Here is a 144,179-nt window from a genome sequence, read left to right as displayed (position 1 = left end):
GTGAAAATTAAGTATAAGGAAACACAAAAATTTAATCCTTCCATAGGTGGTAAATGTGATGAGATACTGATAGTTATGAAATATTGGCAATAGGTGAAATTATCTTCTCACATAAGCAACACGATTTTCGATTGGATTTTCAACTGGACCTCACATTAGAAAAATTTGATGTAGAAGGGAGTTTTGGGCTCCCATGTGAACATTGAGTCAATGACATAATGGGATTGATCTAACAATGCAATAAAACAGGTAATGTTTCTCATTGGAGATGATCTGCAATAATAAATCTCTTTAAAATGGGCTTGACAAATTCAATCTTCATGGTTAATGGTATTACAAATATGTATAGAGCGCTTTAAGCATGTATACATTAGTCTGATGCATGCAATGTTTGAGCTTTAATAAGCCGTTAAATGACAAATGTAAAGTTACTTGAGATTGAATTAGAAGGTAGAATCCCAATGCTTGAGGTTTGTTAGTAATAGGTGTGCACTTATAACCTACAACTGAAGTAAGTCTAATCTCAATGTTTCTCTATCAAAACTTGAGTATTTGTTCATAAATAGAATTGATGGAGTGGATATTGCAAGTTGAAAGAAAAATATAAATGTGTCAGAAAAAAATGAGAGTTGATATGTTGTAAGCCTAATCCCAATGTTTCACTATCAAGACTCGACCATTTGTTTGTAAATAGAATTGAAGGAGTGTGAAATTGCAAGTTGAAAGAAAATGATCAATGTTAATTGATGTGTTGTAAGTCTAATTCCAACGTTTCTCTATCAAAACTTGACCAATTGTTCTTAAATAGAATTGGTGGAGTGGGAAATTGCAAGTTGAAAGAAAAATATCAATGTATCAAAGAAAAAGATGAGAGTTGATATGTTGTAAGTCAAATCCCAATGTTTCTCTATTAAAACTTGACCATTTGTTTGTAAATAGAATTGGAGGAGTCGGAAATTGCAAGTTGAAAGGAAAATGTCAAATTGTGAGAGTTGATATGTCGCCCCTTGCCCTTTTCACACATTAATTGTTGACCAATAAAGGGTGTTGTACTCTTGGGACTTCGTCAACTTCTTCATGGGTTCCTATAATGCATACAACCTATTCCTAGGCCCTTACATAACATCACATTGTACCTAGCCTCATTTAAGGGCCAATCGTTTGTGGGTGCCCATGGACACCATTCTCCATAGCAACTTTTGTCTCTCTATTGACCTCTTCCAAGGGTCTTCATCCTTGGAGTCCATGTTGGTGCGTGACAAAATGTTATTGCCCACCACAAATTAAATTATACACAATGCTTATCTGTTTGGTATTGGTTTAGAGCTAGAGATATGGGTATCATGAATGGCCCATTGCGTTTTAGAAGTTGATATAGCTGTCTCTTGTCTCTGGTAAGCAATGACCTTCATAACTTTTCAACATTGCATCTCCAAAAGAATTGAAGATGGAGAACATTGAGTGGGGATATGTCGAAGATTACCTTGAGTCAAAGGTGTATTGGGTTCTTTGTCTATCTTTGGCATTGCATCTATTGTGTGACAAGGTCATTCCATGAAGTTGTTTCCTTCAACAAGTAGGCCATGTAGAAATATATAGTACCTTTTTAAGCATAATGTTAAAGTATTTCATGTACACACCAACAATGATACAATTAGATAAGGTTTAGTTAAGCATGTACATGAAATACAATAAGGATAAGGGATTGTCCTATGCACATCAATTGGCACATTGTGTTAAACTAATAAGGGAACACCTATTATGTTAGAGAAGAAGAGAATTATTCAAAATATATGTGGATGAAAACAATCTACAAAGAAAATAAAACTTTTTAATTGATATTAAGGTGATGAGATATTCATAGGTATGAAGTATCATCATTAGGTTCAAAGTATCTTCTTGCATAGGCAACTGCCAACAACATTATCGATGGTTGATTCAAGCATCTCTCCTTATAAAAATGTGATTTAGTAGTGAGGTTTAGGCTCCAATGTGAGGGTTGGGTGTGTAATCGAATGGGATTGATTTGTTAATGCAATTAAACATGTAATGTTTCTCACTGGGGATGATTTACTATAATAAATAGATTCTTCAAAATGGATCCAGTAGATCCATTTTTCAAAGTCAAGAGGATTAAAAATATGTATACAATGTGCCTTTGCCTGTATAATCAGTGTGATGCATGCAATGTTTAAGAGATTTGCTAGTGACAAATGCAAATTGACTTGGGATGAAGAAAGTAGAATCTAGTGTTTCACGTTTGGTGGTAATAGGTGTGCACTTACTATAACCGAAATAAGTATAATCCCAATGTTTCTCTATTCGAAACCCCACCACTTTATTGAAAATAGAATTTGAAACAAAAATGGGAAGATGAAAGAAAAATATGTCAACGTATCAAACAAAAAGATGAAAGTTGAGGTGTTGTCAACCTGCCCTTTTCCCACATTGATTGATGCCATAAAGGGTGTCTTACTCTTGGGACTTCGTCAACTTCTTCATGTGTTCCCCTAATGCATATTACTTGCTCCGAGTCACTTAACCTCACATTGTACAACGCCTCTTGTTAGTAGCAATCATTTGTGGGTGCCCATGGACACGTTCCTCCAAAGTGGCTTTTGTCTCTCTATTGACTTCTTCCAAGGGTCTTTGTCTTGGAATCCATGGTGTTGCATAACAAAATGTTGTAGTGTGCAATGACTTGTGATAAACTAGTATAGCATGGGCCACAAAGAATTAATTAAAGTATTCACAATACATATATGTTTGGTATTGTTTTAGAGCTAGTGGTATGGGTATCATGCATAGTCCTTTGTGTTTTAGAAGTTGATATAGTGGTCTCTAGCAATGATCTTCATCATTTTCAACCTCAAATCTCCAAAAGAATTCAAGATGGACGACAATATCCTGCCCCAAAGGACAACATTGAGTGGGGATACGATGAAGATTTCATTGAGTGAAAGGTTCTTCCTTTCTTTGGAAATTAAGAGCTCAATTCAAGTGTGCCAATCATGTTGAGCCCCAAAGGGCAAAATTGAGTGGGGATACGATGAAGATTCCATTAAGTGAAAGGTTCTTCCTTTCTTTGGATTTTGGAAATTAAGAGCTCAACTCAAGTGTGCCAATCATGTTGAAGGAAATTATAGATAGAAAATCACCAAGAACTACACAAACCAAGCAAATATATCTATATTTGAAACATTGTCATCCACCACATCTTCATCTATAATATAACATAGGCGTTATTAAATGTTAACAATTGATTGTAATGTGTGAATCCCACATTTTTAATTCTGTTAATATTTCTCTAATGGATGCCTCACTATGGGTTGTCATAGCTCCATCTGATGCATACCTCATACGTTTTCCCAATGTGTAACATTCTTTAATTCTTCACGCCAAATGTTTTCACAGGGAAGTAAAATTAGTTGCTTTAGAAACAAGTTGATGCCAAAACCCCAATGCCACTATCGACAAGCTATAGATGAGATGACTTGTTGGAAGAACGACAATGTATCTAATCTGTGACAAGTTCATTTAATGGAGTTGTCTTGGTCAATAAGTAGGTGTAGAGCTATACATTACTTCTTCAAGCATGATATTGGAGTATTTCCTATCCACATCAAACAATAACAATAATGGAATCGGATAAGGATGAGTTACAACCCTAGATGCATGATTTGGGCCATTTATGAAAGTAGTACAAGAAAACCCACTTGGTTGGAGAGGAAGAGAACTTTTCTACGTTGCAAAAAGAATGTTAGTGAAAACAATCCATAAATGAAATAAAAATTTAATCCATAGGTCACCACGGTGTCTATCATTGATTAGACCCTCTTCCATTAAAAATACTTGATAGTTTAGTTGTAAGTTCTAACTTTGCATCCCATGTGAAGGAAGGTCTAGTGTATAAATTAATTGGATTGATGTGGACATGCAATAAAACAATACATGTTTCTCGTTGGAGATAATCCTTTGTAATAATTTCCTTCACAAATTCATCCTTCATAGTTGAGAGCATTCAAAATATCTATACAATGCTTTCACCATGCATGTAGTAGTGTGATGCATGCAAATGTTTAATCGATCAACACATGATAAATATAAACTTTCTTGGCATGGAAGAAGGTAGAATCCGAGTGTTTGAGGTTTGTTGGCAATAGGTATTCACTTGCTCACAACCGAAGTAAGTCTAATCAAGATCCAAACCCCGCCCAATTGTTCGAAAAGAGATTCATTGAGAAATATGTCAATGGAAAAGATGAGAGTGTGATGTTTTGTCGGAGTGGCCTTTTTACACAATAAAGTGTGCTTTACTCTTGGGACATACTTAGTCAACTTCTACATGTCACGTTGTTCCTCCCTTCCCCCCCTTTATAATGCATGCCACTTATTACTACGTCCTTCAACATAGCTTCTCATTCTTCTGCCTTGAATCCTATTATCATCATATCTTATTGTTCATCATCATGGATGAGGATTTGGATGGTCATGAGTGCCAAATATTCCTTAGCCATTCGGGCCAGCAGAAGCTCATCGTCGAAGATCTATTCAGGCAGCTGAGGAGGATATTGCGAGACCGACCAGACAGCACCGTCTTCTTCGATCGTTCGGGCGGCTCAATCGGGTACGGTGACAACATTTTCGACAACATTGCGAAGGGGATCAAGTCTTGCAAGGTCGGGGTGCTCGTCCTTTCGCCCAACTTCTTGGAGTCCAAGTGGCCAATGATAGAGCTTGAGGGGCTGTTCGAGCGAACCCTGGATGAGGATCCCATCAGCCTCTACCCTATCTTCTACAATACCAGGGACATCAATAACACCCTGAAAAGTGAAGATACCATTGTTGAGCAATGGGGAGAGACATGGAAAACCTTCAAGGAGGAAGGAGTAGACGTCCAGAAATGGGCTCAATATGTGGTACAAGTGAAGGAGATGAGGGGGACCATCCTGAAGCCCAATGAAACGGTGGCTTTGGAGATTTACAACATTGCCATGAGGGTTGCAGAAATGCTGCCTCCATCTCTTTGTGCACCACGACCTCTGCCTCCCCCTCCATCACAGGTATGTATAACTACTAATTTCACAAACTTTTCCTTAAATCAACCATATGATTTTCTAGATCTGTTATTATACACGCATACCGCATACCGCATACCGCATACCGCATACCGCATACCGCATACCGCATACCGCATACCGCATACCGCATACCACACATATCACATATCACATACTGCATACCACATACCACAAACTTTTTAGGGTTTATTTCTACAACCAAATCTGAATCAGGGAAAGTAAAAACCTCTGTGGTTCCAATTTAAACCTCCCAAAAAAAAAATCAGAATGCAAAATGCTTGAACATAATGTTCTTATGATGAATTTGCAAATTGCAACAGGCTGATTACAGTCTAAACGCATCGTTGGAGATCGGAAAACAGCCAGCACGATGTCAATACACCACATTTGACACATTCATGCGAGCCCAAAGCCATGTCTCCTTTTATATGCAACCAGTTGGGTACAATGGGTCCCTGGAGAACCATCGTCCTAGGCCCGGCTTGTTAGGCCAGCGACCAGAACCTGGTCCGCCTAACGATTCAATAATGATAGACACATTATCGTTTGTGGATGGTGAGCAAGCTCAGCTCAACTCAGTACCCATTGAGGCCGGAAATGAATGGTGGGAGCTCATTTGGACCGACCATGGAAGCGTCCTTTATCAGGACGACCACAGTTGTTGGCGTGTGAAGGAGGATCGGATCCCCCAAGGTTATGTGTGCTTGTCACCATACTTCTTCAAGATCGATACCTTAGAACAACGAATGAACGATCCTTCATTTTCGGAAAATTACAAGGTATTAAAGGAGGATTATATGCCTCCATCAGATGAGGATATCGAAGGCATGGTCGCTATAAGGGAGGACCTTGTTACTTATGTGACCGAAGATGAACTCATCAAAGTGTGGGAGGATCGAGACTCGGGGTTTACCACACCCTTGGCTATCTACACTGGACCAGGTTCCGCAGGGTGTTTTGCATTCACTACTGATGATCCACCCACGGCCGGAAAATATCCCATCATTAACCGCACCAAATTTCGTTGATGTTTCGAAGATCAGGGGACAGATTGGATCCAGTTGTATGTTGTATTGTCAAATATTTATGTTTTCATTTTCATTTATATTTATGCTCAAACCGAACCGAACCGTTAAGTCATGGTTTAAAGGTTTATCGGTTCCAGGCCAAGTGTTTTCTTATCCACCAGCGAGTGGGTTTTGTCTTTGTCTTTCATATTCATGTCAGAATTGTGTTTCACAATTTTTGACTGTTATGAGTTTCAAATGTACTTTTATAATAAGGTCTTATTATACAAGAATGGTTCTGAAACACACGATTTGTTATTAAAGCATTGACGATTACCTGGCAACCACATTCAAAAATCAGCAAGTTGTTTATAATAAGTTGAGGTTCGAGAGCTCTTTGATCCCTCCACTTTTTCTCTGATTTATCATTAGATCCTCTTCGAATCATTCGGCCTTCTTTGATGTCATGGTCTTAAGGTCAAATCTTATTATTATTATTATTATAAACAGATACTTATTCCCGATTTGAAATTTCTACACTGTAATTAAAAGGAACTAATCTGCTCAAATCTCTGCACAAATGTGCCACAAGCTTGGCGTAGTTCACCAGGATTATAAGAGCGGGAAGCACGCAAATAGCTAGACGATAATTACAACATCCAAGGTGTAAGTAAGAAAGTAAGTAAGCCTGCGATGAGAGCCAGGGTTTAGGGTTTCCACATGCAACTGCTGTGAAGAGCAGATTACACAGGAGGTAAGACGCGGCATGGCGAATCGAAGCAAATGGCGCGCGCTTCGTTACGATGGGTCTGCAGGAATATCAGGAGGAAAACGAAATGGTTTAGCGGCTGTTTCTGGTCAAGAAAAAACAAGAGGGCCTCATTGATGGCCAATCTACTTTACCGGCGATCGCCGGTCATCCATCAAATCATCTTTATGGTTATCACTTTTACATTTTCTTACATTTTTGGCCTCCACATAAACCCTACAAACCCCACACCCCGACAATTTCATGACATATCTATCCTTTTGGTTTTTCGACAACATATGATTAATTGTGGGTCATTGTCTCAAGAGTCAAGGTATATGAATAATAAGTGCTCGATATGCGAATATACTACCACTTTCAATGCACATACACAAAGATAGCATTCAATAGCTCATTTGGAATGATCATGGGATCCACCATCCAATGGAAGACATCCTTTCTAGCTTCACCACTTGAAAATCATATATTTTCATTATAATTTATAACATATTTAGTACAACTATTCAACTACAATGCAATGCAAGATACTATTTGTATATTATATATATATATATATATCCTTGCATGGATTTGTATATATAGTAGAATAGTTGTATTGAGTGTATTACTCTAGCCATTTATAAGGCAATAAATGTGCACATAACACATTACCAAAAAATCTATTTTATTTTTATTCCAAAAAATCTATTGAACAAGCTCACAAGGATATGGCCATGCCCACCCGCAAGCGCCATATTCCTTGACCATTGCATTGTGTCAATCTCAATTAGTGTACAAAATAGACTAGATGTTTTATCATCCACGAGGAGTGACTACCTACTTAGAAGAGGAGTTATTGTTCTACAATACAAATTCTCTATGAGAAAATACTGCAAGCACATTTGCTTGGTCACTATCTTGGTGTACATTGAAGTATGACATTTACATTATAATCATTCTCATCTACAAGTCATCATATTATTCTCAAATTACCTTATCTGTTGAGTATGTGGTAAGTAAGTGATGTTCATCCTTCACTACATTTTCATTCCATACCTTGCATGTCTTCATATTTAGGTGATGATGCCACCTCAGTTCCTAACTCGTATGAGTAAGTTCAAAGAAGTGTTAAGGCTCTTTGAGAGCGAAGGCACATTGGGGTATTGATGTACAATTATACTTAAAAAATTCAATCAATTTGCAATGCATGTAAACATTTCCCTATGCAACGTCTATTTTGCATCACTAATTGTGTCGCACAACAACAATACGTAAGCAGTATGTGTATCAACGGTCATAGCGACGTTGTTAGGTAAATGTGCATGTGTGTGCATAGTGCATGTGCTACTCGAGCGGGACAAGGGGGACATGGACTAGGGAGGATATGATATCGAGTGAGATGACATAGAACCCTTTGTGGATAGCCCTCATGAATCTCGTTATGAAACCTAGTTCAAGGAAACTTGGCTCGAGAAATCGTGATTTGGGGAATCATGATTCAAAGAAATGTTTCTTGGACGAATAGTGGTTTGAGGAATTGTGATTCGTGAAAACCTTAGTTCGAGGAATAATGATTCAAAGAAATGTTGCTTTGACTAATCGTGGTTCGAGGAATTATCATTCACCAAAACCTTGGTTCGAGGAATCATGATTTGAGGAAACCTTGTCTTCAACACCAAGAACTGACCTCATCACTCTCTCCCCCTCTACTCAACATGAATACACAAGGAGAATAGGATTAATACCAGTGCTTAATACAACAACCCTTGAATCAAGGCAACACCCATTAATACCAAATATCCCCCTTTTTTAAATAGGGTTTACAATAAGTTATTACAATGGTGAATGCAAGAGATGATTACAAAGAAATAGTTAGGAAATAAGAAGTAAACTAGGAGGAAGAACTCAGTACCCATTGAGGCCGGAAATGAATGGTGGGAGCTCATTTGGACCGACCACGGAAGTGTCCTTTATCAGGACGACCACAATTGTTGGCGTGTGAAGGAGGATTGGATCCCCCAAGCTTATGTGTGCTTGTCACCATACTTCTTCAAGATCGATATCTTAGAACAACGAATGAGTGATCCTTTATTTTCGGAAAATTACAAGGTATTAAAGGAGGATTATATGCCTCCATCCGATGAGGATATCGAAGGCATGGTCGCTATAAGGGAGGACCTTGTTACTTATTGACCGAAGATGAACTCATCAAAGTGTGGGAGGATTGAGACTCGGGGTTTACCACACCCTTGGCTATCTACACTGGACCAGGTTCCGCTGGGTGTTTTGCATTCACTACTGATGATCCACCCACGGCCGGAAAATATCCCATCATTAATTGCACCAAATTTCGTTGATGTTTCGAAGATCATGGGACACATTGGATCCACCCACGGCCAGAAAATATCCCATCATTAATTGCACCAAATTTCGTTGATGTTCCTAAGATCAGGGGACACATTGGATCCAGTTAGATGTTGTATTGTCAAATATTTATGTTTTCATTTTCATTTATATTTATGCTCAAACCGAACCGAACCGAACCGAACCGAACCGAACCTTGAAGTCATGATTTAAAGGTTGTGCCAGGCCAAGTGTTTTCTTATCCACCAGTGAGTGGATTTGTCTGCCTTTCATATTCATGTCAAAATTGTGTTTCACAATTTTCGACTGTTATACGTTTCACATGAACTTTTATAATAAGGTCTTATTATACAAGAATGGTTCTGAAACACACGATTTGTTATTAAAGCATTGACGATTACCTGGCAGCCATATTCAAAATCAGCACGTTGTTTATAATAAGTTGAGGTTCGACAACTCTTTGATCCCTCCACTTTTTCTTTGATTTGATAGATTTTGCACTTAGACGTAACCCACAGATATACTGAGTCGCAACAAAATAAACCAAGCAACACACGATTTACGTGGAAAACCCTGATTCCAGGGAAAAACCACGGTGCACAACGATTTCCACTATGAGACAAGAAAAATACAAAGCATAGAATGATAAAACTTGATTGGGTAGGGATGTACTCCTAGGTTGTTGTCTGAAACCATAGTTTTAGCCAAGTGCACCAAACCGTAACTCGTTTGTATCTACCTCTTATGAAGCTTTTAGAGCTTCTCTATTCTATCTCACTTGTCTTGCTTGTTTCACTCTCTTTTCTTGCTTCCTCTCACACTCTAGTCACCGAGCTATGTCTCTCACACAGTCTACGCTATTTCAGCTCTCTGTTCTTCTCTGCTTGGCGCTCACTCTCACTATTCTTCTTCTCGCGCTTCCTCAGCTCTCAACGTCGCTCTCTCTCTCTCTCTCTCAATTTTTCTTCTGCATATGTGCATAGGTCATTCACACACTATATTACCTATATATCTCTCTCTCTCTACCATGTCCTGGACCAATCACCCATTCCAATGCCTTCCACACCTTGACCTACTATGGGGACACTTTTCACGACCTCTAGGGTCACGAAGGTCATAAAAAAAAAATACAACATAGGAAATCCATGGATCACACAGGATTGCGAGCCGAGAGCACATCATATATGCTCGAGAATGCCTAGCCCCCCTTCTCACTCTAATTTTCAACCGCGCCCTCGCCGAGGGTTTTCCACCACAATGGGCCATGAACACAGTGGCCCCTATACATAAAGGAGGGGACCCAATGGACCCAAATACATATAGGACCATTATGATAGGTCATACGCTCGCTAAACTATATGGTGCAGTATTGGACGCGGAGCTCAGTGATTATATGGAAACATTAAGCCTTCAAGCACCTAAGCAGGCTGGCTTTAGACGAGCCTTCTCCACTATTGACCATATCTTCACACTTAGGTGCTTAATTGACCAGATGAAGGCTCGTAAGAAGAAACTATATTGTTGCTTTGTGGACTTCCGTAAAGCCTTTGACACAGTTCCTAGGGAGAGGTTGTTTGATAGACTTAAGAGCTTGGAGATACCAAATGACATGATTTGGGCCATTTATGCCTTATATGAACAAGTCTCTAGGTGCGTAAGATGCCCAGGTGGCCTATCTGATTGTTTCACTAGCACCATTGGTGTAAAACATGGTTTCCCCCTATCACAGACTCTTTTTGGGATCTACATTGATGATATCACTGATTTTATTGCTCATAAGGGAGGCAAGGGAGTAGCTATTGGGGATACGCAAGTTAGTCTCTTACTCTACGCAAACGACATTGTCTTGGTCTCGGAGTTGGAACACGACCTACAAAAGCATCTTAATGACCTAGATGACTTTTGTACACAACGAGGACTAGTAGTGAATCTAACAAAAACTAAAGTCCTTATCTTTCATACATCGTCCCGAGTTAGGAGTAAATGTCACCTAATCCTCTCTCATAAACTAGTTGAGGTCGTGGGATCATATGTATACTTGGAAGTCACTTTTAGTGCTCGCTCAAGTAAATTCTCGATGACCCAGGCAACCAAATATAGGCTAACGAGAGGGTATGCATCCCTCTCACTCTTAGAGAGAGAATGCCACCAGGCATACTTTTAAGAGCCACGGACTAAGGGATGGCTCTTCAACTCATTAGTGACCCCTTCCCTCATGTATGCATTAGTAGTATGGGCTCCAGGTCTACCATCTTTCATGTGGATGCAATTAGAGAGACCTTCGGTAATGATGTTATCACTTCAACTTCGAAGCAAATCGACAGTACCACATGACATTATTAGAGCAGAGTTCAATCTACCCTCGATGTTAGTAGAAGCACTCTTTCAAGTGTTAGTTTTTATTCATCGAATACATAGTCAACCACAAGATAGGATATCCCATCGAGCCTTTGAGGCATCCCGATCCCTACATGCATCTGGAGGCACTAGCTCGTGGTATAGCATTGTGGTGAGTTGGTTACTTGCAAATGACATAGACATTAATAACCTACCTCCCCTTAAGTACAACCATGGGACTGGTCAAACTCTAATCTCTCATGAAGACCGTAATAAAGTGATACACCAAGAAATATGGCAAATTTACACTCGATATAAATGGATCACCCCACGAGAGCCACTCCCATCGAAAATGTTGTACTATAAGGAACACTTCTTGCACTTCTTGCACTTCTTGCACTTCTTTAAGTTAGATTTTATTACATGACCAAGATATCTAGATACATTCTTATCAAATGCACTAAGGGTGGCCATTGGACAACTTAGGATATCATCTCACCAACTTGAGATTGAGAATGGGCGGGCTAATAGAGTCCCTAGAGAGGAAAGGCTATGTAGGTTATGCCATATAGAGATAGAGGATGAGTATCACTTCACATGCAAGTGCCCAACTTATGCCGAGATATGGGCGGAATACCAAGACATATTAGGACCCTCTCCCACCCTCTCCAAACTATTAGATACCCCGAGTGTAAAGAGACTAGGTAGGTATATCTTAGAACTAAAACAATATAGGGAGCATAAATTACAAAGTGTTAACCATAACCCTTTTACTATTCATCAACATGTAACTAGTGTAATTTTTCAAGAACAAGGGGAGACGATGAATGTGGATACACTTACGCCGCTCGGCCTCTCCCTTGAGGAAGTAGAAATGCAAAGAACAACCAAACGCCCTCGGATGTTGGGCTTCAAAACAAGTCGACATGGAGTAGAAAAGATTAAGAAGATAACGGAACGTGAGTTACGTCGACTAGAAGCTATGGTTGGGGTATCTTTTACATTGGGACCATGGGCCACATCCACATCACAACCCTTTGACCTCCCGCTTCTCTTCAAGAGACTTGGATGGAAATGAAATTAGGCCTAGTTTAACATCATTTTCATTGTAGAACATGTTTTTATATAGAACCGTTTTGTTATTTTCTTAGAACTATTTAGCTTAAACTCTATTTTTATCTTATTTTTATTTTTACTTTCGATGAAGGTAAATATCCCATTTTTTTGTAAACCATTTGTCTCATGGGCCAATTTTGGCCTTAGAAGACGTTAATATATATATATATATATTTCTTTCTCTCTCTCTCTCTCTCTCTCTCACACACACACACACACACACACACACACACACACAAACACATATATTCTTCCATTCGACCGAGTCTCGTTTTGGCTTTTCGACCGATTTCGGCTTTCCAGCCGCCTCCCCCATAAGGAGGGACAACCTTACACAACATGATTATCATTAGATCCTCTTCGAATCATTCGGCCTTCTTTGATGTCATGGGCTTAAGGTCAAATCTTTTTATTATTATTATAAAAAGATACTTATTCCCAATTTGAATTTTCTACACTGTAATTAAAAGAAACTCATTTGCTCAAATCTCTGCATAAATGTGCCACAAGCTTGGCGTAGTTCACTAGGATTGTATGCGGCAAGCACACAAATAGCTAGCCGATAATTACAACATCCAAGTTGTAAGAAAGCAAGTAAGCCTGCGATGAGAGCTAGGGTGTAGGGTTTCCACCTGCAACTGCTTGTGATGAGCAGATTACACTAGAGGTAAGATGAGGCAGGACGAATCGAAGCAAATGGCACGAGCTTCGTTACGTTGTTGGCTCTAGAGGAAAATTCCGAGGAAGCCAATTTCTGGTCAAGAAAACAAGAGGACCCCATTGATGGCCAATCTACTTTACCAGCGATCGCCGGTCATCCATCAAAATCACGTTTATGGTTTTCATTCTTTACATTTTCTTACATTGTTGGCCTCCACATAAACCCTACAAACCCCACACCCGACAATTTCATGACATATCTATCCTTTTGGTTTTTGACAACTTATAAGTTATGATTAATTGTGGGCCACGCATGTGCACTACACACATGGTTCGTTGTTGTTTCAAGGTACATATACGAGTAATCAGTGCTCAATATGCGAATATATTACCACTTTTAATGCACATACACAATGATAACATTCAATTGCGCTATCCAATGGGATCCTCCATCCCATGGAAGACATCCTTTCTAGCTCCACCACTCCAAAGTCATATATTTTCATTATACTATACATATATAACAAAACAATGCTAGATATGTAATATAAAAATTGTGTTATATATATATATATATATATATATCCTTGCATGGATTTGTATATGTAGAATAATTGTATTGAGTGTATTACTACATTTCTACATTTTCTACATTTTTCTTTCTCTAAATGATTCTATATAAACCTTAATAACTAGCTATAATAAAATCTTACTTGTTAGATTGTGTTTTGCATGACATCCTTGTGTGCAACTCAAACAACTTTGCCCTAATCAAACCAATTATTTTTTGGCTCGGAAATCATCTAATTCCCACATATAATCGTGTTAACGTTTCTACCATGGATTATCGTAGCTCTATATAATGCATTCTCACACATTTAGCCAATGTATAACATTCATTTGACTATTCTTACCGAATACAAATATTCATATTGACTCGTGTTAATATTGCTACAATGGATGGCTTTACAATAGTTGTGAGGCCATCCATTGTACAAGTCTTAGCTCCATATAGTGCACACCTCACACATTCTCTCAATGTATGACATTCTTTGACTATTCTCACCCAATGTTTTAAAGTGGAAGTAAAATTAATTGGTTTGGAAACAAGTGGATGCCAAAGGATTTATAGCGAAAATGGCAAAGCATCTATCATGTGACAAGGTCATTCAATGAAGTTATCATAGTCAATTGGTAAACGGAGGACAATAGTTTTTTAAGCATGGTGTTAAAACATTTCCTTTTCACATCTAAAAATAATGTAATTAGATAAGGATTCAGTTATGAACCTAAACACATCACTTGGCACATTGTGTGAAAGTCATAAGAGAGTGTGGGCCCAAAGGTCAGAGAGGAAGATAAATTATCTCTATTGCAAAAAGCATGTTGTATGAAAACAATGTTGGAAGAAAATCAAAACTTAAATTGATCCATAGTTGTCCATAGAAAATATTCTCAAATAATGATAGCTATGCAAGTTCATCATTTCGAAAGTATTGTTTCCCATAGGAGACAACATTATTAGATGTTGATTTTTTTTTTCTCAAAAGATTTCCTTCATTAGTAAATTAAGAAAAACGCCGAAAGGCTACAAAATGTACCATCAAAGAGTGTTATATACAAAAGAGATGGTCAGGGCAAGGACTAGGGGTGATAATATTTCCATAAGAGTCTTTGAGAGGTTGCTGAAAAGGGGAGACAGAAATTAGATGCATGTTGATGACTGTCATAGCCTTTGGAGCATTATGAGTTGTTGATTTGTGATGGTGTATAAGTTAAATTTGTCACTTTCATCCCACATAAAGGTTGAGTGTCTAAAGTATTGAGTTTAATGTGTAATTGCTTAATAATGTTTAGGTCATAAATTCCATTGGGTGCACAATATCTCCACTTCAATGCTACCATAGTGTGCATAATGACATTCTTTGGAAATATGTTGGAGTGTTTTTAAAAAAAATATTTGCCCATTTTCTCAAGTCAAGGGCACATGCCATTGTCCACCCTTAATGAAAAGAAATGTCAATGCAGAATAGAAAAAGCCATGTGATAGCTTGTCCTATCCACACATTCATAGGTTGTTCTCTTAGAGACTTGGTCAACTTGTTCATGTGTTTCCTCCAATATATAAATAATGCACACTACCTACTACAACGTTCTTAACACAATTTCTACCTTTGCCTTACCTCCTCTCGTCATGAATGCCAATCATCACGAAGGCCATGAGTGCGAAATATATCTTAGCCATTCGGTGGGTCATGAGTGTTGACTTGCATATGTTACACACACCATTTCTTATAAAGAGAGTGGCTAATTCAAGATTAAATTTCTACAATTTTTAGCGTGTATGTGTCAGGAACAGTACTAAGACAGAGAAGGAATTAGTACTAAACGAAGGATTAGTACTATGAGAGCTGTAGAACTTCTTTGAGAGAAAGAAGAAGTGAGCGAGATGGAGAGAAAGAGAGAGATCGAGAAAGGGAGAGAGTGATGATAAGAAAGATATGTATTATGTGAAGAGAATATACAATGGTGGCTAAAAGGCTTAAGACTAGCATTGAACCAATTTGGTTCAACATAATGCCTAGTGCCCTCTTTTATAGTGTTTTCAGGAGTAATCCTGAAGCTTCTAGAATATTCCAGAGAAATCTGGAATATACACTAATTTCCTGTAATAAAATGTAAATGAAAATAATATTTTACGTATTACAATAGATGATCTAATGGTCAAGAGCTCGACCCATATAACCTAAGGTCATGGGTTCGAGTCTTGCCATATCATGACACTATCCTCCCTTTAAAACGACAAGTGTCACAAGTCGTCTTGGATTGAGGACCCGGTTTGTGTGGATATTGACGATGGAAGTCTTCAAGAAGAGCACGAGCATTGGTCACATTCTCGATCGGTTCCCAAGTACGTTCGTTGGGACTATAGCCTAGCCAATCGACTAGATAGTAGAGCTTGTTGCGAACAATCTTGGAGTCAATCGACTAGATAGTAGAGCTTGTTGCGAACAATCTTGGAGTCAAGGATGGCGGCAACCTCGTACTCCGGCCCATCTTCAAGCTCGATCGGGGGTGGAGGTTGGATAAGACGTCCTGGGATGGTGCTCTCGTGGTAGGGTTCGAGGAGAGAACTATGAAACACTGGATGTATCCGAAGTTGAGGAGGTAGATCGAGATGAAAAGTGACATCATTAAGTTGTCCAATAATACGGAAAGGACCTAATCGTCGATAAACCAACTTCTCACATGGGCGAGTAGTCTTGATGTGTCGTCGTAGCAGCCACACCCGATCTCCAATATTAAAACTGGATGGAAGTCGATGACGATCCGCGTAGACCTTGTGTGTTTGTTGAGCTTGCTGGAGATGAGTAGATAAATCCACTTGTATCTTGCGTAACCGCTCCAAACGATCCTCCGCGCACGGATTTGTGGACACCTATGGGGTTTCAAGTACACTCCACCGGGGGTGACATCCCGTATAAGCATAAAATGGCGTAACTTTAGTGGATGCGTGGATAGAGTTGTTATAGGAAAATTCGGCGAAGTGGAGAATATCTGCCCAGTCATCCTAATGATAGCTGAGAAAGCACCGTAGATACTACTCTATCGTTTGATTTGTTCGTTCAGCTTGGCCGTCATTTTGTGGATGGTACCCGGAGGAGAGGTTACAAGTGACCTTGAGCATGTTAAAAAGGTGCTTCCAGAATTTTGACACGAATTGGGGTCCACGGTCGCTGATGATACTATTGGGAAGTCCATGATGCCGACATACTTCACGCATGACAATTTCGGCAGTGTCTTCACTGGAGATCTCCTTAGTACATGGCAAGAAATGAGCCATCTTCGTATATCGATCGACCAACGTTAGAATCGCATTGAACCCCTTAGAGACTGGAAGATCTGTGATGAAGTCTAGAGCAATGGATTGCCATGGCTTGCTTGGAATTGGTAATGGTTCTAATAAACCATATGGATGATGCCTTGGCATTTTTGCTCTGCAACATGTATCACAAGTTCGAACAAAATCCTTGACAAATTGTCGCATACAGGGCCACCAGAATGATCGTTGTACTAAATGTAATGTTTTAGTACTACCAAAATGCCCAGCTGTATCTGTGTCATGACAGTTTTGTACTACTCAAAGGCGGCAAGAACCATTAGGAACATACAAAAGTTCTTTAAAGAAGAGTAATCCATCATGGTATTTGAATTGCCGATAGTCCGTACCTGGTGGTTGCGACTGTGAATACGATGCTCGAGAGGGATCAATTTGTGCTAGTATAGCTTGGGCGAACACATCTATCTTCAAGTTTTCACGTATGGTATCGATAACGCGGGAATCCATGGGCATGTCAAAGATCTGTGTTGCTTGTAGTTGTGCCGATCCCAAGATGACTTGTTTTTGGTTATCGAAAGCTGGCTCGCCGGGATGGGGTGCTAGATACGAACATTGTGATAATGCATCTGCCTTCCCTTGGTGCTTCCCCGGACGATATGTAATTTTGAATTCGAAACGCGTGAGGAAGTGGGCCCACCGAGCTTGACGTCGATTCAACACACGAACATCCTGAAAGTAGGCAACATTCTTATGGTCACTAAATACGGTGACTGGATGAGAGGATCCCTCCAGAAAATGCCTCCATTACATAAAAGAATCCACTATTGCTAATAGCTCCTTCTCATGAATTTCGTAGTTGATTTTGGCAGCGTCAAACTTGCGTGAGTGAAAAGCCACAGGATGTAGCTTCTCATCATTCCCCTGTTGTGACAAAATGCTCCCTAATGCAAAATCCGATGCGTCAGCTTCGATAATGAATGGTTTTTCTGGATCGACATGAGCTAGAATTGGAGCCGATGTAAATGCCTTTTTAAGACTCTCGAAAGCCATGTCTGTTTCTTCAGACCAGATGAACGGTTGTCCCTTCCTGGTAAGTTATGTGAGAGGTAGAACGATCTTTGAGTAATCTTGTATGAACTTCTGGTAAAAATTGGCAAAACCTAGGAAACATTGCACATCCCACACCGAACGCGGAGTCTGCCATTCTACCACCATTTTGACCTTAGCTGAGTCCATGGAGATGCCTTCTGACGAAATGATGTAGCCGAGAAATTCCACTTGGTTGCACCCGAAACTACATTTTTCCAGCTTTGCATACAGACCATGTTCTCGAAGTTGTTTTAGTACTAATAGTACATGAGAATCATGTTCTTCTTGGGTCTTTGAATAAACCAGTAGATCATCCAAATAGATGATCAAACAATCATCCAATAGATCTCGGAATATATCATTAGCCATGTGCTGGAAGACTGCCGTCGCATTAGTGAGGCCGAACGACATGATTGTATACTCGAAGTGCCCATATCTAGCGCAAAACGCGGTCTTCCATTCGTCTCCTGGTCAGATCCGTACAAGGTTATATGCTCCCCGTAAGTCAATCTTCGTGAAGAACCTGGCACCATTGATCCGTTCTAAAAGACTTGAGATAAGAGGAAGAGCATACCTATTCCTAATTGTAACCTTATTCAAGCCACCATAATCTACAACGAGACGAAGCGATCCATCATTTTTGTTGACGAAGAAAATGGGCGCGCCGGCTGGAGATTTCGAATGCCGAATGAAACCATTTTCCAAATTCTCCTCTATATAGGCTTGAAGGACTTCCAGCTCGGTTGGTGACAAATTGTAGATCGGTCCCCATGGCGGCTCTTTTCCAGGTTGTAAATCGATGGGGCAATCGTACGGTCGATGATGAGGAAGTGTGTTGGCTTGTACTTTATCGAACACATCGGCGTAATGACGATACTTCTTGGGAAGTTGAACGATGGATTCTTCTTTAGTGGTGTTGGAGGGGTTTACTGATATTGCAAAGAGGAACATTTCCTCCTTGTGCCCTTCTTTACGCAAACTGACGTAGCGAAATGGTTGCCATCTTCTGAGTTGACCCTTGGGTTTGTCGACACCGTATTTCTCTTGTTCTCCAATCTATGTCTGGGTTATGTAACTCGAACCACGGTAATCCTAAAACTATAGGATGTTCTGGGATACTAATAATATTAAATGATACTACACATGCTAAGTTATCTAGGACAATATTAATGGGCTCTGACACTTCTATGATATTTCCGGAAGCAATGGGACGTGCATCAATGACTACTACAGAGACTGGACACTGGAGTTTTCTTAGGGATATCTTATGAGCTTGAGCAAATTTATGTTTGATTGATAATAGCAACAGAGATAGCATTACTTCTGGACTTAAATCTATTCCGACCATACATCATAAATATCGAACTGGCTCACCACGATGAAGCCATCGGAAAGCATGACCTGGATACCACTCAGGATGATTTTCTGCACCAACCCAAAGGCCAACTGACTTATTCCAGTTAAGTGATGCACCTATAGCATCTGAGAAAACTTGCAAAGCATTTTGTACCCGGCCGAGATTATTGATCTCCTTGACAATATAGAGGGATGTATCATTTGCAAATTCAACATCCGGTACAGTGGATTGTGTAATAGGTAATACTAATCCTTTGATACCAGTAGTTGATGATCTTAGGTAGGAGGACAAAGCTTCCCCAAACAAGATAAAAAGAAATGGGGCAAGAGGGCATCCTTGCCTAATAGACTTGGATATAGGAAATAGTGTCCCGTATTCTCCAGCAAACAAAACAGAACTAGAAGCATGCCTGTAAAGGGATGAAACACCTTTTATCCCTACGGCTGGAAAACCTAATCTTGATAGCACTGCCTCAAGAAAGTCCCAATCAACTTTATCATATGCTTTTTCAAAGTCAAGCAATAATACTGCAAGTTGTTGTTTATGTTGCTGAGCTAATGCAACCATTTCCCAGAACAAAAAGATATTATAAAAAATACTTCTATCTTGTAGGAAGCCACATTGTGTATCATGAATAATAGACGGCAATACAGGTCGTAGTCTAACTACAATAGTTTTTCCCACTATCTTATACACAACATTAAGCAATGTTATTGGCAGACACTTGGAGACTTCATCACATTGAGCATCCGATTTAGGAATCATATATATGATTCCTTCTGTCCATTCCTCAGGCATATTACTCGTTGAGAATATTAAATTAACTGCTCTAGTAATGAGAGAACCAATAAAATCCCAAAAATACAAATAAAAGCCAATTCCTATTGCATCTTTTCCGGGACAAACATCCTTACCTAAGGATTTAGCCGCAACAAATACCTCTTGAGATGTAAACGGTTGTAATAACTGAGAGGCCATTACATCTGTAACCTTCTGTTCAATAGTTGCAAGAACAACTTGTTGCTTATAAAAATTATCTGTCGTAAAAGATTCAGTCGACAATAAGTTATGATAATAATCCGAGACTATACTTCGCATCTCAAAGCCATCTGATGTATAGGATCCATCAAGCCGCTTCAAAGAAGTAATAGAAAGAGGTCTAGCTTTTCGTTTAAATTCCTTATTGACCCGATCTTGCCTTTGAGACCAACAAGCAACATTACGATGGTAAAAGAAACTTGAGCGTGCTTCCTGTTTTTCCTTTAGACTGCTTTTTACTTGTTGCAAATCACAACATAATATAGATGAAGTTGGATATCTTTCCAAAAGTTGTTGTAATGCTGCCAAAGCACGACGCAAGTTAGCAATCTCTGAATTGCAATGATAAACAGATGCTGAAACTCTTTCTTTGAATAGAATCTTTGTATCGAGTATGGCATGAGTCATATTGCTAAGCAAATAGTCATCTGAGAAATTGTATTTTGACCATATTTGTAGGATTGACATCCGATGATTATCCTTAGATAAAATTGCAGGAGGGATACGCAATTGTGGTCAGAGATAGGTCATCCTGGAATAATTCCTATGGATCCACCTGCTTCCCAAACAATGCTACTAGCATAAAATCTATCTAGTCGAGACAAATTTGTAGTAACCAAGCTTCCATCTGATCTAGAAAACTGAAGGGATCCTTGTATACGTGAAAATGAATGCAGCTTCCATAAATCCAGCAACCCATAAGTAAAACAAAAGTAATCCCAACACTTAGCTTCTCATCCTGAAATTGTAGTAGTTATACCTCCTAGCCTGTCAGCAGCATCCTCAATCATATTAAAGTCGCCTCCTACCAACCAACAATCCGCTAAACGCTGCTCAGCCTTCCACCACTCAACCTGCCGCCACCCAACTTGCAATCCAGTAAGCCATAAGTAAAACAAAAGTAATCCCAACACTTAGCTTCTCATCCTGAAATTGTAGTAGTTATACCTCCTAGCCTGTCAGCAGCATCCTCAATCATATTAAAGTCGCCTCCTACCAACCAACAATCTGCGAAACGCTGCTCAGCCTTCCACCACTCAACCTGCCGCCACCCAACTTGCCGCCGCCGCCGCCGCCAACGCCCAGCCTGCCGCCACCCAACCTAGCGCCGCTCAGCCTACAGTAGCCGATGATTGGTTAAATCATCTACAGGGATCTGTAGGGGCTTCCATTTATACCAAAGTAGATGCGGAAAAGCAGTTTGTCCCCTTCAACTTACCTGCTACAACCAATCCAATTGCTGCGGCCAACCTCTCAACCTCCTCCATAAACCCGGTCGTCTTCAATGCAACGGAGAACCAGGAGCAATTGTTGCGTTGTCATGAACAGCCTAACCGGGGCTCCCATGTAGCTAACTCGGATATTACACCTATTTCGGACAACGTAGTAGAGCTTCTGTTGTCAGAACAAGATAGAGCACAGATTGTAAGAGAGATTCAACGTCTAGAGAAGAGGATTATCATTGCGCAAGTTTTGGGCATTCGTCCTCGGCATGTTGATCTTCGTTTGTTATTACAAGCTTCTTTAAAGCAAGATATTGACAACATCACAGATATTCAAATGCTTGGTCGGAACTATTATCAAGTGGAGTTCGAGCTTGAACGGATGGTACCAATCTTGCTAGAGAAGAAAACAGTGGCAATCAAGGGAGGATGGGTATTCTTCCACAAATGGACTCACAACTTCTCCGCAAATCAGGTACTTCATGATTTAGATTCATATCATACATGTGTGGTAGTGTTTCCCTATCTACGTAAAGAGTGGGTGCCATTTGTGCATCTAATTGCCAGTACTATTGGGATAGTCTTGGAAACTTATGATAAACCTCGTCAGAATGACGATAAATATATGGGAGCTACATCAACAAAACTTTTGATTTCTAAGTCCACAAATTTGCCCTCAAATATCTTATTGCCTAATCTGCTTGACTCCAGACAAGAATCTTATTCTTAGAGAATTTTGTATAGGGATTTGCCAAATTAGTGTTTTCGGTGTTTTGGATTTGGTCATTTGGCAACAAATTGCCCTAAATATAATAAAGAGACAGATAAGCATGTACCCAATACAACTATAGTCCCATCTCAGGCTAGATCTAAGGGTTGGACTGAGGTCGGTCATAGGAAAGTATCTTCACAATTATCTTATGACAAGCTTCATCAAGTTTCAATCAATAATTTAAAGGAATTTCCCCCCTTATAGAATAGATATTCTACTCTCCAAGTAGAAGAGGATCGGTCACATGAAGTGAATATGTCAGATCAACCATCAACCCATTTTTCCCAAAAGACAAACTTGCTTTCTACTAAGTTGCCTGAGACTTTCCCAAGGTTAATAGTAGGCCAACCACCATTGAAAATTGTTGAGAACCAGCAATTGACACCAAATGTTAATTTGGATTCATCTAAAAAATTAAAAGAAAAAGTTGTCTCTGCTCAAGATATTACAGATGTGGAAATGCCTCCAAGTGTTATGGGAATCGAAGCCGACCAACAAATCGATATCGGTGTTTCTGGTAGTTCAGTTCCCTTTGATAAGCTTGTAGGAAAATCTATTTCTAGTCAATCAAATATGATGGGGGTTGAAATGGCTCAAGGAGTAGATAAACTCCCTTGTGATGGATATCAATTTACAGTTTCACAGGATACCCTGACACTTCAGACCCCTCAAAAGCAAGTTAAGGATCATAGGGTACATAAGCATGTAGGGAATTATCTGCTTTTAAAACAACAAGCAAGAGCTCAGGAGGGTGCCCAGAAAGGCCGCCAGGATGCTCTCCTTGAGAAAAGGACACCAATAAAATCTGTGTAAGATGGAGACCTTACATCTTCTTTCCTGGAATGTGCAAGGCTTGGGTGGTCTGGCTTTTCGTAGATTTAAAGGACTCTTACGCGCAAATTTAGGTACTGCTAATGTAGGAAATATTGATATTCTTTTTTTACAAGAGCGTCACTTATGTATGGATAGAATTCGGAAGTATGGATCTATTTTACCAGGACGGTGGACTCACTTCTGGATTCCTGCTTTTGGCCCCACTGACCGTCAGGCTGGACTATGCATTGCAATTAAACAACATTTGCAATCTATCATTGTGTCAACTGCTACTATTATGACTAAAAGGGCACAATTCCTGATCGTAAAAACCTTCTTTTGAATATTCTTTGCATAACAATACAAGTATTCGTACTACCTCACCCCTATATATAATTGCATTGATATTGCTACAATGGATGGCATCACAATGGGTTGTGACGCCAACCATTGTAGACACCATAACTCCATATAATGCACACCTCACACATTCTCCCAATGTTCGACATTCTTTGGCTATTATCATGTGACAAGATCATTCAATGAAGTTATCTTCGTCAACCGGTAGGTGAAGCATTCCCTTTACACATTTAACAATAATGTAATTGGATACGGATTGAGTTATGATCCTAAACACAACACTTGGTACATTGTGTGAAAGTCATAGGAGAGTCTTGGCCAAAAGGTCGGAAAGGAAGAAAAGGTCTAATTGTTGCAAAAAAGCATGTTATATGAAAAGAGCCTATGAAGAAAGTCAAAATTTTAAGCGATCCACGTTTGTGTAGGATCATCATTTCATTCAAAGTATCGTCTTACATAAGAGACAACATTATTAGTTATGGACTTGTGTGTCTTACATTAAAAATAAACATTGATGGTTTAATAGTGAAGATTGTGAAATAAAGGTTGATTGTCTAAAGTAATGAGTTTTATGTATCATTGCTTTGTAATGTTTGACAAGTTGTACTTCCAAACTCTGTTGTGTGGAGAGCACTTTCCAGGCCTCGGTTCAATGCTACCATAGTGTGTGCATAAAGAAATTTAACCATTTTGTAAAGTCAAAGGGCATATGTATCTCCTTGTCCACTCTTTATTAAAGCCAAGTATGAATGAGGATAAAGGAAAAGGTCTGTATGTGATATCTTGTCCTGTCCACAGACTTTATTGCCATTTATTTCTGTTCTCTTAGGGACTTGGTCAACTTGTTCATGTGTTGAGGGCTCCAATATATAAATAATGCAACACTACCTTCTACTACGTCCTTCCAACATAACTTCTGACATTTCCGCCTTGCCTCCCATCATCATCATATCTCATTCTCTCTTCATCATGAATGCCAATCATCATGGCCATAACTGCCAAATATATCTTAGCCATTCGGGCGATGGCCATGACGTACAACTTGCCAGAGATCTCTACAACCAGCTCCTAAGTATATTGCACGACCGCCCGACATGCGCCATATTCTACGATCATTCCGTGGCCACAGATCCGGTGGGGGAAGCAGTTTGGAAGGCGGCTCTCGACTCTTGCAGGGTCGGAGTGCTCCTCATTTCGCCGATCTTCTTGACGTCGCACCGGGCCATGCGAGAGCTCCAAGGGCTGGTGGAGAGAAGCCAGAACACCAGTACCATCAGTCTGCGCCCGATCTTCTACGATATTATGCAGGGGATAGACGAGCGCCTGACAAGCGAGAGTGCGGTCCTTGACATGTGGGGATCCACATGGCGCTCGTTTGTCGGAGGAGGAGATGTCGATGTCGACATCCAAAAATGGGCCCAACATGTTGTGGAAATGAGGAAGAGGAGCTGGAAGATCCTCGTCCCCAACAACATACAACCATCGAGCATTGCAAGGATTGCCCGGACAATCGTACGCTCCCTGCCAAAGTCACTACGCCCAACGCTTCTGTCACAGCGGCCATCGCCTCGGTCACAACAGCCAATTCGTGGGTCTCATGCTCCCCCCAGCAGCTCTGGTATATATATATATATATATATATATATATATATATATATATAAGTTCCGATTAGTAACACTTTACACATTGACTTCTAGATAGTTACACATTTCTTATAAAGAGAGTGGCTAATTCAAGATTAAATTTCTGTAACCAAAATTTCAAGGGTTATGTATGATGTGTGTTATGATCATGATGGAATTTTATAATATGCTTCAAATTTATGATCATAAACTAAATAGTCCAGATCAATAAAAAATGCAGTGGGGACGATTGATAAACAGGCAGCACAATGTCGATACACTACATTGGGCTCGTTGGAGCGAGCAAACACGCATGTCTCCTTTTACTTGCAACCGATTGGGTATAATGGCTCGCAGGATTACCGACGTCCCGAGGCCGGTTTGCTTGGGCAACGACCAGAATCTGGCCCATCGAATGAATCACAGATGGTAGAAACCCTAAAGTTTGCGAATATTAAAGATGCTAAGGCCTATACACGGCCCATCGGGGCTGGTAAGGAATGGTGGGAGCTCATTTGGAAGGACAGCGGCGGAAATGTTGTTTATGGGAATGACCACAGTTGTTGGTGTGTCAAGGCGAATCGGATCCCCCGGGGATTCGTGTGCTTGTCACCATGCTTCTTCAAGATCGATACCTTAGCGGACCGAAGAGCTAATAAGTCTTTGTTTGGGGAAAAATCTATGGTTTTAAAGACGGATTACAGACCTCCATCCAGTGATGATGTCCGAGGCATGGTTGCTGTAAGGAAGGACCTTGTTACTTATGTGACTGGAAAAACTCTCATCAAAGTGTGGGATGATACAGGCTCTGGAGTTGCAGAATCCTTGGCTATCTACACTGGACCGGATTCTTCTGGGTGTTTTGCCTTTTACTACCAAGAGCCCCTTGATCAAAGATGCATGCTATCCTGTCCTTAAACGCAGCATATTTGGTTGAATCAATGGGAAGATCAGTTCCTGCATATTGTTCCAAAAGCGATCATGCTTAAAGATATTGAATGTCATGTTTTTAACCTGTTTTTCATCGCTTTCTTCTCCTCCACTTAATCCAAGATTTTCCTTCATATTTTATGAATTTGACTTTGTTTCCTGTGATTCACACATTTGTTGATGTACCGATTGAATGTGGAGTAGTCATGCTAAAGCCGAAGCAAATTATCTTGAGTGAGAGGTGTCTTGGGTTCTAATGAGACCTTACAAGTAATCAAACAAGGATGAGCTAATGCCTTATGCGCTTCAGTTGGCACATTATGTGAAATTGAATACCTACTAGGTTGGATAGGAAGAGAATTTGTCAAGGGAAATGTAAATGTTGCCTTGCCTCTTATACTTAGGGGTATTCATTTGTTGGTACCCATTTATACGATTGACCATACTTAATTTCATAGCTCTCGTTACCTCTTCGAAGGATCTTTATCCTTGGAGTCCATTGTCACGGTGCATAGCAAAATGATGTTCTGCACAACTTGTAGTAAACTAGTATAGCATGGGCCATAAAACATTTAAAACTAAAATATCCACAATATGTTTTGGCTTAGAGCGGTAGATATTGGTATCATGCATGGCCCATTATGTTTTAGAGGTTGATGTAGTGGTCTTTGGCAATGACCTTAATCATATTCAACTACACACCTCCAAAAGAATCATGGATAGAGAACAATACCACACTCAAAAGGGTGATATGATGAAGATTGCCTTTAGTGAAGGTGTATTGGGTTCTCTCATGTTCTTTAGAAGCTAATTACTACTCAATTCAAGTGTGCTAATCATGTTGAAGGATATTATTACACATGCCAAACTACACAACCAAGCATTTTTAATTCCATATCCGAAAGATAGTCATTGACCACCTATTCACAACACATAAACTTATAACATAGGTTTTCTAAAACTTGAATAATTGGTTGTATTGTCTCGACCTACACATAAGTATTGATAGTTCTAAGATGGGTTTTTAAATAAATAAATAAAAAGTCTCTAAGATGGATGCATTTAGAGTGGAATGTCATGATATAGCTCTATATTATCCATACCTCGTATGTTTTTCCCGTTGTATAACATTCTTGTAGTCTTCACACCAATTTTTTTAAAGTGGAGGTATAATTAATTGGTTTGGAAACAAGTTGATGCAACAACCCCTAAACCTCTTTGGATGAGCTATAGATGACAAATGATTTCTACAGAAAATGGCAACGTATCTATTGTGTAACAAGTTCATTCCATGGCATTGTCTTGCCTAGAACAATGCACTACTTTTTTAAGCATGATATTAAAGTATTTCCTTTATGCATCAAACAATAGTGGAATCAGATAAGGATGAGTTATGAGTCATAACGTATGGCCCTACATTGTGTGAAAGTCGTAAGAGAAAACCCACTTGGTTGGAGAGGAAGAGAACTTGTCTCTATTGCAAAAAACATATTGCCCAAAACAATCTAGAACAAAAATTGAGATTGAATCGATCCACAGTTCATAAATATAATTAGATTTTGATATTTGTGAAGTTTCATAATTAGGTTCAAAGTGTCCTCTCACATAGGTGATGACATTATCAATAATTATTGATTCGGGCATCTCGCATTAAGAAAATTGGATGGTTTGATAGTGAAGTTTGTGCTTTGCATCTCATGTGAAGGTCGAGTGTCTAAAGTAACGGGATTGATGTGGCTATGCTGTAAAGTAATTCATGTCTCTCGTTGGAGATGATCCGTAGTAATAATTTATTTAAAAAATGGGCTTGAGAGATTCATTCTTCATAGTTGAGTGGATTCACAACATGTATACATCAATTTGTGTGATGTGTGCAATGTTTGAGCAACCGAATGGCGAACAAATGTATACATGCACTCACTTGCAACCAAAGCGTGTGTAATCCCAATGTTTTCCTATTGACCCCCCCCCCCCCCCCCCCCCCCCATTTCTGTGAAAATAGAATTGGTCAACGAATGGAGAAGTACAAGATGAAAGGAAAATATGTCATTGTGTCAACGAAAAGGATGTGTTGTTAGCGTGCCCTTCTCACATAGTGATTCCCACCCATAATAAAGGGTTGTTGTACATCCTTAACGTCTTCATGGGTTCCCCACCAACAATAAAGGGGTCCTTGGGCCTTGGTCAACTTCTACATGTGTTGTTCCGCTCTTTATATAATGCATACTACCTACTACTATGTCCTTTAAAACATAACTTGAGAAACTTTGCCTTGCCTCCTATCAGCATACCTCATTCTCCATCATGGACAATAATGCTAATGGTAGTGATTGCCAAATATTCCTTAGCCATTCGGGCCACCAGAAGCTTGTGGCCGACGGTCTATTCAAGCACCTCACGGAGATATTGCGAAACCGATCGTCCAGTGCAATCTTCTTCGATCGTTCCGTCACATCAATCCCAATGGGTGCCCGCATTTTCGAGAACATTGAGACTGCCATCAAGTCATGCAAGGTAGGGGTGCTCATCATTTCGCCAAATTTCTTCGAGTCATACTGGCCCATGCGAGAGCTGGAGCTACTGGTCGACCGAACCCTGGACAAAGAGGATCCCATCAACCTCTACCCCATCTTCTATGATACCCGGGACATCAATGAATTCCTGAAAAATGAGAGTGCCAGTCTTGAGAAATGGGACAAAACATGGGGAGCCTTCAAGGAGGGTGTGGTCAATGTCCGAAAATGGGCTCAATATGTGGCACAAGTGAAGCAGATGAGGGGGAAGATCCTGAAGCCCAATGAAATCGTGGAACTGGAGATTTATAACATGGCCATCGAGATTGCAGACATGCTGCCTTCATCTCTTTGTGCACCACGCCCTCTGCCTCCCCCTCCGTCACAGGTATAGCTAATCATTTCACAAACTTATTATCCTTAAATCAACCCTATGATTTTCTAGATCTGTTATTATACACCCCATACCACATACCACAAACTTTTTAGGGTTAATTTCTACAACCATTGCAGCCCCAAACTTGAATCAGGGAGAGTAAAAACCCTCCCTCCACGGTTGAAGTACTCACCATTTTGGCCATGGTCTGGAATCAAAACGTTTCGAAAAATAATTGTTCTCGTGATAATGATTTGCAACAGGCCAATTACAATGAGATTTTGGATTTGGAGATTAGAAAAGAGCCTGCACAGTACAAGTACACTACTACATACGGCTCATTGATGCTAACGGGAAAGTATGTCTCCTTCTACTTTCAACCGAATGATTATAATGCCTCACAAAGTAACCATCGTCCTAGGCCCTGTTTGTTAGGCCAACGACCAGAACTTGGTTTACCAAATCAATCCACAAAGGTAGAAACCTTATTGTTTACAGATTTCAAACAAGCTCAGAGCAACACATGTCCCATTGGTGGTGGTAACGAATGGTGGGAGTGTATATGGACTGATCGTGGACGAGTCATTTATCGGGACGACCACAGTTGTTGGCGTGTGAAGGCGGATCGGATCCCCCCAGGTTTTGTGTGCTTGTCGCCATACTTCTTCAAGATCGATACCTTGGAAAAAAGAATGAATAATTCTTTGGTAAATTTTCTGGTTTTAAAGGAGGATTATATGCCTCCATCTAGTGAGGACATCCAAGGCATGGTTGCCATAAACGAAAAGCTTGTTACTTACGTGACTGGAGAAAAACTCATGAAGGTGTGGGAGGATAGAGGCTCTGGGGCTACACAAGACTTGGCTATCTATACTGGACCAGATTTGTGTGGCTGTTTTGCCTTTACTTCCTACAATCAACCAACAGGCGGCAGTTATCCTATGCTTGACCGCTCAAAATTTCATTCAAGTTGACAACATCAGTCCACATTCATTTACTACAGATTGGATCAAAGTTCAATGTTGTTATGTTTGTATATTTTCATGTTTTCCTTTCATCTTAGGGTTTGATGCAACCCACTGTTTTCTTACTGATGAGTGAGTGGTTGCTGTGGAAATATTTAACCTAAATATTATATTTATTTTATTTTTCAGTTTTGTCTCTCTCATATTCATCACATAGTTTAGTTTCACACTTCTTTTGCAATTATGAGTCTGAAAATCAGTTTTATAGTAAGGTCTTATTATACAAAGCATAGTTTCATTCTCTATAAATAAAGCATTCACGATTACAAATAATCAATGGATTTCAGAATCGCCACGTTTGTCGACCAATATTGTTTATAAGTTGAGGTTTGACAGGTCTCGCTTTAGGGTTTCCACCTGTAACTGATTAGGATAAGTCGGTTAAATTGCAGGTAAGACGGGGTAGGTGTTATGTAAGATTGTCCCTCCTTTCGGGGGAATTGGCCGGAGAGCCGACTCGAAATCGGTCGAAAAGCCGAAATGGGATTCGGTCGAATAGAACTTCTAACAAACATATCTATATATATATACATGTATGTATGTATGTATGTATTCATATATATGTATATGAGATGAGTTAGTATATATAGGCAGAATCGTATTGGTTGCGTATGTATGTGAGATAACTCACTGAGAGTAAAACAGTGAGAGCAACACGAAAATATATAGAAGGTGTTGCAAGAGAAGTGTGACACTAAGAACGATATAGAGCTAACACAATGGTTGTGTGTGTGAGAGCGAGTGACATAGCTTGAAAGTTGAGTGTGAGAAGAAGAAAGAAGAATGCAACAGAAAGGAAGAGAGAGAGAACATAGAAGCTTTGGAAGCTTCGAAAGTGATAGATACCTACGAGTTAGGGTTTGGTGCACTCGGCTGAAATTGTGGTTTCAGAGTACATCCATACCAAAAAAGGTTCTATCATTGTGTGATTGTATTTTGTCTTATCTCTTAGTGGAAATTTCTGTTCACTGTGGTTTTTCCCTGAAATCAGGGTTTTCCACATAAATCGTGTGTTGTTTGTTTTTCGTTCATTTTGTGTCTCACTATATTAGTGGTTCACATCTGAGTGTAAAATCCATCAAATTGGTATCAGAGCGTAGGTTCTAGATGGAAGGGAATGTGAGTGGCTTTCCGGGGATGATTGTCCTAAACTCACAAAACTACTCAAACTGGAAGATCAAAATGGAAGATCTTCTGATAGTCAAAGATCTGTATGAGCCTATAGAAAAGGAAGACATACCTAGAGGGGTAATAGAATCTGAGTGGAAAACTCTACATAGAAAAGCAATGGCAACTATAAGGCAGTGTGTAGACATTAGTGTTTTACAACATGTATCAAGTGATACCAATGCCTTCGAGTTATGGCATAAACTCTTTGCACTTTATGAAAGGAAAAATGCCTTAAATAAAACTTCCCTAGTGAAGAAAATAGTGAGACTAAAGTATGTAGATGGGGAGAGCATTGTAGAGCACATCAGTACGTTCATGGGACCGGTGAATCAGTTAGCATCAACGAAGTTCCCATTAGATGATGCTATACATGCCACACTACTACTATGTACTCTACCAGACAGTTGAGAAAACCTAATAGTGACACTCAATACCTCATGTAAAGAAGATAATCTATCTTTACAAGTAGTAAAGACAAGTATTTTAAATGAAGAGACAAGAAGAAAGGATAAAAGTGCCTTGTCTCAATCGGAAGCTAATGTGACCCAAGAGCTTAGTAGAGGAAGAAGCAAACATAGAAGTCCCGAAAATGGAGATAGGTTTTATGCAAGGTAGAAATCTAGAGGAAGAACTACATGCTTCTATTGTGGGAAGCCTGGTCACTTCCAAAAGAATTGTGGACACCTTAGGAAGGATAGAGGCATGGTTGATGAGGTCGAACGCAGAAAAATTTCTGATGATAAAAACACCTCAGCCATTGCAACTAGTGAAGAAGAGATATTATTTATTTGTGAACAAGGTAGTGTGAACCTTGCAAAGGTTGAGTGCTCATGGGTAGTGGATTCTGGTGCATCATTCCACTTGACTCCCAAAACAAAATGCTTCTCATCTTACACAACCGGTGACTACGACTACAGAAGGATGGGAAATGACGGTGAATGCAAGATTGTGGGCATAGGAAACGTGTGTTTGCTAACATCTACTGGTTGCAAGTTGATGTTGAAGGATGTTCGCCATGTTCTAGATGTCAGATTGAATCTGATATCGATTGGACGGCTAGATGACGAAGGCTATAGTGGTGGTTTTCGTAATGGTACATGGAAGTTCTATAAAGGGAGCTGATTGTGGCTCGAGCACAAAAACAGAACACACTATACGTAATGCATGCAAAATTGTGCCGAGATGAAGCAAATGTAGTTGGTGACTCAGATGGTGAGTTGTGGCATAAAAGGCTCGGGCACATGAGCGAAAGGGGAATGCATATCCTTGCTGAAAAGGATTTCCTACCAAAGGTGAAAGGAATACACCTTGAAAAGTGTGTGGAATACACCTCTCCCTCCAAGCCTCCGATGAGAAGAGAGCCTGCCTTAGAACTGGTTCACAAATATGTGTGTTATGTCGATGCCCCATCACACCGTGGTGGACAATACTTTGTCACATTTATTGATGACTTCAGCAGAAAGGTGTGGGCTTTTGTGTTGGTGTCCAAAGACCAAGTGTTGTCGTTGTTCAAAGAGTTCCATGCAAGGGCAGAAAGAGAATCTGGATAGAAGTTGAAAGTTGTCTGAATAGATAATGGTGGCGAGTATAGAGGCCAATTTGAGATGTATTGTAAGACTCAAGGCATCAAACTTGAGTATACGGTGTCGAAGACACCTGAGCTGAATGGTCTTGCAAAGAGAATGAATCAGACCATAATGGAAAGGGTAAGAAGCATGTTGGCGCATGCAAAATTGCCAAAGTCGTATTGGGCTGAGGCAATGTTGACGACTGTCTACTTTATAAACAAGTCTCCTTGAGTACCTTTGAAGGGGGATGTCCCACAGAGGGTGTGGACAGGAAGGAATGTGTCTTATTAGCATTTGAGGGTGTTTGGATGCTTGGCCTATGTACATGTTGTTAAAGATCAGAGGTCAAATCTGGACAACAAGTCCAAGCCTTGTATATTCTTGGGGTACTCGGAAGATGGGTTTGGGTACAGAATGTGGGATCTCCTTGATAAGAAAGTGATAAGAAGTCGAGATGTTATATTCATGGAAGACAAGACAATCGAAGACTGGAATCAACAAAGACTAGAGTCGCCTTCCCAATCGACTACTGCTATGGAGTCGACGCTAGTCAATACCACTCCCACACAACTAGTCGGCTGATGAAGCTGAATATGAGTCAGCCGACACTCAACAGCAAATGGATGCACACGAATCTTAGTCGAAAGATGAGCTGGTAGAAGAAACTGAATCTGAATCGGTTGTTGAAGGATGAAGATATCCACGAAGACAAACGAAGGCCTCCTCTCGGTATCCAGTCAGTCAATATATTGTCTTGACTGATGTTCAGGAACCAGAATGCTATGAAGAGGCCATGACTGATGTACATAAGGAGAAATGGTATAATGCCATGCAAGAGGAAATGGATTCCTACATGAGAACCACACCTATGAGCTGATGGAGTTGCCTGATGGAAAGAAGGCACTTAGAAACAAATGGGTCTACAAACTAAAGACTGGAGAAGATGGAAGTACACCTAAGTATAAGGCCCGTATTGTAGTGAAAGGTTTCCAATAGAAAAAGGATGTTGACTTTGATGAGATTTTTGCTCCAGTAATGAGGATGACCTCCATCCAGACTGTTTTGAGTATGGCTGCCAGTATGAACCTAGAAATTGAACTGTTGGATGTTAAAACAACATTCTTGCATGGTGAGTTGGAAGAGGAAATCTATATGCAACAACCGGAGGGCTTTGAGGTAAAAGGAAAAGAGAATCTCGTATGTAGGTTGAGGAAAAACTTGTATGGGCTGAAGCAAGTTCCACGACAATGGTATAAGAAATTTGAGTCCTTCATCTTGGAACATGGATTCCACAAAACACAAGCTGATCATTGTGTATTTGTAAAAAGGTATGATGAAGGTGATTTTCTGATTTTATTGTTGTATCTGGATGATATGTTCGTTGTTAGACAGAATGTTAAAAAGATTGCAAGCTTGAAGAAAGCTTTGAGCAATTCTTTTGCCATGAAAGACTTAGGATCGGCAAAACAGATTTTGGGAATGCATATAGTCCGGGACAGGACTAAAAACATGCTATGGCTATCACAAGAGAAATATGTGAGGAAAGTTTTGCAAAGGTTTAACATGTACAATGCAAAATCTGTTGGATCTCCATTGCCGGTAAATTGTAAGTTAAATTCAGGACAATGTCCGAAAACTGAGAAAGATAAGGCAGAGATGAGGAGGGTACCGTATGCCTCGGTTGTAGGGAGCCTAACGTATGCTATGGTTTGAACAAGGTTGGACATTGCATTTGTTGTTGGGACAGTTAGTCGCTACATGAGTAATCTTGGAAAGGAACATTGGGCAACCGTAAAATGGATATTCAGATACCTCAAAGGTACTTCAAGTGTATGCCTTAGATATGGCTTCAAGAAACCTATGCTCGAAGGTTTCACAGATTCTGATATGTCGGGTGATGTAGATTCCAGACGATCCACATCAGGGTATGTGATGATTTATTCAGGGGGAGCTGTATCTTGGCAATCAAGATTGCAAAAGGTTGTGGCTTTATCAACCACGGAAGCTGAGCATATGGCTGCAGTAGAAGCCGAAAAAGAATTGATTTGGATGAGAGATTTCCTAGGTGAACTAGGAATGAAACAAGAAACATTCCTACTTCATTGTGATAATCAGAGTGCTATTCATCTTGCTACGAATAAATTGCCTATCACTCTCGTACAAAGCACATCCATCTAGCCCATTCGCATGTGTTGAGTTCTACGCTGACGTTCAAGAAGAACCGGCTCATTGCTATCATAGCTTCGCTACATAGCTCGCATTCGAAGAGAGAAGAAGAAGAAGAATCGACATAATGAATACTCAAATGGGGAGTGCTCTCCCTATCAAGAAGTTGGATCGAAACAACTTTGCATCTTGGGAGTACAAGATGCACCAATACCTTGTCAGACAAGGCTATTTGAGCTACATCAAAGGAGAGCACGAAGACCGACCCGCCGAAGCGGCTCCCGGATACGTGACATGGGAGCAAGCCGCAAGGCACGTGATGTATTGCTTGGCGACATGTGTTCACGATCACATGCTCGGCTACATTTGTGAAGCCAAGACGCCGAAGGAGGCATGGGAAAATCTACGAAAGATTTTCGCGGCAAACACAACCACAGGAAGGCTTCAACTCCACCTAGAGTTGAACAACATTCAACAAAGGGACATGTCCATCACGACATACACCTTGAAGATCAAGGAGCTTTGTGACTAGCTCGGCTCGATAAGCGTAAGTATCGATGATGATGAGATGGTGCAAATATGCCTCGACGGCCTCGCACCACGGTTCGGCGCGATGTGAACCGCCGTTCTAGCAAGGGAGAAATCTCCCTCCTTCTTCGAGCTCCAATCAATGCTATTGGTCGAAGAAAACCACATGCGTACAAGGAGCAATGAGTTGGAAGGGCACATGCTCTACATGCACTTGAACGGAGGAAGAGGATGCGGACAAGTGAGAGGCCAATTCAGTCAAGGACAAGGCGTACGAGGTCTGACCTACGACAACAACTCCCAATTTCGGCCGCAAAACGAAAGCCAACGGGGAACCTTCGCAAGAAGGGGGAGCTTCCACTTGTCAAGATTCCAACTCTTGACATGACCATGTTATAATCGAGTGTTATGTGTTAACCACACATCTAGCATATAATCATGTATATACTTCCTCATTGTACGTTTTAGCTAGCATCATGTGCATAATTTCTCCATTGTATTATTTACACTTAGCACATGCAAGCGTACCTACTGCCTACATGCTCTATTGTATCGCATGCATGCAATAGGTATGCATGCCACTTAGTATAAATAGTTGAGTTCACCTTGAAGGAATTCAAGGTGAACAACGCCAGTCATGGACATATCAATCTAGTATTCTCGTTTCGCCCATCTTGTCTCCTTAATCTTCATCTCTATCTTTATGCTCTTGTGTCATTCCGTCATCGCTCCGTCGTAGTCTCATCATCCGTGCTCCGCCGTAGTCCACGCTTGGTGTGTCCGTGACACCACTCCGGCCCGAGCCGTCAAAACGCAAGCGAATGCGGATATTGCGGAAAGCTCGACCACCACGAAGAAGACTGCCGAAAGAAGATGCGTGAATCGGCTTCCACAAGCCGACAACTCACGAATTACGTGCATAATTCCGACTACGAAGAGTATAGCGGAATGTACGGGCACAGATCCGACTACGAAGATTGTGGTGGAATGTATGCACACAACTCCGACCGCGGTGGAACGTTCATGATGAAACATAGAGCAAAGTCTATGTCGGCCTCTACCTCAACTAGTGCCCTCAATCCGGAGGACGTATGGTTTGTTGACTCTGGAGCTTCAAACCATATGACATCTCATCAAGAATGGTTTCTCGAACTTCAAAAGCCGAAGCGACCCGGTTATGTCAAAACCGGAGATGATACTACGCACCCGATTTAGCACATCGGTAATGTTCCGTTCGGCGAAAGAGGTAAGAAAACATACATTAAAAATGTCTTGCATGTTCCCACCATCACGAAGAATTTGGTCTCGGTTGGCCAAATGGTTGAGCAAGGGATGCAAGTAGGATTCGACCAAGAAGGGTGCTTCATCGAAAAAGAGGGCCGAATCATCGCGCGCGGAGGAAGAGAGGGCCGGATGTTCATTCTCGATTCACACGAGATGAAATCCGCCATGTTCGGAAAAAGCACGAAAGCCGACTCTGACATAGAGCTATGGCACAAGCGAATCAACCACATCAATCTCAACAAACTCAAAGCAATGAAATCGAAAGGAGTCGTCATCAGACTCTCGACATTCAAACAGAAGGAGATTGAAGGTGTATGTGAAGCGTGCCAATTTGGCAAGCAACACCGACACCCATTCCTGAAAGAGCGGAACGTGAGCAAAGGTGTACTCGTTGTAGTCCATTTCGACGTATGGGGTCCGGCTCAGACGGCGACATTCGGTGGAAGCCGATAGTACGTGACCTTCATCGACGACTTCTCTAGGCACACTTGGATCTATCTGATGCGGCAAAACAGCGAAGTGTTCGGACACTTCCAAAAATTCAAGAATGAAATCGAGAAAGCCACGGGCCGTCATGTACGATGCCTTCAATCGGATGGCGGCAAGGAGTACTTCTCGGACGATTTCACGGTGTATCTCCGAAAGGAAGGAATTCGGTAAGAATTCACTTGCCGACACACTCTGCAACAAAACGGAGTAGCCGAGCACAAAAATTGGCACATCCTCGAAGTAGCGTGGGCTATGATGAACGAGAAGCATATGCCAAAGTCATATTGGGCCGAAGCTGCAAATACGGCCGTCTACCTAATGAACCGGTGCACAACATCTGGAGTACACGAGGTCACTCCGCACGAAAAATACTTCGGAAAGAAGCCGGACTTATCGCACACCCGGATATTCAGCGTAATAGCGTACGTGCACATCCCCAATGAGAAGCGTCAAAAGCTTGACCTGAAGTCGGAGAAATGTATTCTCATAGGATACTCACAGGAGTAAAAGGGGTACAAGTGCTACAACCCCTCAACTCGAAAATCTCGAGTAAGTCGAGACGTCATTTTTGACGAGTCTGCATCCTGGTACGCACCAGAGACAACGTCGACTCCGACTCTGCTCTACCTGGAATCCGCCGAACAAGAAATAGAGGATGAAGATCGCCTTACGTGCATGTTCGAAGAAAGTCCGATCACAACCCAACTGAGCGGACCGCAAGAGCCTTTGAGCGATCAAAGCACATCACGGCCTAGCCCGAAGATGGACAAAATCAAGGCGAAAATGTCGGAATACGAAGACGATCGCTTCGACGATGATGAGTCGACTCACTCACTCGACAGTGAGTTCGGCGGCTTTGATGTACCAATCGGAGCTAAGAAAGTCCCTATCTCTGCAAATGAAAACCTCCATTGCTCCACTCGTGAAAAGAATCCAGTTAGCCGATTCAGCTACAACGACTAGATGGCAGATCACTATGCCTTTATTATGAAGGTGGCGACAATACACTAGCCGGAAACATTCTCCGAAGCAGCCAAGGATCCGTGATGGAGTGAAGCCATGAACGAGGAGATGCAAGCACTACGCAAGAATGAGATGTGGGATCTCGTTCCCACATCACCACACAAAAAGGAGATCGGATGTAGATGGATTTACAAAGTGAAGTACAACGCCGATGGTTCCGTCAACCGCTACACAGCGTGACTCGTAGCAAAAGGCTACGCACAAACGCACGGAGTTGACTACGAAGAGACCTTTATCCCGGTGGCAAAGATGATGATAGTACGGACGGTAATTGTGCTTGCCGCGGCGAAAGGGTGGCACCTCCATCAAATGGAGATCAAGAACGCCTTTCTACGAGGTGAATTAGAAGAGGAGGTGTACATTATACAACCACCCGTCTTCAAAAAGTTGTATGCCGACTCAAGAAACCACTCTACGGCCTCAAGTAAGCACCGCGTGCTTGGCATTCGAAGATAACACAATATCTTCATCAAATCGGCTTCCGTATGTCAAAATCGGACAACTCCCTCTACATACGAAGCGATTCCACAAGTCCGATCATCATCATCTTATATGTTGATGACCTAGTCATTGGAGGTGAGCATCTCGTCGAAATCAATAAGGTCAAATCCCTCCGTTCCGACAAGTTTGAGATGACGGACATGAATGAACTCCACTGCTTCCTCGACATCAAGGTAGTTCGGACTCCAGCCGGAATCATGATCTCTCAACGGCACTACATACTCAACTTGTTATACAAGTTCGGTATGGCTGGGTGCAAATCTGCGGCAACCCCGCTCGATCGCAATCTCAAACTAGATGCGAACTCCGGCACCAAAGCGTGTGAGGTGACTTAGTATCAGCAACTCATCGGGAGTCTCATCTACCTCATGATCACTCAACCCGATCTCAATTATCCGGTCGGTCTCCTTAGTCAATTCATGCAAACATCGTGTGATACTCACTTGGATTGTGCTAAGCGATTTTTACGATACATGAGCGGCACAATGGATTGCGGCATCCTCTACAAGACCGTGATGCCAATACGACTTGAGGGGTACACAAACGCCGATTGGGCCGGCTATAAAGCTGATAGAAGATCAAACTCCGGATTTGTTTTTTCCCTCTACAGCGGAGCAATATCCTGGAGCAGCAAAAAGCAACCAACCATCGCTCTTTCGAGCATAGAGGCGGAATACAGGGGCGCGGCAGTGGCCACATGTGAAGTCGTATGGCTCAAAAGGATACTCAAGGATCTGGGCGTACCCATCATGGATCCAACTTCCCTTTACTCCGACAACATGAGCAGTATCTATTTGGCTGGGAACCCGATGTTCCACGCGCGGACAAAGCACATCGAAGTACACTATCACTTCATCCAAGAGCGCATTCTAGCTGGCGATGTCAACCTACAACACATTAGCACCAATCTTCAAACCACCGACATCTTCACTAAAGCCTTAGGAGCCGACAAGCTATGGCAATTCATGACCGATCTCGGATTGACGATCCATGACCTGCCAAGCTTGAGGAGGAGTACACAAGACACTACGCAGTAACGCGTGGATTCCGCAACCGTGCAACGAACGAAGCCGCGAAGATCCAATCTACCATGCAAAACCGCAAAGAAAGACGCAAATCGAAGCACAGACTTCGCAACTACGCACAACGCAAGCTGGAGCATGGATTCCGCAACTCCGCATAAATGCAAGTCGATGTGGACTCCGGAACGCGAGTCGAAGTGGATTTCGGATACCGTCTGAAACCGACCTAACTTGAGCTTGAGGGGGCATGTTGAGAATCAAACTCAACTTGGTCTAGTGTGTGAACTCACCTTGAGAGTGAATAGACACTCCAACGGTCAAGAGTCACCACTATGTCACCACTTTGTATTCTAGCATTTAGTATGAGTCATAGAATCATATTCTATGACACATAACTTATGAGCTTTCACATTCCCCATGCTCCATGATTCTTGTAGTTAATGAAGAGAGAGGGTGACTATATAAAGCACGCTCCTCCCACCTTGTATAATGTTGAGTCTTTCTCCTTTGTTAATATACTTTTACCTTGCGTATTCTCTGTGTCTTACTGTCTTACTCCTCGTCTCTCTCTCTCTCTCTCTCTCTCTCTCTCTCTCTCTCATACACACACAGTTCACACCTATTCCGCTACACAAGAATCATACCCGATTCTTTACACATACATATGTATATGAGATGAGTTAGTATATATTGGCATAATCATATTGGTTGCATATGTATGTGGGATAACTCATTGAGAGTAAAATAGTGAGAGCAACACGAAAATATATAGAAGGTGTTGCAAATGAAGAGTGACACTAAGAACAATATAGAGCTAACATAGTGGTGGTGGTTGTGAGTGAGAGCAAGTGACATAGCTTGAAAGCTAAGTGTGAGAAGAAGAAAGAAGAGTGCAACAGAAAGGCCAGAACATAGAAGCTTTGGAAGCTTCGAAAGTGATAGATACCTACGAGTTAGGGTTTGGTGCACTCGGTTGAAATCATGGTTTCAGAGTACATCGATACCAAATTAGGTTCTATCATTTTGTGATTGTATTTCGTCTTATCTCTTAGTGGAAATTTCTGTTCATCATGGTTTTTCCCTAAATTTAGGGTTTTCCATGTAAATCGTGTGTTGTTTGTTTTTCGTTCATTTTGTGTCTCTCTATATCTGTGGTTCGCGTCTGAGTGTAAAATCCATCAGTAGGACAAAGCCAAGCAAGCAAACGATTTTTTGGGCCAAAAGTGTTGCCGGTCATCTATTTGCAGGAAATCCTTATCTAGATCCTGATTCCTTATTTGACCTCCTATTGTCTAGAGCACAAGCAAAGCTTTTATTGGCGTTTTCTAGTCATCTATTTGTAGGAAATAGTTATCTTGAGAAGAGTCTGAGAAGTTGCTACTTGTTAAGTAAGTGGCACATGTCCAAATGGTCGTTAAGGTATGCGCACCAACAAGTAATGCAACTAATCTATAGAAAGGATGATAGAACAATGGTTCACTACTTTACTTATAAGGAGGGTCAATTTTTTTACCGGCTTTTGTCAGTCATCTCTAACATTGGCCGTCTCCACAGTACTGACACTAGTCGGTCATCCATCATTACATTCTTTACATTTACATACACATCCGGCAAACCCTAAAAAATCCCACCCTACATGCTTACAATTTGGGTCTCCACACCAGACCTACAATATCCCATAAAAAATTTAACTACATTTCCTTAACGATTTTGTAGCGACCAACATCACCAACTAGTATTACGTATGCAATTGAATGCTATCTTTGCGCAAGTGCATTGAAAGTTCATAATGTGTCCACATATCGAGCATCAAATAGCTTAACCTTTCTATAATCTATGATGTGTAGCTCATTCATTCCATCTATGATTGGAGTGAACCTTGACCCAAGATATATGAAGCCTTCTATAATCTAAAGTGGCTTGTTATTAAGCACAATGGACGATTCATCTTTGTCTTGAATCTCACAAGCATACCCTTCATTTTGGTGCTATTCACACTCAAATTACTAGTATACAAAAGTTTTCGAAAACAATCAAATTACTCAAAGCTTTTCGGTCATCTTTTAAAGAGTTTGTAAAAATCACCACATCATCAACATGAAAAAAGCAAGATAACTAGATTCCAAACAACCTATAATTTTCTTCATGATCGTGTCCTATTATAGTAAAGATAAAACACTTGGCACAACATGATTTCATGTTTCATCTTTTCCCTACAAGTTAAAGAAGTCTGAAAACCATCTGAAAGAATAAGCTATACTATTATTATTAACATAGTATGTATATTATGGCAAAAATTATAATGTAATGGGCTCGATATGTTGAGGATGTGAAGAAGATGAGGGGGGAGATCCTCATTCCCAATAACACCGTGGCGGCCGAGATTTACAATGTGGCCGTAAAGATCTCCGATCAGCTGCCTCCGCCTCTTCGTCCACCAGTCCCTCTACCTGCTCCTCCATCTCAGGTGTGTATGTGTGTGTGTGTGCGTGTGCGTGTGCGTGCGTGTGTGTGTGTTCAACTTGATATGTTTTGAACTCAGATACTGTTTATGGGTGGGGGGTGGAGCCAAGATCGGCTCCACCCCCCTCCCAAGGGGGTTCGAGTGTGAGAGGAGAGAGGGAGAGATGAGATGCACAGAGAGAACGAATGAGAGAGAGAGAGAATCGAGACAGACACAATTTAGAATAACTTCGATATCATTTTTTCATGCCCCATGAGTGAGGATTTATATAATAGAAGATCTTTACAAAAAGCCGAATGGACGTAGGTACACCTACTTACCTCACCTAACACTCACACATTCACATTTCATATTACACCTCACACACCACCTTCCACATTACACTTAAACCTCTCGTACACTTATACGAGTAACACCTGGCACGCCCGTGGGACAGTGCGTTGCACGTCGTACCCACAAGCCCATGCCAAAAACTCGTTGACCGGAAACTCCATCGGTCTTCTCTCAATGGTCGGAAATCCCTCGACCGGAACATTTCTCTACGATCGATAACTTCGATCGGAGCTGGCATGACACAAACCTTCTCGTTCGGTCAGCATAACGCACGATTGGATCACACACCAATCGGCTTGTCCATTGTGATAAAGTCGTTCAGGGTTTAAAAATGATTGTGGGTGTATGTGTATACATATATATATATTTTTACATTAGTATGAGTGGTGGTGACTTTTTGTACCATTGAGTTTTTGAAATTCTATTTCGTACCCTCAATTGTTTTTTGAATTTCTAGTGAGTACCCTTGGGGAATTCTATCAGCTGCCCTTGAGTTCTTGAAATTTGATTATGTGTACCCCTCTCTTTTAGGTTTCCTTTTTGTTTTTCTTTCTTTTCTCTTGGTTTCTTTTTCATCTACTTTATCTCTTTCATCTTCTTCTGTCGTTTTTTCTCTTCTTCGTCTTCCTTTCTTTCTGTTTACTTCTCTCTGTGTCGTCGTTGTCATCATCTTTTTCTTCACCTCTTTCTCGTATGGGAAGCAGCCTTCCTTCTCAGCCCTCTCGCACGGCCATGTCTTGGCCATAACTCAACCGCTTCTTGGCTGTGACATACTCTCAGTCGTTTCTCAGCCATGCTATACTGTCGGCCCTTTCTCGGTCGTGGCTAGACCATCTCGTGGCTGTCACTCGGCTTCTCAGCCGATTCTCTGGTTCACGGTCGCTTTCTCGGCCGTACTTGGGCCGACTCTCGGCTTCTTGGCCATGACTGGGCCATCTCGTCTTCCAACATGCTCCCAAATCCATTTTTCATGAGTTGGAAAAGAACAGAATACTTCCTTTTCACGACTTCCACGTCTCCATGGCTAGGGTTTTTGGGAGTAACGAAAAGGGGAGGGGGTTGAAAGGCCCTGTCCATCAGGCCTTAGATACATTAAAATTAGAAGTAAGAGAAATCGCCATTGCCATCGCAGATTGGCTCTCAACAGAGAGTCCATACACACCATACACACCACTTTCAAACACAAAGACACAAACATGTAGAGAAAGAGACAGAGAGATTAGTGATGGAGACGGAGAACGAGAGAGACTTCTTCTCAAGGGGGATAGGCCGTAGGGCGTGCCATGTGTTTATGGGTGGGGGGTGGAGCCATCTATCTCCTTCCAAGGTTTCAAAGCTTCTCTGTTTTGTCTCTCTTTCTCCTCTGTTACACTCTTCTTTCTTTGCTTCCTCTCGCGCTCTAACTTCTGAGCTATGTCACTCACACAACCACTACAGTGTTAGCACATTCTTTCTTCTTTCCTTGCAATGCATTCTAACTCTCTAGAATACCCTTTCACACTTCTCTCACTGTTTTTCTCTCAATGAGTTATCCCACATACATACGTAGCTAATATGACTCTCTCTAAATATATATTAACTTATCGCATATGATGACCAGACTTTTATTGGGCCGACCTCCATTCGATTGAATCACATTTCGGCCAACCAACTCTTGTTTTGACTATTGGAGATTAGAAAGCCGCCGGCACGCTGACAATAGAGTACATTGGGTTCTTTGTTCCGAGCAAACAGACATGCTTCATTGTACATGCAACCAGTTGGTTACAATGACCCATAGTCTAGCCATCATCCTAAGGATAGTTTGTTGGGCCAATGGCCGGTCCACTCAATGATTCGGCCATGTTCAGGACACTATTGTTTGCGGATGCCATCCAAGCTCACGTGAAGGCACGCCTCATCAGGACCGTGGCAGCTTCATTCACCCGAAAGACCATAGTTGTTGGCGTGTGAGGCCCGAGCAAATACCCCGAGGTTTTGTGTGCTTGTCACCGTGCTTCTTCAAGATTGAGTCATTTTGACAAAGAATGAGGAATTCGTGGTTTCCAAGAGGTTTTGTTGGTTACAATGATAGCCAAGTGCCCCCATCCAATGAGGATGTCGTAGGCATGGTTGCAGTAAAAGAAGATCTTGATACTTATGTGGTCGGGGAACAACTCATCAAAGTGTGGGATGATAGAGGCTCCGGTCCGGGGCTACACAAAACATGGTTGTCTATACTGGACCTAGATTCTCGGGGTGTTTCGCCTTTGCTACTTACAATCCACCCACGGGTGATCAATATCCTATCCTTAACCGCACCCGATTTCATTAATGTTGTGAACATCAATGGTCAATATTGTATCCTTAATCGCACTCGATTTCGTTAATGTTGTGAACATCAATGGTCAATATCCTAGCCTTAACCGTACCCGATTTCGTTAATGTTGTGAACATCAGCCCCTGGCATTCCTTCACAAGAGATTTGATCAAGTTGTATGTCCTTATATTTCCATATTCATGTTCTTTTCTCTCTTTTTTCATCTTAGGATGATTGTTGAATGTTTTCCAATTTATACAAGTCAAGGGTTTTCATTAATTTGGTCATGTTGTTCCTTTGCTTTTCATGTTTATGTATAGTTTTCTCAAGTTTTGTCTCATTATTAGATTCCATCACAAAAATGTTCTTTTCAAGCTTTTTTAACTTGTGTGTACATACTAATGGATATTTGAAAATGTTGTTATTTGTGTGTGTGTGTGTGTGTGTGAGCATGTTGCTTGCATATGGGTCATCATGGTTGGGTGTTTATGTGAATGTTTGCATGCGCATGGAATGGAACCTTGAACTCGCCACTATCTTGTTTGCGTTAGTATGGGATGCAACCCTGGATTCGATATTTGATCTATAGAGAGTACTCATGACACGCCCACAACACCCAGAATGTTTGGTGGTCATCTTCTAATCTACCTAGATTTCTTAGCTAGTGATTCGTCTACGTTGTTAAGAGCTCTCAATTACACTGGTGCACGTATCAAATTTGGCTAGTAAATATATATTGTATGTGGATTTTTACCTTACTTTGAGAACGTAAATTGAAACAAAAAATGACCTCCACTATTACACAAAATGACCTATGAAACAAACTAATTTGTACAAAATTTAGGATGACTTTAGTGTGGAGAGAGAGAGAGAGAGATTTTATTATCATCCTCAAAGGTCAAATATGACCTATGAGACAAAATATAACATATTCAAATAATACATGTGAATGTGAGCAGTGACTCTCGATGTTGATGGATTTTACTAATGAATGGTGCAAATGAGAGTGCACATTGTGGTTGTGAGAGAAATTTCTGCAAGGATTAAGCTTGGTGAAACATGTTAGAAAAATGTGTGGGTCGACTTTGTAGAGGTCAAACACACTAAATTAATATTGAGAATCGTATAGATAGCCATATTATACATTGACACTCATAAAGATATATTATGTGTCAAATATATGAGAGTAGCTTATTATGGTCCTTCCATGCACTCACACCTTTGAGCTTAGATGGGATCTAGATTAGTCAACTATAGAGTTACTTGACATACATAATAGTCACAACAACTAAGTGTAAGAGAAAGATGGCGAATATTTATATTTTGTATTTGGTGTTATTGTCGCATCAAATGTACAAAATAGTTTATAGTAGTGGGGATATTCCTTTTCTTTTAGTTGAGTTGTCATTTAATATGAACTAGCTCCCTAGTTACAAGCTAGGTTAGGTAGTACTTATCTTAAAGTCAACGGCATGTGGGTGAAAGCACGCTATGGTGTACCAACTTTTGGCCAAAATTTTAGTACTAATTCAATGAGGAAAGAAAAATAATCCAATATTTGGGTTAAAAAAGTCGACCATGTTTTGTGCTAAAATTAAAAGTTACATTCAATGAAAATAGATTTCAAATATGAAAAAAACATTGCACATCCTTCCACAATTATAAGTTATGTCTGTGTCCAACTGTCCATTTCATTTGAGGTTGTTGGGTCACAGTTCTAGGTAATGTTGTACGGAGATCTTAACTGTACAAGATCTCGAGTAGTCACTCAATTATGAATATAGTAAGTATGTCTCTCTCTCGCTCTCTCTCTCTCTTGGCACATATGTTCATCTCGAACTGTCAATTAGTCAGTTAGTTTCTCTCCCTCTCTCTCTCTCTCTCTCCTTCCCCCTTCTATCGTTGATTCCCGAGGTTCGTACCTCCTCTCCCCCTCTCTGTCTCTCTTCCACCTTCTGTACAGATCTCTGCAAACTCCAAGTGTGTTACTGCTCGTCGTTCGTACCTCCTCTCCCCCTCTATGTCTCTCTTCCACCTTTTGCATAGGTCTCTACAGACTCCAAGCGTGTCATTGCTCGTCGTTCGTACCTCCTCTCCCCCTCTCTGTCTCTCTTCCACCTTTTGCACAAGTCTTTCAACCTCTCTAGGGTTGGCCACGTTCTCTCTCCCTCTGTTGACCTTGTTCTCCCTCATTGTTAGGTGTTCTGTGCTCACCGTGTCCTAACCACATCAACCTCTGCTCTGCTGGCCGTGTCCCCTCTGGTGGTTGTGACCTCTACTTTGCTCTACCTCCAGGTGGTCTTAAGTCGTTGTTTTCCCTCTACCTGGTGTGTTCGTTTGCTTGCAACCCGTGCTTCAAACGTGTCCCCTCTACAAGGACTTCAAAGAGGTAATCCTGCTATCTGCAACCCTAACGACGTCTGAAAAGGTAATCCTGCTTTAGGCTTACCTTCATGTTCTACTGCATGTTAGGGTTTTGTTGTTGTTGTTCGTGTTGTTCTCCCTTGATCATTTGAGACACTTGTACATGCATATGCTTGAAATTGAGAGTGTTTTACATGCATATGTCATTTATTGCATGATTTAGAATTTGGTACATGTTGACATATTGGAAGATGGTTCTATGATGGTACGTTGCAATGATTTTCCATGGTTTAGCATGTATATGTTGTGTATCGGGAGTTAACATTATGTTGTAGGTTTTATCTTTGTTGTTGATGTTTTTGTCTTTCCTCCTATGTACACTTTCAAGAGAGACTTGTATATGCATGAATCTTGTTTTTGAGCCAACTTGAAGTATGTTTAGGGTTGTTATGCCTCATTGTTGTTCTTATTATGTGTGATTTAATCATATGATGAAAAAAGACAGTTGTGATTGATCTATTGTTATTTACTATTATTGTGTGTGTGAGGTGAAGAAGAGAGATAGGACACCATGCAAGGAAAGAAAAAGGACCCCCATCAAAGAAAGTAAGATGACCCCCACCAGAGGGAGGTTTAAGTTGTCAACATCTCAGGGCAAGAAGATGTTCACAAACATCCTTCGAGGTAGAACGTTAGGATGAGGATATTTCCTTCGTGCACGACCTGACACTTATGAAGACCTAGACATGTGGATGATCAAAACATGGGGCTCATCACAACCAAAGACAAAGAGGTTTTCACCTCACTCAATTGAAGAAGGATTATATCACTGAACTAAATTCACGATATGAACAAGTTTATGATACAAAAAATATCCTAAACAATGAGGTAGGAACTGTTTTTGCACGTGCATTTGCATGTGAACTCCATGGTGGCATTGAAGTTGATTGGGAAGATTTTGCTCATCATCAATCATCACATTATAGAGGGTCCTCAAGTACCAACACTACTATGAAGTCTGAGAGTACCTCTCACATTGAAATCTCAGCTAGGACATCTGTGTTGACTAAACAGATTGCAAAAGAAAGAGCTACACTAACAGAAAGCCATGAACAACGGTTGTTGCGTTGCATAGCTTCCCTGCAAACAAGAATGCAAGCATTGCTCACCGATTTGGAAGAAGTTTCATTTAGTGAGATGGCGGCAAAGAAACAATTCACATATATATCGAATACATACGAATGGATAACCGCAACAATCCAACATTCTGAAAGTGATGTGTTGAAAGAGGAGTTGTAGAAGGAGCTGACAAAGATGGGCACTCAATTGGGAAAACAGAAGAAAGAGGAGTTGGGAAAACAGAAGAAACAATTCACATCTATATCGAATACATACGAATGGATAACCGCAACAATCCAACATTCTGAAAGCGATGTGTTGAAAGAGGAGTTGCAGAAGGAGCTGACAAAGATGGGCACTCAATTAGGAAAACAGAAGAAAGATCTGGAGACATGGAGGTCATCTCGTTCTGAAATTGATGATAAGTTATCCGCCTTAAAAAGTCACTATGAGAACCTGACATGTTTGATGAAGGGTCTAAAAGATAAAGGTTTAGATCCTCTATGGCCAGAAGTAGTTGAACATCCCACTTGCAATGAAAGTACCATTACAAGAAGTATTGTATCAAGGTAATGGTTTATATTTTTACAAGTTGACCTTCTATTGTATAAAATATCATCGTTGCTAATATAGTGTATGTTGTGTCTTGTATTTGAAGGTGTGTATTCTGTGGCCTTGGATTCCAGTTTGAGGCCATGGATGCTATCATTACACCATGCTTGCACACATATCATTGTTTATGCGCTAAGTACCATTTTGAGAAAGAAAATATATGTTTACACTGTAAAAGTACAATTGGAGCCGAATGGTACTTAACTTGGGGTTTGAAAGTACATTCCTATGGTATGTGATTAAGAACATATGTAATTTTTATACTAGGCTTTTATAATTTTAACATTTGGTTCTAGTCTTACACCCATGAGTATTGTTCCCGCAAGATCATTTTTACATGATTCAGTACTAACATTACTGATTACATTGTATTCCTTGGTGATCAGTTGACAATGTGAATCTTATTTAGTACTGAGAATCTTAAATGTTTAGTTGTATAACTTGCATGTGCACTAACATTATTCATTACATTGTACTTTCTCTGTCCACATGGCTTAGGTTCTAGATGACCGAACAAATAGGCATGAAGGTCTAGGTTTTTTAGTACTAACATTGTTCATTACACGAAATATGCATGTCCAGGTGGTTGTGTAATGTGCCCTCAAGTTTCTTGTTGGAGGATTCAGTACTAACATTATTGATTACATTGTATTCCTTGGTGATCAGTTGATTCAGTACTTATTATTTAAACTGAATGTCTTAATTGATTCATTGTATAACTTGTATAAGTACTAACACTGTCCATTACATTGTATCAAGTTAGGCTCAGGATGACCGAACAAATACGCATGAAGGTCTTGGTTGTTCAGTACTAACATTGGTCAATACCACGCTTTAATATGCATGTCCAGGTGGTTCAGTATTGTTCTCTCAAGTTCCTTGATTGATGTTTTAGTATTAACATTACTGATTACATTGTATCCCTTGGTGCTGAGTTGATTCAGTACTGATTATTTAGTACTAAACGTCTTAAATGTTTAGTTGTATCACTTGTATGTGTACTAACAAATAGGAGAACTGAACAAATAAGCTCTGTATGACCGAACAAATAGGCATGTCGGTCTTTTCTTTAGTACCGAACAAATATCGACAGCATGTCCAGATGGTTCTGTATTGTGTCCTCAAGTTCCTCTTTGTTGTTTTAGTACTAATATTACTGTTACATGTGTATTCCTTGGTGATCAGTTGGAACAAGACTAATTTTTTAGTACTGAAGGTCTTAAATGTCCACTTGATTCAGTACTGATAATATTTGTAACATTGTAGTCATGTTAGAACTAATGTACGATTATAATATGAATGTTGTAGTATCAAGCAACACCACACCAGGGAAGGTAACTGACCAACCAGCCCCCGCGCTACTACGTACAGAGTCTGCTGCAAATTCCAAAGTCCATGGTCATTCCTTAGTGGTAACTAAGGAAATTTATGACGAAGATGAATGTATGAGAAAGGCCATTGGAACAGTTGAAAACGTGTTGCTTCAAACAAATTCTCCTAGCTCAGCTCCCTTGACTGTGTGAATGGTAATGCTAATTGTGTGTGAACTTTTAATAATGCATTGTTGCTATACTTCTAATTTCTTATGTTTCTATCAAAGAGCCTACGAAGAAGCGTAATGCCGCAAGGAAATTGTATGGAAAGGGGAAGAAATGCAGAGTTCATTATAGTGGTGGGTCATACAAATTCTCACAAACTTTGAGAGTTGTAAAGTTAATGAGTTAGACTAAGCCCATGTGCTTTTGTTGTTAGACAAGGAAGAAACGATTAATGAAAATGGAGATACTGATTCAAAGCCACAACATGAAGAAGAATTTATCATCCCAAGCAATAATGACGAGTGTGATACCAATGCAAACCAGGTCTTGCAGCACACGACAAACACAATCATCTGCAAAGACTCATCTTCGAAAGTCCAGGATGGAGATGTAACAGTAGATAAACGATTGTCCCTTAATCTAGTATGTTAATTGATATGGCTAGGTTCGTTCACTTTGTAAGAATGTGAATTGATATTGTTCTTGTTATTTAGGAATAGAAGAACATGGAGATTCCCAAATAGCATCAGATGATTCAGACAGTCTATGGAGCAAGCTTGATTGTTCAGACTCAGATAGCACCACACATGAGGAATGTGAAATCACCCAAGAAGAGGAGCTAGAGTGGACAAAGAGAGAGGTGACAAACGAGTTTTACGAGGAGTCAGCAGGCAATGTGAATTTCACCAAACATGAGGAGCATGACTGTAACATTAAAGAGAGTGTAGCTACCAACCAAGAAGAGGAACAAGGTCGTGCTACGAATGAGGTGTGTGTCCAAAACACTGACAGTACCGTATACATGGGGCAAGATTGTAGCATTAAGGAGATTGTAGCTACCACCCAAGAAGAGGAACAAGGTGGTGCTACGAATGAGGTGTGTGTCCAAAACACTGACAGTACCGTAAACATGGGGCAAGACTGTATCATTAAGGAGATTGTAGCTACCACCCAAGAAGAGGAACAAGGTGGTACTACGAATCACATGTCTTACCAAAACACCGCAAGTAGCCTGCACTTGGAACAAGATTGTACAAAGAACTAGGTGTCTAGCTTCATCAACGAGGAGTTTGCAATGAAGATGGCAACCACCCAAGAAGAGGAACATGTTTGTACTACGAATATCGTGTTGCTGCAAAACACCGGTTCTACCCATGAAGAACAGATTAATGCTAATACTATCGACAACATCTTCTTGGAAGTGTGTGTGTCTCAGGCAGTTGCAGTAGAGCACAAGGTTTCCTCAAGCTTGCCCCCCCCCCTCCGATGATGAATTGCCACTCAGTAGTCTACTACCTCGTGGCTTTAAGATGAAGAAGAAGAAGGGTGTGAAATCTGAGAAAAGTGTTTTGGTTCTTGACACTGTTTTGATTTACTTATCCTGAATTCTAAGTTGATACTATTTGGGTACTCATCTTAGTGACTAATTTAGTACCAACTTGATATGCAATGTACTAACTTTGATACATATATTTGTAAAAATCTGAATTTGGTACTATTTGAGGTCTCATCTTAGTAAGAATGACACTTGTTATGCACACATATGACATTGACGCTTGTTATGGACACATATGACACTCCTCTCAGATATGTCTAGGTTAGTAAACACTTAGCACAATATTAGTACTATATTTTAATGCATTGTACTGACTTTGATACATATGAACTCAAAAAGAGTTATAGGCATAACATGGTATGTATACTTGAACGAACCATTGTATTAGTACTAGCAATTAACATGTTCAATCTGTTCCCTCATCTAGTGTACCACACCCTCATGAGTGTACCACACACTAGAAACATGTGTGGAATGAACACTCCTATCTTAGATATCTATAGGTTAGGAAACACTTAACACAGTTTTAGTACTAACCAAAGATATTTTTCACCATATATTTTATGTAAAAGATACATACATATCTAAACAAAACACCGAGATTAAGAGCTTTGTCATTGCAAACTCATAAGAAAACCAAAGATGATATATTTCCATTCATTTGTAGGCCAAAGTTTACAAGACATGTGAATGTTACATATGAACAGTGCTTGCCATTCTAAGCATTAAAGAGGGGACCTCCCCCAATATGTGTTCGTGAACTTCTTTGGGGACCTTGTAGACAGTGTTGTATTCCTTAACCTTGTGCTTTGTTTGACTCATAGTTGTTGGGATTACGGTCCCTCCGGATGGGATGGTCGGATGTCCGGGAATCGGGAATGAAGACCCGAATGAGGAGAACCCGGTATCAGATCCGGATGATGAAGACCCCGGCTATGGAGCCGGATGATGAAGACCCCGGTTACGGAGCCGGATGACGAATGTACCCGGAGAGAGATCCGGATGCGGGGACATATTTGTGAATATGTTTGCCAAGGGCCCTTGAGGCTATAGTTGTAAATAGCCCGAAAGTCATATGTGTATAAATATGACTTAGGGCAAACAGTTTGTTGTTGTTGTTGCTCATTTTTCTGTTTTCCACTTAGAGGGAGTGAAGTGAGAGCAGCCGAGAGAGAGAGAGAGAGAGAGAGAAAGGAAGAGGTCGACGCCTCTGTGTAATACCGCCGTCTGTGGCGAGGACAGCGAGCTCAAGGTCGTCGCCTTGCAGCTCGCCATTGTACATTCCCTGCGTATAGTGATAGTTGGAGTCTTGCACTCCCGTGGTTTTTCCCGTCTAGGGTTTTCCACGCTAAACCCTGTGCATTCGAGTCTCTCTCTGTGTTTTTCTATTTCTGCTGCATTGATCCGTGTTTCCTCGGTTGTGGCTTAGAGGTGAACGATCGGAAAGCGTCGAGTTTCCCAACAATCTGGTATCAGAGCGACTGCAGTGCACAAAATGGAAGGCGGCAGCAGCGGGCAACCGGGGATAATGGTGCTGAATGCGCAGAACTACGCCGACTGGAAGATAAAGATGGAGGATCTGCTCATTGTTCGGGACCTGTATGAACCGATTGACAGGTCGGAAATACCCAAGGGGGTACTTGAGACGGAATGGAGGCTTCTGAACCGGAAAGTCGTTGCAACCATTCGGCAATACGTCGACGTGAGCGTTCTACAACATGTGGCGAACGACACCAACGCATATGAGATGTGGCGGAAGCTGTCGGGCCTCTACGAGAGGAAGAATGCGTTGAACCGGACCTCCCTGATGAGGAAGATAGTGAACCTCAAGTACCGGGACGGCGAGAGTATGGTGGAACACGTAAGCACGTTCATGGGATTCGTGAACCAGCTTGCGGCGATCAAGTTCCCGTTGGAGGATGCAATGCAAGCCATCATCCTGATGTGTACATTGCCGAAAAGCTGGGAGAACTTGGTGGTGACTCTCAGCACCTCCTGCACCGAAGATAACTTGTCTCTACAAACGGTAAAGACAAGCATTTTGAACGAAGAAGCGCGTCGGAGAGATAAAGAACCGGCCTCCGATCCGAAGATGCTGCTTACCGAATCGGATCGGGGAAGACAACGGAACCGGAGTCCACAAAGACGGGAGAAGTCGGGGACCCGGTCACAATCAAGAGGAAGGCCCACATGCTTCCACTGTGGGAAGCCGGGGCACTTCCGAAAGAATTGTCGGCATTACCGAAAAGACAACGGAGCCGACGACACCGATTCGAAGAAGTCTTCGAAACGGAACGGTGCTTACCGGGGAGCCACGGACCGGAATGGTTCGGATCGGCGAGGGAAGGACCGGAAAGGAACGACGGCACTCGCGGCAAGTGAAGAGGAGATCATGCTCATCACCGAAGAAGGTGAACTAAACATTGCCGGCGAAGAGACTACCTGGGTGGTCGATTCCGGAGCGTCATTCCACCTGACCCCGGAAAGAAGATACTTCTCATCCTACACAATCGGTGAGCATGGCTGTGTTCGGATGGGAAATGAAGGTACGTGCCGGATTGTCGGCATAGGAGACGTGTGGTTGACAACCTCGACCGGATGCAAAATGTTGCTGAAGGATGTCCGACACGTTCCGGAGGTTCGATTGAACCTGATTTCGGCCGGGAGGCTAGACGATGAAGGCTACACAGGTAGCATCCGGAACGGCGTAATGAAGTTCAGCAAGGGGAGCCTGATAGTGGCTCGGGCCCGGAAAGTCAACACACTGTATCTTATGAGTGCCTGGTTGTGTTCGGAGGAGTTGAACGTGGCAGCCGACACTGCCGGTGAGCTGTGGCACAAGAGACTGTGCCACATGAGTGAGAAGGGGATGAAGAGGCTTGCAGAAGACAACCTTATTCCAATGAAGCATGTGCACCTGGAGAAGTGCACCAATTGCCTGGCCGGTAAGCAGAACCGAACCTCCTTCCACTCAAGGCCACCGACGAGACGTAGCGCACCATTGGAGTTGGTGCACACCGACGTGTGTCAAGTAGAAACGAAGTCACATGGCGGAGCCCAGTACTTCGTGACATTCATTGATGACCACAGCCGGAAGCTGTGGACGGCACTGTTGAAGACAAAGGACCAAGTGTTGCGCGTCTTCAAAGAACTCCACGCGAGAGTGGAAAGGGAATCCGGCAAGAAGCTGAAAGCGATACGAGCGGATAACGGAGGGGAATACCGGGGGCAGTTCGAGGAGTACTGTCGCTCGAAGGGAATCCGGCTCGAGTTCACTGTGCCGAAGACGCCAGAACTGAACGGGCTGGCCGAGAGGATGAACCGGACCATAATGGAGAGGGTCCGGAGTATGCTGGCGCATGCGAAATTACCCAAGGGGTGTTGGGCTGAGGCAATGTCGACGGCGACATACGTGATAAACAGATCACCCTCAGTACCTTTGGACGGAGACACGCCGCAGAGAGTGTGGACCGGTAGGGAAGTATCCTACCGGCATCTGAAGGTGTTCGGGTGTCTCGCATATGTGCATGTGGCAAAGGACCGGAGAGGAAAGCTAGATCCAAAGACCCGGCCATGCATATTCCTCGGTTACGGCGATGACGAGTTCGGCTACCGAGTATGGGACCCGGTCGACAAAAAGATATTCCGGAGTCGTGATATCATCTTCATGGAGGACAAGACACTCGCCGACTGGGAGTCGGAGAAGAAGATGAAGAGCTCCAAGTCGACCGGTGAGGATCAACTCTACGAGGAGCAGTCCCGACCGGCAAGGGACCGGTTAGCACTCGAGGATCCGGCCGAAGACGGTGAAGAAACAGAACCGGCCGAGGAAGATGAAACTGATACCGGAACCGGCCCCGATCCCGAAATGGATTCGGATGAAGAGGAAACGGAGGAGCCGGTTACCGAAGCTCCGGAACGGAGATATCCTCTAAGAGAGAGAAGGCCCCCCCGGAGATTTCCGGAACCAGAGCACGTGCTGCTAACCGACGAGGGGGAGCCGGAGAGTTTTGAAGAAGCAAAGCTTGACACCCATAGCCGCAGGTGGTTAAGTGCCATGCAGGAGGAGATGGATTCCCTGCATGAGAACCACACATATGAACTTGTGGAGTTGCCGAAAGGAAAGCGGGCACTTCGAAACAAGTGGGTGTTCAAGCTGAAACCGGGAGATGCCGGAAACCCCCCGAGATACAAAGCCAGGATCGTGGTGAAGGGGTTCCAGCAGAAGAAGGGCGTCGACTTCGACGAGATATTTGCCCCGGTAGTGAAGATGACCTCCATCCGGACGGTGCTGAGCATAGCGGCAAGCATGGACCTCGAGGTAGAACAGATGGACGTGAAGACGGCATTCCTTCACGGTGACCTCGAAGAAGAGATCTACATGCAGCAACCGGAAGGATTCGAGAAGAAAGGGAAGGAGCACCTGGTATGCCGGTTGAAGAAGAGCCTTTACGGACTGAAGCAGGCTCCCCGGCAATGGTACCGAAAGTTCGACTCTTTCATGACCGACGAAGGGTACCACAAAACGCAGTCCGATCACTGCGTGTTTGTGAAGAAGTTCGAAGGAGGAGACTTTCTAATACTCCTCCTGTACGTGGACGACATGTTGATCGTTGGACGGGACCAGGTCAAGATACGGATGCTGAAGAAAGCGCTTCACCGAACCTTCTCAATGAAGGACCTGGGTCCGGCGAGGCAAATACTAGGGATGCACATCATCCGGGACCGGAAAAAGAAGCAGTTGTGGCTGTCACAGGAGAAGTACGTGACAAAGGTGCTTCACCGATTCAACATGTCGGAAGCAAGACCGGTCGGGTCAACCCTCCCGACAAACTGCAAGTTGTCCAGCAAGCAAAGCCCCAAGACAAAGGCTGAGAAGGAGGACATGATGAAAGTACCATATGCCTCTGCCGTCGGAAGCTTGATGTACGCAATGGTGTGTACAAGACCGGACATAGGATATGCAGTCGGAGTGGTGAGCCGGTACATGAGCAATCCCGGCAAAGAGCACTGGAACGCAGCCAAGTGGATACTCTGATACCTGAAGGGCACGGCAAACGTGTGCCTCCGATTCGGCTCCGGTAAGCCCGAACTCGACGGCTTTACCGATTCGGATATGTCGGCTGATGCAGATACCAGCCGGTCCACATCAGGGTATGTGATGACGTATGCAGGGGGAGCTGTTTCGTGGCAGTCGAGGCTGCAGAAGACGGTTGCATTGTCAACCACGGAGGCGGAGTACATGGCGGTTGTTGAAGCCGGCAAGGAAATGATATGGATGAAGGACTTCATTAGAGAGCTCGGTATCCGGCAGGAGGAGTACCGACTCTACTGCGACAGTCAGAGTGCCATCCACCTTGCGAAGAACGCGGCCTATCACTCCCGGACGAAGCACATCCAGCGAAGATATCACTGGATCCGGGAAAGGATAGAAGACCAGGAGTTCGTGCTGACGAAGATCCACACGAACGAGAACGGGTCAGACATGCTGACCAAAGTGCTCACACCCGACAAGCTGGAAGCGTGCCGAAAGAAGGTCGGACTGGAAAGACATCCCATGCCGAAGTGAAGGGGGAGTTTGTTGGGATTACGGTCCCTCCGGATGGGATGGTCGGATGTCCGGGAATCGGGAATGAAGACCCGAATGAGGAGAACCTGGTATCAGATCCGGATGATGAAGACCCCGGCTACGGAGCCGGATGATGAAGACCCCGGCTACGGAGCCGGATGATGAAGACCCCGGCTACGGAGCCGGATGATGAAGACCCCGGTTACGGAGCCGGATGACGAATGTACCCGGAGAGAGATCCGGATGCGGGGACATATTTGTGAATATGTTTGCCAAGGGCCCTTGAGGCTATAGTTGTAAATAGCCCGAAAGTCATATGTGTATAAATATGACTTAGGGCAAACAGTTTGTTGTTGTTGTTGCTCATTTTTCTGTTTTCCACTTAGAGGGAGCGAAGTGAGAGCAGCCGAGAGAGAGAGAAAGAGAGAGAAAGGAAGAGGTCGACGCCTCTGTGTAATACCGCCAGGACAGCGAGCTCAAGGTCGTCGCCTTGCAGCTCGCCATTGTACATTCCCTGCGTATAGTGATAGTTGGAGTCTTGCACTCCCGTGGTTTTTCCCGTCTAGGGTTTTCCACGCTAAACCCTGTGCATTCGAGTCTCTCTCTGTGTTTTTCTATTTCTGCTGCATTGATCCGTGTTTCCTCGGTTGTGGCTTAGAGGTGAACGATCGGAAAGCGTCGAGTTTCCCAACAATAGTGAACTTGATTGCGATAACAACGTCAACATAGATTATTGCAGTGGGTGCATCTTTTAATAATGCATACGTGTTCTTACATTGTGGTAACTTTGCATAGTAGTTGCCATACACGACACACTCACCAACGTTGAACTCCCTCTTTAATGTTTAGAATGGCAAGCACTGTTCATATGTAGCATTCACATGTCTTGTAAACTTTGGCCTACAAATGAATGGAGACCTCCCCCAATATGTGTTCGTGAACCTCTTTGGGGACCTTGTAGACAATGTTGTATTCCTTAACCTTGTGCTTTGTTTGACTCATAATGAACTTGATTGCGATAACAGCGTCAGCATAGATTATTGCAGTGGATGCATCTTTTAATAATGCATACGTGTTCTTACATTGTGGTAACTTTGCATAGTAGTTGCCATACACGACACACTCACCAACGTTGAACTCCCTCTTTAATGTTTAGAATGGCAAGCATTGTTCATATGTAGCATTCACATGTCTTGTAAACTTTGGCCTACAAATGAATGGAGACCTCCCCCAATATGTGTTCGTGAACCTCTTTGGGGACCTTGTAGACAGTGTTGTATCCCTTAACCTTGTCTTTGTTTGACTCATAGTGAACTTGATTGCGATAACAGCATCAGCATAGATTATTGCAGTGGGTGCATCTTTTAATAATGCATACGTGTTCTTACATTGTGGTAACTTTGCATAGTAGTTGCCATACACGACACACTCACCAACGTTGAACTCCCTCTTTAATGCTTAGAATGGCAAGCATTGTTCATATGTAGCATTCACATGTCTTGTAAACTTTGGCCTACAAATGAATGGAGACCTCCCCCAATATGTGTTCGTGAACCTCTTTGGGGACCTTGTAGACAATGTTGTATCCCTTAACCTTGTGCTTTGTTTGACTCATAGTGAACTTGATTGCGATAACAGCATCAACATAGATTATTGCAGTGGGTGCATCTTTTAATAATGCATACGTGTTCTTACATTCTGGTAACTTTGCATAGTAGTTGCCATACACGACACACTCACCAACGTTGAACTCCCTCTTTAATGCTTAGAATGGCAAGCACTGTTCATATGTAACATTCACATGTCTTGTAAACTCTGGCCTACAAATGAATGGAAACCTCCCCCAATATGTGTTCGTGAACCTCTTTGGGGACCTTGTAGACCGTGTTGTATTCCTTAACCTTGTGCTTTGTTTGACTTATAGTGAACTTGATTGCGATAACAGCGTCGGCATAGATTATTGCAGTGGGTGCATCTTTTAATAATGCATACGTGTTCTTACATTGTGGTAACTTTGCATAGTAGTTTCCATACACGACACATTCACCAACGTTGAACATGTTGCCCCAACCGTCCCTCACGACTTCTTCCAATATTGTATTTCCTTGCTTGCACACCACAATGTAGTAGTCTTCAAATCTTCATTTTGAGGAGATTTGAACACTGCAAAATGATCTCCAACTTCCAATAATACTGCCAAGTCCTCACATTGGTCGTAGTATACAATATTGTCTGCATGTTCGTCTTCCTGGATATCCACACATTGTTCAATCTCAAGCTTCTATAGCTTCCATGGCTCCACAATTGATAGATTGGTGCATTCATCCCAAACGTCATCTAAACACATGGAACAAAAGCACGATAAACTGTGGAATAACAATTGTGTTGTGTCCCTGCGACTAAACCCTAAAACACAATGGGTCTTGCTCATCCCTTTCACGGTTTTACAACCATACGATTTACTCCTATCCACCTCATTAGCACCAACCTCAATAAAAAATCTATTCTTACCATCATCTGACATCTTCCATGTCAGCCACTCCACAACATCATGTGCATTTTGTAACTTCGCACCTTTATTATCCAATTGTTCACTTGTAAGAGCACGCTTAATCACAGCCCCCACGCCATCGTGCTCTCCCTTTCCATGTCTAGACCCGAAGTAGTTCCATTGCATCCTAATGTTTGTCAATGAGAAGTATCTGGGTGTTTTGCATGGCTATTAGCCAACAAACAGAGTTAGTGCATTACTGGACCTTACATCTCTTAACATGACTTAAACCATAATTTCCACTAATGCACGAGAGAGGATAGTACTAAGTTATAAATTAAACGAAATGAACGAGAAAGGACAGTATTAAGTTATAAATTAAAAGAAATGAATAAGAGAGGATAGTACTAAGCGATTGATTAGTACTAATGCATGAGAGAGGATAGTCCTAAGTTATAACTTGGTCTTAATGAACAAAGTTGGATAGTACTAAGTTAATAATTAGTATTAATGAACACAGTTGGATAGTTCTTGTTGAGAATCAAGCTCAACTTGGTCTAGTGTGTGAACTCACCTTGAGAGTGAAGAGACACCTCAACGGTCAAGAGTCACCATTATGTCACCACTTTGTATTCTAGCATTTAGTATAAGTCATAGAATCATATTCTATGACACATAACTTATGAGCTTTCACATTCCCCATGCTCCATGAGCCTTGTAGTTAATGAAGAGAGAGGGTGACTACATGAAGCACCCTCCTCCCACCTTGTATAATGTTGAGTCTTTCTCCTTTGCTAATATACTTTTTTACCTTGCGTATTCTCTGTTTTCCACTCTCTCTCTCTCTCTCTCTCTCTCTCTCTCTCTCTCTCTTACACACACACATAACTCACATCTCTTCCACTTCACAAGAATCCATCTCTTGATTCTTTACATGGTATCAGAGCGATTTGGTAGCTCGATCTAGCCCATTCGCCTCATCGTGATCATGTGTTGTGCTCCACGCCGATGACCAAGAACCGGCTCATCGCTATCGTAGCTTCGCTACATAGCTCGCATTCGAAGAGAGAAGAAGAAGAAGAAGAATTGAGATAATAAATACTCAAATGGGGAGCGCTCTCCTTACCGAGAAGTTGGATCGAAATAACTTCTCATCTTGGGAGTACAAGATGCACCAATACCTTGTCGGACAAGGCTATTGGAGCTACATCAAAGGAGTGCATGAAGACCGACCCGCCGAAGCGGCTCCTGGATACGCGACATGGGAGCAAGCCGCAAGCCGCATGATGTATTGCTTGGCGACATGTGTTCACGACCACATGCTCGGTTACATTCGAGAAGCCAAGACGTCGAAGGAAGAGTGGGAAAATCTACGAAAGATTTTCGCCGCCAACACGACCGCGAGGAAGCTTCAACTCCGCTAAGAGTTGAACAACATTCAACAAAGGGACATGTCCATCACGACATACACCTTGAAGATCAAGGACCTTTGCGACTCGCTCGGCTCAATAAGCGTAAGTATAGATGATGATGAGATGGTGCAAATATGCCTCGGTGGCCTCGCACCACGGTTCGGCGTGATGCGAACCGCTGTTCTAGCATAGGATAAATCTCCCTCCTTCTTCGAGCTCCAATCAATGCTATTGGTCAAAGAAAACCACGTGCGTACAAGGAGTAATGAGGCGGAATGCCACATGCTCTACACGCACTCTAATGGAGGAAGAGGACGCGGACGAGCGAGAGGCCGATTCGGCCAAGGACAAGGCGGACGAGGTCCGACCTACGACAACAACTCCCAATTTCGGCCACAAAACGGAGGCCAACGAGGAACCTTCGCAAGAAGGGGGAGCTTCCACTCTGGCTCGAGCCGTCAAAACGCAAGCGAATGCGGATATTGTGGTAAGCTCGGCCACCACGAAGAAGAGTGCCGAAAGAAGATACGTGAATCGGCTTCCACAAGAAGACAACTCACGAATTACGCGCACAATTCCGACTACGAAGAGTATAGCGGAATGTACGGGCACAACTACGACTACGAGGATCGTGGCGGAATGTACACATACAACTCCGACCGTGGCGGAATGTTCATGATGAAACATAGAGCAAAGTCTATGTCGGCCTCTACCTCAACTAGTGCCCTCAATCCGGAGGACGTATGGTTTGTTGACTCCGGAGCCTCAAACCATATGACATCCCACAAAGAATAGTTTCTCAAACTTCGAGACCCAGAGCAGGTTATGTCGAAACCGGAGATGACACTACGCACCCGATTCGGCACATCGGCAACGTTCCGTTCAGCGAAAGAGGTAAGCAAACATACATTAAAAATGTCTTGCATGTACCCACCATCACAAAGAATTTGGTCTCAGTCGACCAAATGGTTGAGCAAGGGATGCGAGTACGATTCGACCAAGAAGGGTGCTTCATCGAAAAAGAAGGCCGAATCATCGCACGTGGAAGAAGAGAGGGCAAGATGTTCATTCTCGATTCGCACGAGATGAAATCCGCCATGTTCGCGAAAAGCATGAAAGCCGACTCCGACATAGAGCTATGGCATAAGCGAATCGGCCACATCAATCTCAACAAACTCAAAGCAATGAAATCGAAAGGAGTCGTCATCGGACTCCCGACATTCAAAGAGAAGGAGATTGAAGGTGTATGCGAAGCATGCCAATTCGGCAAGCAACACTGACACCCATTTCCGAAGGAGCGGAATGTGAGCAAAGGTGTACTCGACATAATTCATTCCGATGTATGGGGTCCGGCTCAAACGGCGACATTCGGCGGATGCCGCTATTGCGTGCTCCTCATCGATGACTTTTCTAGGCACACTTGGATCTACCCGATGCGGCAAAAGAGCGAAGTGTTCGAACACTTCCAAAATTTCAAGAATGAAGTCGAGAAAGCCACGGGCCGACATGTACGATGCCTTCGATCGGATGGCGGCAAGGAGTACTTCTCGGACGATTTCACGGCATATCTCCGAAAGGAAGGAATTCGGCAAGAATTCACTTGCTGACACACTCCGCAACAAAACGGAGTAGCCGAGCGCAAAAATCGGCACATCCTCGAAGTAGCACGGGCCATGATGAACGAGAAGCATATGCTCAAGTCATATTGGGCCGAAGCGGCAAATACGGCCGTCTACCTAATGAACCGGTGCACAACATCTGGCGTGCACGAGGTCACTCCGCACAAAAGATTCTTCGGAAAGAAGCTGAACCTATCACATGTTCGGATATTCGGCTCCATTGCATACGTGCACATCCCCGACGAGAAGCGTCAAAAGCTCGACCCAAAGTCGGAGAAATGTATCCTCGTAGGATACTCATTGGAGCAAAAGGGGTACAAGTGCTACAACCCCTCAACTCGAAAATCTTGGGTAAGTCGAGACGTCGTCTTTGACGAGTCCGCATCCTGGTACGCACCAAAGACAAGTTCGACTCTGACCCCGCTCGACCCGGAATCCACCGAACAAGAGGTAGAGGATGAAGATCACCTTACGCACATGTTCGAAGAATGTCCGATCACGACCCGACTGAGCGGACCACAAGAGCCTTTGAGCGATCAAAGCAAATCACGGCCTAACTCACTCACTCGACAGTGAGTTTGGCGGTTTCGAGCTACCAATCGGAGCTAAGAAAGCCCTGAGCATCTCTGCAAATGAAAAACTCCGCCGATCCACCCGTGAAAAGAACCCCGTAAGCCGATTCGGCTACAACGATTATATGGCGTACCATTACGCCTTTATGATGAAGGTAGCGACAGTACGTGAGCCGGAAACCTTTTCGGAAGCCGCAAAGGACCCGCAATGGATCGAAGCAATGAACGAGGAGATGTAGGCACTACGGAAGAACGAGACGTGGGATCTCGTTCCCACCTCACCACACAAAAAGGCGATCGTATGCAGATGGATCTACAAGGTGAAGTATAATGCCTATGGCTCCGTAAACCGCTACAAAGCTCGACTCGTAGCGAAAGGATACGCTCAGACGCATGGCGTCGACTATGAAGAGACCTTTGCCCCGGTGGCAAAGATGACAACGGTGCGGACCGTAATTGCGCTTGCCGCGGCGAAAGGGTGGCACCTCCATCAAATGGACGTCAAGGACGCCTTTCTACAAGGTGAATTAGAAGAGGAGGTGTACATGATACAACCACCCGGCTTCAACTCAAGCACCCATCCGAAAGCCGTATGCCGACTCAGGAAGCCACTCTACGGCCTCAAGCAAGCACCGCGTGCTTGGCATTCGAAGATAACGCAATATCTTCATCAAATCGGCTTCCGTATGTCAAAATCGGACAACTCCCTCTACATACGAAGCGATTCTGCAAGTCCGATCGTCATCATTTTATATGTGGATGACCTAGTCATTGGAGGTGAGCATCTCGTCGAAATCAATAAGGTCAAATCCCTCCTTTCCGACAAGTTCGAGATGACGGACATGAAGGAGCTCCACTACTTCCTCGGCATCAAGGTAATTCGGACTCCGGTCGGAATCATGATCTCTCAACGGCACTACATCCTCAACTTGTTATACAAGTTCGGGATGGCTGAGTGCAAATCCATGGCAACCCCGCTTGATCGTAATCTCAAACTGGATGTGAACTCCGGCACCAAAGCGTGTGAGCCGACTTAGTATCGGCAACTCATCGGGAGTCTCATCTACCTCACGATCACTCGACCCGATCTCAGTTATCCGGTCAGTCTCCTTAGCCAATTCATGCAAACACCGCGTGATACTCACTTGGATTGCGCTAAGCGATTTCTACGGTACGTGAGCGGCACAATAGATTGTGGCATCCTCTACAAGACCGCGATGCCAATACGACTCGAGGGGTACACAGACGCCGATTGGGCCGACTACAAAGCCGATAGAAGATCAACCTCCGGATTTGTTTTCTCCCTTGGCAGCGGAGCAATATCCTGGAGTAGCAAGAAGCAGCCCACCGTCGCTCTTTCGAGTACGGAGGCGGAATACAGGGGCGCAGCCGTAGTTGCGTGTGAAGCTATATGGCTCAAGAGGATTTTGAAGGATCTGGGCGTACCCATCAAGGATCCGACTTCCCTTTACTGCAACAACATGAGCAGTATCTATCTGGCTCGGAACCCGGTGTTCCACGCGAGGACAAAGCACATCGAAGTGCACTATCACTTCATCCAAGAGCGCATTCTGGCTGGTGATGTCGACCTACAACACATAAGCACCAATCTTCAAACGGCCGACATCTTCACTAAAGCCTTAGGAGCCAACAAGCTATGGCAATTCATGACCGATCTCGGATTGACGATCCCTGATCTGCCAAGCTTGAGGGGGAGTACTGAAGACACTACGCAATAACGCGTAGATTCTGCAACCACACACCGTAGCAGCAAAGAGCCAATCTACCGCGCAAAGCCGCGAAGAAAGACGCAAGCCGAAGCACAGACTTCGTAACTACGGACAACGCAAGCTGGAGCACGGATTCCGCAACTCCGCATAAAGCGAGTCAACGCGAGTCAACGTGGACTCCCGAACGTGAATTGAGGCGGATTTCGGATACCATCTGAAACCGACCCGACTTGAGCTTGAGGGGGCGTGTTAAGAATCAAGCTCAACTTGGTCTAGTGTGTGAACTCACCTTGAGAGTGAAGAGACACCTCAACGGTCAAGAGTCACCATTATGTCACCACTTTGTATTCTAGCATTTAGTATGAGTCATAGAATCATATTCTATGACACATAACTTATGAGCTTTCACATTCCCCATGCTCCATGAGCCTTGTAGTTAATGAAGAGAGAGGGTGACTACATGAAGCATCCTCCTCCCACCTTGTATAATGTTGAGTCTTTCTCCTTTGCTAATATACTTTTTTACCTTGCGTATTCTCTGTTTTTCACTCTCTCTCTCTCTCTCTCTCTCTCTCTCTCTCTCTCTTACACACACACATAACTCACATCTCTTCCGCTTCACAAGAATCCATCTCTTGATTCTTTACACATCTATTACCACTCCCATTTGGTCTACATACCTCACAAGTGCAAACACACCCATCCCCGTGTATACCCTTAGAATCAGTACGCACACCAAGCCTTAACATGTCCATTTCAATGTGGTACACACAACAACATGTGTTCCTCTCCTTTAACTTTCTAACAAAAAATGGTTTCAAACCTTGGAACTTGCGAAATCCAAGATTGATGCTAGGATGTTGGTCTTTGAAGTTCATGAACAATTCAGCCTACATCACTCAATAAATAGGTAACATTAATAGAAGCATTTAGAAGTGTCTTGGGTGGATCTGGTACCTACCCCGACTTATACGTTGTCTACATACATCTTTTTTATTCGGTAAGACACGTGTCTTTTTTGCCCAAAAGGAACCCACTTCCTCAATAATCTCATGAGACAATGCATCACATCGTCGTCTACTACCTAACCCCAACCACTTAAATTGATTTGATTGTATATTTGTCCGATGCTTCCTCAAGTTCCTTCTTTGGATACCAAGTGCTAAGGCAACTTTAGTATCACTATTTTCTTTTTTGCGTTGTACCATTTACAACCATGTGATGGGTTGCTCTCTTTGCACTAAGCTTATCTATGCTCTCTACCCCTTTCACTAAGTGTAGGGATGACTTCATACACTCTACAATTTCCTCTAAAAGACATTGGTCCCTAAACTAAATATTCTCCATGTCTTCATTCAAAAGTTGATGGTGCAACACTCTAGAGATAATATCCCTACAATCCTCCAAGCTAAATCTTTCAATTACTTCTAGTAAATAACAGATTATGTGAAGAACCACCCATCTCTTGCTCCTCTCAGACATAGATTTGCTAAGGGACACCTCGCTCTCCTCATCGACGACCATTGTCACTCTCATATATTCTAGCACCTAATTTCTTGTTATTTCAGCACCTAATTAATCAAAATAAGTGCTTAATACATCGTAAAATAAACATAGGTAATACCCCATAGCAAAAACATCAACCGGAAATCGGATAAACATTTGAGAGTTTGCCACAGTCATATATTCCTTTTCCAAAACAATAATTTAACTTTTAAGAAATAATTGCATCAATTAAGTTGTTGTTTGACCCCTTTAAATTACTTGTTTGACCATAAAATTAGGCTAATATAAAACTTAGGTTGTAGGTGTTGTAGCTAGGAACAATGAACAAGAGAAGGAGAGCTATTCAAAAGTCTTTTTAGTAAGTTGCCATGACTTACTAAATAATAACAGAATGATCAAAGTAATAATACAAATAATAACAAGTAATGATCAAAGTATGACGGAGATGACAATGACAATCATAATCATGACAACACACTAATTTGTTCAACATAAACCAATCCTAAATTTTAGATTAGAGATTGTAGGCCATAACTTACTAAATAGTAACAGTATGAGGGAAGTGAGAATACACACATATACAAATAACAATACTGTATAGAAATAACCACTTTATAGAAATATGTGCAAACATACCGAGTGAAAGAGAAGATGGAGAAGACATACCAATGGAAGGAGAAGATGGGGAAGACAAGTGACGCAAAGAACAACAAAAAGACATTTCGAGTGCGTTGTGAAGACTTCAGTTGGAAGGCAGAAGACATGAGTGCGTTGTGAAGACATGTGTTGTCTCAATTGGAAGGCGGAAGAGGAGACGCTTGGGAGAAGCGCCAAAAGGATTTAATGTGGCGTCCTAAAATAAACGTGAGGGGGAAATAGCCCCCAAAACAGTCTTGAATACGCAACAATTGTCCCCCCACCCATTCCTTGACTTTAATGCAACGTACACCACTCCCTAAAAAGATTTTAATTATTTTCAAATTTTTTTATTTTTAATCACTCAATACTAAGAGTATTAATAGTACTCGTGTTTTTTTTTGCCAAAAACAGTACTTTTTTGGTACACTATAGCATGCTTCGACCCATGTATTTTAAAACTAATTACATCTTAACCTACCATAAGCGAAGATTTTTCTAGTCCACTTGACTATTAGAATCTTAATTACGTTAAGCAAAATTAAAGAGGAAAATAAGAAAGAAATGGGCGCCAATCCACCCAACTATCCCTAGCGAAGGTGAGAGACAAATCGAAGTCCGCCATCGTGTCCCATCCCACCGTGTACAAACATGGATTGTACCTTGGTTTTGAAGAAGGAGGCACATGTGTATGAAGCTAGAGTTTAGTCACACTATTAGAGCCTCTATCTCAAAACAATAAAGTAGAGATTCTTATTCATGACGGTAGCTAACCTTCTTATATAGGCTAAAACCCCATAATGCCTTTCTGTGTGTTTTCCACTTGGTTGCTTTTTTATAAAAAGTAGCCAAGTGATGAAACCCTATAAGATTGAGATACCTCAATCATCACCCTTCATTCCTTATGAATTAGCTTGCAATTACGTTTACCGTTATGCTCGTAACACTAACTAGTCAAACCCATCACCCTGCTTCCCTCTTTCCTAAATATATTATCCAACTCATCTACAATTTCCACATTGACACTTCATTGGCCCATATGGTCAAGTTGCACAATAACTACTCCTCATTTGGGATACTTAACAAAATGTGCACTCCAAAAATATATTTGGGGCAACTTGGGGCTAATCATTGTTTATCTGCAACAAAAGATATGCGAAAATCATAGTCACATACACATACATATACAACAAGTTAACAATCACATATGCAAATTAACAATCATGTACACATACATATACAAATACATATGGACGTTATGTTTTAGGTAAATATGGAGCCTATGTTTCAAGAATTACCATCAAGCATCCCAACGTTGTTATTCTTTGCACAAAATTACATGATGGTGTTGGGGTATACAAAGGACGACATCAAGCACACATGACCCTCTTACAAATGTTGGAGTACAACCTTCGGAAATGTGTCTACCAACAACTCAATGTTTCTCGGATATCGTTGTCACCACCAGCAAGGACAATGAATCGAGTACAACCACTAGAACCAGAACTATCGTCACCAAGAACTCATATAAGCAAAATCAGGGGTACCTCGTTGTTATGGTCATACCATAATATTCTATACACCGAAGGCCGGTTTGCTTGGGCAACGACCAGAATTTGGCCCCTCGATTGAATTACGGATGGTAGAAACCCTAAAGTTTGCGAATATTAAAGATGTTGGGGCCTATACATGGCCCATCGGGGCTGGTAATGAATGGTGGGAGCTCATTTGGATGGATAGCGGCGGAAACATTGTTTACGGGAATGACCACAGTTGTTGGTGCGTGAAGGCGGATCGGATCCCCCAAGGTTTTGTGTGCTTGTCACCATGCTTCTTCAATATCGATACCTTAGCGGACAGACGAGACGATAAGTCTTTGTTTGGGGAAAGTTCTGTGATTTTAAATAGGGATTACAAACCTCCATCCATTGATGATGTCCGAGGCATGGTTGCTGTAAGGAAGGACCTAGTTACTTATGTGACTGGAAAAACTCTCATCAAAGTGTGGGATGATACAGGCTCTGGAGTTGCAGAATCCTTGGCTATCTACACTGGACCGGATTCTTCTGGGTGTTTTGCCTTTTACTACCAAGAGCCCCTTGATCAAAGATGCATGCTATCCTATCCTTAAACGCAGCATATTTGGTTGAATCAATGGGAAGATCAGTTCCTGCATATTGTTCCAAAAGCGATCATGCTTAAAGATATTGAATGTCATGTTTTTAACCTGTTTTTCATCGCTTTCTTCTCCTCCACTTAATCCAAGATTTTCCTTCATATTTTATGAATTTGACTTTGTTTCCTGTGATTCACACATTTGTTGATCCACCGATTGAATGTGGGGTAGTCATGGTAAAGCCGAAGCAAATTATCTTGAGTGAGAGGTGTCTTGGGTTCTAATGAGACCTTACAAGTAATCAAACAAGGATGAGCTAATGCCTTATGCGCTTCAGTTGGCACATTATGTGAAATTGAATACCTACTAGGTTGGATAGGAAGAGAATTTGTCAAGGGAAATGTAAATGTTGCCTTGCCTCATATACTTAGGGGTATTCATTTGTTGGTACCCATTTATACGATTGACCATACTTAATTTCATAGCTCTTATTACCTCTTCGAAGGATCTTTATCCTTGGAGTCCATTGTCACGGTGCATAGCAAAATGATGTTCTGCACAACCTGTAGTAAACTAGTATAGCATGGGCCATAAAACATTTAAAACTAAAATATGCACAATATGTTCTGGCTTAAAGCAGTAGATATTGGTATCATGCATGGCCCATTGTGATTTAGAAGTTGATGTGGTGGTCTTTGGCAATGACCTTCATCATATTCAACCACACACCTCCAAAAGAATCACGGATAGAGAACAATACCACACTCAAAGTGTGATGTTGAGAGTGGTGATATGATTAAGATTACCTTTAATGAAGGTGTATTGGGTTCTCACATGTTCTTTAGAAACTAATTACTACTCAATTCAAGTGTGCTAATCATGTTGAAGGAAATTATTACACATGCCAAACTACACAACCAAGCATTTTAAATTCCATATCCGAAAGATAGTCATTGACCACCTATTCACATATAAACTTATAACATAGGTCTTGTAAAACTTGAATAATTGCTAGTATTGTCTTGACCTACATATAAGTATTGATAGTTCTAAGATGGGTTTTTAAATAAATAAATAAAAAGCTCTAAGCCGGATGCATTTAAAATGGAATGTCATGATAGCTCTCCTCATATGTTTTCCCATTGTATAACATTCTTATAGTCTTCACACCAATTTTTTTTAAGTGGAGGTATAATTAATTGGTTTGGAAACAAGTTGATGCAACAACCCCTAAACCTCTTTGAATGAGCTATCGATGACAAATGATTTCTAGAGAAAATGGCAACGTATCTATTGTGTAACAAGTTCATTCCATGGCATTGTCTTGGTCAAGAAGTCTGTGTCTAGAACAATGCACTACTTTTTAAAGCATGATATTAAAGTATTTCCTTTATGCATCAAACAATAGTGGAATCACATAAGGATGAGTTATGAATCATAACTTATGACCCTACATTGTGTAAAAGTTAGAAGGGAAAACCCACTTGGTTGGAGAGGAAGAGAACTTGTCTCTATTGCAAAAAGCATATTGCCCAAAACAATCTAGAGCGAAAATTGAAATTTAATCGATCCACTAGTCATAAATATTATTAGATTTTGATGTTTGTGAAGTTTCATTATTAGGTTCAAAGTGTCCTCTCGCATAGGTGATGACATTATCAATAATTATTGATTCGGGCATCTCGCATTAAGAAAATTGGATGGTTTGGTAGTGAAGTGTGTGCTTTGCATCTCATGTGAAGCTTGAGTGTCTAAAGTAACAGGATTGATGTGGCTATGTAGTAAAGCAATTCATGTCTCTCGATGGAGATGATCTATTGTAATAATTTATTTTAAAAATGGGCTTTTGAGATTCACTCTTCATAGTTGAGAAGATTCACAACATGTATACAATGCATTAAGCATGTATACATCAAGTTGTGTGATGTATGAAATGTTTGAGCAGTCGATTGGTGAACAAATATCTGCATGCACTCACTTGCAACAAAAGCATGTGTAATCCCAACGTTTTTCTATTGCCCCCCTCCCCCCCCCTTTTTCTGTGAAAATAGAATTGGTCGACGAATGGAGAAGTACAAGATGAAAGGAAAAAATGTCATTGTGTCAACGAAAATGATGTGTTGTCAGTGTGCCCTTCTCACATAGTGATTCCCACCCATAATAAAGAGTTGTTGTACATCCTTCACGTCTTCATGGATTCCCCACCAACAATAAAGGGGTCTTTGGGCCTTGGTGAACTTCTACATGTGTTGTTCCGCTCCTTATATAATGCACACTACCTACTACTATGTCCTTAACATAACTTCTTCTCACTTTGCCTTGCCTCCTATCAGCATACCTAATTCTCCATCATGGTCAATAGTGCTAATGGTAGTGATTGCCAAATATTCCTTAGCCATTCGGGCCACCAGAAACTTGTGGCCAACGGTCTATTCAAGCAGCTCACAGAGATATTGCGAAACCGATCGTCCAGTGTGCCCTCTTCTTCGATAGTTCTGTCACATCAATCCCAATGGGTGCCCACATTTTCAAGAAGATTGAGACTGGCATCAAGTCATGCAAGGTCGGAGTGCTCATCATTTCGCCAAATTTCTTCGAGTCATACTGGCCCATGCGAGAGCCGGAGCTACTGGTCGACCGAACCGTGGACAAAGAGGATCCCATCAGCCTCTACCCCATCTACTACAATACCAGGGACATCAATAAAGTCCTGAAAAGTGAGACTGCAAGTCTTGGTAAATGGAAAAAAACATGGGAAGCCTTCGAGGAGGGTGTCGTCAATCTCAGAAAATGGGCTCAATATGTGGTACAAGTGAAGCAGATGAGAGAGAAGATCCTGAAGCCCAATGAAACCGTGGAACTGGAGATTTATAACATGGCCATGGAGATTTCAGAGATGCTGTCGTTCCCCCTCCATCACAGGTATGTATAACTACTAATTTCACAAACTTTTCCTTAAATCAACCATATGATTTTCTAGAGCTGTTATTATATACCACATACCACATACCACATACCACATACAACCATTGCAACTCCAAATCTGAATCAGGGAGAGTAAAAACCTCCGTGCTCCAAATATTAACAGTTTGGCCTCGGTCCGGAATCAAAATGTTTTGAAAATGATTGTTGTCATGATAATTATTTGCAACAGGCCAATTACACTCAAATTTTGAATTTGGAGATTAGTAAACAGAATGCACGGTGCCAGTACACTACATACGGCTCATTGATCCTATCCGAAAAACACGTCTCCTTTTACTTGGAACCGATGGAGTATAATGTTTTGCAAGACAATCATCGTCCTAAACCCTGTTTGTTTGGGCAACAACCAGAACCTGGTTTACCAAATCAATCAAAAAAGGTAGAGACATTATTGTTTACTGATCTTAAACAAACTCAGGCCAACACACGTCCCATTGGGGCTTGTAACGAATGGTGGGAGTGTATGTGGACTGATCGTGGACAAGTCGTTTATCGGGACGACCACAGTTGTTGGCGTGTGAAGGAGGATTGGATCCCCCAAGGTTATGTGTGCTTGTCACCCTACTTCTTCAAGATCGATACCTTAGAAAAAAGAATGAATCATTCTTCGGCAAATTTTCTGGTTTTAAAGGAGGATTATATGTATATGCCTCCATCCAGTGAAGACGTCCAAGGCATGGTTGCCATAAACGAAAAGCTTGTTACTTATGTGAATGGAGAAAAACTCAAAAAGGTGTGGGAAGATAGAGGCTCTGGGGTTACAGAACCCTTGGTTATCTATACTGGACCAGATTTGGCTGGGTGTTTTGCCTTTACTACCTATGATCAACCAAGGGGCGGCAGTTATCCTATCCTTGACCGCTCAAAATTTCATTAAAAGTTAACAAGATCAATCCACACATTCATTTACTACAGATTGGATCAAGTTCCACATTGTTAATGTTTTCTTACTGATGAGTGAGTGAGTCGTTTTGTCTCACTCATATTCATTTCAGAGTTGTGTTTCACTTCTTTATCACAATTAATTATGAGTTTGAAAATCGGTTTAATAGTAAGGTCTTATTGACATACAAGCATAGTTTGATTTTTTATAAATAAAGCTTTCACGATTACTACTAAGCGATGGCTTTCAGAATCGCCACGTTTGGCGATCAATGTTGTTGATGAGTTGAGGTTTGACAGGTCTTTACAGGTCCTTCATTGATCCCCCCTCCCCCCAAACAATCCATTCTTGCATTCTGGATTCGCTCAGAATCAATGGGGCCTTCGCTGTCATGGTTTTGAGCTCAAATATCAAAAACCCTATTATTTTACGTTCCCAATTTGAACTTCCTCAACCTGATTACTGCAATCAAAAGATTCTCATTTGATCAAACATCTGCCCTACTGCGCAATTTACCCTAATGAGAGTTAAGGTTTTACCAAGATTATATGGGGTATCACATTCTCTTCATTGAAAAACATGTTGTATAAGGTTGTACTTGTTTATATGGGTCTCCATAGTACCGACACTAGCCAGTCATCCATCCATTCATTTTGGAGTTATTGACACTAAATTACTAACGGATACAAAAGTTTTCCAATACAATCAAATTACTCAAAGCTTTTGGTTGAATATTTTAAAGAATTTGTAAAAAGCACCACATCGTCAATGTGAAAAAAGCAAGATAACTAGATTCCAAATAACATATAACTTTCTTCACGATCATGTTCTATTATATGATAAAGACAAAACACTTGGCACAATGTGATTTCATGTTTCATCTTTTCCCTACAATGTTTGAACCATCTAAAGCAATAAGCTATACTATTATTATTGACATAATATGTATATTATGGCAACAATTATAATGTAGAAAGGCTCCTAGAAAACCTTTTTATCAACTAGGAAAATAGATGTTCTAATAAATATGCCAAAAGTTCCACTACTATCTTAAAGCATTGGTTTAAGCATTTCCTTCATCCATGAAACATTGGTTTATCACACAATGATAAGTGATTACCTCACACACATCACTTCATACATTGCAAAGCAATAGATTCTGAATAAATATATAGAGGTCTGGCTGTATACGAATGAGAACACATAAGATGCCTATCTTTTTATATGTGAATTCTACAAGTCATGTGCAAAGCTTACACACGTGACTCTAGTATACGTACAATTACATATATCTAATTCACACACACAAATATATACTTCTGTACATAGTATGAACCATACGTACCATACGCGCATTCGCATTCGCGAATGGTTCATACACAAATTCGCGAATTAGAGGATGTCCCACACTCAATGATAGATAAGCTTGTGCTTGATAACCATCAGATTGTAGGGCAATCAATATGAACAGTTGTATGTCTCACGCGCATTCAAGACGATCGGTCCACTACATCCCAAGCTTATTGAGGTCGAATTTGACCTCGTCGTGGGCTACAGAATGTCAATTCCTAATTCTATGCATAAATTTGAAAAGATAAAGGAGTGATGTGCTGTGCTTGTCTCCGTGTCCAATAGACAAGTTTAACAAAATGTCAACTGATGAGTCACACTCTTTGGAGGCTGGACTTCTTCAACTCCTTCATGTTTTGCAACTTTCCCCCAACACATAAAGCACACTGCCTACGACTATAGGGCCCTTAACATAACCTCTACCTTTGCCTTGAATCCTATCATCAATATCTCTTATTGTCCATCATGGATGCCAATCATGATGGCCATGACTGTCAAATATTCCTTAGCCATTCGGGCCACCAGAAACACATCGTCGAAGATCTATTCAACCAGCTCAAGAGGATATTGGGAGACCGATCACCAAGCGCCATCTTCTTCGATCGTTCCGTCGCCTCTATCCCAATGGGTGCCCACATTTTCAAAAACATTGAGACAGCCATCAAGTCGTGCAAGGTTGGCGTGCTCTTCATTTCGCCCAACTTCTTGGAGTCGGAGTGGCCGATGCGAGAGCTCGAGCTACTGGTCGAGCGAACCCTGGATGAGGATCCCATCAGCCTCTACCCCATCTTCTACAATACCAGGGACATCAATGAAACCCTGAAGAGTGAGGATACCATTCTTGCAAAATGGGGAGAGAAATGGGAAGCCTTCCAGCATGAAGGTCCAGCAGATGTTCGAAAATGGGCTCGATATGTCGGGGATGTGAAGAAGATGAGGGGGGAGATCCTCATTCCCAATAACACTGTGGCTGCCGAGATTTACAATGTGGCCGTAAAGATCTCCGATCAGCTGCCTCCGCCTCTTCGTCCACCACTCCCTCTGCCTCCCCCTCCATCTCAGGTATATATATGTTCTAACTAACTAATCCTTCATCATCCTATGCCTCCTAAATCTCACACACTCCCTTCAAATTTCAAATCCATGGAAGCAAATCGAGGTTTGGCCATGCTAGGAATCAAAATGTTTGGCAATAATGCTGCTTTTGTTATAATGGCAACAGGATCGGAATTCGGTGTTGGAGATTAGAAGGCTGCCGGCACATTGTCAATACAGTACATCGGGTTCTTTGTTCCGAGCAGATGGACATGCTTCATTCTACATGCAACCAGTTGGTTACAATGCCCCACAGACCGGCCATCGTCCTAAGGACGGTTTGTTGGGCCAACAACCGAAACCTGGTCCACACAATGATTCGGCCACGGTCGAGACATTATTGTTTGTGGATGCCGAGCAAGCTCGCACCATGGCACGCCCCATCGGGGCTGGCAACGAATGGTGGGAGCTCATTTGGACTGACCGTGGAAGCTTCATTCATCCGAATGACCATAGTTGTTGGCAGGTGAGGCCAGAGCAGATACCCCAAGGTTTTGTGTGCTTGTCACCGTGCTTCTTCAAGATCGAGTCATTTCGACAAAGAATGAGGAATTCGTGGATTCCAAGAGGTTTTGCTGGTTACAATGATGGCCAGGTGCCCCCATCCAATGAAGATGTCCTAGGCATGGTTGCGGTAAAGGAAGATCTCGTTACTTATGTGACCGGGGAACAACTCATCAAAGTGTGGGATGATAGAGGCTCCGGAGCTACACAAAACTTGGCTGTCTATACTGGACCTGGTTTCTCGGGGTGTTTCGCCTTTGCTACTTACGATGCACCCATGGGTGGTCAATATCCGATCCTTAACCGCACTCGATTTCGTTAATGTTGTGAGCATAGGTCCCTAACATTCCTTTACAACAGATCGGATCAAGTTATGTATCCTTATGTTTCAGTATTCATGTTTCTTTCTCCCTCTTTTTCATCTTGGGATAATTGTCAAATGTTTTCCAATTTATACAAGTCAAGGGTTTTCATTAATATGGCCGTGTTGTTCCTTTGCCTTTCATGTTTATGTCTAGTTTTGTCTCATTATTAGATTCCATCACAAAAATGTTCTTTTCAAGCTTTGTAACTTTGTGTGAACATGTTGATTTCTATCTACATACTAATGGATATCTGAACATGTTTTTATGTGTGTGTGTGTACATTTTGCTTGCATATGGGTCATCATGGTTGGGTGTTTATGTGAATGTTTGCATGCACATAATAGAATGGGACCTTGAGATCACCACTATCTTGTTTGCGTTGAGTATGGGATGCAAAATTGGATTCAATATTTGATCTATAGAGAGTACTCATGACACGCTCACAACACCCAGAAGTTTGGTGGTCATCTTCTAATCTACCTAGATTGCTTAGCTATCGATTCGTCTACGTTGTTATTATCTCTCAATTACATTGGTGCACATATCAATTTTGGCTACTAAATAAATATTGTATGTGGATTTTTACCTTACTTGAAACAAAAAATGACCTCCACTATTACACAAAATGACCTATGAAACAAACAAATCCCTACAACATTTAGGATGACTTTAGTGTGTAGAGAGAGAGAGAGAGATTTTATTATCATCCTCGAAGGTCAAATATGACCTATGAGGCAAAATATACATATTCAAATAATACATGTGAATGTGAGCAGTGACTCTTGATGTTCAGGGATTTTACTAATGAATGGTGCGTATGAGAGTGCATATTGTAGTTGTGAGAGAAATTTGTGCAAGGATTAAACTTGGTGAAATGTGTTAAACAAATTTGTGCGGATCGACTTTGTAGAGGCCAATCGTACTAGATTAATATTGGGAATCGAATAGATAAGCATATTAAAGATATATTATGTGTCAAATATATCAAAGTAGCTTATGATGGCCCTTCCATGCAATCACACCTTAGAGCTTACATGGGATCTAGTTTAGTCAACTATAGAGTTACTTGACATAGATAATAGTCACAGTAGCTTAGTGTAAGAGAAAGATGGTGAATATTTGTATTTTGTATTTGGTCTTATTGTCGCATCAAATGTACAAAATAGTTGATAGTAGTGGGATATTCCTTTCCTTTTAGTTGACTTGTCATTTAATATGACCTAGCTCCCTAGTTACAAGCTAGGTTAGGTAGTACTTTTCTTAAAGTCAATGCCATGTATTTTAAGACTAGTTACATCTTAACCTACCATAAGAGAAGATTATTCTAGTCTGCTTGACTATTAGAATCTTAATTACGTTAAGCAAAATTAAAGACAAAAATAAGAAAGAAATGAGCGCCAATCCACCCAACTACCCCCAGCAAAGGTGAGAGATGGATCCAAGTCCCCCATCATGTCCCATACCACTGTGTACAAACATGGATCATACATTGGTTTTGAAGGAGACACATGTGTATGAAGCTGGAGCTTTGTCACACTATCAGAGTCTCTATCTCAAAACAATAAAGTGAAGAGATTCTTGTTCATGAAGGTAGATAACCTTTTTATATAGACTAAAACCCCATCATGCCCTTGGTTGCAATTTTTATAAAAAGTAGCCAAGTGATGAAACACTCTAAAGTTATCTCCCACTGTAAGAATCAGATAACCCAATAATCACCCTTCATTCATTATGAATTAGCCCACAATTACAGTTACCGTTATGCTCGTAACACTAACTAATCAAACCCATCACCCCGCTTCCCTCTTTCCTAAATATATCATCCAACTCATCTACAATTTCCACATTGACACATATGGTCAATTCCTTATGAATTAGCGCACAATTACTGTTCCGTTATGCTCGTAACACTAACTAGTCAAACCCATTACCATGCTTCCCTCTTTCCTAAATATATTATCCAACTCATTTACCATTTCCACATTGACCCATATGATCTCAAGTTGCACAATAACTACTCCTCATTTGGGGTACTTAACAAAATGTGTTCTCTAAAAATACATTTGGGGCAACTTGGGGCTAATCATTGATTATATGCAACAAAAGATATTGGAAAATCATAGTCGGCATACATATACAACAAGTTAACAATCATGTACACATACATACATATACAAATACATATGGATCCTATGTTTTAGGTAAATATGGAGCCTATGTTTCAAGAATTACCGTCAAGCATCTCAAAGTTGTTATTTTCTGCACAAAATTTCATGTTGGTGTTGGGGTATACAAAGGACGACATAAAGCACACATGACCCTCTTACAAATGTCGGAGTACAACCTTCGGAAATGCGTCAGCCAGAACTCAGTGTTTCTCGGATATCGTTGTCACCACCTGCCAGGACAGTGAATCAAGTACAACCAACAGAACCAGAACTATCGTCACCAAGTATTAAGAGTTTATTACTAATCAATAGACAAAAATAAAGTACAAGAAGGAAAATAGATGGGATCGAAGAACCCATTCCACCCGACCAACCCCGAGTTGTGATATAGACATAGCCAACCTACCACCGACGTCCCATACCGTTGGATATTAGGATGACTAATACCTTGGAAGAGATAAACACGATCGTTGAGACGAAAGCCTAGCCCGCACCACCGGTGTCTAAGACAACAACCCTCTAATGTAATCCTTATGAGGGTAGTTAAGCCTCATATTTATACCTTTTCCTAGGCCCCTTGAATATGTGTGCCTTTCCAAAAGGCTATCCATTCATTGGTTGTCCAAATCATGATAGAGCATGCACCTATCATTACTTCTATCATTTCAAATGGGCCACAATATCGTGGGGCTAACTTAGCACACTTGTCCGTAGACAATGACGTAGAGTCAATCGGGACACGCAAAAAAACATTTTGACCAATAGTAAATACACGAGGACGTCTATCCTGATCAGCATAAAATCGAGCACGATCTTGAGCTGTCTTGACATTTTCTTTGGCAATATGCAACATTTGGTTCATGTCTTGCAAAAAAATGTGTGTACTTTCTAATGTATCACGATGAATCGTGACATTGATTGGGACACGTGGTCAATAACCATACATCAACATAAAAGGACTATATCTAGTGGATGTATGTTTAGAGCTATTATAGGCAAATTCTAAGATGGGAAGATATTGCTCCCACTTAGAAGGGGTTTTTGCAACATAACCTCGAAGCATGTCTCAATAATTTGATTAACAATTCAGTTTGTCCATCAAGTGAGGATGATCTACGGAATTCATGTTCAACAAAACTCACTAGTAAACTTGGAATCTCGATCACTAACAATATCTATCGGTAATCCATAAAAACGAAATAACTCATCAACAAATTGATAAGCCAATTGTTGAGAGGTTATCGTGGTTTTGGTAAGAATAGATCTAGCCAATTTTGTTAGTCTATCAATGAAAACCCAAATGGCATCATGACCCCTCTATGTACGAGGTAAACTAACAATAAAATCCATCGAGATACTTCCCCATTTGTTGTTGGGAATATCTAAGGGATGTAAAAGACTAGCAGTTTTAAGTCGTTCTGACTTATTAATCGGACATTGTAAGCATTGAATTACGTATTTATGCACGTTAGAGCGCATCTTAGGCCAAAAAAAAGTACTCGAGATGAGAACGAGTGTGTGTTGTATTCCTAGATGACTAGTAGATGGTGCATCATGACATTCATGAAAAAAATTATGTTTTACGTTTGGTAAATCTGGAAAACATACCTTTCCACTATGGTAGAGCAAACCGTTTGTAATGTGAAAGGTCGCCTTCGAGGGTAGGGTGCTAGTAACGGCATCTAAACCAGATTCGGCTTTCATCCAGTATTTTGAGAAATAATTGTCATCAAGGTATTTCCCTCAAAGGTGATCTAAAAGATCATACTTACCTCGAAGGTGAAGTTAAGCATGTTAACTTCTTTAATGCAATTAAGAGCATCTGCAACGGTGTTCATAGAACCCTTGCAATACCGTATGGAAAAATCAAAATATTGCATAAGCTCAACCCAACAGCCTTTACGACCAACAAGATCTAGCTGGTCACAAAAATACTTCAATGATTGATTGTCTGTTGTAACCATAAATTTATTTCCATAAAGAGTGTGCCTCCATGTTTTAAGTGCATGTATTAACGCAAACAACTCTTTCTCTTGAACCGAATACCGAGATTGAGTAGCATCAAGCTTCTTACTTTCAAAAGCAATAGGGTGACCACCTTGAAAAAGTACGACACCAATAGCATAATCACTAGCATCGGTTTCGATTGAGAAAGGCTTAGATGAATCCGATAATAGAAAAGTGGGAGCCTGACACACATGCTCTTTGAGTGTCTCAAATGATTTGTCAAGTTGTTCATTCCATGAAATCGTTTTGACAGACTTATGTGGATGACCTTTTAAAAGGTTAGTTAATGGCGTAGACAATTTAGAATAATTACGAATTGATTTTCGTAAAATCCAACAAATCCTAAGAATGATCTAAGTTCATGAATATTACGAGGAATGGGCCAAATTTTAACCTTTTCAATACAAGAAGGTTTAATTTCAACACTGTTTTCCATAATTAAATGACCTAGGCACACAATAGATTTTTGGAAAAAATCACATTTTGAATGTTTTGCATAGAAAGAGTTGTCATGCAACTTTTGCAAAACAAATCGAACATGTTGAACATGAACCTGCAAGGTACATCTATATATCAGAATATCATCCAAGAAGACGACAACAAAATCACCAAGTTGATCTCGGAAAACGTCATTCATCGCTTGTTGGAATGTGGCTAGAGCATTAGTCAACCCCAAAGGCATGACTAAAAACTCATAATAGTCATAGCGCGTACGGAAAGTGGTTCTAGGAATATCATCCTTGGCAATGTGAATCTCATGATAACATATTTGTAAGTCAGTTTTTGTAAAATAGTGTGCCCCATGCAAACGATCAATCAAATCATCAGCACGAGGTAACGGATATGCATTTTTAATTGTCATTTTATTCAAATGACGATAATTGATACACATTCTCCAAGAATGTTACCCATATAGGTGTATGGGAGGGTTAGGTGTAATGTGAAAGGTGTGTAAGGTGCAATATGAAATGGTAACGTGTGAGTGATTGGTGTAACTACCCCCACTCGGCTATTTGTAATGTACTAATCTTGTACTATTTAAACCCCACCCGTGGGGCATGAAAAAAAGAGAGAAATAATATTGAAGTTACCCCTCAACTGTGTCGGTCTCGATTCCCTCTCTCATTCATTATTTGTGTGTGTCTCTCCTTCTCTCCCTCACATTTGAACCCCCTTGGGAGGGGGGTGGAGCCAAGATCAGCTCCACCCCCCACCCATCAACAAGGAACCTTCCTTCTTCTTAACTAATAGAACTGGCGCACCCCACGGTGATTTACTATACCTAATGTGGCCCATACTCAAGTATTCCTTAAGATGTTTAACGATCTCATCCTCTTCTAATCGACTAAGTCGGTAAGGTGGAATGCTCACATGAGTGGCATCGGGGATAAGGTCAATCTGATGGTCCACATTACATTTTGGTGGTAAAGTAAGCGGCAATTCGTTAGGAAACGCGTCTTAGAAATCGTCTAAAATAGAGTCGAGTAATTGTTGTTCATAATGTGGTAATTGTGTGGCGTCAATATTAAAATAAAATTGAAGCGCAGGATCAATTACATGTGAATAAATTAATGAACTAGAATACTCACTTAACGATTTAGAAGACACAAGTGAACGAGAAGGAAGTTTACAACATTGAATAAAATGTGAACTAAATAGTCAATTCTTGGAATTTCTTTTCCAAAGCCATATTGGCTTGCCTCATTTTGGCCAATTGATTCAAGGTAGTAGTGAGCAATTGACGGGAACTACATGCTCCCTATACGCAACGCTCGGCCACAACCGAGCTTAGAATCATACACAGAAAACGGGAAATAATGAACGACACGAAGAAGAGACGAGTACGCAGGATGTTTACGTGGAAAACCCAAACTAAGGGAAAAACCACAGCAGCCCACAGGCTGCAAACTATCACTATGTTAGAATGTACAACAGTGAGTTCACGGAGGCAACGACCTCGTGCTCACGATCCTCGCCACAGGCGGCGGTTACAACAGCGGCAACGACCTCTTTCTCTCTCTCTCTCTCTCTCTCTCTCTCTCTTTCTCTGTACACAGTTACGCGCTCACTCTCTCCTTGCACCAACAAGAATGACAACCACAACTAAAAGTTTGCCCTAAGTCATATTTATACTAATATGACTTTTCGGCTATTTACAAATACAGCCATGATGGACTCTCAGAAACATATTTACGAATATGTCTCTTCATCCAGTGAGCACTTCTCACTGGGTCTGCACCATCCGGCTCTCCGTAGCCGGGTACTCCTCATCCACTTCTCACTGGGTCTGCACCATCCGGCTCTCCGTAGCCAGGTACTCCTCATCCGCTTCTCACCAGGTCTGCACCATCCGGCTCTCCGTAGCTGGGTACTCCTCATCCGGTTCTCACCGAGTCTGCACCATCCGGCTCTCCGTAGCCAGGTACTCCTCATCCGGTTCTCACCGGGTTTGCACCATCCGGCTCTCCATAGCCGGGTACTCCTCATCCGGTTCTCACCGGGTTTGCACCATCCGGCTCTCCGTAGCCGAGCACTCCTCATCCGCTTCTCACCGGGTCTGCACTATTCTTCTCCCTTCCCATCCGGAGGGACCTGTCTCCCAACAAACTCCCCCTTCACTCCGGCATGGGGTGTCTTACTAGTCCGATCCTCTTCTGGCATGCATCCAACTTGTCAGGTATCAACACTTTGGTCAGCATATCTGACCCGTTCTCGGCCGTGTGGATCTTCATCAGTGCGAACTCCCGGTCATCTACTCTTTCCTGGATCCAGTGATATCTTCGTTGGATATGCTTCGTTCGGGAATGGTAGGCCGCATTCTTAGCAAGATGGATGGCACTTTGACTATCGCAATAGAGTCAGTATTCATCTTGCCGGATACCGAACTCTCCGATGAAGTCCTTCATCCATAATATTTCCTTCCCAGCTTCCATAGCTGCCATGTACTCCGCCTCCGTGGTTGACAATGCAACCGTCTTCTGCAGCCTCGACTACCATGAAACAGCTCCCCCTGCATATGTCATTACATACCCGGATGTAGACCGGCCGGTATCCACATCAGCCGACATGTCCGAATCGATGAAACCGTCAAGTTGAGGTTTTCCGAAGCCAAATCGGAGACACATATTTGAAGTGCCCTTCAAATACCAGAGTATCCATTTGACCGCATTCCAGTGCTCCTTGCCGGGATTGCTTATGAACCAGCTCACCACTCCAACTGCGTATCCTATATCCGGTCGGGTACACACCATTGCGTACATTAAGCTCCCGACGGCAGAGGCATATGGAATCTTCATCATATCCGCCTTCTCTGCTTTCGTCTTCGGGATTTGATTACCGGATAACCTGTAGTTTGTCGGAAGTGTCGATCCGACCGGTTTCGCATCTGACATGTTGAACCGGTGAAGCACCTTTGTCACGTACTTCTCCTGTGATAGCCATAATTGCTTCACTGACCGGTTTCGGATAATATGCATCCCCAGCATCTGTCTTGCCGAACCCAAGTCTTTCATGGAGAAGGTCCGGTTGAGGGCCTTCTTTAGCATCTGTATTTTGACTTGGTCCCGTCCGACGATCAACATGTCATCCACGTATAGAAGGAGTATCAGGAAGTCGCCTCCTTCAAACTTCTTCACAAACACGCAGTGATCGGCCTGCGTCTAGTGGTACCCTTGATCGGCCATGAAGGAGTTGAACTTCCGGTACCATTGTCGGGGAGCCTGCTTCAGTCCGTACAGGCTCTTCTTCAACCGGCATACCAGGTTCTCCTTCCCTTTCTCCACAAATCCCTCCGGTTGCTGCATGTAGATCTCCTCTTCGAGGTCGCCGTTGTCGTGAAGATCCGTCACTACGCACGGATCGTGAGGCAGAACCATCGGGGTTCTGGACCGGAAGGATTCAAAGTCGGTACAACCTTTGGCGAAAGCTTTAGCGAGAAAGTACTTAAGATAGATTGGGAAAGAGAGAAGTTGAGATTACACGATTGAGAGAGATTGATTGAACTTTTAACTTTAGATTTAAGAAACAAGTTACACGATCAATTTGATAACGAATTTCTTCTTCTTAATTTCATAACCCAAAAAAAAACGTCTTTTTTCTCCTCCCCCTTCCTTCTTTTATAGATGCTCACATGCATATGATACATGTGAGGGTACAAGACATGCATAAATTGCATGTTTGCCATTTGGCGCTTTATGTATTACATGTGGTGCATGATAACCATGTCACTCATTTTAGCTCACATGTATGAGAATTTACATGTAAGTGTACAATGATAGAAATATAAATTCAACTAAATGGCATGGCTTAATGGTAAGCCAATTGACTCCTAAACTTGGAGGTGCAAGGTTTGAATCCTTACTTGCCCTCCTTGTATATGTGTATATGTATATATATTTATTTATCTAGTCGCCAGACGCCGGTTCGTCGGATGTCGTCGGTTACCGGTGCCTCGCCGGTTGCCGCTGGATCACCGGCTCCATCGCCGATCCGGTTTTGGTTGGCCAAAACCCTTTATGAGTAGCTAGCCCACCTCCACTCTTAGTTCAAGTTACCTTGAACTCTCTATGCTCCACACATAGACACAAAGATAATATCTTTTGCTCTACCTTATATATGATGAGAGCCGTATTTGTCGTGCCTATGTGGGATATCTCACAATTTTCTCTTTTCCTTTCACAAACTTTATACCCTCATATCTTGACATTTAGTTGTCTGTTTCTCGTGTAATAAAGTGCATTCGAAACCTCCATCATTTTGTACTTAGATATTAAATTTATTTAAAATGTTATCTTCACAATTATTGTATTATGTGATTCATACTCGATTTCGTACGTTTATGGGATTTTCACACTATTGCCGAAAATCTTCATGACACCGTGAAGGAATGTCGTCTTCACGTCCAGCTATTCTACCTCGAGGTCCATGCTTGCCGTTATACTCAGCACCGTCCGAATGGAGGTCATCTTTACTACCGGGGCAAATATCTCGTCAAAGTCCACGCCCTTTTTCTGCTGGAACCCCTTCACCACGATCCTGGCTTTGTATCTCGGGGGGTTTTCGGCATCTCCCAGTTGAAACTTGTACACCCACTTGTTTCGGAGTGCCCGCTTTCCTTTCGGCAACTCCACCAATTCGTACGTATGGTTCTCATGTAGGGAATCCATCTCATCCTGCATGGCACTTAACCATTTACGGTCGTGGGTGTCATCCTTCGCTTCTTCGAAGCTTTCCGGCTCCCCCTCATCGGTCAGCAAAACATGCTCTGCATCCGGAAATCTTTGGGGCGCCCTTCTCTCTCTAAGAGGATATCTCCGTCTTCAGGCTTCAGTAACCGGCTCCTCCATTTGCTCTTCATCCGAATCCGATTCGGGGTCTTGGCCGGTTCCGGATTCGGCTTCCTCTACTTCTTCTTCAGCCTATTCGGTATCCTCACCGTAACCGGCTGGTCCCTCGAGTGCTAACCGGTCTCTTGCCGGTTGGATCTACTCATCGTAGAGTCGATCCTTACCGGTCGACTCGGAGTTCATTATCTTCTTCTCCGACTCCCAGTCGGCGAGCGTCTTGTCCTCCATGAAGATAATATCTCAACTCTGGAATACCTTCTTGTCGACCAGGTCCCACACTCGGTAGCCGAACTCATCGTCACCGTAACCGAGGAATATGCATGGCCGGGTCTTTGGATCTAACTTTCCTCTCCGTTCCTTAGCTACATGCACGTATGCGAGACACTCGAACACCTTCAGATGCCGGTAGGATACTTCCTTACCGGTCCATACTCTCTGTGGCGTGTCTTCATCCAAGGGTATTGAGGGTGATCTATTTATCACATATGTCACCGTCGACAATGCCTCAGCCCAAAACTTCTTGGGTAGTTTTGCATGCGCTAGCATACTCCGGACCCTCTCCATTATGGTCCGGTTCATCCTCTCGGCCAGTCCGTTTAGTTCCGGCGTCTTCGGCACGGTAAATTCGAGCCGGATTCCCTTCGAGCAGCAGTACTCATCGAACTGCCCTCGGTATTCTCCTCCGTTATCTGCTCGAACCGCCTTCAGCTTCCAGCCGGTTTCTCTTTCCACTCTCGCGTGGAGCTCTCTGAAGACGGATAGCACCTGATCCTTCGTCTTCAACGGTGTGGCCCACAGCTTCCAGTTGTGGTCATCTATGAACGTCACGAAGTACTGCGCTCCGGCATGTGACTTCGTGTCTACTTGACACACATCCGTATGCACCAACTCCAGTGGTGCATTACGTCTCATCGGTGGCCTTGGTCGGAAGGAGGTCCGGTTTTGCTTACCGGCCAGACAATCAGTGCACTTCTCCAAGTGCACGTTCTTCATTGGAATGAGGTTGTCGTCTGCAAGCCTCTTCATCCCCTTCTCGCTCATATGACACAGCCTCTTGTGCCACAGCTCACCGGCAGTGTTGGATGCCACGTTCACTTCTTCCGGACATAACCGGGCATTCATCAGGTACAGTGTGTTGACCTTCCGGGCCCGAGCCACAATCAGGCTCCCTTTGCTGAACTTCATGACACCGTTCCGGATGCTACCCATGTAGCCTTCATCATCTAACCGACCGGCTGATATCAGGTTCAGACGAACCTCCGGAACGTGTCGAACATCCTTCAGCAGCAACTTGCATTCGGTTGGTGTTGTCAACCACACGTCTCATATGCTGACAATTCGGCATGTACCTTCATTCCCCATCCGGACACAGCCGTGATCACCGGCTGAGTAGGATGAGAAGCATTTCCGGTCCGGGGTAAGGTGGAACGACGCTCCAGAGTCTACCACCCAGGTCATCTCGTCGCCGGCAAGGTTTATCTCACTCTCCTCGGTGATGAGCATCAACTCTTCTTCACTTGCCGCGATTGCCGTCGTTCCCTTCCGGTCCGGCCCCCTCCGGTCTTTACCGTTCCGGTCCGGGGTTCGCTTTGAATCGGTACCGTCGGTTTCCTTGTCTTTTCGGAAATGTTGACAGTTCTTTTGGAAGTGTCCCGGCTTGCCGCAATAGAAGCAAGTAGGCCTCCCCCTTGACTTTGACCGTGTCCCCGACTTCTCCCGGTTCTGGGGACTACGATTTCTATGTCTTCCGTGTTCCGATTCGGTAAGGAGCGCATTGGAGTCGAAGCTCGTATCTTTATCTTTCCGACGCGCCTCCTCATCTAGCAAGCTCGATTTTACTCTTGCTAGGGATAACCGCTTTCCTTCCAGCCCGGCGTTGCCCAAAGTGACAACCAACGTCTCCCAGCTATCCGGGAGGGAACCGAGCAGGAGTAGCGCTAGTACCTCGTCGGCGAGAGGTACTTCCAATGATGTTGCCTGGTGTATTAGCCCCTGGAAGGCATTCATGTGCTCCGCCATGCTGGAGCCATCTTGGTACCGGAGTCTTACTAGCTTCCGGAATACCGAAACCTGATTAATAGCATTTTTGTTTTGAAACATTATGCCGATCTTCTCCCAGAGCTCATGAGCCTTGCTCTCTTCATTGAAGTTGTTGTACAGGCTCATGTCGATGAAGCACCGTATGTACGCCGTTGTCTTCATGTGCATCACCTCCCATATCGCGGCGTCGATTTTGTCTGGTCTCTTCTCCCCGAACTGAACCGGCAACCAGAGGTCTTTAACCACGAGCATGTCCCTCATCTTCGACTTCCACACTGAATAGTTGGAGCCGGTGAGCTTGAACATGCTGCCCAACGATTCGTCCATTTTCTGTGTCGTTTCGCTCTGATACCACTTGACGGGAACTACACGCTCCCTATACGCAACGCTCGGCCACAACCGAGCTTAGAATCATACACAGAAAACGGGAAATAATGAACGACACGAAGAAGAGACGAGTACACAGGATGTTTACATGGAAAACCCAAACTAAGGGAAAAACCATGACAGCCCACAGGCTGCAAACTATCACTATGTTAGAATGTACAACAGTGAGTTCACTGAGGCAACGACCTCGTGCTCACGATCCTCGCCACAGGCGGCGGTTACAACAGAGGCAACAACCTCTTTCTCTCTCTCTCTCTCTCTCTCTCTCTCTGTACACAGTTACGCGCTCACTCTCTCCTTGCACCAACAAGAATGACAACCACAACTAAAAGTTTGCCCTAAGTCATATTTATACTAATATGACTTTTCGGCTATTTACAAATACAGCCATGATGGACTCTCAGAAACATATTTACGAATATGTCTCTTCATCCGGTGAGCACTTCTCACCGGGTCTACACCATCCGGCTCTCCGTAGCCGGGTACTCCTCATCCAGTTCTCACCGGGTCTGCACCATCCGGCTCTCCGTAGCTGGGCACTCCTCATCTGGTTCTCACCAGGTCTACACTGTTCTTCTCCCTTCCCATCCAGAAGGACCTGTCTCCCAACAGCAATTGCTCAATAGTGATCTCTGTTTGTGTGCAAGATGCAGATTGGAGTTGAGAGGTCTCGGTCGGAGAGATCACTCCAACAGTGTTCAAAACTTGTTCCATGATGCAATTTGTGTGTATGCAATATAAATAAGGAGGTTCGGAAAATACACAAGCAAAATGAATGCTTGAAATTTTGATTGGAAGAACTTTATCCAAGAAAGCATCTCACATCGTTGCCCCTCTAGACATATGAGATGTGATTCGAGATCCGATAACTGTGGTAACACTATGGTGTTTTAAAAACCATGGGGGAAAACATAGCTAAGATGTCTTTCTCATATCTCTATCTTGATTAATCATGGCGGCTCCCCGAGGTTCAACCATGGTTCTAACATCAATGTAATTTTCTAGTTAGCCTTATATTAATGCTAACCTAGCATGTATTGATATGGTCGAGAAAGTGTACTATTACGTGAAAAAACAAGTGCACTCACGAGTAATATTCTAGTCTTGCGAGTAACAAGCAAATGTTATGATAAAAATGATAAAATATGCGAAAGTTGATGCTCATTAGATGCACTAAGAGTGATTTGGTTGATCTTGGATGGTGTGGCCAAATATTGGATCAAGCCAATGTGTGTTGGCACTTAGGTTACCCTATTGGTGTTGATATCTCAACGTCTCAAAGTTTGAATTGGATATCAGGGACCATTTTAGACAAATTTATGTATTGGAAGCCTCGAGCATGGCCGTTTAGTACTCATCTCAAAGTGATTTGGTTGATCTTGGATGGTGTGGCCAAATATTAGATCAAGCCAATGTGTGTTGGCACTTAGGTTACCCTATTGGTGTTGATATCTCAACGTCTCAAAGTTTGAAATGGATATCAGGGACCGTTTTAGACAAATTTATGTATTGGAAGCCTCGAGCATGGCCGTTTAGTACTCATCTCAAAGTGGTACAAGCTATAATGACTCCAATGATTTTTTATTTTTTTCCATTATTACCTTGGACAAAGAAATCACTTGATCAATTAGCTCATTCACTTAAATATACATTGTGGAAGAAAGAATCAAGACTAGGTATGAGTTGGGTATCGTGGAACAATATATGTACTCCAAAACGGTTAGGGGGAGTTGCATTACTAAATTTGGAGGATCATATGGTAGCTCGAAGATTCAATCTGTTGAAAGGTATGTGCATAGGTACCCAACCTTGGGCAGAAATAATTCGTTATTTTGTGGAAAAGGTTGGTATATACCATGGGAAAACCAGAATTACAGCATTGTGGTGGCATGTTGTTAATAGTACCCGTGCATTTAAATGTTCTGAATCTATTATGGTCCAACAATTAGTGCTTTTTTGGCAGCAATGCTTGAAATTATTTCATTAGAGCCCACCTGAGTGTAGAAAAGATATTAATTCCTTGGCAGCAGAGGTTTTGGCATCTTCATGGATAATACATTGGGATGGAAAAGAAAGCCTAAATACACAGTTTTAATCGAATGGCCATGCTGGGATTGGTAACTGTGGAGGATGGTATATTAGAGTCATGTAGGAAAATGATGGCCTTTCGGACAATTAAAAATAAGTTTCATATACCACGTGGATATGGGTTTATTTGGGAATCAATATTGGCATTGCTTAGATTAGTTTTCCCGCTTCCAGAGTTGGTGGTTGCGGACCCATGGAAAGATTGGTCATTTGGTATTGGACAATCAATTTTTGTGGTGAACACTAATGATGTATAACATAAGTTGGTTGAAGATAGAGCTTGGTTAGCAACTAAGGTTGTAGACACATGGTACATTACTCGACATGCAAAGTGGTGGCGTAGAGTTTTGGATGCAAGATGGAAGCCTCATCTTCTGTTCCGTGCTAAGGTGTTTCTTTGGCGTGTGATTGTTGGTGGGTTGCCTTTGGCGATGGCTTTAAAACATAGACATATTTCAAATGGGACATGTTTTTTTTTGCACGGTGGTTGAGGAAGATGCCAAACATAGGTTCATTACATGTCTAGTTGCTAAAGCCATTTGGGTTGTTATATCACAAATTTGGGCATCGATAACAGGCAATATTTTGTCACCTTTTAACTGGGTTTTTATTGATGACGATAAAGGCATGCATGCACCATCATATAAGGTCGTGTTTGACTACCATAGGTATTGGGGGATGTGGTTTAATTGGACCATGAGAAATGGGTTCGTGTTTGATGGACTTCATGGGGTAACTCAACAACTTCGTAGGATGAAAGGGAAGTTGATGTGGCAATTTTCGCAACTATGTTGTTTGGGGACATTGTCCCAAGAGGAGATAGAGGTATGCCATCTAGTTTTGCAACACTTGAGAGGGTTTTCCATGCATTATCACTATTCATGATGTAGTGAAGATAGCAAGGGTTGTATTATCATCTTGTTTTAATAACAAACATTGATTTACAAAAAAAAAAAAAAAAAAGAGAAATTGTCACTTGTAGCAAAGGTCTTTTATTTGGAGAGTTTTGATTGGGGGTTTGCCTTTGAGATACGGGAAATTGTTTCTTTTGCATTGTTCAAATGGCAAATAATACTCATTGTTTCATACCATCTTTGATTTCTTGTAAGATTTGGGGTACGTTTCTCAAATTTGGCAAGTTTTATCATGGTGTTATATGACATCAAGACTATGGGTGTTTGCACAATTCACATAGGTTAACCCAAAATTAGAGATGGAAATTGTTTTCCTACTTCTAAGGTTTTGGGGATTACTTCAAAATATGGATATGTGTAATGCTTTTATGTTTAATGGTAGACATGGAGTCAAAGCATATCTACGAAACTTGAAGGGAGTACTAATGTAGCAATATTATGTCCTCAATGGAGTGTTTGTCTTGCCTATTGGCAATTCAACATGTTCCATTACCCATGTAGTTAGTGGGTGATCATACTCCATTGTGACACCCATTATAAATAGTGTTTTTCACACATTTTTTTCCCCAAAAAAATATGCTCCATTGGTATTAAAATTAACAATGCCAAAGGCAATATACAAATAGTACATAATAGTTTCCACTCCACAAGTATATATGATCAAAGAAAGGACCAAATACATATAAGTTTTGGCATTTGGCAAGATAAAACATCAAAATATCCATGTTCGATGATATCTATAGACTATCACCATTACATTCCATGAGACCATGTCTATAATACGAATCGTCTGAAACCTATCTTCAATCGCCCCTTGTTAGGGTCTCTAAAAAACTTCATGTTGCTGCCAAAATTGGCTGAACGTGGTTCCGCATATACTAAAGGCTAAAGCTTTTCACTATAACCATACTTAAGATGTAAACAACTTCTTGCAATCCAAGAGAATACATATCTTGGTGGTAGTCATACTCAACATACCCTGGTTGGTAGTCTGAAAACTCCATGTTTGCATTTAGCTCCACATATGCTAAAGTTTTTCACCATCACCTGGCTGTCTTTCACACATATTTATTAATATAATTATGTGTTTTCACAAAGAGAGAGAGAGAGAGAGAGAGAGAGAGAGAGAGAGAGAGAGAGAGAGCACATGAGAGCAATATGGAAGAGAGAATAGGATAGAGAAATCCCTATTTTTAAAGGCAATAAATTAGTTATTCGAGGATGTTGCGCTACGAGTATTGTATGTCGCTCTACAATGCCCTGCTTGCATCATAAAGCAATGGTTGTACATCGCAAAACGGGCCATGCATGAGACAACTTTGTTGCCTTGGGTTATTTTTCTTCAGTTTTGAAAGGGAGCCTCCAATGTTTGTAAGATCCACCCTTAATGGGGATCACACATTGTTACTTGCCAATGATTGTGAAGATGAGGTGGAGGCTTATGTTGATGTTTGATGGAACAACAATTGCATCCTAGTTCTATGCAAAATAGTTGAAACATCGGCGTTCCTTACTCTATAGTAGAGATGGTATACATTGACTCCCTAACCTATTAGTTCTGCTACATGACAATATCTCTCCTCCCCACCAAACGTTAGTTGTGTATATATATAGTGTTTAGACATTTGAATCTATGAGAAGGTTATGTCATGTGTGTATAAGTAATGACATTTTGGAGTTTTTTAATAATACTATTTGGTTTAAGAAAGGATTCCTACTCTCACCAACTCTATCTGGTCTATACATTAATAAATTAGATTAAATGGTTGTAAAGTTTGTAAAGGAAGAAGGCATTGAGAAGTTGTCATTAGGAATGTAATCATCATGTGTTTGTTATCTGCATATGATATAGTGCTTTTTGCAAATTCTTTTAGCCATATGCACAAATGTTTATTAGGGCGTTGGAAGAGTCTTGCATGCATTCAAAGTTGAATGAAAAGAGTAGCTTTAAAACAAATTTTTTGCTTGTAAGAACCAAAATAAGAATAAACCATGCATTATGTACAATAATGGGCCACTTAAAACTATTGTAAGCTTTATATATCTTGGTCCTAAAGTTCACATAAATCATAGATGGAATGAATGTGTGCCCATTGCTTAGAGACGAGAAAGAGGCATATCATGTCTTAGATAATATATGCAGTCATGACAAATTAAAAGTTGGGTTCTCAAGAAATATCTATTTGACACTTTAGTAGTACTAATAGCATTCTTAGGCTCGCTTAAATAGATGTAAAAATGTCTTAAAACTTTTTCTTACAAAGTTTCTCCCAAGTCAAGAAACAAACACCATACACCCTCCTACTTGAGACAATATCACTTGACGAGAATAAAATCTGTCTACTTACCTTAGGTCCATTAGCATTGTTGATTTCTTTTCTTGAAACATGTTAATGTATTTGGGAAATAATATCATTGAAGAGACTTAAGTTGCAACTAATAATAGCTTCTTACACTTACAAAACATCTTTTGACATTTTATTGATAATGGGAAACTTCTCCTTTACATACGTAACAGTCACATTCTCCAAGTAACAGAACATTAATGGGCCTTTTAAAGTGGCTGAAATTATGTGGGGCAGGGTTAGAATAAAGAGGCTTTGAAATATGGTCACTTCTTGATGTGTTTAATGTAGTGTTACCGCAAACAATAACCAGATAGATATTCTTGAATACCAAAATACTGATTATAATAATAGATATTCCTGAAGATGTAACTGATCTAACTGACATCTAAAATTTCTCTCATAAATAGAGAAACAGTAACAAATTATATATAGGTTTTGGAAGTGGAAACAATGTATTTACTACTGATTAACATTTACCCCATTAATTCTCATGACTCAATCAACCAGCCTCTCCTGTTTTACAATAAGGTTATCCAATTCTTTGCATTCACAAGGGTCTGGGTTCAATTCCACCCAAGCCGCTAAATGCAGCAATGTCTAATTACCTTTTCTTTATCACTTCAGGGTGAAGAAAAAAAATCCATTCCATAGTTCTAAATTGCAGTAAACTAAATTTAGCCAAACCAAGGATTTGTATAAAAAAAAGACATCACCTTCTGTAAACTGTTGAGCTTGGGCAGAATCAAAACAAAAGCTACATTTGACTGAAAATACAGTAGTGAATTACACATTTAAACAGCTAGACACAGGTTCCAAAATCAGAAGTAGCCCCTTCAATGAAAAGTGTCAATCTTTGATGTAAAAACCTAGTGTGTGAGAAAGGCAGCTTAACTTCAGTTGTTTTAGCTGTGTCTATGTTAGATTAAATAAAGATTAAAATAAACATTTACATTGCGAGACTACATATTTTTCTCATTAAGACAAGGTTAGTGAGATGCCCATTTTGTTGACATTCTATTCTTAGTTGTATCTGTATTCATACAAAATTTCCCCAGTATAAATTGTCTCCTGCTTCACATTAGCTAGTTAAGCTTGAGTATGGCTATTGTAAACATTGCTATGGGCTATCCAATGACATAAAATGAAACTCAATCTGTAACCTTTGGTGTAGAGGAAGTTTACCCAACAAGCCTTTCTTTATATCAACTTGCAATTCTCTCAATGGAACTGCAGCGAAGAATTCCTTCAAAAAGCATTTGCATGCATCCTTGCCTTCACAAGCGTTCTCATCAATATCACTTTTATCACCATCTCTTTCTCTTTGTTCTTCTCCTCTATACTCACCTTCAGATGGAGATTTTGTTGACAATATTGACTCTGCTGATGATGATGAACAAGTATTTGATTGTGAACACCCAGCCTCGACATGCCTGCATTCATCTTTAATTATTTCCTTCGGAACATGAGATAATGTGGCTTCTCTATCAAACCGGATGATATAGGCCTGATCACAACCTTCATGAAGCCGTTCTCCCAATGTGTCTATAATGTAATATGCATCTGGATCAACCTTCAAAATGAAAAAATGATCGTTCCAGCTAACAATGTACACTACAGGCTCACAAGATTCTTTCGGTGCTGTTTCTTCAATGATGGCATCCCAAATGTCATCGAACATCATAGCTCCCTTAAGAAAGTCACACACATCCTCTTCTACTCCCTCTGGTTGGAAGAAACCTACAAATGACCTCTCGCGAGCAACCTTCAGAGGTCTTACTTGAGCCTCTAATACTGTATCAAGATCAAAATGTCCATCAGGGAAACGAGATTGATATGTATCCATTTCACACAGCCGCCTCCATTGAGCTGAACCTTCTCTTATGAGAGAATCAAACTCTGCTCTAATCGGCATCCTATTAGGGTTACGGTGAAGCCACTCGGCTATTACTGCTACTAGAGCGGTACATGCACTCTCGCCGGCAGCCTTCTCATTCCTTTGATCAATTGATGCAAAGAACACATTTGCAGCAAGCTTCGTGTCACCATCCCTACTCACAAACTCCTTCTTCTCCCAGCATCCAATGCTGAATTTTTCATCTCCGAAATCTAGGCATCCTGAAATGTTTGATGATGATGATGACAAGTTCTCATCCTTGCACACCTGTAAGTAGCCGAGAAAACATGAAATCCTTCAGATGAAGTAGTGAAACACAAGGAAATACATAGAAAACTCTGCAAAAAGTTTAATAGACACAGAAGAGAAAGAATTATTACTGTAGTAAGAGCTTGCTCATTAGGAGAAGCACAAGATTGTCGCCGATCATGGTCTATATCATCTCCTCCATCATCCCCATACGATTTATTCAGCAAAGGTTCACCCCTTGCCCGAGGTGACCGAAAACTTAGTTTCCTTTTCTTCCATGACAGAAGGCTTCTCATGGTTTGTTGAACAACAGCCTGATCGGAGTCTGAAGCATTTTCACTCACTTTAGGCATTATATCTGTCATGATCCTGGTGTGAATAGAGGCTAATTGGTCGGTGGCATCCACCTGTCCTTCTCTAAAGGAGGGCAATGCCCCTTCAAGTACAAGATTTACCCCTGCTAATGTACCATAGCTAAATGATTTTCTGAAGCTTGAATCCTCACCGCCATCTTCCAAACCTCCATCATCATACTCGTCTATAGAATCAGAAGATGATTCGAACAATGTTCTCGGATCAAGTATGCTACCTTCACTTCTCGAGGACAGTTTCGACCTATCCAGCACATACAGCTCCTGAGAAGCTTTACCTTCAGCAGGCCGCTTTGCATTTTTCATTGTTCTACCAGAAGAGATATCATCTAGGGGTTGTGCATCTATATAGTCACTGCTGATGCATGGCAAAGACGGTCTGGGATGTGTCAGATCTACACATTCTGATTGAGTCCAAGGTTCCATAAAGTTCACAGTAACCTGACACCATTGATAGGTAGGTAATAATGAGAGAATGAGGCAAACCCTAGCTACAAAGTACATATTAGAGAGAAGTTTGAAACTTACAACAAGTACAGCATCAGTCTCTGCACCAGACGATCCAGAAACATTAATCTTCGTAGTCTTTGGTATGTATCCACATCCTGCGACATAATCCGAGATGTTCATAACTGCAGTTCCAGTAACAGATAGCTTCGTTTTGCCACCTTGATGGATTACCTGCAAATGTGGTACAGAGTGTCAGAAGGAGACATCATCATAATATTGGATGACGAAAATACGCATATAAATCCTCTCTGTCTCACTCTCTAGCATTCAGAATGGTTGCAGTTATATCTCATTGGTCATTTTGAGTTTTCTGCAGATGATAATATTACATTCCTCACCATTTAGCTTTAACTTTCTCTCAATATGGCCTCATATCTCAGTTTTCCAGATGGTAGTATGACATTTCCTTTTGATTCTCAATAATCTAGAATGGTTGCGTCGTTGGTCATTCTGGCCTTTGAAAGGTGTTTGTACTACCCGCTCTCAAGGGCCAGAAATGGTTGTAATTATGGTGTTGTAGGCCATTGACCTTAAGTTCATTTTTCTTTCAGGTACTTGTAACTTTGGTCTCACAGATCATTTTGCAGATGATCTCTCTCTCTCTCTCTCTCTCTGGCATCCATAATCAGAGTCTCAGATCACATACCTTTAAGATGACAAAATGAACGTCCCATGGAAGGAAGGGGCTAGTGCTGTTGTTCTTAGCTTCAGTGAAGATACATTCGTGGTACGTTTCTTCATCCCATCGCACAATGCCATCCTCTCTTAACTGTTTCTCGGAGGTTCTCACACGTTTCAAGCTTCTTCTCCTGAAGAAGCTTCCTTTAGGACCTTTCCACTTCACATCCATCATGATTCCTTCCATATCACAGTCATCTGGGGAAGAAATGGAAGGATGCAGCCCTTCCAGAGAGTGCAGAGTAAGGAAAACTTGGAACTTTCTAGAAGAATTGGGAGGCCAAGGGAGCCATTTCCTCATCTTCACAACCATAGCCAGGGGAGAGACAAAATAATAATAATAAAAAGAAATAGAAAAGATCGGATCTGTACTTAAATATGGAATCTGTGCTTGATCAGATCTAAATTTTCTGCGAAACGTGGGCTCGGTGAAGTGTAGAAGAAGGATTTAGGTTTCGAGAAATAGGAATAGAGAAGGCAAGAGGGGAGGGGAGGGGAGGGGAGGGGAGGGGAGGGGTGGAGAAGAAGAGAACAGAAAAAGAATGGGGGAGCTTTCTTCTTGCTTTGCGAAATGCTGGTTCCTGTGAGCTTCTCTCTGTCTCTCTGACTTCTTCTTCTTCTTCTTCTTCTTCTTCTTCTTCTATATCTCTCTGTCAGGCTGCTGCTTCGAGTTTCTGCGTCTCTTTCTTTCTTCTCTTTTTTTGCTTCTTCTTCTTCCTTCTTACTTCTTTCCTTTCTTCTTCTTCTTCTTCTACGCGCTTTCTCTTGACATCACTGCTTCTGCTTCTGCTTCTGCTTCTGCTTCTGCTTCTGCTTTAATCTTCTTCTTCTTCTTCTTTTTCCATGGCTCCTTTCCCTTTCCTCTCTCTCTCTCTATCTCTCTGTCTCTGTCTGTCTGTCTCTCTCTCTCTCTCTCTCTCTGTATCTCTCTGTCTCTCACTCTCTCTCTAAGCCCAAGTCAAAATGCCACCTCACCTCAACGCTTGGCATCCATCCCCTGCTCTCTCTCTTCTCTCTCTCTCTCTCTCTCTCTCTCTCTCTCTCTCTCTCTCTCTCTCTATCTATCTCTCTCTTTGTGGGAAACCCTCAGAAGAGGAGGGGGGAGAAACCCTCAAGGGATGGGTCGGAAAGAAACCCTCTGATTCCTCTCTTTTTGGAAAGGAAAGGGAAGGAAAGGGGATGGGTCGGGTCGGGTCGGGTCAGTTTGGTTCGGGTCGGGTCGTCAGAAAGAAACCCTCAGACTCCCCTCTTTCTCTGCTTCCCTTTCCTCCTGCGCTGCTTCTCGAACTCTCCTCAAGAACCCCTTCGATCTTTCTCGTTGCTTTTCTCATCTCACTCTCTCCCTCTTCCCCCAGTTTGGATGCTGCCACCCCGCTCAACCATGCTCCGCCCTACTCACATACCCATGGACCAACTCTTTCTTATGCCATGAATCTTGCTTGACCTTCACTATTTGATGGCTCGTTTTGATCGGCTATTGAACAATATGTTGAAATGTCATGCACTTCTATAGAAGCGGTTTGTTATTTAGGCCCTTATTCACAAAACAGCTTCGCCTTTTGTGATAAAATGGTAACCCAATTAACAAGACGTTGGTGACATATAAGGTTACATAAGTATAGTTGGGTGGATAAAGTTGAATTTGTGACTCGTCTTGTGCCTCTTTGCTAATCCAATAGTAATTTTAATCATTTTGGCTATTAAGGATATGGAATCAACACTTTGGCCATAGGATCCTAATCTTCGAGCATACTTTGGACTTTGACAACACCGTGCCTTTGTCACTGAGCTAAACTTGATGCCTTACAACGAAAACTGTAGTACGTTGTCACATTGTCCTTGGTCCATGGTTTGGCCCAAACCCATGCGAGTAATCTAGAATAGTACTACTTAGTGGGAGTTGCCTATATATGGTATGGCACTCTAAGAACGAAGTTTCTACTCTTATCATCATTCTACTTCTAAAGCTTTAGGAGCATAAATGAGGAAACTACTTTGTTAGCATAGAAACAATCTTTTCATATGTTCGATCCCAAATAAAGAAGAGTTATCACCAAAATGGTTCACATGCATGCTCACAAGATATCCTACATGTGTCACGGTCATTTAATGTGGTTGGCTTCATTCCATAATTTGGTGGAAGGAAGCTTCCAATATATGGATTCGCATGTGAATACGAGGTTATTGTTATTGTAAGTTTGTTGTACTATTGATGTGTTGAAGGTGCATGAACCCTAAGATCAATGTATTGGCAAAGCCACCAAAAACACTTTCTTCGCATCAAACCGTGCTCTTATGAAGCAAGCCCATGTGAAGAGGAGTTATTGCTTAAACAGTCAACTATAATGTTGTGAGACTATTCTACACATACGTAATGCAACGTTCTTTGCGACATGTGAAGTGTTTGCCCGAAGGTAATCATAGCGTGCCCTCATTGATGAACCAATAACTCTAATACAACACCCACGATTTCATGGCTCTTGCCCAATTTTTGTCATATCACGCCCAAATAAAAGATGGAGAAGTGGACATGGACATTCTCCCATGTATGACAAATGGGCACCTATCTATTCATTCATTTCGGATCTTGGCATTTAGATGGATTGAGAGACACTTGAATATGAATATATCATCTCTTGTAAGAGGCACGATTAGAACCCTAGAGAGTAGGATCTACACAATCAAGACTCAACTTGAGATGTCAAATAATAAATATTATCCCACATTTGTGAGGATCACTATAAAAGCCTTATTTTCTGAGTGCAAAAGTGGATATTTGTAACAAATTACAATTATCAAGTGTAAGGATTCATCGGGTCTCATCTCCTAGGTATTTTGTATTTATGTACAATCATTAATCCCTATCGCTAGTTTCATCTCATGGTCGTGTTTCTTGTTTTAGGACATTTGACTTTTTACACGCTTGGCTCATGCACAAAAGTGTGTGGCAACATTGACAACACAAATGTTGATGAAGTGTATTGAAGTATACTGAAAACGAGATGGGCGATTATACAACATGTTTTTATTACATGGCTTTTGTTAACTTTCATAAGGTTAGGGAATAAATAGTACACGGTTTTTGTTAGGTATAACCTCTTGAAAGAAGCCAGTGTATGTATGTAAAAGAATTTTGTGTACAATTTATACACATTTTATTCCCCGCAACAGAAAACTGTAATAAATATGTACGTGCATGTTATTGCTATTAACACGATATTTTTGTAGTGGGTATGCTCATTTTTGTATGCTATTATTGTTTTATAATGCTACCACAAATAAATGTCCAAAAGAGTGGAACATTTCATGAATTGTTTGCACTAATTTGTTGGAGAAAACAACTACGTTACAATAAATAAAGAAGAGCTATGAGAAACATATAATGGCAAACATCAATGCTCTTTCGTTACAAATGCAAACCTATCCTAACAATACATTACACGGTAACGCGCAACGTCTTTCGTACATCATTTTATAGATTGCAAATGTTTCTAGATATTAGTGGGTATCAACTCATGAAGTTCCCTGTTGAAAATGGAAATAACGAAATTTGATTATTATATAGTAGTTCTAGACTCTAGTTGTACATTTTCATTGTGATATATAAAACCATGATTTAAAATTAAAATAAAATATTAATCCAAATATATAAGCACGATATTGTTGTGGCACACGATCAGAGGATATTTGGATGCGAGGAATATTACATGAGGGGATGAGAAGGAGAGCAAATTCTAGCAAGAGGAATCCGGTGAGTAGAGTAAAAAGAGACGAAACACGAGAGAATGGAGTGAAGACAAGGGAACAAGATGAAGGAACGAGACATGTGATAAAACAACGGTTAACAAGAATAGTAATACAGAGAATCACACCCAATAGAGGTTGTTGATCTACTTGAAATAAACTAGGGGTAAAACCCCCATTTTTATACGTTATAACTTATAAATGAATTGTGATCAAGACTCCACTTCATTCCTAACCTATGCACGAGCATAAAGTATGTTTTTTTTACTAAAAATACAAAATTATGTGAGTACATGAACTTGTTTTTCTTTCTTAAAAATAAAGAAATTACTTTTGTGCATGAACTTTGATTTTCTCGTTAAAATGGACTATGCAATTCAACTAAATGGTGTACTCAGTGTTTTACAAGAGCCTAGGAAAGCTTATTTTTTAGCAAAGACAAGGCTGAAATCAATTGCAGATGTGGTAAATGACCAAGGTCACCTATTGCACTTCTATGACATGGCATGTCGTTATAGTCTTGGGCCACATCATCGCATTATCTAGAATGAAATCATAGAGTTAGTACTTTCCTTAGTACCCCTACCACCTCTAGATGGAGACCGCAGGATTCAGGATTGGATGTTACAAAAAGGGAACATTGTTATTCCAATGCATAACATTACAACACATTCAGTGCATATGTTGTTGCAACATGTCCCATGGTTTCATGAACATGCAAATGCATTATGGAACCTACACAAAACGCAATCCTGGTGGAAAAACAGGCTTACAAGCTTACAGAGCTTTGGTATTCCTATGGAAATGCCTATTGGGTGTGCTCTTGACTGGGTTGAATATTCAAAAGAGAGCGATAGCCTCGCCGCATTGTGCAAGATGTGGTGGACAATTGGAAACGGTTCCGCACTTATCATGGACTTTCTCATTCACTACAACATTTGTACAAAGACTAAGTGCATCTCTTTATCTCAAATTTCTTGGCTGAGTGTTAAGAGTCTATTACTAATCAATAGACCAAATCAAGTAAAAAGGAAGAAAATAGATTGGATAGAAGAACCCGTTCCACCCGACCACCCCCGAGCTATGATCTAGACATAGCCAACCTACCACCGACGTCCCATACCGCCGGATATTAGGATGACTAATACCTTGGAAGAGATAAACACGATCGTCGAGACGAAAGCCTAGCCCGCACCACCGGTGTCTACGACAGCAGCCTTCCGACGTGATTCCTATGAGGGTAGCTAAGCCTCATATTTATACCTTTTCCTAGGCCCCTTGAATAGATGTGCCTTTCTAAAAGGCTCTCTATTCATTGGTTGTCTAAATCATGATAGTGCATGCACATATCATTCATTCTATCCAATCATTAGTCCCCTTTTTAATAATAGTGAACATACCCTTCACTAATGTAAATATTAGTGACCTACCCTCACCAACGTTATGTGTACATAACACTGAGGGTTTGGTAAACGCTTTTGGATATTTGGACAAATTCCGTGCGCCCTATCCAACAATGCCTATTTTCTCCAATTGACACGATTTTGGGCACTCGGAACCATTTGGACAACCCACAATAATAAGGTCTTTGATCGAAAACCAACTACATGAAGTTAGCTTCTTTAAGCAATCCCTAGGGCAATCTCTATTTGATTGTCTACAACTTAGAGATATCACACTACAAATTTACAATCTTTACTTTGAGTGCTTTTAAGCTCTTCACTGTCTAATTGACACTTGTATATTTCTCTTTATTCTTTGTGGGTTTTTACCTCACTTTGAGGTTTCCCACTAGTAATAAAAGTGTTACTATAAAAAGTACTCGGTGTTTTACAATCACACGATAAGTTTTGCGGCCATGGCACATAGTAAAGCTCGACACTTCTACAATGGGTTTGATCTTGTGTTTGTTAAAAGAAACGTTTATGATTTTAGATTGAGAATGTTCGATCAAATAAGTTGCTCCTACAAAACAGTTTTATGACGTTACATTTACATTTGTCCACAATAGAAATGTGGAAAAGTTGCTGACGATAATTATATTTTGTGATGGTTACATTAAAAAAACCCAATGATTTCTCCACAACTTTGAATTTGAAATTATGTCCACTTACTTAAAAGTCTACTTCCTCAATGTATGATCCACTCACAAGCCACCACACTTTCATTTGGCATTCAACCCTTTCACCAGAACCATTTATATATCCATCAAGTGATGCAAATTTTATGCTATTGTTGTTCATGAAATTTCAGAGTGTTGAATGGCATTTCTATACGTCCATTAGATTGACAATACCACTTGTCTTATAGATATTATTTATATGCTCTATAACAAGCAAATAAACACACCCTTTAGTTTAATCTTTCACCTCAACGTGTTTGAAAGTTGAAACATTTCAAATTTTCATGAAGGTGAAACCTTGAACAAATGAAACTATTTGCTATGAGTCATGACCCTCCACGAACTGTGATATTTAAAACCTTGCCCAAATCATACGAGCTACAAAGTAGGATGTATAAAGTCATAAACTTCTGATTACTAAGTTGTATTTCATCTTCATATTCAATAATTCATATGCTTGTATGTTTTATGGCAAATCCATAGTACAAGTTTCATTGAAATCATTGCTAACAATTATTAAATGGATGCACACTTTTCCCTACAAGTAAGTAAATGCATATCATCAAATTCCAAGCCAACACATTCTTGAATGCAATGGAAGTACCAACAAAAGGGAAAATTTAGGAGTACACATAGTTATCATCGAGGGACAACACTCAAATATTAGGTAAATATATTGATTGGCATTGGCCTTTAAGAGCTAAGAATAAGTTTATGAAAGCAACGATATTTAGAGGGAGACGAAATAAAAACTGAAGTTCATAAAGTGTGTTACTATGTCGGTACAAGAAGCAGCTGAATGTTTAATATTTGATGCCATTGGTAGAAATGAATTATACCTTCTTACTAGATGTCATGATGAACTAACCGGTAATAAGATGGTTTGCTCAAAATTCATGTGAATTGAGGTGTAATTAAGTCCATCACCCTTTTAATTCCATGAATATGTTTTGCGTGTGAAACTATCCTACGTAATCAAGACGTACTATCAATAGGGGATTGGTAATTGAACATAAAATGGCTTTACACACATTTGCATTGGAAAAGACGAATACCGAGACATTAGGTTGTGAAAGCATAACTTGACGATAACTTTGCTTTTCACACATTATAAGAGACTTTAGAAGTCCCCACAAATGAATCCTTGTAGATTCATCAATATGTTTAAATTTATGGATTGAAATAAATAAACATAGAGTGAATATGTGACATTGCCCTGTAAACTGCAATGTTAATAATATTGGGCCTCTTAAAAAGCATGTAATCATCTAATGTGGAACCTTGAAGCTTGTGAAGGAAACAATTTGAATATTAATCTAGATACAAGTTATAACACATTAAACATTCATACATAAACACATGGCTACGTAAGGTCAGTTGGGACCCTTTGCAATGGACATGGCGTGATCCTTACGCGGAGCAAGGAAGCAAACCCATCCCTTTCTTCCAATTCACAACTAGATTGGGTCGCCACATTCTAGCTGCTCAAACCGCCCGAGAGCTGGCTACTGTGAAGGTTTGGCACACATTTCAAGTTCCTCCCACAATTATCACCAAGTTTTGGTAGAAAATCTGGAAACAACAACACGCGAGGCAAATTACCACGTTCCAATGGCTATTAATACATAAGTCACTACCGGTGGGAGCATGGCAATGTGGGAACCTTAGCTCTCCTAATTGTGTAGAGTGTCCAAATGCACTAGAATCAATATGACACGCTCTATGAGACTGCCCAATGTCCCATCGAATATGGTGGGGGGTTGGCCGCTTGTTGCAATTATGCCAAGTGCAAGGCTCAATCAAGTGGGGAAATATATGTTGGCTATCATGGCAGATCCTAGTTGGCAGATATGAGCATCAAGAGGAGGGGATGGCTTTGGTGATAAAAGCACACGAGGTTTTTTTCTCCACCATCGGCAATGTCCACTCAACTCCTCTTAATGACAAATCTCAAGTTGTGTTGGAATTGGTCAACCCAATAACTCTTTGGATTCTATGGAAACAACGACGTAGATGGGTCTTCTCCAACCAAACCGCGTAACCAACAATGTTACTACAAAAGATATGGAGTGAAATTGTAGCCACTCTAAAGAGCCAATATGATGGCCTCAAGGGCAACTCTGATGGAGTTGAAAGACAACAAATAGCCTTCATCCAACAATGGTCGTCCTCTCCCTTTCTTGAGTCAGTGGGCATCCACATAAGATGGAACTATCGTGTCCTTACATGGATTTGTACATAATCATCTCATTTGTAAAATTTTATAACTAATGGAAGGAGTTTTTTTTTGGGAAAAAAAAAACATTCATACATTTGTAATGTAATGTTATGTAATATATTCATTACTTCGATCCGATTCATCTCCACGTCTTCATGATGGATGAAGCTTTATGTCTCGTGCCAAAATCATCAAAACATGTGTTTCACTTCTAGTTAATGTTGCCTATATTTCTAGATTATTGTTGTAGTCTTTGTTTCTTAGGCAAGTTGCCGATGTTGACATCTGAACCTCAAATTTTTTTACCACTTTTTTTTATGTTTTTTGTCTCTTGTAATTTTGGGTTGATGATGGCAAACATGTTACCGTGATAAAGTAGAGAAAGAATAAAGTGAGATTCAAAGGAGGTAGAAGGTAACAATATTATTATGGAGGAAAAAGGCAATTATGTATTAGGCTCCACATGAATTGAAGTCCTAGTTGATGGCATTTTCCACCAACATGGCACTATGAGAATCTTAGTTATCACCCTTCAACCTTTGCAACTATAACCAAACCCGCTCAACCTAACATAAATGGTTGTTCCCATCATCATTGTCAATATTTGTTTTGTACGAAAATTTGCTTCCTTTAGTGACCAATTACTTGATTAAAATGTTCAATTAACTAACTCATCAATGTGATTAAGAACTTCATTAGGATGTCTACATGTTCAAATACCAAACCTAATCGCTTCAATAGGACATCCAAATTGTGTAATAAGAAATATTTGAAAAAGGATCATTTCGAGAATTTCACAAGAGAAGAAAACAAATGTACTCTAAATTTTTGTGCTATACTTATCTTAGTCTTAAACTCTAGTTAACAAGATTCCATGATGTAAATAGTATGCATGCATCTCATCATCTTGTGAGTCATAAAACTTATGTATCTCAATCATTTTGGAATATATAGAGAAGAGCATAGCCTATGAGCTCTATCTAGAGATTATCTTTATATGTGATTAGTGATCTTGATTAATATCTAATCACTCTTTGATATTGCTTAATTGTCTATTCTATAACACATATGACATAATTCAATATGACTAGTACTACTTTTCCTATGATTTTACACTATGGCCTTTTTTAGGCATTTCACACTTGTCGGAAAATGTGCAGGTGCGTGGAATAGTGTATCGATCATATAAACCACAATGTGTGTACTTTGAGTCATGGTCATGGTCCTTGTCACGATCGCACACCTCCCCTCATTCTTGATGATCCCAACAATTGCAATGATTATGTCGAGATTCTCATTTTGGTGATATATCTCTACTCTTTCAAAAGCTATTGGAATAAGCACGCCTTATGATGGGACCACCCATGCCCCTTCTCCTACCTCTAGGTGTACGCACTAAGTGCACGCCTTTATACCAACGGAGTTGTATCTCTACATCAATATTGTAGGCAAAGGGGTCTAGATTGTTTGTCATTTATACCCTATTGATGGCGAGTTGGGCAAGAGTGATTGCCAATCACTTTTGAGCCATTAACCTCCCTTACTGTAATCTCTTGAATTTCGATCACCTCTCTCAAAGACATTAACTTTCCCTAAGAAACATATTGATGCCTCATGTAGGCTCAAGCGATAGATGCATGTCTTATGTAAGAAGACCAACCACACTTCATTTATATAAGAAACACACAATACATTGTCGCGGAAATCCGTGTGCATGTGTCGGATCTGGGAGGGCCCACCAGGGTCTTGAACCGGAGAGAGATGAAGGAGGAAAGACTACTTCATTGGTACCAATCGGGCATTTCCGGATACACAGTAGATATGAACTAAATGAGAGGAGGAGAAGGCACACGAACAACGCTCACTCGACACACACCGCTTATGTACAATAAGCAAAAGGGAAAGAAACACTTCGACACAGAAAACTCAACAAGCACTCGTTGTATACAAAACAAAAAAGAAACAAAGTACCAATGATACCGAGAAGGCACAAATATGCACAACCCTTCTTATATGTATTTACAGGAAAAGAAAACAGAGTACATCTCTGGCTTCAAGCCAGACTAAAGTAGGTCGGGTTACATAAGCTGTTTGTAGCCAAGCCGCCGGTCAGGGAGCTCACGAGCTCGTCGCGTTGAGCGGGGTCTTCCACAAGAGACAGAGCAGAAATGAAACCAATCGAACATACGAGTTCTAAACCGGACTAAAAACCAAACACCCAAACACATTTGACACAAAGAAAATGGAACCCCAAAACCAAAGGTAGGGAACTAACAAAAACCGGGGAACCCCTTTATAAGGGGCCCCTCCCTCCTTTTATAGCCCAAGGAGAGAGGTACGTTACAATATGGGACAAATCTTCCTCTTTTTCAGAGGAGATATCTTGCCATGATTTTCGGGGAGGTACATTAAACACCCTCACTACGTATGCAAGTGCTTCGCTAACTCCCGTGCGTCTTAGCACCCCTTTACATTTCCTTATTTCTATTTACAATTTCCTAATGTACACGTGCACATGTTGCACATTGCCGACTTTGCCCATTCCATCTAGTTTTTTCACTGTAGCCGGAAATCTTTACGACAACGTTAAAAAGGGAGAGTGATCTATGTTTGGCTTAATAACACTTAATGCTCCTCACATACAATCATGAGAGAAAGAGGGAGAGAGTTTTCACTTAGATTATAAGAGGGAAGAAAACACAAGATTCAAGAAGAGGAGTTGAGGAAGGCAAGAAAATTGACTTTTATATATCTCCTTTGCAAAGCGATTGTCCCAATTCATATTGGGGCGACCATTAAACTTAAAGCTCTAGAACTACTTATTGCGCTCCCCTTTCTTACGGCCCCACACTTTTAGTAATAGGTGACCTTTGTAGGTGGATAAAACTAGCCACATGGCCTAATTTACAATGGCCTTCAAATAGTTTAAAACTGGTTGGTAGGCCAATGATCTTGAAGCTCAACCCCATAAAAGTGGTGGGAACTATTGGGTTAGAGTATGATACAGGGGCGGTCAAGGGAGTGTCTGGAGAGTCGCCCGCCTACACACAAAAGAACTGAATTGATGAACGCTACAAACGCAACTTCTGGGAGCTAAAATGCTTGTAACAGGAGGCCTACATTGGTACTAGAGTTTCATCTCTCTCTCTCTCTCTCTCTCTCAATAGTGTGGGGTGGAGGGGTACCGGGGGAAATAGGCCAAAAGGAGAAACAAAGGTTGGGGACATATTTGGAAATAAAGGAAACTACGTATAATTTTACCAAAATTATACATACGTATTTGTATGTATGTACATTAGGCTACTTTTTGTCATAGTGTGTTTGGCTATGGCGATGATGCTCTCTTCTTCTTCGTTAAGGTAATTGCTCTGCTCCATTCCTTCTGTTTTATTTATTCTTTTGTTTTCTTCCTTCTCCTTTGTTAGGATCGGTTTGTTTTTCTGATAACCCCCCATGCATCTCTTAACGGGATCGAGGATCAAATTTCATGGACGAAGAGATAACTTCACATCAGTTTATCTTTGTCATGGTGGAAAGAATATATTCAAGCTCAAAAACTATGTTGAAGATATGTTTTCACATGTTTTGGTCTTTTCCATGGTGGATTGAGGAGATTAAAGCTCAAACTCTATGGAATTAAGATTGTTTCCCGTCAATCAATCATTACTATCGTGTAATGCAGAGATTAAAGTTGATATTGTATGGAAGAAGAGGCAGTCGACCTTAGATGATATTCCTCAATGTGCAAAGGAAGGGTTGATGATTAAATTATGTGGAAGAAGAGATAGTTCCACATCAGGTGATCGTTATCATGATTGAAAACACCGCTTTTACTGCTATGCATTTAACTTCATCATTAGAAACACCATATATGCACCCCTTATCGGCAGGGAGAATTGCAGAGGATATGAAACATTTCCTGCACAACTGTGATGTCAAAGATCTGGAATCTGATGCCTTTTTGGTATAACATCATAGGATAGAAGAGACAGTGGGGAATATCAACCATTTTCTGCACTACTGCAGTGTCAAAAATGAAAACTTTAATGCATTTTCCATAGGTAATTGGTTGAGTTCTCTGGTTAATATCGTAGGATAGAAGAAATGATGGATTGTATGAATAACTTGGTTAAATGTGGTAGGATAGAAGAGATGAATGTGTATCTTGATCGTTGTTGGGACAACTGCAGTATCAAAAATGTGAATTGTGATGTGTCAACTCTGATGACTTCTTCAGTTAAACCTGGTAATGTTGAAGAGATGACCGAGAATATCAACCATTTAATGCGCAACTTTGATGTCAAAAATGTGAATCTCAATGTATTTCCAACAGAAAATGAGATGAGTACTCTGGTTAAATGTAATAGGATAGAAGGAAAAACAGAGAATATTGGCAATTTTCAACAAGATGTAAAGTCTGGTGCCTTCTCCATAGAACATAGGTTGAACATTTCAGTCAAATGTGATATGCTAGAAGAGACGATGGATAATGTAGACCATTTTCAGCACATCTGCAACATCAAAGATGTGAATTCTGATACATTTTCCATAGAAAATCAGGTGATTACTTCAGTTAGTAGTGGTCAGATAAAAACAATGGCAGAAAATATCGACCATTTTCTGTTCAAAGATGCAGTTTCTGACGACTTTTCCCTAGAAAACCTAGTGAATACTTTGGTTAAATGTGGTAGGATAGAAGATGCACTTCAGATATTTTACACTGTGCCCAACAGGACTGTTTTTACATGGACCACATTCATCAGGGGGTTTACTGAGTGTGGAAGGGGTCAAGAAGCTTTAGAGCTTTACAAGTATATGCTAAAAGAAGGAGTTGAGCCAAACACATATACCTTTGTTAGCCTATTTAAGGCATGTAGCTACTTATGTGACCTTGATAATGGCAAGGCATTGCATGCCTATGCACAAGAAAAGAACCTTGACTGCAACAATTTTGTTGGAAATTCACTCATTAGTATGTATGGCAAGTGTGGAGACATCACAAAAGCAGAGAATGCGTTTTATAGTCTATCACGACGAGATATTGTTTCTTGGAATGCGATTTTATCGGCATACCTCGATCAGTACTATGCTGAAAAAGCAATACAGACATATCGACAAATCTATGAAGAAGGCATGGAACCTAATGATAGGACATTTGTTATTGCCCTTCAGGTTTGCTGTATTCTAAAAGAAATGGATGATCATGTAAGTGATAGCGAACACCGAATTTGTCCTCTAGAGTTAGGGCGGGCGATACATAGCGATGCAAGGAGAACATTCTTTGATAAAAAGCTATTTGTTTTGAATGCATTAATCTCAATGTATGCAAAATGTGGAACCATAAAAGATGTTCTTAGCATGTTTAGTGCGTCATCGCATGTGGATAAAGTGTCATGGAACACCCTTATCTCAGCATGTGCTGATCATGGCCTAGAAGAGGAAGCACTGCAGCTATATCATGAAATGCACATGAAGGATATTAGTCCAGATGCACGGACATTTGTTATCACGTTTCAAGCATGTTGTAAGGTGGTGGAAAAGGAGGAATATATTGAAGAAAATCGATCTTCCAATGTGTGTTTGAACTTTTGTTGGGCATTACATGTTGATGCGTTGAATGCTGGATTTGATTTAGATGTCTACGTTGGCACTACACTTGTCAAGTTATATGGAAAGTGTGGATCATCCTTGTTGGCTGAGATTGCTTTCAATCGATTGCATGAGCCCAGCATTGTGTCATGGAATGCCATGCTTTCTGCATATATTGATCAAGGTGAGGAAGAGAATTGTTTGGGTCTTTTTAGTCACATTTCAATAGTAGGAAGGACTCCTAATGAAGAGTCTCTTATAATTTCCCTTCAAGCATGTTGTCGACTTGCTGAGCACAAAAACACTCCGATAAATGAAGTCCAGCCATCGAAGTTGATACCTTTGATGTCTGGTTATGCACTTCATGCTGAAGCTCAGAAAAAGGGATTTGATTATAGTACTTCTGTTGGAAATGCACTTCTTAATATGTATGGGAAATGTGGGAACATCACGTGTTGCCGAAAGGTCTTCGAAAGCTTGTTTCACCATGATATTGTGTCATGGACCACACTTCTTTTGGCATATGTGGATCACGGGCTTTTAGAAGAGGCTTTGGATATCTACAACACCATGACAGAGAGAGACATACTCTTAAGTGAAATTACACTTGTATGCATTTTGCAAGCTTACAGCAAGTTGGGTAGTGTTGAGATGTGCATGCACGTTCATTTTATGGCCATATCATCGGGACTTGATCAGAGCCTTCTCATGGCCAATACTCTGATAGATGCATATGGTACATGTGCACAGATGGATGATGCACAAGCAACCTTTAACTCAGTTCTTGTCCCCACCGTGGTATCATGGTCAACCTTGGTTGTTGGATATTCACAAGTAGGAGACTATGTTTCCAGCATCAAGAATTTTGAAAGAATGTTAGAGGAGAATATCACACCGAATGAAGTTACAATTCAGGCTATCATATCGGTTTTCGGTCATACTGGAAGTGTGGATAAATGTATTCAGTGTCTCTTTCAGATGAAAGATTATGGTTTGACTATAGACATTATGCATTATGCAAGTGTAGTCGATCTTCTTGCGCGTGCTGGTGATTTTTCAAAGGTAGATGATATGTTGTCATATATAGAGCCAAATCTAGAGATGTGGCTGAGTTTGTTGGGTGCATGCCAAAAGCATGGAAACTTTAAGCTAGGAAAATATGCATTTGATCATGCTGTATCTCTAAATCCAGAAAAAGCTGCTGTGTATGTCTTGATGTCTAACATATGGGAGTAATGCTAAATATTTAAAAGAAAAACTTAGAGAAGGACTTACCAAGTGTATTTGGGGAAAGAATGAGAAATGAGGGGCATTTGGAGAAATAAGATATTTCAGAGTATTCTCAATATGCAAGTATGATTACTGTGTACCATATACCTAAAATGCACTTGAACATTACGTTTCAGCAACTACCATTTATAAACCAACCACGTGTATATATGTGTGTGTGTGTGTGTGTGCAAATGATATCATCACAATCTTCTTTTGACAAAACATGTATAGACATGCAAATAAAATTGCAGTCTTCTCTTTGATTGATGATTTGAAGATCATTTTAGACATGTATGAGAAGTAAATCATGCTCTTGATGGTGGAATTTATTATCACATGGTTTTTTATAAATTGGATTGAAACCTTATCATTGCTGGGTTTCCTCTACATTACATTTGTATTGTGCACCATAACATATAGTTCCATTTCATTTAATTGGTTTCTCACAAATTGGGCCGAACCCTTATCACTGTTGCCAATACTTTACTTTTATATTTGTATTGTATTGTGTAGCCAGAACTTCACTGCATGGGATGTTAGTTTCATTGCGATTTACTGCTCTATGGAATTATTGATATATACAGGATTCCTCTTGACATTATCTTTATGCTTATTAGAGTCGGGATTTGGCTTATGGTTACTGTCCAAAGTGTGCTTTATAAAGTAGTTCCAAAATTCTCTCTCAGATTTAGTTATAACTAAATTTGATTAAATCACATAACTTAACATCTTCCCTCACCTACTTTTGAAAGGCCTTTGGCAAGGAAATTGTAAGTGTTTATATTGGGCAGTTCTCCCTTTTCTTTCATCATCTTAAATAATGCAACAACATCTCCTGGCATCTTCTCTTCTTGCCAGAAGGAATCAATAATAAGGTTACATATATACAAGTTTGTTAAAAAAACATGTTGAAACATTTTATCATACATCCCATAGGCTTGTTTTGGAAACCCTGCTTTCACTAATGCAGCAATCATTATGTTAAATGAATGGGAATTGGGAATACAGTCATATTTCTCCATCCTTTCAAAGGCTGTGACAGAAGCTTCAAGCATTCCAACATTAGCATAGGCCCTGGCAATAGCTGTGAAAGCATTTGGTATCAAGCTAACTTGATCCTTAACTAGTGTTCCATGAAAAAATCTATGGTCTTGAAATCCTTTGCTTCCTCAAGAATCTCAAAAAGCTTAGTGGAAGTCCGAGTGCAGTGTTTGGGTTTGGAAGAGCCATCAAAATGGAAACCACAAGATATGAGTTCAAATAAACGTTTGATTTGTTCAAATCTTCAATGACAAAATCACTCCACGGATTTCTGGAGAGGATAGCAACAACTTTTTCAACAACATCACCGAAATGAGATTGCTTCACATCGTTGAATTCTCATCGCTTTACATCATTGAAATGTGAACTCATAACATTACCAAAACACACTTTATTTGTTTTTGGAATAACATCTACATGTGATTTATTTGCATTTGGCACATCATCATCTATATGTGATAATTTCACTTCATTGAAATGTGATTGCGCCACATAATTTCCATCTGATCACTTCACGTCATCCAAATGTAAATGCTTTGCATTATCAGATTGTGATAACTTCACACTGTTAGAATGAGATATCTTAACATCATCAAAATATATGATCTCTTCACATCATGGAGATCGAACCATTTCGTGTTGGGGATCAAGGGTGAGATAGGAGGCCAACAAAAGTCAGGATTTAAGGAAGGGAATTAAGAAATACGTATGAAGTAATATAGAGGTAAGGAAATTGGGTTTCAAGTGTGTGTACTATAGCAACTTACCACAAGGGTAAGCTAATTATGATAACCTTTAAGACATGATCTAGCCCGTAGCCAGAATTGAACTTGGGCTCTATCAAATTCATGACTTTGATGCTATAATGTATTGGCTTGGTGGGTATATATGTGTTTGTGTGAACCTATCTTAAACCTCATGGCAACTTGACACAATGTAACCCATCAAGTTGTGCTCATTTGAATCTTCTCTCGCACTTGTTGTAATATCGGCATAATGGAGATGGATGGGTGGTTTATACTACAAAAAGATGGGTTGTTTCTAGTGGTACTACCAACATCTTTGTTGTAAAACTAGAATAAGACATAAAATGATGTTCACACCAGACAAAAAAAACGTCGAAAAAATGTTGGGAAATTGAAACAATCCACATCATAAAGAGACTTTTAGTGCCTTACCAAACTTGAGATGTGCTCCCAGATGCTATGCAACTCTAATCTAAGGTACACTTCCATGCCCTCTATAACATACCCCAGGGCCTAAAGTTCTACAACTATAATTAGTACTTAGGGTAGAGTTGTAGGATTTCATTCCTTTTCATTTTGCAAACAAATGTGAACTATCATCCACCATTCCTTTTGAAACAAAAATCACATTGAATGACACATCTTATTTACAAAAGGTGAATTGTGTTCGAGTAGAACATTTTGACAAATTGATTACAAAAAAAGGAACCTCTCGTTCGGGGTTTAAAAAAATATCCCCGAACATGTGAAAATCACTTTATTGTTTAAAATGAATAGATCACCCACGTCCAAATCCATATCAATCCGATACTCACTTAGAAGAGAGTCGAAACACGAAAACTTTGTTGTCATAGGTTGTAATTCCTCAACATTCAACAAGTTGGGAAATCTGAAGGTGGTGGCTGAAGGGAAACATTTGATCCAACACCATTAGGAACAAGAAAGGCAGTTTCCAAACCCCAACTTGCATGAACCTCTAAGTGACAATGCATGAACCAAACACCTAAATGTAACACATATCCATGAAAACATGTTAGAATCAACATGATTTGTCAGAGAATGTACATAACTTGGGTTGGGCTATGTGAGCAATTGCAAAGACATTCATTGTATTGTATTGCTCTCACCTGGGTTGTCCGCTCGAAATCGCAAAGCCACCCATCCCCCCTTGGGAACATTGATCGTGTTTCGTTCTTGAGGATCCACAAGATTGAATAGAGCAGGGTCCTTTTTATTGTTATAATTTCCCGAACCTTGGCCAACCACAAAGAAGTTGAACCCATGGAGATGGATTGGATGGCTCTCCGTGCCGAGAATGCTCGTACCTTGTAAGATTAATTGCACAGTCGAGTTGTACGCTAGCCACGATAATCGAGTGCCTCTTTTCGGAGTAAGATTCTTAGGTTGTGTGCCCGTGAAATTGAAGGCTATTGTGGGCATGTCCGGGAAGTTAGTAGGGAACATGGGTTTTTCACCCTTGTTTTTATTGGCATTAAGCATTGTGGATCTAGAGTTCATGAAGAATGATTGGAGTAATGACTTCTTAGGAAGGCTAAATGAAATATTATTCATGGAAGCTCCGAACATGCCGCCTGAAGGTCCTTGGCATACATGCCCACGAGGACAAGGTTTCCTAGCAAGACCCACCGTGAACAATAAATTACGATCGATTGTCTTTGGTACACGAGCGGGGAACTCTTTGGAGTTGAGGCTTTTCAAGCTTGCACTAAACTTGTTAGCCAAGCTTGTATCGTTATAGGACGGTAATGAAGGAAGTTTCAACTTGGTTGGTTTAGGGTGTTCCGCATACTTGACTATTGCGATTGATGTGGTATTATCGAATGGCACATTAGGGCCCGCGGAATTGTAGGCCCTCACAGCTAATGCATATATTCCCTTGGGTTGATTTGTTGTGAGGAGAACATTGGTAGTTTGACCTGGTGTTATGAGAATGGTGTCCGTGGAGAAGGGTTTTGTGTAGGTGGCATCGACCTCAACCACGGTCAACGTATGGTTGGCCACACTCACGAAGAGCTCATCATTGAGGGCCGCATTCACGATTCGTAGCATGTAGGTTTGGTTTTGTTCCACGTGGATCTTGAAAGTATCTGTTTGACATGTGTTTTGATGGGAAACTCATTAGTACCAAGGGAGCCATGAATGAAGGTTTAATATAAGGTAAAGAACAATGCAATGTGCTTTATAAATTTGCTTATCTATGTATGTTGTACTTCATTTCAATCAAGTCATTCAGTACCTTTTTTTGAGCATTTGTAAAGGGGTCCAGGCTTCCCATTGATAGTATATGCATCTGAAATATTAGGCCCCCCTCCCGAAAGGAGAGCTTCTTTTATCACACCTTCTGTGCTAGCATTCCACCACTCACCTAGAATTTCAATGCATGTGTTGATATTGCATCATGTGATAGTCATTAGTAAGTTGTAGTAATACATTCAAATTTAGAGAAAATATCTAAGTGGTTTTTCTCATCTCCTAAATGCCCCTAAGTTTTCGTTATCTCCCAAAATGCCCTTGGTCCACTCCTAAAAGAGCAATTGTAAGAGGTTAGATGATCAATTTGCCCACTTTCCGAATTATAGAGGCTATTCATCCCTCCTTTTGTCTCTTTTAGGGATGCCCAAGGGCGTTTAGTGAAATAATGAGAAGTTTGGGGGCATTTGGGGAAATAAAGGCGTATCACATATTTTCCCGTTAAAAATTGAAATTGGGAATGATATTCAAATTGTTTCATACCAAGAACAATAGGTATCTCTGCTATGGGAGTTGGGAAAGGGTAATTGTGATGTGGTTTTGGTCGGATGATGAATGCACCATGCACTGTAGAGCGCATCCAAGAAATATGTGCATGCCAAAAAAGTGTACCGCGTTGACCTGTGATTGTGAAGTTATAGAGATAACTTTGGCCAGGTTGAATGGGGCATTGTGTGATATATGCTGGGCCATCGAACCATGCTGATCGTAGTTGACGCACGCCATGCCTATAAACGTTTTATTGCAATCAAGATCCAAAGAAAATTGATTGCCAATAACTCAATGCAGAAATGAGGTTTAATGATTTGGCTTGTTAAGATTGTGACATCATTACCAATGAATTGTAATGTTCTTATCAGGTAGCTCGTTAGTCACATTGATAAGCACTCGATCTCCTTCATGTACAAATATAGAGGGCCCTGGAAATTGATCGTTGACTGTCGCTATGCGTTTAATATGGCAAAGGCGAGTGAAGGTGGTATACTTAACCTATGTGATAAGTTCAAAATACATTATTAGTTAAGAGACACCATATGTTAATAGACATATATATTATTCGAATGTACATCATAGTGAGCTAAAACCAAAATTGATTCGATAAGCTACCTAGATCAATAATGTAATTGAGTTAAGTTAATAAAAGACATATGTGAGTTAATAAATGAGTGTTATTTAGCTTTTGGGATTAATACTTTCTAAATAAAAGAGTGACAAACTTAAATTACATAGATACATAGATACATAGATACATAGATACATAAAAAAAATACAATGACATATACACATGCATACATACACAAATACATGTATAAATACATGCGAACGTTTGTTGATATAGTATACATACCTTTTAATACATTATAACTACATGCATTCATTTTTTAATGCATTATAAATACATGCACATATTTTTTAAATACTTATAAATACATATACATATTGTTAATAATTATACATGCATTATAAATGTAGGGGGGGGAGAGAGAGAGAGAGACATGGAAATCAAAGCTATGCCCATCCTTATTTGGGGAAGGAAGACTTGGGTTGGCATGAATCATGGGAGAAATTGGTACTAGGAGGAACATTAGGGGGAAGAAAAGGAAGAGTATGTCATGATGAGAGGAACCCATGAGCACCAATTAAGTTAAGGGGTTGACGAAGTTAATGACAAAGAACTTATCTCAATGTGTTTGTGTGCTTATGGTTATATATACCCTTGAAAATTCAATAGTTGGTAGTGTTTACAACCTCGGATAAAGTGAATCCATCAGAGTGTTTGTTGGTTCAATCCAAAGCAAGATCATAATATTTTACCTACCATCACACTTTCTATTCACCCTTTTTCAATCTTTTTGTGTTAGCTGTTAGCTTATATCTCCATGGCTTTTTGCACCAACCCACCCTTCACATACTATTCTCTTCCATCCATTATAGTTAATGGTACATATGCAATTCCTTGTTCACACAGGAATATGATTTTTATAGCGTATTACCAACATTTACTATCCCTTCTTGTCCAACTTTAATTGCTCAAAATGAATAATTTCTAATAGGAGTTGGCAATGGCTTGGCTCAAGCCTAAACCAAACCGTTAAACAGTTTTTAGAAGGTTTGGCGGTTCGGTTCGGTTCGGTTCAGGTTAGGGTTGAGCTTCCTTAACTGGTTTGAGCTCGGTTTGGGATGGCTCAAGTTGAACTAGACAGATTTCGGCCAAACCGGTTACCGAGCCGCTTAAGGCTTAATCAGCTTGGCTAAACCGGTATGTTTCAGGTTTGGAAACTCCCAAATTGGTTTAGACTTAACCGGTTTGGTCTGTACAAAGCCAAACTGGCTAAGCTGAAACCGAACCGTTGCCCATTCCTAGTTTTTAACAAATTTTGTGCATTTTAACCATTCTAAAAGCATTTGCTATGATGCATGCACTTCATCAAATTGATTTATTCATGGAAAAGAAGCACTACTATCGATTGACTAGAAGAAATTTACAGAATTGGCATGAGTTATTTCCTTTGTAATGATAGAATTTACAAATGCATAAAATTTACATCACGATTATCAACTATAATTATGCAATCTGTGAGCAAAAGAAAATAACAGTCATCTCAACATATATATCCCAATTTATTTTCCTTAACATGTATCATATCTTTTGGAGGCATTCAAAATTGGTCTAGGGTTTAGGTATTTAAACCCTAAACATGTGAGCATAACCATCAATTGGGCTAAAAACTCCTATTTGTTTCTTTTGTCAAACATTGTTTTAATTACAATTGCGAAACTAGTGTTGTCCTTTTCTAGGTTCTGACATTTTCTTTGCTTTGTTTGGGATTGACAAATGGAAGGCCTTCATTGCATCATTGTGACTATGATGATGCTCTTAAGTCTTCGTTTATTTTCAGTAGAGGCCCATGATCAACACTGAAAGACGCGAATTAATCATAGAATTGACTGAGAGAGGGTTGAATAAGGTGCTTCTTGGGAAAAGAATGAACAGTAAGGGACATTTAGGTGAAAATGTGCAAAGAAAACATAAGAGGCATTTGAATCAATTGAGGTGAATAGAAAACATATTTTAATTTTACCAAAGTGGAGACTACTAACTACATTCATATGGAATTATATTGGTGAATAAAAGTGAAGACTACAGTGTAAGTACATTCATATGGAATTATATCAGTGAATAAATCGCATTTAACATTGTGGATGTGTCTGATTCAGTAATCAATACTCAATGAACCTTGTGGATCATTTATTGAATCAAGCTTTCTACTCAATTCTTTTGAGAGTATTGAAATGATTATGTGGTTTGAAGCATTGACAACATTTGTACCCTAACATCACTTCCCCAAAAGTGAGAACGAAATGATCAAAGTCTGTTTAGTTTTCGTCCTTCATCAAGGAATATGACCCAATTGTCATGTTGTGGATGTGTCTATGAAGTGATCCATACTCGGATGAAACTTAAATTGTCTCTCAAGTAATTAATTGTAGGCATTTGCAATGTACAGAATTTTAATTGGGTAATCGAGCACTGTCTCTCCCTCGCTCATACGATCCACCAATGTCAAGGGGTGTAGGTAGAAGGTAGAAGACAATTGGACCCCAAAAACACAGGAGTATCTTGGAAACATGGTTTAAACTTGTATGAAATGATATCAGAACTATATGATAGATAGTCTTGGAACCATATGACAGATAGACAATCTTATACACATGATAGATAGACAATCTTACACACATTACAGATCTAACACTCTTTTTATTCAACCTGAAGTGGATAACAATTTGCATAAATTTGATGTTTGTGCTTCTCCATAGAAATGCAATTTGCTGTTAAAAAAATACTCCATGAAATGGGAATTTACCATAAAATGAGAATAAATTCCAAATACAACAATATGCTGACAAAACACACTTCACAAACCTAGATATAAATCCAGAATTTTCTATTAAGAATTTCCAACAAACCTCTTTGGAATTGATTCATGTAACAAATATATATATATATATGAGAAAACCATCATATCATTATTTGCATCATATTCATAAGGACTCTAAGCAAGTCTGAACAATCATGGCTATACTCGATTAATTACAAGAAACGTCTCTATTCACAAACCTAGATATAAATCCAGATTTCATTATAATTAAGGATTTCCAACAAACCTTTTTGGAATTGATTCAGGTTTGTTGGAATTGATTCATATAAGAAATATATGAGCGAACCATCATTATTAATTGCCTATCATATCCATAAAGACTCAAAGCAAGTAGATCAATGGCTATGCCCAAACAAGTAGAACAATGACTATACTCAATTAAAGAAGAAGAAAAAAGAAAACTCAAGCTTTGGGGGAAAAATGTCTCCTAACAACCGTCTTCCAATTGGGAAGGAAGAATAAGAAAACAAAGAGAAAAGCAATCCATGTTCTCAAAAACAAAAGATCAAAACTTAAAAGAGTAGTTCAGTCCGATTCTACACCCCATCAACAGAAGAGACACAGACAGAGTGACAGAACTTAATTCTTGTATCAGGGCGAGTACGAGAGAACACGAAGATCGGAGTGTCCATAAGTCTTCATCAATTTATCGAGGATGTTATTTTCCCCTTCCGATGCTTGACAAGAAAGCACCTGCATATGCACAAACAGAGACGGTCTTTAGCATCAAGTAATAGTATAAGAAATTAGAAATAGACACAAACACAGATTCAATGGGATTAAGATCAGCATTAGAAAAAGAGCATTAGAAAGGCTAGATTTGGGGCCAATGGGATTAGGATTAGTGTTAAGGGTTTAGGTTTAGAGTAAGGGTTAGGGATAATGAAGGGGAACATGTAGCTACACCACAAAAACACTAGGTTTGGACCGGCTCAATAATTAGCCATTAGAGCTAGCTCTATGATTAGAAGATTCACAATTTTGGAATCGGATAAAGACTACAGTTAGGGTTCGGTAGGGTCCATAATAGTACGATTGGGGATATGGTCGGGATTATAATACCACATATAGGATTAGGCTTAGGCTTACGGCCAAGGCATTTGGCATATGATTAGGGATAAGGATATAGCAGAGTTAGGATTATGATTAAGGTAGAATCATGATTAGGGTTATGATTTAATGTAGGTTCGGGTTATGAATAGGGATAGCCCTAGGTTAGGTTAAAAAGTATCGATTGAAGGCTAGGGTTTAGAATAAAAAAGTACAATTAGGATTAGAGCTTATATGAATAGGGTCAGGTGATTTGACAAACCTGGCATGGATCGACACCATGGCAGAATACATCGACTATAGCCACGTTCATGTTGGAAGAAGAAGAAGAAGAAGAAGAAGAGGCACAAGAAACAGCAGTGCGACCGAGATCGAACATGTGGAGGGCATTCACTTCATGGGAGCAGAGAGCACCGATGCCTGCAGTAGCCAAGCCTGCAAACGATCCGAAAGCCGCCATGGAAATAATTCTCTCTAGCTCTCTGTCTGTCTTTTAAATGTCAAAATCAATCAATTGTAGCCTGATGGTTGGGGATGAATCTTTGTCTGTAATAGATGAAGGAAGGATTGAAGAAGAAGAAGAAGAATATGAAGGATTGAAGATGAAGATGAAGATGAAGATGAAGATGAAGAATTACTTAATGCAAATAATTGCTCAGAGAGTGAAGGACTGGTTTTATAGAAACTTTCCAAGTATAATTTTCATGCCTTTTTCCCTTCCTTCTGTGTAATTGGTCTTTCCAACTTGACCCAGAAAAAGAAGAACACCTCATACAAACCCAAACAAAATCCAGGTCATGGATTTTCTTTCTTTCTTTCTTTCTTTCTTTCTTTCTTTCTTCCCACTTGCTTGCTTGTTAACACAATTATCTCACACAAATTTGTAGGCTGTTTGTTTCAACTTTGTTTCTTAAGAAAGTACACACCCAACACATCAATCTTTATTAGGGCTCTCGAGGAGGAGCCACATTTCGTACGGTTCCTTTCACAAATCAATAGTCTCTCCCGACTCCTAAACCTTCAATCCAATCGGCCTTCGATCCGATCCGATCTCCTAAACACGCTTTTCAGCGCGTAGGTCTCTTGTTCGAGACCACATCTTCAACTCCGATGAACACATTTCCATTGCCAAAGAGTTCCCCGCATGAAGTCTCGAGTCTCATCTTCAACTCCGATCTCCTCAACACGCCTTTCAGAGTGTAGGGGTCTTTTCCCATCAGAGCCGCTTGGTTGTTTTGCGTGGTAGTACTCTTGAAGAGAGCTTACACAGGTGGTTTGATGGTAGATGTTATCGAAAAAACTAATGGACGCGGGATGAGGGTCGTTTGGGACTACGTAAAGACAGATGGATTGTTCCAGACTAGGTAAACATGCTAGATTGTTTGAGACTAACTAGGTCGCAAAGCTTTATTGCACTCATCAACTTTTCAAAGTAAAGGCCCTTATCACAACAAAAATCCTAAGCTCATTTTACTCAGATGTTTTTTCTTTTACCAAACCAAGCATAAAAGGTGGTGACGATGCTAGCTTTTCTTTCTTTTGTAACAGCTTACATCACCTATAGGAAACGTCGAGAATGACATGCAAACTCACATGACGAAACATGGCATGTGGATGGTATGACTTTTTGAAACTTTGCCATCGGAATGATGAGTAGCCTTATGTTGAATTCACACCTTAGCATGTGTAACTAGTTTCAAATATGGTGTTATAACAATTCAACTCAAAAACATTCTAGTTGGTTAGCTCAAAGTCAATTTCCAAGTATACAACTTTGAATCTTGTTGCATTTCTTTTTGTGGCCAAGCGAAATTTGTGCCAACCAATTTTCTTTGCTCCCTCCTATCAAACATATCCACGACATGCTTTTGACTTGTGTGGCAAGTTGTATAAAACTAGTTTTGGATACTTATCCAACAATCATCTGAGTAATAATACACAAGCAACATTTCACCAGAAGGTCCCATGCCCTAAAAAGCTTCTTTCTTCATCAATTTCCATTGTGGTATTTTCAAAGATAAAACTTGTTTGAGATGACATTTTGAGAATATATTATGCATAAAACGTAAATGTTGAGTAAGATGCATTACACATCTTCATTAGTCAAATCCTTCTTTCATATAAATATATAAGCCATGTTCATGTTTTTGTCAACGATGTATGTAAGTGTTTTACATAGGGCTGATCCGAGGGCGAGACTAATGTTTGAATCGATAAATATTATGTGATATCATGATGTTTTGCATGCCCGTGTTTCTTAGTTGCTATATTTCTCTTGAAGTCTACTTGAAACTTTTGGGGAATATATGTAAAATATTGTAAAATACCCATAACCAACATTTGAAGACCATGAGCACAACATAACATGTGTCCTCTACGACAAAAGGATCTACCATCTACGAGTGTGGCATTGGCCATTAGCATATAGACACATGTTTCAAAGAAACCATAACCAATATGTTCACTCATGAGCAAGCACATAATGAGGGTTCTCGATTGTAATATAAGCATTGTTATTTAGTGGCAAAGAGAATATGAGTTTCAAAATACAAATTGAGAACCTACTTGCTCTCTCTACATCTCTCACACATAGACCGCAAATTACAATCAAGTCACTGGTCAATTCGATTGATGAGAAATTGAACTAACCACGGAATGATAGATGGTCTATGAATTACAATGGTATCTTAAAAAAAAATGCATGGTATGATTGGAACTCAATAATGAATATTAAGAAGAATGTACGATTGCATCGCAAACTAGCATATTACAAAAGATGCCATCCTCGTATCAAGAAGCATGGAGGGAATCTGAAAAGCCTAAAGTAGATTTTGTGGTGTGATTCCCACTCACAACAATTATTTTGTCGGGTAGTAGAGGGAGGTCATTTAGGATTGATTAAAAACATGGGAACTCGCCATGTGCTTTAGCATCATTCCACAGTAATCAACAATGATAAAATCAAACAAATAGCATGTCAATCACAACAAATAGCATTATAGATCAATATACACTTGTATCAAATGGAAATATTAAGATATTTAAGACCAAACTTTATACAATTCCTTTTTCGCTTATCAAGCGTTTTTGTATATTCAAACCAAAGCAAACGTAAAGATCAAAGTTTCTGCGATCCCATTAACAGCAAAAACAAATAAATAAGCACGCCATCATTATATTATATATCATTCATTCTCCAATAAAATCTTGTTGCCACAAAAGAGAGATCCCTATCTCAAGTCCAAGCCAAAGAAAAGCATAATAATCTTGCTTTACCTAAAGTTAGGACCTTTTTGCCTTTACAACCATGTTTGCCTTCACCTTCAAATTATAAGGTAAAGAAATATGTATGTGGAATAATGTATAGGCTATAGAACATGCACCCACCCCATTATGACACCACAATAATATTGTGTGCACAATAAAATTAGGCAAATTTCCAATATATGTTTTGAGGCAAACTTGTGGGAACCATATACTTTGTCAACATTGGTGGACCATTTACGCTACAAGCATTTTCTAGCATTGGTAATGAATAATGAGGGGGGGGGGGGGGGGGGGGGGGGAACTCTATGATTTGGTAAAACAACTTTTACCATCCTATGATTTCATATTAGCTTTGTGTCAATAATTCAATCCATGGTGCCCTCAATTCTCATATTTTTCCTCCAAGGGGGTTGCTCCAATTCATGAGGAACCCATGACCAATTGTGTTAATAAAATTGCTTTCAACATGATGATGATGATGATCAATAAATTGGAAACAGAGGTTCATTGTACAAGTAAATGTTAAGTTTATTTCCACACTACTCGCTTGACCCCTAGAGAAGCCTTTTGCAGTATGACCCAATTTCAATGGATTTAGGTCAAACTCATGAACTTATCAAAGTATTGCTCTTCAATTAAACCTAGGGCTAATGTGTATGTGCACATTCACATTTCAATGTCATGGTCATGGTTTACAATTAAAACAGTTCTATATAGACCTCAATTGTTTGAGACCTTACACCTTGTGTATATGCATTATGTATTGTCTACTAGAGCTCCAGCAAACAATCTCAGGCACAACTCGTTGAATGAACAAGTGATTGACTTGCTATTCTTTTCCATCCAAACTAGACATGCTCAAGATGAGAAAACTTACTTGATTAATTCCTTTGTAGGAAGAACTACTAGGGAAACCCATTCATAATACTTGCATGAGGATGCCACACCCTTGATTACCATATGCTCACCATATACATACATACATACATACATACATACATACATACATACATACATACATACATACATACATACATACATACATACTCAAAGATTGAACTCAACTTTACTGTCCCTAAGAGAAATTCACCGACTTTACTTGTAGAAATGAACAAATTGCAAACCAAGCTTGCAACATTCCATGGAGGAATTCCATTGATTTCACTAAGTATATATAATCAAGACCTGGTATTGAAGTTTTATGGTTGTGGGTCTTATTGGTCACTCACTCAGTAATTCAAATTCCATTTTCATAACACCCTGCACAACCTTAAAGGCTATGCTTCTACACATATGAAGCATAGCCTTAAAAGAGCATGCCTTCAAAGAACAAGGACTTCATGATTTGTTGCACAAATGTTTGATTTACATAGTCCATCGAAAGTAATAGACAAACAAAATAAAATTACTTCAAAAAATATAATACACTGGCTAATCTGAAGGGGCTTGTTTTACCTCTTCCTTCAAAGAAATCACCCAAATTGATCACAGACTAGGTAGGATCAATTGGTGGGTTTCATTTATGAACAAGATTATTAGGAATTTGGATCAAAATGAATCCGAAGCAATGAGTTATGACAAGTATAACGATATGGTTTTGTAGGGTTTTTTAATTCATCCCCAACACTAATAAGGCTAATGAAGTAACAACGATGGATTTACGAGATCTAGTCAAATTGGATTAAGTCTAATCACAGTGGGGTTGAGAAGGTTCACCTAATTAAGACCGGTTTAAGAGTTCTAACCAAGATAAAGAGAAGTAATTAAGACGGGTGCTAGGAGATTTCTTAATTTAGAGGAATAGTAAGGGATCTCCTCAAGCAGAGAAAGAAAGGCTAGTGAAGGTGTGTGGCTAACTAAGGCATGTGATGAAGATGTCTGCAGTGAGGGGATTGATTAACAAGGCCAAATGGTGAGAATATCAAGGGCAGGAATCGAGACTGGATGCTCTGATGCCCCGCCTCCTCCACTACTCACTTGTTCCCTCGCCTGATTAAAGCCATCTCCAGCCTGCAGAGAGAAATCAGATGTAAATTAGGGTTACGATTAAAAAAGAGGAGAGATTAATCATCATAAATGATACGGAGGAGGGTCTTGTGACAACAAATGGAAGAGTTGGGATACAGAAAGAGACGCAGAAACGGATTGAGACGGATTGAGAGAGACAGAGAGAGAACAGATCGGAGGAATTAATTAATTACCCGAGAGATATCGGAGGGGGCAGCGGAAGCAGGGGTTGGATCATGGTGGAACCTGTCCATGGATGGGGCGCGAGGGGTGAAATCGAACATGTTGAGAGCGTTGGCCTCGTAGCTACACAGAGCGCCGACGCCGGCCGATGCGAGCCCTGCAAAGGACCCGAAGGCGGCCATAGCTACCGATCCACAGGCACAAAATTCACAGACACAACAGAGAAGGAATTCCTGCTTCAGAACGAAGAAGAAGAAGAAGAAGACAGACACACAGACAGAAGCAGAAAACAGAGGCTCTCAGAGAGAGAAAGAGAGAGAGAGAGAGAGAGAGAGAGAGAGAGAGAGAGTCACATGGAATACGCTGAAATATACGTATACGTATACGTGTATATATATAACACGTCTGTGTGGGGCGAACGGCTCCGCCACGTGGCGCGCACCTATTGGTCTCGGCCTTTTGCCTAGCCCCCCCCCCCGTGCTCTGCTCCTGGCCGCGGGAAACGTGCGGTCCCCGCCTGCCGCGCGGCCACGTGGCGGGCTCCTATTCGTGGGACCCCCTCGATTCGCATAAACGGACAAAATATCTTGGGCCCGCGCCACAGCCACGCGTCGCGCCCCCATTGGCTTCCTGAATACCACGTCATCGATCCCGCCTGCTGTGCCCATCTGACGTGGCCCTCCTGATTGCTGACGTGTTCGAATCGCAGCCGCTGCTTATTGTGGTGGACGGCCGTGATTCGACAATCAGAATAAGAAACAAAATATGGTGTTAACTAAGTTTTAGAGTTGTCTTTGATTTGATTTGATTGATTATTGATTCATTTATATATTAATATTTATTTTTTATTTTTTATTTTTGTCTTTGTCTTGGCTTGGAATCATGTCTCTTGGTCTCTCTCGTTTGCCTTTTCTTTTTGTCTTTCATTCATTCACACACAAACAACACATATGTATGTATGTATATATCACTCTTTCAGATGCCATGCCCAATTAAACCTTTATATGTATTTCAATAATGTAAATTTCCCGATAGAGCCCGATTCCTTCCCCGGACCTCGGGCACACATAAGCCTCTGTCGGGCTCCTTCCTGTTGATGCCCTCTCTTGCATGTCTCGTGTGTTTGGGCGTTCGCTCCAGTGTTTCATTCTATGTTATGTGATCTCCCACCACCACCATGTAAATGTGCCCCATTAGGTGTTTCTCTTCACCGGGCTCATGGCCGGAACTAACTTGTCACCACAACATCCTCCCTTAATGTTTACATTCCCCTTCTCTTTGTTACATGTCCCACCACTTCTTACTTCCAAACCAACATAATGTATAGATATAAATAAAGAAAAATAATAATCTATCGTGACTTTTCATACCACACACCCCAATGAATGCCCTTCACACATCTCTACGGAACTAGACAAAATAAAGGAAAAAAAGAAGATCGTAATGAGTATGTATATCTGTCTCAACCACTCATTTGCAGAGAGAAATAAACACACGCCAATACAATAATATCTGAATGAATGGTGAAGATTTGGGTGTAGCTCGAAAATATCTAAAGCCCGCTGCTTGTATGGAGGAGGGGGGGGGGGGGGGGGGTTTAGCAAAAATGACCCCTTCCTTCCTTTATGGGGACAATATATTTAGAATTTGTTGGTCAAGCACGCGATTAAAATGCTTGTCGATGGGTTTCGTCGGAAAGAAACTTGTTTAACAAGCAACTAAAAGAGAATCATGCTATCATGTGACCTAACTACATCAAACTTATTTATTATTAGTCACAACACAATTGAATTAAGATAGATGGCTTCCATAATCACATAATGTAGGTAGGCATCATGAAACGTAATTACAATTAACAATCAATATATGTATGCACATTCAACAAGATCAATTTGATCCCTCGGGTTTTTTCTTCCTTCTTCCTTTTCTTTATTAGTTACTATTACTATCTAACTAGGGTTACAAAAAAAGTGTTCCCTTTATATTTGTCTTACGCATTTTGATCGAGGGTAGTTTTTATATCGAGAAATTTACCCCCAAAGATAGAAATTTATCCCACAAAAAGAAGACAAAAAAAAATAGTTTAATTTATTTGTTCTCTCATAATGAATAAATTATGTACATAATAGACAATTTGATCAAATCCTTTCTTCTCTGTCTCTGTCTCTCAATCCTCCATTGTTGTAACTCCTTTCTCTTCTAGCTCTCCAAACCTGCATACTCCTCCTTCCTTGCTTTCTGTCTCGCCTATCGCCTTAGCCTCCTTAATCTTACGCAGTTTAACCAACAATCATCATCTCAATCGGTTGCGCTCCATCCATCTCCCATTCGAAGCAAGGGTCCACCAAAAGGATCTGAAAAACAAGATCAAGAAGTTGTCAAATCTTGCACCCACTGCGATCCCATCTACATTTGAAAATATTGATATTTGTAGGGAAATGATGGGTGCAATGTTGTAATTGTGGACGACTTGATCATCACAATCCAACTTGTCAAACGGAGAAGCAAACTGAAACTGTAGAACGGAGTGACGCATCTCTAACACTAGCCTTGCATTTGTGCCTTTAACAACAACTTTATATTTGACTGATTTCTAATCTAATTTTGTGTTGATGCTTGGATTTGGTTGTGTTTGTGTTTGTGCTGATGGTTTGGATTTGCTTGTGATTGGAATTAGTGTTTCTTTCGGATCATTGTCTTTGTTCAGACTTGGCGTGTTCTTACATATTGGTCTTTGGCTTTAAGTATGGTGACATTTGGATACTTTCCATGATAGTGATGTGTGATGTTTTTGATCTACCTTATTTACCATCGTATGTCTCTTGACATGATATTTATAACTATGCCAAGTGTATGTTTAGCATTTATAGATGTGATGCATGGAAGAAAACGGTCCATTTTAGTGAGTCAATCCACCACAACGATGTTGGCATTGGAACTTTAGAGATGGGAGATGTATAATGAAAACTAATGAATTGGATTTTCATCGACCATCAAATTTTGGTAATGGTTGCAACCATGGTGTGAACCATACGTGTACGTGCAAGAAAAACACCTTCAAAGAATGATAAATACCATACTTTTGGATTAACTATTTATTATGAGGTAAATAAGCCTAAAAAATGGAAAAAATAAAAAAAACACAAGAATGTTTGAATAACATTCGCATTCGTTTTCTAACGTAGGAAACCGAATGTTATGCTACATGAACACGAATTTTACATACTAAACTTGTAACAACTCATTTTAACAACGACTAGGCATATTAGATCCACAACATACCACAAATGTGAACATAGTCCTCAATAAAATTATCAACCCTAATCCCACCAATAAATTATTTTTTTTATAAAGATTTTCTTCAATAGTATTAAGAAAACAACACCCGAAGGCTACAACTTGAACCAAGCTGCCCAGGAGGTTACAACTTTTTATATACAATGTTAAGAATTAGGTGATTAACTATGGGTTAATTAGTACCTATTATGTGCTTAAGTTAAGCGCGGAAGATTATGTTATATGTGTGTGTATGTGTGTGAGAGGAAGAGAGAGAGGAAGATACACTTATCGTTTCTTCGACGCAGGAAAGGAGCTGCTTGCTGCCTCTTGTCGGAGACGTCTCCAAAGCTTCCATGGCTCCCAAGAAAGATCAGAAGGTCGCAATGCCTTCCAAGCCTGCTAAAAGCGGTGGTGGAGGAAAGCAGAAGAAGAAGAAATGGAGCAAGGGAAAGCGAAAGGAGAAGGTGAACAACATGGTTTTATTTGACCAAGCTACTATTGACAAGCTTCTGTCTGAAGTTCCCAAGTACAAGCTAATCACACCGTCAATTCTGTCTGATCGCTTGAGGATCAATGGATCATTGGCAAGGAAGGCAATCAGGGACTTGATGTCCAAGGGAACTATTCGGTTGGTAGCTGCTCATGCGAATTAGCAAATCTACACTCGTGCAACCAACACATAGTCTAGGTATTTGATCTGTTTTTTGTTATGAGTCTCATTCTAAGAGTAGAGAAAATGTGGTGCAAGTATTTGTGAAACTGCGTGAATGCGTTTTCCATAACTATATTTTCAAGGAAATTGGTGAAAGTTTTGTTTTTAATATATTGGTAATTGTTTCTTCAAAAAAAAAGAAAAAAAAAAAGAAAAGGAAGATACACTTATGAACAACACAAGATGGGGGATGATTAACTCTATATTAAATTAGCATTATCATTATCAAATACAAAAATACCTACAATGAGATATATATAGATCTCATGTGCAAGGGTGCACATGTGTGAGGATAATATAGGTACAAAAGTGTAAGTCCTATATTAAATGTACTTAAGAGTGGAGGATCTAGAATATCCCACTTAAGTACAAGGTCCTATTTAAGGCGTTATAGTCAACACTCATAACTAGATTCTATCTAGGTAACTACTAAGTTACGTGGTTGACTAACTAACTAAACTAAGTTGAGCTTGATCTCTCAACACGGCCCCTCAAGCTCAAGTGTGAGGCGTATGACATCCAGTTCTACTTTTGGCGTTGTCTGGGGCTTTCGATGTCGGCTTCTGTGCGCCTTTCGGCGTCGGTATTGTCGTGGTAGTTTCGGTTCCTCCCCCTCAAGCCTATGACAAAGGCTTGGCTCGACTGCTTTCACCCATCGTGGGTCACGAGCCACTTCTGTAGAGCTCTCGAGTTGTTGTTTAGCCACTACCTTCATCGTGAAGGCATAATGATGGGCCATGTACTCGTTGTAGCGGAGCCAAGCTACAAGATTCTTCTCTTTAGAAGATCGTCGAAGTTTTTCGCTCGTCGATGTGAGTGCCTTCTTTACTCCAAGTGTCTGCATGATGGGTACACCAAACTCACTGTCTAGTGAGGGATCCAACACATCCGAATCATTGTCGTCGGGGTGGTCAACTTCGTATTCGGGCATCTTACCTTTGCCTTTGTCCAAGGTCGTACTTGGCCGTGATGTGCTTGGAAGGCTTGAAGGCTCGTGCAGTCCACTTAGCTTGGTCGAATATCATCCTTTGAGTTGACGTTCAACTCTTCCTTGATCGTGTCGGGTGGAGCCGAATCAGGCTTATACCAAGATGTCGATTCGTCGAAGACTATGTCTCGACTCACCCGAACTGCTTGGGTCGAAGGGTTATAGTGCACTTGTATGCCTTCTTCTCGGAGGAGTATCCTATGAGGATACATTTCTCCGACTTCGCGTCGGGCTTCTGTTGGCGTTCGTTCGGGATGCGTACATTCGCAATGTTTCCGAACACCTTGAGGTGCGACAGGATCGACATCCTTCCGACAAGGAGCTCGTATGGAGTTAGCTCATGCACTCCATTAGTGTTGCATCAATTCATCGAGAAAGATGGCCAAGTCATAGCTAAGGGGCAAAGAGATGGTCGAATGTTCTTCCTCGATTTGAACGAGGTGAAATCGACAATGTACGCTAAAAGTTTCAAAACCGAGACAAGCATCGAGTTGTGGCACAAAAGAATCGGCCACATAAACCTCAAATGGCTTCGAGCAATGCAATCAAAGCGAGTCATCATTGAACTTCTAACATTCGAGTCGAAACGAGTTGACCGAGTATGCGAAGCATGCCAACTCGGCAAACAACATCGACTCCCATTTCCGAAGGAGAGCTACGCAAGCAAATGCCTCCTTGACATCATACACTCGGATGTATGGGGACCGACTCAAACGCTGACGATCGGGGGATGCCAATTCTACGTCACTTTCATGGACGACTACTCGCGTTCCTTGGTAGCTGATAGCTGGATTTTGTCGTCGGCATCTCAAACACACAATCATGGAGTCGGGTGGGCTTAGTGGATTTTATAAACCACACACTCTGATACCATGTTAAGAATTAGGTGATTAACTACGGGTTAATCAATACCTAATTATGTTATTAAGTTAAGCGCGGAAGATTATGTGATATGTGTGTGAGGGGAAGAGAGAGAGGAATATACAATTATAAACAACATAAGATGGGGGATGATTAATTCTATATTAAATTAGCATGATCATCATCAAATACAAAAATACCTACAATGAGGTATATATAGATCTCATGTGCAAGGGTGTACCATTTGTGAGGATAATATAGGTACAAAAGTGTAAATCCTATATTAAATGTACTTAGGAGTGGAGGATCTAGAATATCCCACTTAAGTACAAGGTCCTATTTAAGGCGTTGTAGTCAACACTCCTAACTAGATTCTATCTAGGTAACTACTAAGTTACGTGGTTGACTAACTAGCTAAACTAAGTTGAGCTCGATCTCTCAACATACAATGATGTAAAATAACTTTGTAGAAGGTGTTGAAATTTGTTGAATATTTAAGAAAGATTCAATGGAAGTCGATAGTGCCAGTGAGGCCCTTGAGTTGACATTGTAAACAGGGGCAACTTTTTCCATAAGTGAAGAAGCTTTTTCCTTCTCTTGTTCACAGTGTTTGGGGAACCATGCATATTATCATACTGGCCACGGACAACTACCAGCAAGTTCTCCCATATCTCAAGCAACATGTCAGAGAGATAAATGTTTGTTGCATCGTAAAGTCGGTTACATGGACATTTCCATAATGCCCATAACGTTACTGTGGTCACTATTTACCAAATCTGGATAGATCGCACCTGGTTTTGAGGTCGCTGAAAGGGACTAACTAAGGGACTAACTAATATCAATCTTCTACTATGTACTATCATTGCCTCGTGATCATCGTTTACCTCATACAACATCAAGCTAGAATGTAGCACTCCCCACGTCGCCGATCCCCATGAGAATAGGCAACCGACATTGATTGTTAGGAATAAAGACATGACTTTATTCCATACTTGTTGAGCAAAGGGACAAGACCATAGGACATGCTTGCTAGTCTCTTGAGCCTCATGGCAAAATCCACATTGTCGCAAATTGGGTGCTACAGTCCCTTTCAATGAATGACTGAATGGTAGTGCCATATGCACTCATAGCCATCGAAAGATGTTGTAGGTTTTAGGGTTAGGGTTAATGATGATAATGATAAAGATAGGAACAGGGTTAACAATCATGGTAGATTGATAATGTATGTGTGATGATGATGGTGAGAGATCATGACATGCATCAAGAAGCATTGCCCATCGTTGTGATGATGGAGATAAGCATTGTGGAATGGTGGAGATGGTGAATGGTATGACGGTGAGAGAGAACATGAAGAACAAGACAAGCATTGAGGGGTGGGGGGTGGTGCCTAGAATGGCTCCACCCCCCTCCCAAGGGGGTTCAACGTTAAGGGGGAGAGAAAGATGTCAAAGAGAGAAAGAAAGAAAGAAAGATATATTAACGTCTTCTAAGGCCAAATTTGGCCCATGAGACAATTGGTTTACAACAAAAGAGTTTTTATCCAGTCATCATAACTAAAATAAAATTAAGTAAAAAATAGAACTTAAACTAAAAGAGTTCTAGTAGTGTACAATATGTAGTATACTCGAAAGTGACTATACACTAAGCCTAATTTTATTTCCACCCAAGCCTCTCGAAAAGAAGTGGGGGGTCAGAGGGTCTTGATGTGGGTTCCAATGTAGAGAGTGCCCTAGCCATGGTTTCTAGGCGGTGTAGCTCACGTTCCCTTATTTTCAATATTGCTTCCACATCACGTCGAGTTGCTTTGAAACCCGACACCCGAGGACGTCTGGTTCTTCTCTGGTTTTCTGCCTCATCAATGGAAAGGCCGAGTGGTGCAAGTGTGTCGGCATTTGTTGTCTCCTCAGGTTCCTGAAAAACTTCATTTGTTACATGTTTGTGATCATTAGCAACATTATTGTCAACATTTTGTAACTTATTCTCTCTGTGTTGTTTTAGCTCGAGAATGTATTTGCCTAATTTCTTTATATCTAGAGTATCTAATAGTTTGGGGAGGGTGGGAGACGGACCAAGTATGTCTTGGTATTTTGCCCTTATCTCGGCATAGGTTGGACACTTGCATGTAAAGTGGTACTCATCCTCTATCTCTATGTGACATAACCTACATCCCCTACGAACAAAATTGAACTAGAAGCATGCCTGTAAAGGGTGGAAACACGTTTTATCCATGGCGGGAAAACCTATTCTTGACTACACTGCCTCAAGAAAGTTCTAATCCACTTTGTCATATGCCTTCTCAAAGTCAAGCAATAATACTGCAAGATGTTGTTTATCTTGTTTATCTTTGTCATGAATATTGCAATTGATTTCTCTAGCTTCAAATTTCACAAATGAAATGTGATTGGATAAAGATGTTCACCATCTTCAGTTTGTGACAAGATATTCCCAAGGTCAAAATCGAAGGTGTTAGCTTCGACACTGAAAGGCTTGGTTGAATCAACGTAAACCAAAATGTGGGTTGATATGAATGCTTACTTTAAGTTTTGAAAGTTTGGGTTGCACCTAAAGTCCATGTAAATGATTGACTTTTCAATGTAATATGTGTGAGAGGCAACACAATAATTCGTGAGCTTGTGGTAGAAATTTGCAATTCCCAAAATATGTCGCACATAACATACAAAACATGATCTTGACCACTCTAAAATCATTTGAACCTGTTGAGAATCAAACTCAACTTCCCTAGTGTGGGAACACACCTTAGGAGTACCCAAGTGTGTGAACATCCCACCTCCTTTGTATCATAACTAATGTGTCATAGAAGTTAAGTCCTATGACACATATTTAGTAGGTAGTTAAGTCTCCACCTCTTTTGCAAGAGGCGGTTGTCGTGAGACAACATAGAGAGAAGGTGACTACATAATCACCTTCTCCTCCTTTTTGTAATTGTTGGTTGTCTTATTCTCTTGTTAATATAGTTTTCTGTATAACTATGTGTTCTAGAGCACTTGGTAGCTTGATCCAAGTTCATCTATGTGTGTTGTATCCAAGCCCATGTTCACGAAGAACCGACTGATTGTTGCAGCAACAACCTCCACAACTCGTACCAAAAGAAGAAGAAGAAAACACTCTCACTCCATACAAATCGATCAACATGAATACTCAGATGAGAAGCGCTCTTCCCATTGAGAAATTGGACAGAAACAATTTCGCATATTGGGAAGATGCACCAATACCTTATCCACCAAGGCTATTGCGGTTATATCGAGGGAGCACAAGAAAATCAACCCAACCCGACACATGCCGAAAGCGCTGAGTCGCGTGTTGTATTGCCTTGCATCATGCATTCATGATCACATGCTCGGCTATATCCGAGAGGACAAAACGCAAAAAAGTGGCGTGGGGAAACCTCAAAAAGATATTCGCAGCCAACACAACTGCACGAAAGCTTCAACTTCGCCAAGAGTTGAACAACATACAACGGAGGGACATGTCAATTAGCAGCTACACCTTGAAGATCAAGGAGCTTTGCGACTCTATGGACAAGTATGCGAACATATATGTGGAAGTGTGTATGAGGACATGTCGTATTATGCTCAACAAACAACACAGAAAATATGACAGAAGAAGAAACAGAAGCATAGACCCAGTTTTAAGTTCTAATGGAAGCTCCATTATTTCTTTCTCTCTCTGTAACTCTTACACACCAAGACTCAAGAGACAAGAAGATTATTGTTACAATGTTAGGGTTGAGCTTAAATACTCAAGCCCTAACTAGAGGACGTGTTCACACTAGGATACAAAGTGGAAGGAATCTGTTACGGGCATGACCATATAATATCCCGTGGTAAGAATTTACCGTAGTATTCTATACACGTGGATAAGTGTGAGGGTTAAACGAGAGTGTAAAGAAGGGGAGGATTACTTTTAATCCTCGAGATTGAGACAACCCATTAGGTCAAGTGTGAACTTGCCTGGGGGCCTTGGGTATCGCTATAAATAAGAGGCCTAGCTACCCTCATTTGAGGATCTTTCGACTACATCGAGACTCTGCTCGTGTGGTGGGTCAACTCTTGTAGCGAGCGCGCCAGCACCAGGTACGACTCGACGCCACGGCGGTGGTATGGGACGCCGATCGAGGCTCGAGTCCGTCTCGATCCCTTCGCTCGGGGGTGGTCGGGTGGATCGGCACCCTTCTTTCTCTTTCTCCTTTCTATCTTTCATTTCTTTATCCTTATCTTAAGCTTACTTTAGTACCTAGATCTATAATATTTGGTATCAGATTTATGTACTAATATTTCTTTGTTTTTCATTTGTCTTTTGATTGATGCTGATCGATCGATGTGCGGTCGGCCTTGATCCAGACAACGATCAACAAAGAACTTCGGTAACTCTTTCCATAATTTTTTTTCTATTCTCTCTTCTCCCATCTAATCATGTGTTTAGTTTATATGTCATTTTTTTTTCATTAAGTCAATGATGTTGTAGTGGTCTTTAATTGATTATCTAAAACGTTTACATATGTGCACGAGGTCAATACCTCGTTTGACATATTAATAATATGTGATGAGTGTCGTATGCGTACGAGGTTAATACCTCAATTACGTATTACGTTCACGAACATATGTTACGTTTGCGTATGAGTTGTTGATTTGTAGTAAACGATATGCGGTTGGTCTCGTATGCATAAGAGGTCAATACCTCAATTGCGTATTACGATGATCTCTTATTTGTGGATGTTTCGTGTGCGTAGAGGTATATACCTCGATTACGTATCTCGATCACATCATTTCTGGCTATTTAATATAACGATATGTTTAATATAGGCATATGTGGTCACATATATACGTATTTGATCGTATATATGTGAAAAGTAAACATATATGTATATTCGTTATTACGTGATTATGTCGAAAGTTGTCATGGTCGGGAAAAGGATGTTGGTGGCCGTCCTCACATTTTTGTGGGAATGGCGTTGTCACCATCCCTTTTTCAACAATTTTTTATTGTTGATAACCCCGTTGATGACCTCGATTTCGTTACATAAAGAAACGCCAATAGCCATAATGATGTTGAGTACGTAGGGCTTGACCCACTTCAAGTGAGGTCGCTCCAATGACGCACGTATCCAACATCCCTCCCTCGTTACATGGATACGATGCCACCATGAGCTCGTTCTTACGAGAGGCATTCGTAATGACGTGACCATGTGATGGCCCACGTGAGCCTACTATGAAACAAGGGCTCATTTGGCTTCACCATTAGGTTGCACTTTGGCGTATGCCATCGTAATTACGAGACTTGAGGATAGGTAATGTACCAACATAGTTTTGGTAAATGAGGGCGAAATAAGGACCCTTGACATATATGTTCTTTGAAAAAAAACATATATGATCTCGCATATCTCTTATACGCATCAAACATTAAGCATTCGAGAAGAGCAACTTACTTGGTTGGCTCAAGTGTTTAATGTATTTGTTCTCGAGGTCTCGAGTTCAAATATGACCAAGACCATACAACATCCTTGATACATATGACTATAACACATGTTTAGACTTAAGGTCTAAGTGCACCTCAGGGTCCTCGTAATAGAACTTAAAGAGCCGAAACCACATATGTGGGCACCGAAACATAGTTTATTATTAACATTTTTTTCGTGTATAAACAATTCATGACGCGAACATACATGGTTGAGCCTCGGGGAGCCACCATGAAAAAATCGATATAGAGATCAGGGAAAGACATTTATTTGTCACCCCCATGGTTTTTAAAACACCTTTGTGTTACCATAGTAACTTGATCTTGAACCTCATCTCATACGTCTAGAGGGGTATTGATGTGAGATAATGATATCGATAAATGCTCGCCCATGATATGTTTACATCACGACATGATGTTATGACTATATCTCTGACCTTATCCTATTTCTTTTCCAGAAATAATCTTTAATGGCTCAAATTAACGACCCGATGTCATCCGTTCAAGCGGAAGGAAGTCAAGGGAATCCTCCTGGACAAATGTCCACTGAGATGTATTTGGCACAAATAACCCAATACCTTAGTTTCACCGCTCAACAGATGACCGAACTTCGGCAATCTCAGAGTGCTCTTGAGGCATGTGTCATTAGTCTACAACGTGAGACTAATAGACCTGATGAGCGACAAGGTGAACCATCATTTGTCGTTAAGCCATTTACCGGAGACAAAAAGGAAAGAACCGAAGAAGCAATCTGCACACATGGCTGGGACGATGGGAGTCTCATTTTGAGCTCTATCCCACGCCAGATAGTACGAAGATTGCATATGTCGGCCGAGAACTCGGGGGTAAGGCCGCCGCCTGGTGGCGTGGCCTCCATACTATGGGGAAATTGCCCGATACCTGGACAGATTTTGTCACGGTTTTTAAGGGCCAATTTCTGCAACCTCCCTCTCGAACCGAGGCAGCACAAGCTTTAATGAACCTCTCTAGCAGGAAATTTTCCTTGCTAGAAGACTATGTTCACCATGCTAGAACCCAAATCCAAAAATCGGGTCTAGAAGGGGACAATTGAATGATAGCTTGTTTTGTCAATGGCATCCCCAATTCGGACTATCACTGGATAGTGCACGATAAGGATCCAAAATCCTTCGAAGAGGCTGTTGAAATAGTTCTTCACTATCAACGCACTTCGAAGAAGGACCATAACAAACCCAACGAAGCGCCCGGGACTAAGCAGTCGCAATTTGTTGGGAAACGCAAGACACCCAACGAATTCCTGGATCGCGATTGTAAGCGACAACATCCTTTTTGTGTATTCTGCAAAAAGAAGGGTCATACAAAAGATCAATGTCGAAAGCTCCAACGGAAAGAGCACGACAACAAAGCTAAAGTTGCAGACCATAAAGGTCAGATTCCTAATGTCCTTCACGTCTATACACATCATTTAAGTAATTGTCAATGTTCTTTCCCTCACTATGTATTGGGTCCCAATGATTTACTATGTGCAAACGGGTATATCAATGGATCTCCCGTACAATTTTTATTTGATTCGGGAAGCTCACACAATTTTGTGAATGATCGTTTGGTTCAGATATGGGGAATCCAACCCACCGTAAGTGATCACACCTACATGGTGCACTTGGCTGATGGAAGAGTACAATACATCAACGGGGCGATTCATTCATTAGGAATTTCTATTGATACTTATATAGAGGAAGTAGACTTCCATGTAATGAATCTTTGTACCACCGATGTAATACTGGGTTATCCCTGGTTTTATAATAAAAACTCTTCTTTATTTATTGATTGGGTTCGTCATTCCATTTCTTTTGTACTGAACGATTGTACGCACTTTATTCAATGTGTAAAAAAACAATCCCTCTCGATTGTTTCCTCGTGTCCATCAATATCCGAGTTGTCTTGTTCTACGTTATTTTATTGTGTACTTGATCCGGACATTCACGTTTACAATATCGATAATGTCCCGATTCAATTAACATATTTTGAACAACAACTTGATGAAATCTTAAATGATTTTCATGATGTTTTTCCAAGTGAACTACCTGATGGGTTACCTCCTAAACGTAATATAGACCATCGTATAGATATTGTACCTGGTGTTGCACCAATAAGTATACCTCCGTATCACTTAAGTCGATCCGAAGAAGATGAGGTATCTAAGCAACTCAAGGACTATTTACGAATGGGTTATATACGTTATAGTAAATCTCCATGGGGTGCACCAGTTCTCTTGGTTAAAAAGAAAGAGGGCACATGCCGTATGTGTATTAATTACCGACGCTTGAATAAAGTGACGATCAAGAATTCGTATCCATTGCCCCGGGTTGACGATCTAATTGACCGTCTCCAGGGAGCTTGGTATTTTACGAAACTTGATCTCCATACTGGCTACCATCAAATACGAATAAGTGAGGACGATGTTCCTAAAACGGCATTTCGTACGCGCTATGGCCATTACGAGTTTTTGGTTATGCCTTTTGGTTTGACCAATGCTCCGGCTACTTTTCAACAAGAAATGAATGACATTTTCCGAGAACAACTTGGAAAATTTGTCGTTATTTTCTTGGATGATATTTTAGTTTATAGCCGTACATTACAAGAACATGCTAGACATGTCCGCTTTGTTTTACAATCATTGCATGACAAACAGTTTTATGCGAAGATCTCAAAATGTGAGTTCTTCAAGAAATCAATTACTTATCTAGGACATCTCATAACCGAACGAGGAGTTGAAATTGATCCTTCTCGCATTGAGAAAATCAAGCTTTGGCCCACTCTTCGGAATATTCGAGAAGTTCGATCATTCCTTGGTTTTGTGGGGTTTTTGCGAAAGTCTCTTCGTAATTACTCCCAATTGACGACGCCGTTTACTGATCTTTTAAAAGGTCAAACGCGTAAGTCTACAAAACCTATTGTGTGGAATGCTACACTAGACCTTGCCTTTAAGGAACTCAAGGACCTGGTTTGCAAGGCTCCTTCACTTCTTTTACCTGATCCTTCAAAACCTTTTGAGGTTGAAACCGATGCAAGCGATTATGCTATAGGTGCTGTCTTGTATCAAGATGGTAAACCAATAACATTCGAGAGTAAGAAACTTGATTCTGCTCAATGTCGGTATACCGTTCAAGAAAAGGAATTATTTGCAGTTATACATGCGCTCAAAGCATGGTGCCATTATCTTTATGGAAATCACTTTGTGGTAACTACGGACCACGAGTCCTTGAAATATTTTTGTGACCAACAAGACCTGAAAGGTCGTAAGGCACGATGGGCTGATCTCATCCAGGACTTTGATTTTTCCATACGATATCGTAAAGGTTCCATGAACACTGTCGCTGATGCACTAAGTCGCATCCGTGAAGTTAACATGCTTAGCTTCACTGCAATATCATCAGATCTTTATGATCACCTTCGAGGAAAGTATCCTGATGACAGTTATTTCGCAAAATACTGGGCAAGAGTTGAGTCTGGAACAGACACCACCACATCCTCGAAGGATTACTTCCACATTGCTAATGGTTTGCTCTACCGTAATGGGAAGGTTTGTGTTCCAGATTTACCCAAGGTCAAAAAGATGATTCTTTTTTAATGCCATGATGCACCCTCAGCAGGGCACCCTGGAATACATCGTACACTCGTTCTCATCTCCACTCAATTTTATTGGCCTAAGATGCGTCCTGACATACATAGCTATGTGACTAAATGTCACCAGTGTCAGGTTAACAAAGCCGAGCGACTTAAAGCCGCAAGACTTTTACATCCCTTGGACATTCCCAATAATAAGTGGGAAAGTATATCCATGGATTTTATTGTTAGCCTTCCTCGCACCCAAAAAGGTCATGATGCCATCTGGGTTGTCGTTGATCGACTAACTAAAATGGCCAGATTTATTGCTACTAAAACCACGGTAACAGCTCCTGAATTGGCTTACCAATTCGTTGATGAATTGTTTCGTTTTTATGGGTTACCGATGGATATCGTGAGTGATCGAGATCCAAAGTTTACTAGTGACTTCTGGACGCAAGTCTTTAAGAAGTTAGAAACTACGTTGAGCATGAGCTCCACGGATCATCCTCAATCCGATGGACAGACAGAACGAGTAAATCAAATTATTGAGGACATGTTTCGAGCATACATTGGTGCAAAACCAACAAAATGGGAACGTTATCTCCCAATTTTGGAGTTTGCTTATAACAGCTCCAAGCATACGTCGACGGGATATAGTCCTTTTATGTTGATGTATGGTTTTCAGCCACGAGCCCCGATTGATGTTAATATACATCATGATGAGTTGCGAAGTACGCAAAAATTTCTTCGGGATATGCAAGATATGTTGCATATTGCATGAGATAATATAAAAACAGCTCAAGATAGAGCGCGTTTTTATGCCGATCATCATAGGCAACCTCGTGTATTCAACCCTGGACAGAAGGTATTTTTACATGTACCTCACAATTCTAAGACATTGTCTACGGGTAAGTGCGCTAAGTTAGCCCACGGTTTTGTGCACCTTTTACATTCCTCAAACGCATTGGGTCATCAGCCTATCATCTCGCTCTTCCCGATGGTGTCGGAATTCATCCAGTCTTTCATGTGAGTCGTCTAAAAGAACTTCTAGGTTCTGGCGACAATACAGTTACGACTGAAACTCTGGTTACTTCTGAAGAAATATCTTCTAAACCACATGTACCAGAAAGAATTCTCGATGTTAAAACAAAAAAATTACGTACTAAAGAAATCCGAGAATTTAAAATAAAATGGATGGATAAATCAATAAAAGATGCCACATGGGAACGCGAAAATACTCTTAGAACTAACTTCCCTAACTTTCCATTGCAAGAGTGCAATGTTTTAAAGAGGGGAGTATGTTACGGGCATGACCATATAATATCCCGTGGTAAGAATTTACCGTAGTATTCTATACACGTGGATAAGTGTGAGGGTTAAACGAGAGTGTAAAGAAGGGGATGATTACTTTTAATCCTCGGGATTGAGACAACCCATTAGGTCAAGTGTGAACTTGCCTGGGGGCCTTGGGTATCGCTATAAATAAGAGGCCTAGCTACCCTCATTTGAGGATCTTTCGACTACATCGAGACTCTGCTCGTGTGGTGGGTCAACTCTTGTAGCGAGCGCGCCAGCACCAGGTACGACTCGACGCCACGGCGGTGGTGGGACGCCGATCGAGGCTCGAGTCCGTCTCGATCCCTTCGCTCGGGGGTGGTCGGGTGGATCAGCACCCTTCTTTCTCTTTCTCCTTTCTATCTTTCATTTCTTTATCCTTATCTTAAGCTTACTTTAGTACCTAGATCTATAATAGAGTCGACCTTTTACGCCAACAAACTCCCCTATAAAAGGACTACTCTTTCTCCATACAATGGTAAGGGGTTATCTCGCCCGTAAACCTAGATTACAATTTGATCTAAAGTTATAGATACAAGTTAGTCAGCACATAGCCAAGTCGTTAGAGG

General features: G+C 40.9%; 8 protein-coding genes and 3 long non-coding RNA genes across 12 annotated transcripts; 7 read left to right on the top strand and 4 right to left on the bottom strand.

Moving 5' to 3' along the window:
• The first annotated feature begins 4,415 nt into the window (after positions 1-4,415).
• LOC147856703 (uncharacterized) lies at positions 4,416-6,394 on the top strand. The gene is made up of 2 exons (XM_087328257.1): positions 4,416-5,063; positions 5,402-6,394. Exons 1-2 carry the CDS (start codon positions 4,470-4,472, stop codon positions 6,107-6,109), a joined length of 1,302 nt encoding a protein of 433 aa, XP_087184383.1. The 5' UTR covers positions 4,416-4,469; the 3' UTR covers positions 6,110-6,394.
• An 18,304-nt stretch (positions 6,395-24,698) lies between these two features.
• On the top strand, positions 24,699-26,448 carry LOC147856702 (uncharacterized). The gene is made up of 2 exons (XM_087328181.1): positions 24,699-25,424; positions 25,671-26,448. Exons 1-2 carry the CDS (start codon positions 24,776-24,778, stop codon positions 26,345-26,347), a joined length of 1,326 nt encoding a protein of 441 aa, XP_087184307.1. The 5' UTR covers positions 24,699-24,775; the 3' UTR covers positions 26,348-26,448.
• Positions 26,449-28,456: 2,008 nt separating this feature from the next.
• On the top strand, positions 28,457-73,687 carry LOC147856701 (uncharacterized). 2 transcript variants are annotated; one of them, XM_087328255.1, is made up of 2 exons: positions 28,457-29,260; positions 29,512-30,438. In XM_087328255.1, exons 1-2 carry the CDS (start codon positions 28,664-28,666, stop codon positions 30,220-30,222), a joined length of 1,308 nt encoding a protein of 435 aa, XP_087184381.1. In that variant the 5' UTR covers positions 28,457-28,663; the 3' UTR covers positions 30,223-30,438. The 2 variants fall into 2 exon arrangements, with proteins under 2 accessions (XP_087184381.1, XP_087184382.1); XM_087328256.1 differs by lacking the exon at positions 29,512-30,438 and adding an exon at positions 72,895-73,687 and having other exon boundaries at positions 28,514-29,260.
• A 1,655-nt stretch (positions 73,688-75,342) lies between these two features.
• On the top strand, positions 75,343-77,034 carry LOC147856700 (uncharacterized). The gene is made up of 2 exons (XM_087328068.1): positions 75,343-76,020; positions 76,181-77,034. Exons 1-2 carry the CDS (start codon positions 75,424-75,426, stop codon positions 76,877-76,879), a joined length of 1,296 nt encoding a protein of 431 aa, XP_087184194.1. The 5' UTR covers positions 75,343-75,423; the 3' UTR covers positions 76,880-77,034.
• Positions 77,035-78,111: 1,077 nt separating this feature from the next.
• Positions 78,112-93,594, top strand: LOC147856699 (uncharacterized). Its single transcript, XR_015530557.1, has 2 exons — positions 78,112-78,249; positions 93,248-93,594. It is a non-coding gene; the product is annotated as an uncharacterized LOC147856699 (long non-coding RNA).
• Positions 93,595-94,958: 1,364 nt separating this feature from the next.
• On the bottom strand, positions 94,959-98,381 carry LOC147856698 (uncharacterized). Its single transcript, XM_087328387.1, has 4 exons — positions 97,890-98,381; positions 97,262-97,414; positions 96,494-97,174; positions 94,959-96,380 (listed from the first exon to the last, which is right to left on the bottom strand). Exons 1-4 carry the CDS (start codon positions 98,232-98,234, stop codon positions 95,337-95,339), a joined length of 2,223 nt encoding a protein of 740 aa, XP_087184513.1. The 5' UTR covers positions 98,235-98,381; the 3' UTR covers positions 94,959-95,336.
• Positions 98,382-109,322: 10,941 nt separating this feature from the next.
• Positions 109,323-113,021, top strand: LOC147856697 (pentatricopeptide repeat-containing protein At2g03380, mitochondrial-like). The gene has a single exon (XM_087328671.1). It carries the CDS (start codon positions 110,110-110,112, stop codon positions 112,828-112,830), a length of 2,721 nt encoding a protein of 906 aa, XP_087184797.1. The 5' UTR covers positions 109,323-110,109; the 3' UTR covers positions 112,831-113,021.
• A 2,388-nt stretch (positions 113,022-115,409) lies between these two features.
• LOC147856696 (putative laccase-11) lies at positions 115,410-118,613 on the bottom strand. Its single transcript, XM_087328369.1, has 6 exons — positions 118,421-118,613; positions 117,760-117,914; positions 117,408-117,652; positions 116,911-117,039; positions 115,781-116,761; positions 115,410-115,656 (listed from the first exon to the last, which is right to left on the bottom strand). The coding sequence occupies exons 1-6, from the start codon at positions 118,553-118,555 to the stop codon at positions 115,526-115,528; spliced, it is 1,776 nt and encodes a 591-aa protein (XP_087184495.1). The 5' UTR covers positions 118,556-118,613; the 3' UTR covers positions 115,410-115,525.
• Positions 118,614-121,045: 2,432 nt separating this feature from the next.
• LOC147856695 (uncharacterized) lies at positions 121,046-122,534 on the bottom strand. Its single transcript, XR_015530573.1, has 2 exons — positions 122,178-122,534; positions 121,046-121,558 (listed from the first exon to the last, which is right to left on the bottom strand). It is a non-coding gene; the product is annotated as an uncharacterized LOC147856695 (long non-coding RNA).
• Positions 122,535-126,566: 4,032 nt separating this feature from the next.
• On the bottom strand, positions 126,567-127,680 carry LOC147856694 (uncharacterized). Its single transcript, XR_015530612.1, has 2 exons — positions 127,384-127,680; positions 126,567-127,192 (listed from the first exon to the last, which is right to left on the bottom strand). It is a non-coding gene; the product is annotated as an uncharacterized LOC147856694 (long non-coding RNA).
• Positions 127,681-130,939: 3,259 nt separating this feature from the next.
• Positions 130,940-131,468, top strand: LOC147856693 (small ribosomal subunit protein eS25x-like). Its single transcript, XM_087328049.1, has one exon. It carries the CDS (start codon positions 131,005-131,007, stop codon positions 131,302-131,304), a length of 300 nt encoding a protein of 99 aa, XP_087184175.1. The 5' UTR covers positions 130,940-131,004; the 3' UTR covers positions 131,305-131,468.
• The last annotated feature ends 12,711 nt before the right edge of the window (positions 131,469-144,179 follow it).

This window comes from Azolla caroliniana, unplaced genomic scaffold (genome assembly GCF_043228905.1).
Source record: "Azolla caroliniana isolate FFs.n. ecotype wild unplaced genomic scaffold, voAzoCaro1.0.p SCAF_12, whole genome shotgun sequence".
NCBI classification, from domain to species: Eukaryota; Viridiplantae; Streptophyta; class Polypodiopsida; order Salviniales; family Salviniaceae; genus Azolla; species Azolla caroliniana.
Note: the sequence above shows the minus strand (reverse complement) of the source record. Positions and strands in the feature narration are given on the sequence as shown.

Coding starts and splice junctions, on each gene's coding strand:
- LOC147856701 (XM_087328255.1), top strand. CDS start 28,664: ATGGACAATAATGCTAATGGTAGTGATTGCCAAATATTCCTTAGCCAT. Junction 29,261..29,511: donor TGCCTCCCCCTCCGTCACAG/GTATAGCTAATC, acceptor GATTTGCAACAG/GCCAATTACAATGAGATTTT.
- LOC147856697 (XM_087328671.1), top strand. CDS start 110,110: ATGATGGATTGTATGAATAACTTGGTTAAATGTGGTAGGATAGAAGAG.
- LOC147856698 (XM_087328387.1), bottom strand. CDS start 98,234: ATGGTTGTGAAGATGAGGAAATGGCTCCCTTGGCCTCCCAATTCTTCT. Junction 97,175..97,261: donor AGACTGATGCTGTACTTGTT/GTAAGTTTCAAA, acceptor CAATGGTGTCAG/GTTACTGTGAACTTTATGGA. Junction 96,381..96,493: donor ATGAGCAAGCTCTTACTACA/GTAATAATTCTT, acceptor GGCTACTTACAG/GTGTGCAAGGATGAGAACTT.
- LOC147856693 (XM_087328049.1), top strand. CDS start 131,005: ATGGCTCCCAAGAAAGATCAGAAGGTCGCAATGCCTTCCAAGCCTGCT.
- LOC147856700 (XM_087328068.1), top strand. CDS start 75,424: ATGGATGCCAATCATGATGGCCATGACTGTCAAATATTCCTTAGCCAT. Junction 76,021..76,180: donor TGCCTCCCCCTCCATCTCAG/GTATATATATGT, acceptor TAATGGCAACAG/GATCGGAATTCGGTGTTGGA.
- LOC147856703 (XM_087328257.1), top strand. CDS start 4,470: ATGGATGAGGATTTGGATGGTCATGAGTGCCAAATATTCCTTAGCCAT. Junction 5,064..5,401: donor TGCCTCCCCCTCCATCACAG/GTATGTATAACT, acceptor AAATTGCAACAG/GCTGATTACAGTCTAAACGC.
- LOC147856702 (XM_087328181.1), top strand. CDS start 24,776: ATGAATGCCAATCATCATGGCCATAACTGCCAAATATATCTTAGCCAT. Junction 25,425..25,670: donor TGCTCCCCCCAGCAGCTCTG/GTATATATATAT, acceptor TAAAAAATGCAG/TGGGGACGATTGATAAACAG.
- LOC147856696 (XM_087328369.1), bottom strand. CDS start 118,555: ATGGGTTCCTCTCATCATGACATACTCTTCCTTTTCTTCCCCCTAATG. Junction 117,915..118,420: donor GGCATAGCTTTGATTTCCAT/GTCTCTCTCTCT, acceptor CTTATCACATAG/GTTAAGTATACCACCTTCAC. Junction 116,762..116,910: donor TTACAAATGCTCAAAAAAAG/GTACTGAATGAC, acceptor CATGTCAAACAG/ATACTTTCAAGATCCACGTG.